This window comes from Pteronotus mesoamericanus, unplaced genomic scaffold (assembly GCF_021234165.1).
Source record: "Pteronotus mesoamericanus isolate MK-2021 breed Mesoamerican mustached bat unplaced genomic scaffold, CSHL_Meso_final contig_163, whole genome shotgun sequence".
NCBI lineage: Eukaryota > Metazoa > Chordata > Mammalia > Chiroptera > Mormoopidae > Pteronotus > Pteronotus mesoamericanus.
The window spans coordinates 6,097,161-6,219,056 of record NW_026555064.1 but is presented as its reverse complement, the minus strand read 5'-3'; the positions used below and the strand labels follow the sequence as shown (position 1 = coordinate 6,219,056).

Sequence of the window (121,896 nt, the reverse complement as noted above, 5' to 3'; positions counted from 1 at the left end):
TTCTTTAAAAGAAACCAAAAATCACAAGTTAACATTCAGGTAAAACGCACTCAATTTTCCAGGTGTTAATTTTTAAATCAAAGAATGGGCTAAATTTGGAACTAAAACGCTAGTTTTTATCTTGTCTATGCAGTAAAAGCATCTCTGCATATCAGTCGATGATCCTCCAGGATAACAAGGTATTCGTTCTTTCCATTTCAGCACTAACACAGTTGATTTGGCTTGTCACATGGCCTCAGACCGAGTGAGTTAATTAGATAGGCAGCCTTCAAAAGAGAGCAGTCCTTGGCATTGGCCCGTATTTACGATTTGAAATGATGATGATATCTCTATGGCTGAGGGAGAAAAAGGATCTTGGCCTAGGCGTGCAAATTCAAAGGGCATAAGTCAACTGTCAATAACACCGACTGAAATGTTGTTAAAGCCTCCACTCTCTGGAGGGGCCTGCCGCTCAGGACCCGTGGCCTCTGCCACGGCGCCTGGGCGGCTCAGGCAGCTGAACCCCCAAGGAGAGCAGACCACGAAGGGCAAGCTGGGGGCTTCGGAAATGGAAGAAATCTGGGAAGCAGAGAAGTCTGGACTCAAAGAATTATTCACTCAGATTCACAGTGTCTTTTCAATAGTGCTCAGCTAAATGTGAGGGAGAAAGCAATCAGATTAAGTCAGTCAATTCTAATGTATGATGTTTGCATTGAAAAATGAATGTTTGCTTACTTAAAGAAACACCCCATTACGGAACCTCAGGCAGATGTGAGATATGTGTATGCAAACAGTTCTGACACGCGAGGAAGGAAGGCGCTCTGGACCAGCAGATCAGTGGCGCAGGCCTGGTGACGGGTTGGTGTCTACCGCAGAACACAGTCCTCCTTTTATTTGTTGCTCTTTTCATAGCTGCTCCTCTTGCTCTACTTCTATGCCAGTAGGCTTTCTCAAATAGGAAGTTTACAATTCTTTTCCACATTCTTAGGGCATTGAAGGTGGATGAGGAGGCCTCACGGTTTGAATGGGATTAGTAGGGCTACCTGTCTGATAAAAACATTAAAACAGAAAACTGAAGGAGTATTTTTAAAGAGTGGGCTTGTAATAAAGCCATTAGTCTCATAATTGCTAAATTCATTGCAGTGATTTTCAAAAGTGGGTTAAATGACATAGTTCAGCATTGGGTTTTATTAGATCTCTGGCGGAGGATGAAATCAAAAGGTTTAATAAATTGTTAAATACCTTTTGCTCGATTTATAACCCAAGTAGGAAATATAGCCTCTGGTTAGGTTAGAAGGGATTGTTAAAAGGATTGTGAGTTGAGAAGAAGCCTTGGTGGGTAAATCAATATTATTAGAACTAGACATTTAGAAGTCCTTCCATTCTTAAGTGAATTGTTTAAAGTTAAAAAGGACCATTGACAAATTCCTGTCAGAATTCCTTTAGGATCATTCACTCAATCTTGCTGTAAACAGAACATTTAGTTCATCATTGCTCTCACAAGTTGGCATTACAGAGCTTCCTTAGGTTTCCTTCATAGCATGCATGTCTTACAGCTTCCGACAGGAGAAAAGAATGTTCTCTTATTCACTTTGTGCAAAAATTTCATTCTCTTTATGATACTGTGAATCACTGCCCCACGTAATCATATCTGGTCTCTGGAATCTAAGAGCCTTGGTTTCGGTTCTAGTTCCACCACCTCCTGGCTGGGTCGCTGAGGTCAAATTACTGAAGTCTCCAAACCTCCCTTTTCTCAATTGTAACAGGAAGCTCGCATCTCCTTCCTTTCCTTTCTGCTATTTTTGGCAACTGCCCTCTTCTGCTGTACTTGCCAAAGCCTTAGGTCTTTCTCCACCTTTCTTCTCCCACAGTGAAAACTTATTGTTTTGTCCCATTGCCTCAGGCCTTGCTAATGTGTTAGCTAACTAATAATTCCCCTCCCAGATAACAAAAAGCCTTCATTTAGTGGAAGCATACATTCCCTCTTAATAATACCTTACATTTGCATAATAATTTATAGTTTACAGGGCTTAATCTGAGTTAATTCACATGGCATCCCCCAAAGTAGGGTATTATGATCTACATTTAGTCGATGAGGAAACTGGCACTACCAAGAGGTCAAGTGATTTTCTCTATGGTGTGTGCATAATTTGGGACTCAAGTTATAGGCCACCTGACCCTAAGTCCATTATTTGTTCCACTTCAGAGCTCTAATTAACTTGGCAATTTCAGACCTGGCGGATGGCTCATATTACAAAAATGACAATGGAGAGGTCCTATCATTCAGAGCGTTGTGGGTTAAAATGATCTATTTCAGCTCTCTGGGCCTCAGTTTCCTCGCCTGTTAAATTCAAGGGTTTAACAAGGTGACCTCGGAGGTCCATTTTAGCTTTTAATATTCCATGATTCTATGAACATATACCTCATAGTTGCAATTTCTATGCAAGTTTTCATTTTCTTTTCAGTTTATGTCAATAGTTTGCACAGGGAATTTAGTTATCAAGTATAACAGTACTTAAAAATGTGCTATCATATATAATATTTTTACGAGAAAAGAATATTAAGTACATAAAATTAGGTATTAAATTTAAAGATTCAAATAGGAGCGAGTAGCTACCAATTTCTCCTGACCAAACAGCAAGTCTTGTGGGGCTGAACTCTGTATCTAAAATTGCTTAGTGTTAGGACGAATGCGTATCCTTAGGAGAGATGTACACAGAGCAGTAGAGAAGGAAAGGGACACCGCTCAGCTGTCCTCTGCAGCCAAATCAACTCCAGCATCTGGAGGGGGACAGATGTGGAAATAAGATCTTCCACATAGTCATGGATTACATTTTAAGAAGTCAAATACAAAAGAGCATTAAACCATGTAGTCAATACGGAGGGTCCCTAAGTTAAATACAGTTCTCTATTTATTATTATAAATAGTCTGAGAAAATCTGGCCCAATTGTATCGGACAGGCTAAAAGCAAAATTAAAGAAAAAGATGACGTTTTGAAGCCCCCCTACCCTGCCCCCATTAACACAACTAAGCTGGCTGAGCTGTGAAACTGTGATGGAAATATTGGAACTGTTGTGCCTGAAAAAAAATGCAGTGATCATTTCATTCTTCCTGTCTTTTAATGCTCCAGGGTTTTGGAGACGAATAGGAGCAATAAGTTCACTTTGCAGAATTAATGCAGTAATTCTTTATCATAAGAGCAGAGCATTACCTCAATCTGATTTTGCTACAAAATGGTTCAAAGTCTATTTTTAATGATGGCCCTAATTTGTTAACACCTTTTAAATTATTAATCCCCTTTATATTCAAGTAGTTATTGCATGTCATAACAATGTATCTATGCAGGGAAATTTAATAGTATTTTCTAGATGTCAAGAAAAGGCTTGTTCTGCAAAATGCTATTAAAACTGATAATGAGCTAAATATTTGCCATAGCAAACACTGAAATTACTATATCAATCAGCATTGGGCTCTCTTATTCAATAAACAGAAATTAACCTATTAACTATGCCCAACTTTCAGCAACAAAACGGTTGCTTTCAAGCATTTCCCCCTTCTTCAAATCTCTGTTTTCTTAAAACTACCTATTGCACTATAATATCAGAGTTTTGAATCAAATCCTTAGTATCAGTATTTATGGTTGAAATTCTAACATAATAAGACATAATATCATGATTGCAAATATTTTTGTCTTTCCTTTTAAATACACATCGACTTACACACAGTAAAAAAATACTGTATCTGATAAAGTCAAATACTCAAGCTTTTAAATTGCATTTGAGAATACTTTCCTGACTTTCAGGATTAAAAAAAGATTTCTCTCTTTATGAATTATGGGGTTCTACTAAGGCATACCTAACAAAAATATAATAGTGAAAGATAGTATAAGGATCTACCATTGGCTGTTTATAGCTTTTATTTATTTATTTTTATTGTTGTTCAATTACAGTTGTCCCCATTTCCCCCCCATTACTCTCTCCTGCCCTATTCCCCCCCCACCTCCCACATTCAATCCTCCCCCCATCCCCTGTTGTCTTTGTCCATGGGTCCTTTATACATGTTCCTTGACTTGACTTCCCCTTATTTATAGCACTTAGATACTAAAATAAGGATAATGGATATATTGACACTCATACCCCAAAGAAAGATGTAGAGCCAAAAGCACATTACATAGTCTTAAAAACAAAAGAAAGTCCCAGTTTCTGCTGGGACTTACCCTGGGCAGACAGTCTGCTTTCTCATTGTGGGTATGCCCTTGGTTCCAATCACCATCTTAGTTACGCTTGGGCTAATACTCAGTATCACACAAAAATAGCCCAGAATTGGCTTTCATCCATGCACTTTTCTGTTAATTCCAATACAGTTTAGGAACTTGTAAATCATCAGTTGCTCTCGTAATTTTAAAATTTCTAAAAAATTGCACTGCTTGCCTATTCTAGCCCATTTAAAATAAGGCTGTTAACATTGAAATGATGAGCACTGAAGGTTACATGCATAAACAACACAAATAATTAGAAATAGATAAAAATAAAAATAACATGTACATTATGCTTTCAACTTTCTCAGAGCTGATTGTGTCTATTTGTTTCAACTCTGCTGAAGTGAGCTATATACATCTTCTTCATTGACTAGCCTGGGGTGTTCAACCTGCGACCCATGGGCCACACGTGGCCCAGGATGGCTATGCATGTGGCCCAACACAAAATCATAATTTTACTTAAAATATTTTTTTTTTGCTCATCAGTTTTCATTAGTGTTTGTGTATTTAATGTGTGGCCCAAGATGACTCTTCTTCCAATGGGCCCCAGAGATGCCAAAAGTTTGGACACCCTTGGAAGGCAGACCGAGAGAAGACGTTGGATGACTGGCATACCTCAGTGCAAGCACTGGGAAAAGAACCTTAACTTTACCCTGTTAAGGCTCACAACTCTCGTGGTTCTGAACCCTAGCTGCTCAGAATTACTGGGGGAGCTTTTCGAAAATGCCATTGTCTGAGTGCTACCCAATTAATGGCCATTTAAATCCAAATCCTTGGGTGTGGGGTGTGAGGTTTCTGCACCGATAATTTTAAATGACAGGGTATTCTAAAGTGCAGCCTAGGTTGGGAACCGTAGGGATCTTGTTAAAATGTTGAACTGGTCCAGAAGATCCTGAGTGGGCAGGAGCTTCAGCACTTCTAAATGACCCCCAGGTGAAACGCACACTGCCCACTGCCGGGGACAGGGCACATTCTGAGGAGCAAGACCACACTTCCTCCTTTATATCACACTACTGTTACCACTTTGATGGGAAAACTTAACACATCTTCGCTTTTGAAAAAAGAGGATCTTTCATATTTAAGAAATTAAAGGCAGATATTTCCTTAAGCAGGTAACTCATTTCTTTGACTTGAATAAATAACAATTTCATGATGGAAATGCACTCAACTGAATTCTGATCTTCAAGGAGTTCAAAATTAAGCATAATCTAATAAGGAATAATATCCTTTAAATTCAGAAAGTCTGGGGCCAGTGACCAAATAGGGCAAAGACAGTGCTTCAAAGCATGGATTTTGAAGTCAAGAGAACCCGGGTTCAGACTCCTGCTCAGTCACTCACTCTTCATCTCCTCCTAAGCCCCAGTTTTCCAAAGTGTGAAATGGTAGCAATAAGAATATTTCTTCATTTGTTCTATAAACATACAGTCAAAGACCACTTGATGTCAGGCACTGATAGTCAGTGGTGAACAGGGCAGCCAAGGCCTACTGCCAAGGACCTTACCTGTACTTAACTTACAGTATCTCTGCAGGAATAAAAAAGATACTGCATGGAAATTGCTTGGCATAGGGCCTAACATGTGAGGGCTCAATAAATGTTAGTCATTATTTTATATGAGTTCTGAAATCTTAGCTGTTTTTATGTGCAATTAGCACATATCGTTTTGATGTGTTGATAGCCCCAATAAGAACAGAGACCATTGATTAAATATACTAATCATAATTTTGGATACAGAATAGAGCTTACAGGCACATTATGTGAATAAGCCCAGGAGCAGAGAGCTAAGCCATCATTATTAAGAAATGAGTGGACTTTAGTTTTTAGTTTTATGGTCAATTTTTAGTGAAAGGCTATGTTACTCAGATGTTTCTAATAATACTGATGAGCATGTCTGTGAAACTAATCAGTAAATTCAAGTGACAGCAATAGTACAAAAATATTTAAAATGTCCTTGAATACAAATTTGCTGAAAGTTTGCATCTCGTTAGCTTAGTATTTTTGGAAATGGCTCATTTAATTATGAAATAGTGTCCATTTCAAGCAGGTTTTCCACTTTTTACATTTTTAAAGAGGTACAGTTTTTAAGAGATATAGTTGAAAACAGGAAATTTCTCTCAACTGCAAAACTTTAAATGTGGTGAGCATAAAAGGAGGTAGTTTTGCTAAAATAACCCCTAAATTTCCACTGGGTATGGGAAGGGCACAGGATTAAAATAAAAACATGTCAATATTCTCCTTTTGTATCAGACTTTAGGCAAGTTGGACCATTTTCATAAGCCAGACTTCACAGAGGTAGAACATAGAAATACCCAATTATAACAAATAAAATGAACAAAATACACCTTCAACCTCAAGTGACCCATTGGATCTGCCTTAGAATAACCATGTGTTGACCTAGCCCTCCTACCTTCTTAGTGTCCTCGACAGTGGTTTTATGCCTTCTCTTTCCTCCTTAAATCTGACCTCTGGGTAAGGATGTTGTTTCTTATTTCACTAAGAAACCTGGAGCAATGAAGAGATACCTTGGATAAACTTCCAACAGATCTACACACTAAGTCATCTTGTATATGCATACCTGTTTCCATGGAGATGTGCCCATGTTGCCATCAAAAGCCAACCCTGCCGTTTGTGTAGTAGAACCCAGTCCCTCTTGCCTAAACAAGAACATCGCTCCAGCAAGTCCCCCTGCTCCTTCACCTCCATTCTTCCCTGTCTATTGGATCATTCCTACCTCACCCAGCCATTCGCTTTGGGACGTTACATCCTATCACTTGCCTTCTTGCTCTCTCCTCTTTAAGCCACAGTGACTTCTTTGCTTTCTTTGAACACAACAAGCACATTATGTTGTACACCCCTGGGTATTTACCTTACTTTTTGCCAGCTTATCCACTCATTTTTAAAGTCGTTAAAAATATGTGCTCCACATTTCAATGGAAATAAAGTTTCATGGATACGGAGCGGTCCATGCTCTTTCCTGCCCTCTGTCCTGGAGCCCAGCTTTTCCTTGTAGTGTAGCCTCGTTCTCAGACCTCGGCCATTTTTCCCTTTTTATGCTCTGTCCAGGTTAGTTCGTGAAGTACCACTGCTACAAATACTGTCCATAAACTATGAGCCTGAAAGTTCGTATCTGCAGCCCAGTCCTCCCCCTGAGCTCCAGGCATACATATCCACAGCCAGCTTGAAATCTGTAGTTGAGGGCCTAATAAACATCTTAAATGTTTAAAACAAAACATCCAAATTAGAATCCTTGATTTTTCCCAAAGTCATCTCTACCCAGTTGCTCAAGCTAAAAATTAAGAAATCATCCTTTATTTCTCTTTGTTAGTTATCCTCAAATGTAATCCATCAACAAGTCTTGGTTCTATACAAAAATATATCTCAAGTCTGTCTGCTTCTCTTATCACTATTTGAGCCAGCCAGATTTCAGAGAGGGATAGAATGTCAGTGTGCAATTTTCCCTTTCTATCTTTTCATTCCATTTTCTTTTGGTGGGAATTAAGTTGGAAAATCCTTTTCCACTTTGCTTTCTGTATTCTGCATGTTTAGGTTCTTGTGGGTTCTCTGTTGTACAGAATCACCTGCACATGTACACACATCAAACAGCAACTTCCACACCCACATTTGGGCACAATCACAACTCATGTCTGTACTTCTGTGAGTACACATTTCTGTATCAGGAAAGAAACAGGTCATATTTTAAGGTAGTTTCTAGAAATTATGAGCAACAAAGAGCAACTTTGTAGAAATAAGTATTGAAATGCTGTTCTAAGGTTTATAGGTTGGGTAGCAATGACTTTGAAAAAAGAGAAGAGGAATTTCAGCCTGGAGTATATTTGAGCTTAAAATCCCTGCAAAGATAATGTGTAAATATAAAAATAAAATAAATGTCTCACTCCAGAATTATTATGTGATGACTTTTGAAAAAGATTTTATAATAAACATTTATTGCTAACCTCAATGGAATATTTTCCAGTTATAATTATAGCATTTAAAAATAATTTCATTTGTTTCAATTTCTAAAATTTCCCAGATAAATTCTAACCATCCCAGTGTTTAGGTATAGCTTGATGCCATAAACAAATAGGACCAATATGCTTTTAAAGGGATTCACTGTGGCTGAGAAAAAGCTTTGAAATAAAATTGTACATTGAATTCGAGCAAAATAGGTGACACATTCTTAAACTAGATTCATTGGTAAGCATTGTCAATATTTGAGATCTATCAGTAATTTAAAATAGAGACTTAATTAAATATTTTAAATAAAAGAAATAGATGGTATGATTCTCTGTTTCATTTTTAACAGAGAGCCATTATAGATTAGAAGTAGATTAGATTTGGCTTTGTCTGGATGAGTCTGGGCATCGCGACGTTTACCCACAGTCATTGGCTCTCAGCGGTTGCTGAAACTGCCAAGGGCTCATTTTACTTCCTTTACATTGGTTCTGAATCTCCTGTTGATGCAAGGCTACCCTGAGAGCTAGTCAAAATAAGATTGAATGTATAGGTTTTCATGTAGAATGGAACCACCTGCTATTTCCACTGCTTTTAGAGCCTCTTATAACGAGATAGCAGAAGGGAGAAAGTGAATCTTAAATTGAACAGTACATTCAAATAATCATTTTTGGCTGATAAGATGTTATATTTCACCCCCATCCCATCTTAGTAATGACATTTACAGCTATTTGGGATTCCAGACATGTAGAGAGTCTCAAAAATTGGATATTTTACTATTTTAAAGTATTATATATATTTTTACTTTTCTTTGATATGTCAAGGAGTGTAAACACAATTCTAACTCAAAATTTTATCTGTACAAGAAAGCAAAGAATGTTTAAATGTGTATCAATTTTCAGTAAAAGAGATAAAAGGAAATAATGTTTAAAACATAAAGTTACCTATTTTCTTCTAAAATACTCGCACTTAAAATAAATGTGACACTATGCTTTGTAGTAGAACTTTTAAAATATTTTAAATAAATTTAAATAGTTGTTCCAGGGCACTTTCAGAGATACAAAATTTTAAGAATATATGCTTCCAGATCTGCTCACATCTACCTGCTTTCTCCAAATTAAACACATTGGAATACTTATTTTTAAATTCCTTTTTGGTTAGCATCTATGGGTAGAGACCACAATGTCCTAGTCACCTCAGTAACACACAGGATTGGACATATTAATGGGTTACGACAAGTAATATTCTAAATTTGGCATATGTGTGCACAGAGGTTATAATGATTGCCCTTGTTTGCACTGTAAATATATGTTCTTATTGTTTAAACTGTTTAATACGTATGAAAATAAAAAGAAGCATGTTCTACTATACAGTTTCTTGAGACCAGCAGTTTCCACGGATCATCTGTCCCATTTGGGTGAATGAGGTAAGACACTGGGGCACATTCACAGAGGAGAATGTCTGTAGGGATTTCTCTCTCTGGGACTAAGTGCTCTTCTGTGGGCTGGTTTCCGCGCCTGCCTCTGAAGCTTCTCAGAGCTCCCTAGGCTTCCCCTTTCCGGAGGCCATCTCTTGAAGTGCTGAGCTAATATTTACTTAATACTTCACACTTAACACTTCATATATTCAATATGTAGGCTGGGACCAAAGTAGGTTTATAGTTGTGAGTAGCAAAACACAGAGTTTATTCTTGTGTTATTATTCATTAATTATTGTATTATTTTCCATGCAAACAACTATAAACCTACTTTTGACCCGCCCTGTATGGATAGCTCACTGTGCCAGGTTTTTTCCACACTCAATTCTTTCAACATTCCAGTAAAGTTTGAATGATCTGCATACATAGCAAATTAGAAAATAATTTGCTGAATTATTTAATGAGATCAGATGGTGAGTGGCTGGACCTGTGTCAGAGTCCGCCTCTTGTATCTCACTACAGATCCCTGCTTCGGTTCTAACCCAGGAGCTTGGAGCTTGCGGGCTTGCACGAGTCTCACTAACACCAAAATCTCCTGACAATCTTGGACTTGAGGATTACAACAGTTAGGTAAACTTTGAGTAATTTACTAGTTAGATGTGCATGTGCAATATAAAGTACACAAGGAGACAATGATTGTTAAAGGAAAAGATGGCAGCAGACATAATTTGTTATAAAAATACATACATCCCCCCCTTTTTGAAATAACAGTGTGTATTTAGAAATACACCTGATAACACAGTGTCTGTAACAAAAAAATGCAATGCAATAAAATATACAGCCATATTTAAGTAGAAAAATTGTTAGATTGATAGCCCAGTGTTAGAGGGCTTCATATCTTTCCCAACCAAAAAATATATATCCAATAAAAAGATACAGATTACATTATATTGAAGTGAGTTAACTTTTCTTCTTAGTTAACATTCATATTAATCTCAGGAAAATGGAATAAAAGAATCAAGGTCGGAGCAGAAGACGCCTTTCTTTTCATACTATCGAAGCTGAGATTTTTGCAAACACAGTGAATATGTGGCCCAGCATCAGTATCTCTAAGCAAATGATGACTGGAAACTTGTATAATTTTATAGTTTATGATTAAAACCTTGAAATGCACATGACAAATAGCTTGACTGTAAAATTTGCTCAGCACTGTGTAAAGTCATTTTCTCTTATTTATTTTACTTTTTTCCCTTCACTTCATAATTAATGCACTTTCAACAATCTATTAATTTTAAATATTATTTTCCATATGAATGGCCAAGACATAATATTTAATATCTATAAAATAATGAACTGAAAAATTTATTTTAAAAGTGTTTGCTTTCTGCACACAGGTGGCAGGGAAGGAACTGTTAGGAGACAAGATAAGGATGCCGTGTAAAAGGAGTGAAGACACATACTACAACATAGGAGAAGTTTCCGTGTCTTCTGAGTGCATCAAATGAGCATGTCAGGATTCAACTTGCTGAAGTAAAAGTAAAGATATAGAATTTGTAACTGACATTTGGACCACAAGATTCACTTATGAATGAGGGTATTACATCTAAAAAGCTGTCATTGTAGATATCATGTGTTGTTTTTTTTTAAATCCTCACCTGAGGGAGGACATATTTATTGATTTTAGAGAGAGGGGGAGGGAAGAAGAGAAACATCGATGTGAGAGAGAAACATTAGTTGGTTGCCTCTTGCACACAACTGACTGGTTTTCTGACATTACTCGGTTGGAGAAACCTATAGAGAAATAAATTTGAAAATACAACATTCAATGCAACAACTAGCTCATTGTTTTTGTTTAGTAAGAAATGATGACTGATGATGAAAACATTTTTCTTAGGTCAATGTCATCTATTCCAGATGCAAAATGCTGTCAATTACAGTGTTTTGTTGTTTCTTAAACTAACCTGTAATTCCTACAGGGAAATGTCCGTGAGAATAGAAAATAACAAATCCAACCAATCTATTCTGTAGTTATTACTTTGTTATGAATGACTATTTAGAATAGAATATAGAAGCCTGAAGGCAAGTAACCTTTTTAAATTTAAATTGACCTAAGATTTAATCACCATAGGTACCCAAGTTAGCATTAGTAATAAAAAGAAAAAAGTTTTGGATTCAAACAGATAGCCTAAAAAGACCTTATATACCCAGAAAACCCTGAGGTTCAGGTTCTGAGTTCTATCCCAGGAGAGGAAACGCAGTCCAACAACAAAGGCAGTTAAAGCATAGTTCAAATTCTTGCATTTTTCAGATATCATCAAAGGGGATCCATTCAGAATCCAACCTCTACCATAATCCTCCATTCCCTTCATTGTACAATTCCTTTACACTCTCCACAGCTCCTCAGAACTTCACATAAATCTTCTCTCCCCTCTGTGGCTCAGCATCTTTGTCTCTGTCCCCATTCACCTTGTTCTACATTCTGTAGTGAATGAAGACTTAGCCTCTCTCTTAGCCAATGAAAATTCTTCTCTTTTGGGCTACTGGAATAGGCAAAGGGAAACATCAGGTATGCGGATGAAGAAAGACTCTAAACACACAGGAACACTTTTTGAGGTACCATAGGAGAATATTTTACTGTAAAATAATTCACTATGCTTTAACATGACCTCATTAACAGTGGCTCTTGACAAAGACAGTCATTTAAAAAGTGCATTAGTAGAAGAATTAATGCTTTCAACTGTTCATGATATTTTTGGCGTTACTCAACTGAGAAAAGAGCTTAATCTCAGATGAAGGTAGTTCCCGGACTGCTTCATTTCTAAAGTGGGAAGAGGCAACCTCTTATTTTTAATAGTATAATAATGTCTCTGATATTTGTCTTCTATATTTGTACTAAGTAATACCATTTCTTTTAGGATATAGCATGACACGTTTAGAAATATCTTAATTATTTCTTCAAGATAAAAAGGGAAAGATGGCATCCATGGATGAATGAAAATTTTAGAGAGCAAGGAACCTAGAGCCCTACTCTCAAATGGCACGTTCATCTAGCAACCTAAGATTCATTTTGTCTCTAAGCTTTCTAAAGACTTGTCAAGTAGTTTGGACAATTAACTCAGCAGCTTGAATTAGTTTTCAAATATAGTTTCCCCTTACTTTTCCAATATGTTTTTCGATGGCAGAGGGTAAACTTTCATAACGTAAATGTACTCCAAAAGTAAAAAAAAAAAAAAATTAAAATAGTAAAATTGTTGTAAGCAGTACTGTGCGAGGGAAAGTGTGTAAGATGTGTTCTCTGAAGGCGGGCACCCTGAGATCCTGTTTGTTCCCAGGTCTTTCCTTCTATTTTGACATAGCAGAGGGAACAATGTTTCTGCCCTGTTACTGACCACTCAGGCAGCTGTGTGTTTGGCCAGCATTGTGACCGATGTCCCAGCACTAGTGTGCAGGGATTGAAAGAATATCAGTTAGAAAATCTGGAGGCTGATATTTAGGTTCAGGAAAAAAAAAAGCTTTATAAAAGTCACAGAACTGAGACAGGAAAAAAAAATAACATTTTAGCTCATTTGTTTTCCTGTAAATATTATTTAAGATATAAACTTTTTCTTAAAGCCACAAAACTCACCTCGGGAGGAAGACTTGTTCAAAACAAAATAAAGGTAATGGCACACAACTATTTTCTTACTGTATTAGGATACAGTTTCAGTAGTTTGAGTTGTTGAGACATATTTCCGTAAGCTTGAATGTGGGACGAATGGAAGAATTCTATTAAAATTATATTCAAACACAATGCAAGATAATTTTATGTACAACTATTCTATTTTCCGTATGTCATCTTACATAATGTGTGTGTGTAGAGGGTCAAAATGGTGGTACTGACAGTGAATTTATTGAGCCAAACATTTGAAGGCTCAATGAGTCTATCATGTTTAGGTTTCCCTTACGTTTTCCCATTTTCGACAGCTGTCAGTTTACGGATATGATTACTTTATCTAAGCATCACAAACCCTGCATTAGTATCTTCAGAAAATACCCCATGAAAGCTGCAGTTTCACCATCCCAAATCAATTACTGCATTCTTAAACTTGAAGTATATTTATTTGTGGGCACGGAGGCAGCTGGTGGGAGGGTATTGATTGGAGTATAATGTCATGTGTAGCAGGAGAGAAAGATGAAAAGTGTTTTCTGTTTAATGGGTTGGTATTAAGTAGGTGGGAATGGCTTCTAATTAGCCAACAATTGCTGTGTTTCCCAGTTTCCCTTCTTTCCCTCCTCCTGCCGGTCACCAGCTGCCAATCTGCCCCCATTTTTTTTTTTTATTTGGAGTTCATTGCTCACTGCAGTGAAAGCCTTTGTTTGAGAACGAGGGCTCCCAGGGTCTCAGCTGCCTGGGTACAGCCTGCTGCCTACGATGAGTAGCAACTGTCAGTTTATTTTATCTCAACCTTTTCATCATGCTGCTGAAACTGATCGACTGAAACCACCTGAGAGACCTGAGGATTCCGAGCCTCCAAGTCATTAGCTAGGACTGCAGTCTCTCACCACATAGCAAGTCAACTGAACACTTCCTGAAATTCCGTCCACTTTAACCCCATGTTTCCCCAGGAACACGGAAGAATTCTGTCCCTTTTTGTTGAAGCCCAGGCGATGGGAGGTGATTCCTTTGACATGCAGACATAGTAAGTCAGGATATTTTGCTTTGGCTACAGGATGAGGAAAATGGGATGAGGCTTCACTACGGTGAAGCCATTGATGTGGGTTATCACAACAAACATGAATGTGAAATTGGAAAAAAAGCATTTTACAGAGTGACTTCATAATATCAAGTCTTAAATCCCATTCTTTACACATATTATTTGTGCCAGATTGAAGACTGATTTTGCATGCATGTGATCAATAACATAGCTTAGGGGGTTCCTGTTCCATTTTAGAACTGAGTACAGAAAATTGCCCCCCCCCCACACACTTTAATGATACTTTGAAAACCTTTTTGTTTTTTAAGAGAGAAACCATCTAACTTGTTGTATCCAGAATGCATCAAAACAGAATTACAAAATGAGAAAATTCTGAGGAAAATCTTTAGTGAAAATCAATGATATGCAAACCTATTGAAAAATAATGCTGTCAAATACCACTTAGAATCATGGAGTTGTGACTAGGTGGTATTTATGGTATTTCAACATGGGAAGTCGGCTTCTCCGGGAAGTGAAATTTTTTAAACATTTAAAGGGAGAAAGGAAAGGTAAAAGAGCAGAGAAAAATATTATTCGTTATTTCTGATAAATGATGTGAAGTCACAAATAAGACCTGGGATTAGGGAGGAAGAGTTCAAGAACTTTCACTTGATTTAAAAATAGATATCTAAAGAAGGTGAAAGAATAGATGTATCGATTTAGAGTGCTTTCCATATTTCAATTGGATCTTATAAAATTATTAAGAAACGTTATCTAAAGATCCACTAAATGGATTTATATACATGAGTGAAATATATATTATATATTGATACATAAATATACATTACATATAGCAAAATGTATAAACACATAATATAAGTAATATACATATATATGATACATGTAATGAAAATGTAACCTTCCATATAACCTAGTGAGCTTGTTAAAAGCAGATTCTCAAGCCCTATTCACTGGAGATTCTGATTCAATAAATCTGCGGTAATGCATTTATAACAACCCCTCTGACCACCACCAATCAGATAATTTTAATGCAGGTGGTCCTTGAGTTGCACCCTTGAGAAACTGTCTAAAGCTTATTCAGAAGTTTAGTTTCCCACAGAGCATCTTAAAATACTTATATCATGATAGAAAATGAAACAGTATATTTTGAGCCACCCATGAACAATTCTAATTTCATTTTTTCCTTGTAAGACTCTTCTACTTATAATTTCTTTAAAATCATTAAAAAATGAAATAGACTAGGCTACAGTGGAAAAATACCATAGTGCTTCACACGTGGTAAGCTTTTGATTCAACTACGTGTTATATGCCACAAGGTGAGATAGATTTCTTATTGCAAGATTTAGTTAAAGAGTCCTCTGCTTTAACTACCTGTTCTTTATCCAGCAGCCAAAGTGATCTTTCTAAAAAGTCAGAGTCCCATACTCAGACCTCAATGATGATTTCCCAACACAGTTGGAATATAATCCAAAGTCATCACTAAGGCCTGAAGGTCCTAGATGAACTGCCTTCTGCTGAAAGCTCATTTCTTCCCTCTCTCCTCACGCAATTTGCTCCCACCCTACTGGTCTTCTTGATACGTGAACAAGTCTAGCTGGATATCTTCTCCCCATTTCAATCAGGTTTCTGTGCAAACCATGCCTCTTTTTTTGTGGCTTCTCTGAACCTTCTGATTAAAAAAGCCCTCCTCAAATGCAATCACTTTCTGTCCTCTTTCCCCTGCTTTTTCTTCACAGTGCTTAGCACCACCTATAGAGGTTGCTTGCTAGCATCTAAACATCCATTTCCATGCTTCAGAAATTGTAATTCATGTAAGGCACTGAAAAGCCACATATTTTCCCAGCATCCCTTCCAGCTGGGCAGAGTCATGTGAGCAGGCTCCACCAACAGCTGCACACACACCAAACTTTTTATCCAGAGCTGGGACTTGTTAGGCAGAGCTGTGTAGAATCCAACCTGGAAGGCATGGCACCAGGCAGGATCCTGTTCTGTGAAGCTTCCTCATAGCTCTCATGACAAGAAATGAACCTGCCAAAAACACTCATATATGTGCCTTCTAATTGTTTTCTTGGACATTTTTTGCTGTTATGTAAACATGGCTTTAGTATCTACAAACCTGAAAGACTTGTCATATACATTTTTATTCATAGACAGAGTAGTTCTATGTATTCTTTTGTATCTCATTAATAGATTTGTATAAATATTTTCATGAATCTAACAACAGTTATTGAAGTACACTTTGTGAATAGAGTCTTGCATTTATAGTTACTTAACATTTACTTTATTTTTAGTATATGGCTTGATATTTTTCTGTTTTACTTCAAAATGATGTGCTTAAAGGAGTCAGGAAGAGATCCTGAAGAAAGAGCAATAGGTTGGTTTTGGTCTACTTATCTCTTACAAATTGTATTTTTCTTGGCATGTACTGAGACAGCTACCCAGTAGCAAGTTGATATTTTTTAAAGGAAAATTCCTATGTTGTAGAAATAGAAAGTGACAGTATTATGCATAATTATCTATGCAATTACACTTGCACATGCTTGAACATTTTTAGCCAGGAATGCTTAATAACATTTGCATGGTTAAATGAGACAGCAGAAACAACTGGAGAGGCCTGGGGGCATGGTCATCTATTTAAGCATCCACTTGGATTTTCAACATAATTAGTCATATAATTGTGTGCCTAAACTTAGTAGATTCATGTAAGTAATGATAAATTATTAAAAAGGTGTGCGTGTATTTGCTTTCTATTTCCTGCCAATCAAGTTACTAAGGAATATACTACATTCATGTCTCATCATATAAATCTTCAGGTAAGATTACAATGTAAAGCCCTGTATGAAGGGGATTGAAGAAGTGAATCCATTCAGATGAGAGAGAGTTAATATAGCTATTTGGATATCCATAGTTTTAGGAAGAATTCCTAAGATAAAATCATAACACCAAGTCTGTTCACCTGTTCCCACTAAGATTTTTATGAAAAATGTTTCATTAGCATATGTTATATTCAATACAATGAGCTTTTGTGTTTATTAATTTTTTTCAATTTTAATTAATACCTAAAGGTTGGACATAATAGCTTCCTCCTGTATAGTTGATTTCCTTCTTTTCATAATTCTATTAGTGGTTGCTGGTAAAAACTTGGACCAAATAAATCTGAACAGCAAATACATTAACCTCAAAATATTAAGATGGTCATTTGGACTCAAAATCTCTCAGTATTTCTCATCAATCCTCTTCTTCACTATTGATTTTGAAGCTTCATTTCATATTTGTCCACTGTTATTTTAATATTGAAGTTAAAAACACATGGAGAATCAAGGAAAACTATGTATCTGTCTTCAGGAGCTTATCTAAATTGCAAAACTAGAAGACCTTTGAAGTGTTGAACTAAAATTCCTTTGACAAGAGTACAAAATACACTTCATTATCTGTATTTTGCAAAATACATTTTATTAGTTGATACAATAAAATGTATAGTCTTAGTTCAGAAAAATCAGACTTATCTCACTAAAGGCTAAAATTAACCAGTTTTTTTTTCTCATTTTGGGTACATGTTAGATGTCAATAAATGCAATCCTTAGCAGCATAGCACTTAAATGAGCTAATTTTTGTTTTTCTTGTTGGTTTGACAAAGTCCAAACAACCTTAAGGGCATGAGGAAAAAACATCTATTTGTTCAGATTCTTTGATTGAAGGTTAGAATGAAATAAAATTTAAAAACAAACAAATGACAAAACCAAACAATCTCTGAGTACATTGGAGTGATAAAGGATTTGGGGTTGATGAATATTGGTCAGTGTTTTTAATAGTCATTTCATTGCAAGAGTAGTTCAGAGGATTCAGAAAGTACATGGGTTCAGGTACATTTGTAGTGTTTCAAGAATTCACTTCAGGAAGGTCAAGACACTGGTCAGGATGGACTGGCATTAAAATTATGAATATTTTAGCATTTCTTATGATGACACTCCTGCTCAATATTTCCCATTCTGAACACACTGTACCAAGCCCCAGGAGGCAGACATCATCCATAAGAGGTGAAATATATATCCAGTGACTGCAGCCAAGTAAGTCATCATAATAAAGCATTATAAATAATTTCTAAAAGGATATTCATCATAAAAAGTATTTATTTTTCTATTAATTGTGCTAAAGAGCCTAGACCATGAAAACATTCACTCTTGTTGGAGCCAAAGACATAGGGAGGACAGAGTAAAAGGATATAAAGGAAAGTGAATTCTGGGACCATGGATATAATTTTTGATTGATGTTGTGGTTAAAAAAGATAAAAATTCATAATGATGAAAATATCAAGTGTGAGGTAATTAGAAAGAAAAATTACCACACAATACCCTGGACCAGGGAAAATTTGGAAAGAATTAGAAGCCAAGAAAATTTGTTTCTTTATGTTCACGTTTTACATACAGTATTAATGCCACTTCTATTGCAGAAGAAGTGATATGAATCAAGAATCACTACAATTGTCTTAATGGAGTCTTATCAAAAAAGGATTAAATACACATAGGAGAGGGTCTTTTTGCTCCCAAACCGGGGGTGGGGGGAAACAAATGGTAGAAAATGTTATAGTTAAATTGGCACAGTATTGAGAATCGTTGACCACGAGTAAAATGACGTAGTCAGAAGCAGTAAAATGACATAAGACCCCTTACTGGGGATGGAAATAACTAGGAACAGATGACGACAGGATTTGTCAGAGCTACAAACTCTGGCCTTCTCCTGGGACAGCTCCGGCCTTTACTCAGGGTGTGCTACGCTAAACCAACCATCAAACTTTCCATGAGCTTTTCCGATGAGCAATTTCAGAGAAAACGGAAATTAAACCAGATTAGCAAAACTCAGCTACATTTTTCATGGAAGTGGTGAGTTCAGTGTACATGGGAAAGTTAAAACTGGTAACACCATCAGCTACCAAGAACTGTGAGCAGAATCTAAAAGAAGTATAGTTTTTGTTTGAGCAATCAAGAATTCTCTTTTATTGAACTAAGGCAGCAGATAGAAAAGGAGGCTCTCAGAGGGGGAAAAAAAGAAAAAGAAGAAGAAAAAAAAAAGATCTTTCAACCCAAGGGATCTAGAGCTACATTATTATTTCTCAATGAAGTGAGCCTTCATTTTCTGAAGAAATACTTGATTCCTAAGAAAGCAAACTTGTCACTTGTGTTGTGGAAAATATACAAAGATGGGTGAACTCTATTTGCATGAGGAAATTTGAAATTCAGGCTCAAATTCTGCTGCCCTTTTTATTTAAAAATTTGGCTGCAATTGACTACTGATTTGTCTTTTTCAGCATGTTTCATCTCTGGAATTATTTTTCATCGGTTGCAGAACACACTGAATTCTCTAAGTTATTTCTTGAAATTTATTAGAAGTCCACTCTGATAACCTATCAATTTAAATTACATCAGCAAAAAAGATGCATATCTTTCTTATGCTGTTTAACAGTAGAGCACATATAAATAATATATTTTAATGTTTCATCTTCAATTTGTCTTATCAAACTTGTTTTTTTTTGGTGCATGTGGCTAAAAAAGGAAGTGAAAAATAAAGGCTCCCTGCCTCTAAGACATGACAGGCAGACTCACAACATGCAAACACACAATTTATAAATTGTCCCACAGAGAAATGCCTGTCCCCGGGCTCCCCCTGGAGCTCCTGCTGCTGCTGCTTTGGGAGCCTTGTGGAGTCCTGATGGAGTCCAGGCAGCCTGAATTAAGCTGTGGTAACACACAACTCCGAGAATCTCAGTGTCCGTCACAATACAGGGTGATTCTGGGTTCACGGAAACCCTGCTGCATATGGGAGTGGCTTTCTAGGACAAGCGTTCTACACGTGCACATTTAGCGAGCGGGCTGCTTCCATCTCGTGGCTCCATAGTTCTTAACGAGGCTCCCTCCACGATTGCTGCATCTGGGCAAGAATCAGCTGCAGGATCTCAGGAGCATTCTCCTTGCACAACCCACAGGGAATCCTGGCTCCTGGGCCAGCACTGGTCACAGGACCCAGCCCGGTTGCCAGGGACTGAGGAGAGCCAGCCTCTGTGTTGCCCAGGAGAGTGAGGAACCAGATACTGTAGGCCCTTGTAAATTCTACCCCCTTTACCAATGGTTACTGAGCTCTCTAAAAATTACATGCAATAATTGCACGATTTTCTGATGAGAGGGGGAGGGTCCTTAGCTGCCATCACTTTTTTTTAATGGGAGAGTGATCTCTCATCTCAAATTTCTAATAAGCTTCCCCTCACCCCCAAAGAAGGCATAGATTTATATTCAAGAAAGGAAAACTTTGACATTTAGGAATAGCTCTGAGAAGTTGAATTTTAGAGTAGATTCTGAGGCTTCACAAAATCCATGTGTTGGCCTCAATATTCATAATTATCTTGCCCCACACTGCCTGAAAGATTTCAATTACACATTATATTAAAACTGTCCTAAGTTTTGGCAACAGGTAATCTTCAAACATTAAAAAAAAAATCCCAAGTTAGGTTAAAGTACTTTTTGTCACTCACAGTACGGTGTGAATCAGTCAGGCTAACTGCTTCCTAACGATGCTCAGAGCTCCAACCCTCTGAGGGGTCGGCGTCCTACATAGGAAAGGAGTTAGGATGGGAGAAGGGGTAAGAAAATTTAGAACAGGAGGCGGCTTTACAATTCAGGGAGAATGTCAAAGTCTGAGATACTGCCTAATGCTTGAAAACAAAATTAATAAAAAATTATTCAACACAAGTGCCCGCAGTTCAAGCGTCCCTTGGGCACTGCTGCATGCCAGGCATGGTGCCAGCTGCCCAGGCTACAGCAACAACGCCGTCATTAGTCAATTGCTAGTTGTTAGCCGTTTGCTAGTCAGTGCTAGGTAATATGCCAGCACCACCTGGCATTTCATTGCTACTGTGTTCTTAGCTGTTAGTGCTTACATCTGGGTTTTACTAAAGAAAAAAACAACAATAAAAAAAACCACCTGCTAAAAGTGACTTAAGAAATCGGAAAATTTATCCCATGTAAAACAATGGCGGTGGCAATTACAGGATTAGTTAATTTAGCATGGAAGTGTATCACTGAGGACCTAGACGCCTACGTGTTCCGCTGCCACCATCATTGTGGTAGCCTAGTGGCAAGGTCGCCATAGCAGCTCTAGATGTCACATATTCATGTGACATTTAAAGTCAGGGAGAAGGGAATCTCCTCACTTTGTGCCCCTTTATGGGCACGAATGAAACCTTCCCAGGAATTCCTCAGAAGATTTTCTTCTCTTGTATCTTTAATTAGAATTGCGTCACATATCCTCCCCGAAGCTGTCACCTGGCAAGTATCCCGAGGCCATTTTACTTCAGCAGGGAGAAGTTTCTTTAACATTTTTTGTATGTGTGCCAGGGATGAAATCTTTCAGCTTTTGTATGCCTGGAAACATCTCTCTTTTACCCATGTTTTTGAAAGACATTTCACTGGGTATAGAGCTCTAAGTTTGATGGTTCTTTTTTTCCCTTTAGTACTTTAAATAGTTGCTTTTTCCCCTTTTGTCTTACACTGTTTACAGTGCTATTTCTGCTCTATCCCTTTGCTCCTCTGTGCACGTTTGCCCTCCTCCACCCCGTGCCCTCCCTAGCTGCTTTAAGCTTGTTTCTCCAGTTTAAAGCCCTGCAATTATAATGTGCCTTGTTTTGATTTTCTTTATGTATCCTTTGCGCGGGGTTTATTGAGCTTCTTGGGTCTGTGGGTTAATAGTTTTTATCAAGCTCAGAAAAACATCAGCCATTCATTGTTTTAAAAAATATTTTTTTCCATTCCCTCCTCTTTTTCTTCCTTAGGGTTTCCAATTGCTCACATATTAGGCTTCTTGAAGTGGATCCACAATTCTCTTTCATTTTTTTCCAGTATGTTTTTCCTCTGTATTTCATTTCAGGAAGTTTCTGTTGCTGTGTCTTCAAGTGCACCACTCTTGTCCTCTGCATTATCTAATCTGCTGCTTATCCCATCCAGGTTATTTTTGATTTTGGATGTTTCATTTCTTACTTCTAGAAATTAAATTTGGATCTTTTTCTTATATCTTCCATGGCTCTACTCTACAAGTCTAATCTTTCCACTACATTCTTCAACACATGGGATATAGTTTTAATAATCTTTTTATGTCCTGGCCTGCTAATTCTATCGTGTGTGTCATTTGTCAGTATTTATTTATTTACTTATTTATTTTCTCCTTATTAAGAGTCTTATCTTCCAGCTTCTTGGCATGTCTATATAATTTTGATTGGATGTCAGACGGTGTGAATTTTACCTTGTTGGCTGCTAGATATTGTTTATCCCTATAAATATTCTTGAGTTTTGTTCTAGGATTCAGTTAAGTTATTTGGAAACAGTTATTATCCTTTCATGGAGACTTATTGAGATATAATTGACAAAATCACAACATATTTAAAGTATGCATAATGGTGATTTGATTTGATACTTGTTCCTAAGCTTTGTTAGGTGGGGCCAAAGAAACTTTTCATTTAGAACAAACTTTTCTTTGTATTGAGACAATGCCCTTATGAATTCCCCACTTGATGTGCTGTTCTGTGAGGTTCATCTATTCTTGCTGGCCGGGGCACGAACTGTCCCCAGCTCTGTTTGAGTGGAGGTGATTTCCTGCCCGATCTGTCTGAGTGGTTCGTTCCCTAGCTTTCAGTGGTTTCTCTACCTGCACAAACTAATCAGTACACAGACGAAGATACTACAGATCTCTGGACAACACCCTCCTCACCCCGCCCTGCTCTGGCTCTTTACTTTTGAGAGTTCTTTGCTGTGAACTCTGGCCTCCCTGAACTCCAAATTCCATTTCCCCTCAACTCAGGGAGTATGTGGGGCACCGCCTCGGTGTGCCTTCCTGTGCAATAGCCTGGCCACTTTTCCCAGCTCTACTCTAGGGGAGTCACACAGTTCAGCCCATTGGTTTCCCTTTTTTCAGTGATCACTGTTCTGTGCCACCTATTGTCCAATTTCTGAAAACATTTGTCTTACATGTTTTATTTGTTTTTTAGTTGTTTAAGACAGTAAGATACATCTTTTCCCTTTCACTCTATTGTGGCCAGAAGTCAAGCCCCTCTTGTTTTTGTTTTTGTTTTTTTCCCTCCACTGTGACTATTTTTATCTAGACTTTACTTTAAAATAAAATCATTTTAAATGTTAGACATGCTTTTACTAACAAGAAATTAATAGATAAGAATGTACAACACATGGAAAGAACCTAGGACTAGAATTCTAGAGAACTAGATGATAGATCCATTTTGTCTGTCAAATGAGTCCATGACTGTCTGTGTGAACCAAATGATTTATTTGGTTCCACACAACTCTATCATGAGAACATTTCAAGAGGATTCTAACTCATTGTCAGAGGACAGAGGCTGTAGGAGTGGTACCAGAGTTAGGAAGGGCAGGGACAGCCACAGACTAAAGTGCATGAAGAAGGAATAATGATGATGAGTAGTGAACAAGGCATGTTCTGGAACTGGAGGCCCCAGAAACAGTGGGGAAAGGAAAGGGTTTGAAGAGCTGCTGAGGGAAATACGACATAGGATTGGTTGAACAGGAGGAGTAATTGAAAATCTGCAGATCAAATAGTTCGTTAGGTTTAGCCACTTCACCAGTGCCAACCAGGGAAAACTAAAATTGCATATGACATCAGATAGCTAAAAACTTCTTTAATACAAACTCTAGCAAGTATTTACACTGGCATTTATATGGCTGTTAAACATAACATAATAGTAATAATAACAACAAATTAACTTCTGTGAAAACCCACAGAAACTGGTGTTTATGGGGGAAAACAACAAATAAATTGCTCATGACTTTTTCTAGGTGGTACTCTAAGGACTACAAAATACCACATTCATTTAGAAGATGCTCTTACTGAGGAATTGTGATTAGTTCCACAGGAATCTTATCAATGAGCTATCTGAAATCTCAGAAAACAGGCTTTACTCTTTATAATCTATAAAGAGACTATAAAGTAAAATCTTTTGCCAAGAGTCACAAAATTAATTAGTGTTCAATATAATATTGAAATCCAAGTGATAGGACACTTAATAGCCTCTCAATTACACCAACCTGTTTTGGTGAGCTTTGATTAAAAACTCACATTTTCCACCAGAATCTTCTTTTTATGTGTCACCTTTTTGAACACATTATTAGATAGTTTTGCTCTGTGATGATGGGATAATACAAAACCTGCTTGCTGACTTTGGACTAATTATATAACTTTCTCCTTGTTCTTAGGGTTATTTAACAAACAGAAGTAGCTGACCAAAGTATAATGGAACAGAAGACTTGCTCTTGAATGTTGCTTTTGCACCTTCCTCAAAAGGACTGAGTTCATGAATGAAAAATACAAGCAAAGAATAGAGTGGGAAGCAAAGCTCGGCATGGCACCAACGGCCCTGACACGAGGCCAACACACACCAAAGACCGAGAGGCAAGTTCCTGATCCTGATCGTTCTCCTCTAAGAATATTCAATGACTCATTAAGATACGGTGATATTTTTGGCACTCAAGGAAACCTTTGCATGACATTTTATAAAAAACTGTAACTATCTTTACTGAGTAGGCAGTATATTTGTCTATTTCTATACTCAGATTTGCATCCTGTCCCATATAATTTATATTTGGCTACAATAAGAATGTGCATTAACACGGTGTCACTGGTGTTATCAGTGAAGTGGTTAACAATCTTGGCATTTAAGGGGCTGTAATTACATTTCTAGGTTAACAGTACTATTTCCTGTCCCAGCTCTGGGCCTCTGATCTCCGTGAGGCAAGGTGAATTAGCTTTTCAGTAAAAAAAAAAAAAAGAAAAAGAAAAACTTCATGATTGTAGAGATACCAGTTCTAGTAAAGGGAATAAACTATATTCTAGAGAAATCAGCAGAAATTCGTAGGCCCTTAAGCCTTCCAGAGCTAACTAAGTTCTGTTGCTTCAGGCTTCAATAATTGTATTAAACTGCAATAGATTTGAATTCCTTCTAAATTCTTAAATTTGGGAGGAGTATCTATTCTTATTTTGCTATTGGGAAGGAAAGGAGAAGTATGAAATCATCCCAGCCATATCTAAGGGTATTAGAACGGTGTGAAGGTTCCTATATTTGCTCTGCTCTCTCCGAAGGGCACAAAGAGGAGAGATGATGGCTGGTGGCTAAATGGCTGCTCCATTTTATCTGGAGACCCGCACGCTCTCACTGCTCTATTCCCTTTGGGGGCCGTGTTCCCCTGCTTGAAAGAATATTGCCTGCTCTGCGAGCTAATGATTTGTTTGGAGGATGTAAGTCTCAGAGGTGAAGATAACTGCATAGCTTTTATGATGTATCTTTCAAATCTTTGATCTGCTTTTTTCTAAATACGGGGGACCCCTTTATAGCAAGATTAAAGATGCCTTTTCTGGCAAGAAAGGCAAAATTTGAAAACCTGAAAGCTGCTCAGACCTCCAAATGATATTTCTGTATTTCTTTATTTTGTCAACATTATACTTGGTGTGGTCCTGCATTCATGTGGTAATTGCATGGTAATCAAAATGCAGTATCAGATCACAGAGTTTTTTTCCCTCATATTTTCCAAGGAGGTGGAGAACTATGAATCTTGTTTTAAGAAGTGGCTAGTACAAACTGGTTTATGTCTAGTGCATATATACTCATTTTGAATTCGGATTTGACAAATATTTACTCGTTAGCAAGTGGGTGTTAGACATTGTGCCTTCTTTTATAAGGAATACCAAGAATCAGAACCTGTTTTCAAGAGACTCACACTCTCCATAGGAAGATAAGGCAATAAAAGAAATGATCATGAGATGATGCAAAATAGGACAAATGAAAGTGTTTGGAGAGAAATGAATGACATTCAATGTGGGACAGAGAGAAGTGATAGCAGCCAAGCGAGAGGGGAATTAGGAAAGAGCTCAGCATTTGGGGACCTTGCAGGATCAGTGAGATCAATGAGTGGTGCTGGAGCCAGAAATAAGATGTGGGGTGAGGAGGTGGGTGGCAGGGAGAGGAGATGGTCAAAAAAGGTTGAGAAGCTTGTACTTAATTTGGTGGCGGTAGGGAGCCAATGAGGGTTTTTAAGCAGAGATAATAGGAGTTGTGGTGTAAGAAATATTTTGGAAACATTTTAGAGTAGACTTTAGTGTATTTTGAGCTAAAAATATGTTTCTGTAAATAAGCAAGTGTGTTTGATAATGTCCTATGGGTTTTATTTCCATATAGAACTACCACTAAAAATGTTAAACATACCAACAGTATGAGAACGTTACATTTGAATCTGAAAGATTATTATTTCTTACTTTTATAATGAGGTAGTTCATCCATGTATAGATTTCTAATCTCAATCAAATGAATGAGCAAAAGGATGTACTTTCATAGTATTCTGGAAAATTCAATCTTCTCTACCATGTGAATAACTGAGTTTTTACTCTCAGAATAGTATTTTGAAATCTATTTTTTGTTCTATTCCTGTCCTTTAGAACACAACACATCCTTACAAAAATATGGAGATAAAATGTAAAAAGAATAGAGAAATAGTTTTATAGAGTAAAGTAAAAAAGATTTTTAAAAACAAGACTGTAGCAAATAGATACATGGCTCTGATCAGAAGCTAGTTTTGTATATTTTTTCATTAATTATCATGTGATGGCTAAAGTTTATCCATGATAAATCTGAAAATATGAGTAACTCAACTTACTCTCTACCAAAACTTTTATCAAAGCAAGTATTCTAATATGGGTCATATCTCCTCTACTTTATCTCCTGGGCAGGAAGAGTGAGAAACTAAAGAAAAGGTAACTCAAAACTACAGAACAAACTCCCAAATATATGACAAGGCAACATTATGAAGCAAGCAAAATATTATCCAAAAATGATTAGTTAATAGTTAACCATAGATATTTTGGGGGCACTTGAGCACATTGAAATTCGATAAGCCATGTGTTTCTAAGGACTTCATCTTGTTTTTCTTATTGTAAATGTGGAATGAGGCCTTTCTTATTTCATAACTAGAGGACAGACGGTGGTAAGTGGCATTCTGCTAATGTAAAGGAATCAGCAAACTTCCTTCATGTTCAATTTACTATTATTTACTATTTACTCTATGGAGGAAATAAATTAAAAAAGAGATTATTGTTTTATCTAAAGCAAAAGAAAGTTTCAATTAGGAGTTGCTTATTCACATTACAAAATTTTGCCTAATGATTCCATTTGAGTTATTCCAAAACATTTTACTTTTAAAAGTTTGATTTGCAAATAATTTTGTAACCCAAGGTCTGTCATAGGCAGTACACTTTAAAAGTAAAAAAAAAAAAAAAATCCTAATCTAAAATTCTTAACAAGTTGAAACACAAAGCTGACCCTCACCTACCTAGTTATTTGTTTTTAATTGAGTATTTTGACTAATTATGAGAAAATGTATATAGGAAAACAGTGGCATTGAATGAAATTACTATCTAAATTAATATTCAAATTGGAATTGAGAAAAAATAGGAAAATTTACTGCCATCAGAAAAGTAAGAGTATAATACCAATTTGTGTCTCTGAACACTCGCTCTTGTCAGTAAGGCACAACACTGAACATTTTTTAAAAACAAAGTTATTTTACATTCCTTACTGCTGATCAGTACTTACTGTTGAATGTTGAAGATAACTGAAATAAAAAAACAGCGTGAGAATGGCAATTTATGAAGTTGAAGGCGTCATTACCACAATTTTATGCTTTCCTTAAAAACTGAAGGTACGATATAGCACAAAAGTACATCCACTCTTCATGTAGCAATGAGTAAATAAAATTAAAATTACCCATACAATTAAAATCACCAATGATTGAATAAACTTTTACAATGAAAAGGACTTGGCCATTAAGAATGATACAAAAACTAAAGTTTTTTTAAAAAAAAAAAAAAACAATTAATGCCTTACCAATAATGGGATCAGGCACGATGCCACTTCTGCTCTCCTTCCATGACAGCAGGTAGTCAAGGCTGGTGAGATCTGCAGATTCTATATAATGGTTCACTGTCAGCATCATCTGATGAGCTTTTGCTATTCCATAGTGCACTTTTGCTTCTTCCAGGAGAGGCATGTTTGTTAGCTCTGCTGTTGTGTCAAAGGCTTGCTGAAAGTATTCCGAAGCTTTACTGTAGTATCCCTACAAATAGAAGAGAAGTGATTTTTTTTTCTCGGTTGGTTTTACCATTCCACCTCTCTTCCCACCTTGGCAAGTACCACATTGTTCTTTCAACAGTTAGAGCAGTTCATCCTCAAGGAGGAAGTGATGGCAAGCAGGGTCTCTGTTAGAATACAGTTCTTTTTATGCGTGTGATGACTAACAGTGCAATTCTTGAAGTTAACTCATTAACAAAGCTGTTTCTTTCAGGTTGAACTGTGTGAAATGTAAGTTTTGGGGAAAAAATGTTCAAATATCAGAATTTTTTCATTTGGTTCAACCAAAAAGAAGTTTGGGAAGCGTGACCAGATTGACACTGATTTGGATGGATTTTCTTACTTGTAGCATTGAATTTACTTAATGAAATATTTTTAACCAGCTTTAATTTTTAATCACAATGAGGTCATTTTCACCCAACCAATTTAATCCAATATAGATGTATATGTCCACCGAATTAGTTGTTAGTCTTGTTTCCCTACACGCACATGCCATTCTTGACTAAGAATGTGGACATAAGATATTTTTTAAAAATATGATCCTGATAGGACCAATGCACCTCAAATGATCATTTAAACTATCTCTTTTCCAAGTTCTTTGCAACATTTTAAGTTATAACTATAAAGATAACTATAAAATCATTCCAATTTGATTCAAACTCTACCTCCTTTAAATAAAGAGGCCAAATAATTCTGAAATCATCAAAATCAATTACATGGCACATAAAAGCCTGCAGCGGTTAAGAGTATGGGTTTGAATACCATGGCTACCTAGAGGCTTGGAGACCTGGGGTAGGGAGGTCACTTAAGCCCCCCGAGCCTCTGGAAAAGGGGAACGGCAGGGTACCGTGGAAGCGTTGAGAGAATAATGACAGCTGCCCCTTACACAGATGGCATTTACTCCACCGCCAGGCCCTATTCTACGTGCTTTATGTATATATTCACTCAATACTCACAAGAACCTTATGAGGTGGGGAAACTGAGGTGCCTAGCAGGTGCTTAACTTGTCCCAGGCCACAGATTTTATAAGCAAAAGAGTTGGGTTTTTAACCAAGCGGTTTGGTCTCAGAGTTGGTACTTTTAATCATTACATAAATATCCTCTAAAACAAGATTAATTAGTATAAACACAATTTGAGAATATAACTACCCTCAAAAAGGATAGATCTTCCTTGTGACCCAAAAAGCAATTTTAACTAGAGAAACAAGCCTCTTTCATACCATTTGTAAGAGAGAATCTCTGTACTAAGACCAAATAAGGAGAAAATAAGTAAAAAATCTGTCATGGCCAATGCATTGAGAGACATTTATTTTAGACGCTTTTCTCTTTCTCGTTTCTTTCACATGACCAGTCTCTTCCTAGAATTACATATTTCCTTCAGAATTGCTTTTGGGACTGTCCTTTCTTCTCCTGATGGACCTAGCAGGGGCTTCACAGCTGGAAACAAGGGTTTGGAGCAAGAGAGATGCATGTGTTGGCAGATACCAGCCAATTGTTATGATGCAGTCCCTTTGAATTTAAATATTTTAACTGCTCTTGAAATAGGAAGTTACTGAGGCCCGGCATTGGCTTTGAAGATGTGAATCAGTGTCAGCAGCTTGTGGTGACTGGGCTCAACATGGCTCTAGGGTCCTGGAAGAAGAGGAAGAAAGAGGTGTGTCTCTTCCCAGCCGACTCCCTGTGCGTCAACTGAGTCCTGCGGTCTGGGGGCCATTCTGCTAACAGATTAGGGGAAAGTGAGGATCAAATGGAAATGGAATTTTAAAGCTACAATTTTTTCCCCATAAGCAAGAAACACGTACACTCACCTTTTCATTGTAGATATCGCCAAGCATTGTACTTGCTTTCACAACATCAAGACTTTGAAAATTGTTTCTTGCAATTTTCACAAATTCTTTCAAGTATTTAATTGCTTCTGTCATATTTCTTTGGCTAGAACAAATAAAATAGGAAGCTATTGGGACATCATTTCACTTAACATCACAATGAAGAAAAGATAGTATGTGTCTTTGCTTTAGAAAGTGCAAAATGGTTATCAGGATAATGAAAGCTGAACAAAATTAAAAATTTAAAGTGAAAATATTAAAAATGAAAATATTAAAACAAATTTAAAAGTAAAAATATTAAAAATTACAAATATATGTGATTTGATTTTGTTAGAGTATATAGTATGTTAAAATTTAAACCTTCAAATCCCCATGATTGCTGGTGGAAATGTAAACTGCAACAGATGTTTTGGAAAACAACTTTCAGTCCTCAGAAGCTTTAACACAGGGGTATCACATGACCCAGCTACTCCACTCCTCCACATGTACCCAAGAGAAATGAAGACATGTCCGCACAAAGACTTGTACATGAATGTTCATAGCAACATTGTTCTTCATAGCCAAGAAGTGGAAATAACCCAAATGTCTGTCATTTGATGAGTGGATAAGCAAAATGTGGTTATGTATATCCATAATATCCATAATATTCCTTTTTAAAAGAAATGAAGTACTGATATACACTGTAATACGGATAAACCTTGAAAACATGCTAAATTAAAGAAGCCACTCACAAATAACCACATATTGTATAATTACATTTACATGAAATGTCCAGAATAGGCAAATCCATAGAGACAGAAAGTAGGTTAGTGCTTACCAGAGGCTGGGGTGAGGCAGGGAAGGGAATGGCTGCTAAAGGGTATGGGGTTTCTTTTCAGGGTGATGAAAATGATCTTAAATTAAATAGTGGTAATAGGTGCACAAATCTGTAGATATACTGAAAACTACTGAACTAAACCTGTAAAAGGGCGAATTATGTGATATATGAATTATATCTTAATAAAGCTGTTACTTTTTAAGTAAAACCTTTTACAAGTTTATGAAAGGTGAATGGTAGTTTGTTTTTGTAAGTGTCCCTCAGCAGTGAAGTCTCAGGCATCACCAAAGTTACCCATACAAGTGTTACACATACTGACAAAATGCTCAGAAAGACATCATTTCCAGCAGACTGCTTGGTATATACTAGGCGTTCATTTATTTTTGAACGAAGAAATGGTAAAAGTTTGGGATGGGAAACACTTATGCAGTACACATACAAGTCAAGCTCCCAGGTAAATCCTGAGAACCTCAGTCATTGGACGTTTGAAGTTCTTGACTGTAACCTCCTGTCTTCTGGATATTTCAGGACATCAAGAAACCTTTCAGAGACTCTCAAATGCCCTAGTACCCTACTTTCTAGGGAATATTGTTCCTGTTCTTAAAAAGTTTCACTGTCAATTTGAAGAGATAAATCTATAAATTCATAATGTGGGATTTACTGTGATGGACATATATAAATAGTATATAGTACTTGGAAACTTAGAGCACATTCCTTCCAATATCCTCCCTGCAAGAACAAGTCTAGAGTTTGTAGCATAAATTTGATCTTAAAAGACAGATTTGTGGATTTGGATTTGGATCCCTAAGGATTTGGAGCTAAATCTAGGGAATGGAATGGTGAACTCAAAGCACCTTTATACATTTGAAAAACTGTAGTATGTATTGCGGGAGACATGTTTGAATTTTGAACTGCATCAAATATTTAGTGTGTTTATATGTTCTTAGGTTCCTTGCTCTAATCTCGCTCGTCTTCTTCCTGTGCCCTGACCCAGGTCTTCAATGCATAGATTGGGAGTCCCTGTTGTGAACCATCCCATATTGCTCCACATGTCTCTCCTTCTCTAGTGCCCAGAACTTTGAGCCGATCTCTGTTTTCTCATTTGTCTTGTATCTTCATCTCCCCAGATATCTCACTGACATTGGAGTCTCTGCCCATCCACAGGTTGGCTCTTTCTAGAGTTCTGTCCAATCTGTCCTCTCCCCTCCACTAAATGCTTACTATGGGCAATTTCATATAGTGCTATGGTGTGCCCTGACTCCTATATGCACATGTATGGCAAATCTATATTTCTAGCCCTGATTTTCCCTCTGTGTTGTACATTCATATTTCCAATTGTTCAGACTTACTAAGCATACAAAAGAAGATAGTTTCCTCCAAGTGATTATCTTCAAAGATGTCACCTAATGATGAAGCTGATGGCATTATGAGGATTCTCTTTCAGAAACATCTTCATAGTGTTGTGTTATTATAAAGCATTCATAAGTAATTTAATAATTTTTGTTCCAAAAATGGGGTTATCCCTAGAGATTGTGTGTGTGTATGCTTTTTTCCCCCCTAAATATGACTCTAAATGCATTGGCTGTTTGCAAAAATCAAACCCACCTCTCAAACAATGATGTTCCTCTTTAGGGATCATTCAAAAGAATATTCCACAAGCTCAGAAAGTGTTTCAAAAGACTGTTAATTTTAAACAGGTGGTGGCAGGATTAGAGGTATCAACTTGCATAACTTCCCAAGATTTGACGATGACAACATTCATTTTCACAGGTAAGCTGTGGTATGTTTGTAAAAATAAGGTACATTGATTTATAGTTATAGTGCATTATGGTGGATATTAGAAAGATCTAGGCTTGAATCTCAGCTTGGCTTTTTAATTGAATAACTTTGAACACATCTTCACTCTTTCTCAGCTTCAGTTTTCTCATTTTAAAAATGGCCACAAAGTGTGAGATGAAAAATTACATATATGCATAGCCTGGCACATAGTAGAGATTCATTAATTGACAGCTAGTGTTATTATTGCTTCTCAGTGAAGTAAAAAGCTATTATGCCCATAGCTCTCTACTTGGTAGAATTTACCACCAGCTGAGAAGAGTCAAATTAGCTAAGCAGTACTTTTTGAAAATCTTTCATTAGGCAATGAATGAAACACCATGATTTGAACGGACACTCTCCAAGACAGAGAGGTAAATGAAATTCTGGTGTCTATTTTCTAGGGGGCAGGGTCAAAGAACTAACACTGTTTGTTTACTTGAGTATCAGGTCCTATCAAATGCATTCTTTTTTTCTTTCTTATTGGTAAAAGAATGGTCTACATATCAGAAATAGAATGAAATTTTACATTCCCAAAGTTAATATTGCTTTTTATGGTTCTATTTGCACTTTTTCATAACAAAATTATGAATAATCCTCTTCCAGTTTTAGGCTTAGCTCAATTCTCCAGAAAAAGATTTTGAATTGTTTGAGGAATACTTCATGGAATAAAATACCATAAGGGCTGCACTTACTACTTGAATTTAAACATTTGCTTTGTGGAATAACTAAAATGGTATTGAGAGCTCAAGAGTATGAAAATAAAAATATTAATAACACTACTTAGAATTTTGAGCAAACTTGTATGTTTCTAGGACTAAAATATTTTATCAAATTGTTGTCAACTCTCCAAGCACTTTCTTGGATTATAATATTCAAGCAAAAAATGATAACATAAGAAAAAAGTAGAGACTTCTTTGCATATCACTTTAAAAACTTAAGAAAAATATTATTTTTATTTAGCTAAAATGGGCTCACTGAAGCTTATTTATGTTCATGTTCCTAAAAGCTGATATATTTTTGATGGAAATACATTTTGGATTAAGTCTGGCCTGCTGAGGATTGTTAAATCACAACATATACAAAAAAGAAACAACCCACTAAACAAAAAAACAAGTTCAGTGAATAAGAAATACAAAATAGTATAAATAAAACTATTGCTGGGTGAGTCGAGTGGTTTTTCTCCCAGAGGAGCAACAGATCTCCAAAACATCTAAAAGTATCTGGAACTTGTTCTAACAAATAATGCTACAGGAAAAGTCTTTCCATTATAAATTATATGCTGCACTCAATGAATGCACAGCTCTATAGCCAGCAAAGCTGTTAACACGGAATCTGAAATATAAACATTATATGTTGCTTTAAGGATTTCTAAATTTAAAATTTATCCATAGATGTAGAAGCTAGCCTTTCTTTAGAAGGTAAAGAACCAAATATTTCTCTCACAGAAAAGCTACAGATTATCTGAATGAGTTAAAGGACAAGGTTAAAATGTTAAACAAATATTAATTCCAGTTTTCTATATGCAGTGCACAGGTGCAACTTGAACAGCATATTATATGGTATAATCATTAAATTCATTCAGCCAGACCTTAGAGAGTTAAAAACATATATTCTGAGGAACAGGACTCCTCGGTCCAAAGAATGAGAATGAAACAGTGCAGAATATTTGTGTATCAAGGTGATTCCAGTTTCCAGCTGGGAACACGGGATGGTTAACACCCACATCCCCTGACAACTGTCCAATTATGTATATCACACTTGGCCTACTGTTTGCAGTAGAAGTAATCAATAAAGGATGTGGTTGAGTGAACATAGATTTTGGTTGAACCAATGCATGAAAACTTAATCATTTACTCAGAGAGAAGAAATCAAATAGAGCAGAGATGAAGCAGCCACTCAGGGGCTTGTTGATTGTGCCACCAAGTTTGTAGGCCACAGATGAAAATAATAAGGCAAATGGAATCAGTGACAGGAGAAAATGTAAAAAGCTATTCTTAATTTCATGAATTAATAGAAATGTTTTGATGTATTTTGGGGGGTCATTTTTTTAGGAGATCTCGCATCAAAGCCTGGATGTTCCACTTTAAAGAATATATGAAAATTACTAGGGCATGTCATTTCTCTCAAGCAAGAAGAAATTAATTTTCAGCTATAACAGAAAGGTAATTTTCACACTTGAAACTTTTTACTGATTGATTTAAAATGTCCACTGTGGAAAGTTTTCTAAGAAAGAACCTGGGTTTACATGAAAATTTATCATTGGTATGGCATAAACCCAAGCTAATTGAGAACAAGATGTCTTGAGCAACTCTCATTTTTGTAATTTAATTTTTTTTCCACTATAAAAGCCATTCTATTTATGTTGGAGAGCTCTGCCATTTTGGTAAATGAATTATTTCAGGACATGAGGCAAAAAAAATGCTGTAAGAAAAATTGAGGTGATTTCCTCCCCACTCTATACTTACTCAAATTATCTGTCTACATATAATAATAATATTTACTTGGTAATTTCTTTCAACTCATTTTCTCTTTGTTTTATGGACTATAGTTCTGTCTTTTGTAGCTGTGTCATGGGCAATAGTTATTATTTTAGAATATTGACCCTTTTTCACTACTATTCCAAGTAGGAAAAAAAGACATTGCAAATGCTTATTTTCTCTTATGCTGCTTAATATTATTCAAACCAATAGCAAAAATAACAAACCCTGTTCACTGCAGAAACCTCCGTCGATAACCCTCAGGCCAGGGAGAGTTCTGGCTTTATCAGATGAGCAACTCTGTACTACTAGGTCCTTCCGTTTTTCAATGGAAGCCACAGTATAAATTCTTATAACCATTTTAGAAGCTTCCAGCCTTAAAGCTTATTCACCTTTCATGCATGTTCAGCTGACGGCCTTAGACACACACTTATCCTAGACGTGGCTGTCCCTTTCATTTCCTTTAAAGAGATAAAATATGTTTATAGAGATAGGGCTTACCATTAGTGAAACGTGTGCCATTGCACAGGCTGAGAAAAAGATTTAGAGGTGATGCTAAGCTTCCCATGCAGCTTGATTTACTTCTCAGCCGACACCACCATAATTTCCTTTATTTTGGTTATGCTCCATTTCTCCTAATCTGAGGACCACTTAGGACTATGAAAGGGATACATATATGTGTCTATGTGTATGGGCATGTGCGCATGGGTCAAAAAAATGCCAAGCCCTCGAAGCAAATTTTTTTAAAATGACCACAAAATTCATATCAAAGCATTCCTAATAAGCAGTGGACTTGATTGAATATGGCTTCTTAGATATCTTAGGTGCTGTTGTCTTCCTGTAAAGGATGTTTTTTTGAAACCTCTGTTCACCTCTTGAGTTATTCTGCTCGAATGGTGAGAGAATATGCCAAGGCGCACACCTGCCGCATATCTGTCCCCCATGCCCAGCAAGGACTGGCAAGCTTCCTGTGGCCTCAGAGCACTTTCCCTGAAGGCCCCAGAAGAAGCAGCTCCTGTGTTCTTGTGCACTGCAGAACACTATAAAATTAAAACCCCACGTCTCCCATGTAAGTCACTGACGGCTTCATTTGCAATTTAGTAGATGAGGATTTTTATAAGTGGAATTCATTTCATTTGGTATAAAAGTGAGATAGGGATAAATCTTCTTGTCTATTTTATGTCAGCCCCAAGGCAGGCTGCTAGACTGAGAATGCTGGGATAGAAGTGTCCCTATGACTACCCAAAACACACCCTACTTCATGATACATCAGAGATAACGGGATCTTTTTCTATACCTGAACCTCGAGTAATACTTAAGCAGCCAAATCAAAACATTAGGTTTTCTCTTGTTGTTATTGCCAATATTTACCAGTAATTGTTCAACTCTCCCTTAACTTTTACTGTATAGACCAAGAATTCAAGTCCTGAAGTGAAGATACTAAAATATTCCAGATGAAACACCAAGTTAAAAGGTGAGAATTATTTTAAGGTAACCACAGATCTCTAGAAGTTTCAAAAATAATTATATTTTTGTAACCAAAGGGGCATTGCAACACTTTTCTGGTCCTACTGCAACATAGTTAAGTTCTCAATATGTTTTATAAGGGAAAATATTTTTCCCTGGAATTTTATCTCTTTAGTTAGGTTGGGACACAATGTCATTTTGTAAAAATTACTTTATGCACACGCTAAGGGATGCATTTATTTAACTGTACAGACTCAGGTCAGGTCTGCTGCTGAAGAGCAAGACAAATAATCCAACCATTTTTTACTGATTCGGGGCAGTGCTAACACTAGAGTCAAGTAATTAAAAAAATCAAAATGAGCTGGGCAAAAGGGCACAAAGTGTGTGTGTTCCAAATAGACAGTAAGTGAAATACAGATTTCTTCTTTGTATTCAAACGTTCGCTTCTTTCCACTTGTTATTTGCAAAGTAAAAGTGTAAGGGAAACCTGGGCTGATCCTCCATGGGTTAGTCACCGACCTTTGTTTGGAGTGACCGCAGCACTCACGCACTCTGCCTCCCTTGAGCAAACATTCATTCTCTCCTTATAAATATGTCCATGTCCCTAACCACTTCTCTAGTGACATCTGCTTTGCATTTTATTTGGTATTTTGTAGGGCATCTTTCATTTCATTGGCACTGGAGTTTAATATGTCATTAATTATTTATTTAATGATTATGACAAAAGGGGGCCCCCAAAATAGAATTATCTTCTGGAGGGTGGGCCCCTTGTAGGACAGGCTTCCTCCGCTAGGTGAGTGTCCTAGGAACCCGTCTATATCAGTGAACCACCTGGCATTGTCGTGAGAGGCTGGGTCTGGCTTCAGCGAATATTTTTTTGGAGACTCTTTCAACATATTTGCCCATTTCATGGTGCGTGATTTCGAGTGCACCTACCCACAGGTTCTCCCCGCATATATTGACAATGGCAACAATGATCTACTTTTACTTCACTAGGCATGTTAATGCTTTAAATGCCTTTCAAATAACAATTTTATCTTTTAAAACCCTGCCCTGTATATATTTACAAGTGAAATAAAAATGGGAAGAAATTAGAACTTGACACAATCTATATCTATTATTATTATTATTATTATTATTTCTACTACCATTACTAAAAAGCTACATACTATATATAAGATAACTCCCAGAAACCAAAGGCCTTAACTTTGAGATCTTTCCTTATTCTTAGACTATCTTGGCTTGAATTATAATGCTAATAATGCTGTAAGACAGTGCAATGATTAATGTAGTATACAACGAAGACAATACAATGAACGAAGGGCCGATCATATATTTTCCACGGAAAAATCTGAATCAGAAATTTTTCCCGTATACTTTTCTTAAATTTTCGGTTTTAAGTGAAATTTTAGAAATAGTGTTTTTGCACCCAATTGTTTCTCCAGCTACGCTTAAAGGAGAGATGTCTTAATGGAAGCAGCATGACTGGAGCATAAATGGAAAGTTCCTTCAAAGACGCGATCTGGAAAGGCTATGCTGAGCCACAGTTACTGAAGCATACTGCCCATTTCTGTGCTCTCTGCTTTTGTAACCTATGAGAGGTGACCTGATTTTTTTCCCCTTTCATTCAAGGTCATCAGTAAACTTACAGAAAATCAAAAACAAAATAATACAAAGGAGCAACAGATAAAGGAGAATTTAGGGGCATATTTAAAAATACCGCATTCATTTAAAATAACTTACGATGAAAGGGTCACTTCAGAAGGGCACTGCTTGAAATTTAAGCAGGCAGTAATGGAAAGCGACAGACCTCAAACAATTTAAGTCTTTCACAGCTGAGTGAATTCACAGTGACAGGAAGACAAGGATGTGCTAACTTACCTCTGCAGGACCTTGGCTATTGCTTCGTAGGCTCTCGCCAGGCTGAGATCATCGTCCAGCTCCGTGGAGACTTTGCTGTAAGCGCCGAGGACCTATCAGGAAGAGAGATACCTATTAAACAGAGAGCTTGGCCAGACTCACTGATGCTGCATTTCATAACAGAAAAGATTAAAATTAATAGTTGCGTTTAATGTCTCCATAAAGTATTTTTTGTTTATTAAAAATTCATGTTGGGTTGGTTTATTTTTATCTATAGTATAACTTGTTTCACAGCAACCTCTTCAAGCCACGACCGTGAGGTCTTACTTTTGTGGAAATAATTCTTTTCCTGCACAATCCAAAAATCTTCCAATTTATATAACTTAGGTGTGAATAAATAATTGAATGGCTTGCAACATTATTTTAAAATATGGGACTATTACCTAGGTAATAGAAAGCAGATTATAATATTCTACTATGGTAGCTTAAATATCACTTTTCTTTCTATAAATAGCTGTTTGAAAAGCATGAATAGAGGTGCCAGGCAATTTCTAAATCTATCATTTTATTAGATGCATATCTCACAGTTTGTACATGTATTCAGTATACACTAAAAATATTTCTTACAAATGTACTTCATTACCAGCAATCTCTTCAATAATCAAAAGATTATGGCTGCCACAGTCAAATGCACGATATTAATTTAATTTAACACTGACATCATCTATGTGATATAATTTTCTGTTTTATTCTTTTTCCTTTTCAATGGCCAGGAGGAAAAATACGTAAAGCAAAATCCCCATTCTTTCTTCTTCCTTTATTGTTACTTGATCCAACCTATTACACACATGAGGACACAGGAAATCTCCAAAGACCTCTATGCAAATCCTTTTTGCACATTTTCTAAGACAGAATTGGTGAACGTCATTTGACAGCGCTGGGAGAGAGTCAGCGTGAGGAAGGGCATAAATATGAGCCGAGGGCCACGTCCTGGCCTCGGCAGCTCAGAGGGTTTGGTATGAGGGGCAGTGTTCACATTCGTTTTTAGTTTCTAAAAGTTAATGCTTGGGAAATAATTTCAATAAGGCCACTGTGACACCTCGTAGATTTTGGGTTTGGTATGGTTACCAAATGAGTGCTCGGCACATACTGATATTAAACTTCCTCACTGACACACACTGACCCAGTGTTTTAACTCCCATGAAAGCTGCCAAGTTCAAATTTTTAATTCTTATTTTTAAGGCTTTTAATAATCCTTCTATAAACCTGAGAATATTCTTCTTACTTGGTCTTGCATAACTGATAACACCTAGATTTAGTCAGATGTCACTTGACATAGACCTTTCTAAGTTAAGGGGCAAAACCCCTGAATTTTGTGAATGTATGAGAGGCTTTACCGAATCCAAATATAAAAGTTTAGGAAGAGCCTTTCTAGTATCTTTTTTGGCTTATCTATTTTATATGACATTCTGGAACTTTAAGATTGGATATTATATTTTTGTGCCCAAAATAGCTTGTTTTCGGCAAATATTGTTACTGTGTGCCAGGTGCTACGTCAGACCCTAGGAAAGCTTCCGTGGAAGAGAAGGCCTGCGGCCCTCAAGGCCTTGCCGCGGTACAGGCCGCCGACGGGCGTCGCTGTGCGAACCAGCGGTGGCCGGAGGCAGGCGTCTGCGCGGCTCCCAGGGTGCTCACCCTGCGCCACTCGCCCGTGGCCCTGGCCGCCACGGGCCCTGGAGAAGTACAGCGACACGCAGGATTTTATCTTAGCGGTGTGACTCCTGCGCCCGAGGATCAGAGGGTAGTAACGGCAAGGCAGGCGTGCCAGAGCCGAGGCTCCTGCGCCACACCGGCGTGCCGAGCGGCCGGGGAGCCCCGGGCCGGGGAGCCCGCCCCTCTGAGGGCTGGCGTGGGCTGCAGACCTGGTTCTACACGAGCTCCCTCGGAGAGCCGGCTGTGGGATGAGCACTAATCTTACAGTGGGAAGACTTGGTTTCCAGGCCCAGTTCTTTCATGCCCTATCCATTCGGGCCAGGAAGGCTCCGTAAATTTAATGTCCTCAGATGTAAAAAAAAAAAAAAGAAAAAGAGAAGCCACTTCTGAGAGGCCACCATAAGACAACACAGAGTGCTCCGCAAGCCGGAGGACAGGGCGTCTCTGGGACTCTGCTCACCAGCCATCACTGAACGGCTGCTGGTGTGCGTTTCCCCCTCAAGATGAAGACACACATTTTATTCGTGGCTTGAGGAAGTTCCTGCATCTCCTTTACCACCAACAGGACCTACACACGCAGTGGGAAGAGTATAGGACAGTCCTGGTCCACCAGGGAAACAGTCAGTGACAGGAAATCCACGTGGAGGGCCCTGGTCAGAGGAGCCCGTCGGAACCAAAGCCCGGGCCCCGTTCCTCGCGGGGTGAGCACTGCCGAGGGGGATCAGCCCAGGCCGGTGAGAGCGTAAGGAGACTTCAGGGCAAACCCGGCAGACGGCCGGCCGAATGATGTAGTTCCGCCGGCGAGGAGTAGAAAGGACATTGTTAAAACAAAAACAAAGAACCCCATACAAGGAAGTGAAAAAATAACGGAAGATTATGAATTCTGTAGGAACAAAAAAGATGTCTTATAGTAATCTTGGAGTAAGCAAACTTAAATGTGTTTTAAAGTTGACAAAGTATAATTTAATGTTTAATAAATATTAATCAATTAGAGCCCTTTGACAAAGACTGGAAACTTTTTTCAAAGAGTACTTCAAGTGAGGAAACGCAGTGTGGAATCTGAGGGACCCAGACCGGACTTGATTGACTATCCTGGTGGCATGCCATGTGCTGGAAACAAGTCCAGCCTCTGGGAGGTTAAAATCTAGCATCACCAACTGAAGAAGAGAGAATAAAGAATCTCAGGAACAAAATATTTTGATAAATTGAAAATGTATTATATATCTTTCAATTTTATGTGTACTGAACCTAATCAACCTTGGTCAAAAGATAGAGGGGAAAAAAACACTGATGAAGCACGCCCCTATGTAAATGTCAATGAATGCCAAACTGTGCATGACAAGGAGGTTACGGAAGCTGGAAAAGTCAGGCACACACCTAATAAAATATGAGAGCTCCAGAGCCACTCAATCCAACTGCTCCCATGATTTCAGGGAATAATGGAGATGAAGGTTTGAAAATGATTTCGCTGGAAGTTTTAAAGGCAACGGACTCTGTCTTCCCACTAGAATAAAACATATTTACTTGGAAAGACATTTTCAAATAAAATCCAAGTTCTTAAAATGAAATAATTTCTATCCATCACCTAAAAAACAAAATTAATGGAATACTTAGCATAAAAATGAGAATGTACAAAAGAATAATGTGGGCAGTATGCTACGCAGTCCTTGAAAAATTCTATGTTGTAAAAATCAGATTTTAAGAATCTTTTATTTCTTTTGTTGCAACAGCTTTCAAGAGAGCATTGGATTTAAGTCAAGATTGTCACCTATCAACAAAGTGAGTGGGACATACACACACACATACACGTACACACATAGACACTGTTTCTGTAGGAAAAGCATCCAATCCACAGAAACTAGCATACAAATAAGTCCTAGCATCTAGCCCATTTAACATGGAAATTTTGTAATTTTACAAAAATTTTAATTATCTCTAATTCTACTCTTACATCATATTTTTGGTATTTTCCCCCTTATATACAGTACATTTCTTTCTCTAGTTACCACCCTCCCCCCGCTCTTAGTTATTTCAATATTTGAAATTAGTTGGGACTTTTACTCTGAGGGCACAGACCAGGCTTTGGAAGGGCCTTATAGGATAATTAATCAAGTCTCCCTCTGGGTGTTCAAATTTTCTTCAGATATCATAGGCTTTCCAGTCAGGCAGGTCTACTACTGAGCTGAATGACACGTGTCAAGTGACTTAATGCCCCTGAGTTTATTTCCTCAGGTATAAAATGGAAATGAATAAAGTCTACCTTGAAGGGACATTATAAAGTTCCAATAAGATGAGGTATTTAAAAGTACTAAGATCCTTCTAAACAGAGTCTCCTGTGATTGTACAGGTCACATGTTCATGAAAGCAGCTCTGATTCAGAGTTATCTGCCAAAACTGCATAAACTAGTTTTTAAAAATCTTTCTAAAAATTGAAAGGTAAACAATAATAAGCCTGAAATTTATATTGTATGTGTGCATCTTTATCTGTCCTTCCTTCCACCATTCCTACAAAAGCTGGAGACACAGCTATATATAGGACACTTTTGTTAACTAAATAAGAGTACAAACAGAAAGCACATATGGTAAAAATAAAAATATTTTTCCTTTCAAAAAATAACAGTACCTACACTAAAAGCTTTGAATGAAGCAACTGCTTGATTTTCCCCTATCAGTTCTCAAATGGGGGCGCTTTTGTTCTCCCGGGATTACCTGGCAAGGATGGGGGAAGTTTTAGGTCATCACCGTTGGGAGAGGTGCTGGTGGCATCTAGTGGGTTAAAAGCCAGGGATGCTGCTCAGTACCTCACAATTCACAGACAGCCCCCACCACAGTGAGTGATCCCGCTGCAGATGTGAGTAGTGCTTTGTTAAGAAATCTTGATCTAGCTTTCACGTGAAAAATGTTCATGATGGGAAACTACCCCCTAGTGAGGGTAGTCACTAAATCATTGGAGAGTTACATAAGAAATCGATTGATTAAGGTGAAGCAAAACCTGTAACTTCCGTTCACTAGCCAAGATTGTGTTTTGTGGCAGAACCCAAATTGGTCCCCCTTCCATGTGACAGTTCTTCCAAAGCTGAACGATGGCCGCTTTCCCTCCTCAAAGCCCACAGGCATATAGAGGCATCCAGGATGCCCTGAAACAGGTGAGAATAAAGCCCCAACTGTTTAGCTGCATCTGAACATTTTATTTCTAGTTTTTCTATAAGTTTAAGAGTTCTAGAAGAGTTTAAATAAACCCACCTGGACATGAGATTTGTCTGTAAATAAAGGTATGAGCCCATTGCTCAGGGTGTATATTCTTTTACCTCTTTCTTTCTTGCTCACCGTAAAAAGACAGCACAACTAACATTTTGTTTGTTATACATCCCCTCCATAAACTCAAAGGTGTGCTACTGCATGACAGAAGCTCGGCACTGGGATCAATACAGTGCATTACTTTGAGGAGGAAAAAAGCAACGATGCTGATTTATTTTTGTGTAATAAGAAGTGTAAAAATAAAAAAAATCAAGTTGCCATCTTGAGCTTGAAATCATTGTCAAGTCTGATAGGAAATACATTTATTTTGATTTCTGGCACTCTAACCCCCTTTAGCCATTTCACAGTTGGTGAGCAGAAAGGATGTTTCTGCCTCATTTACAGTGTCTGAACAGGATTCAGACAATCAACTGCAACATTAGTCAAAGAAATCAATGGCTAATGATTTCTGACAAGCACTGCAGTAACAGGCTGAGGACCAGACTGGGCAGCGACAGCAGTCAGAGCATTTTACTGGAGCCAGTGATGGGCAATGGTGGGGGACGATTAAAACAGGGCAAACAGAACTGGTCCCACGGCACTTAAAGACTCACACACTCTCTGCAAGGGCACAGTATCTGCCATGCAATAAACACATAACCCTTTCCTACAAAGATGTTATGTTGAATGAGCACTAAGGCCCAGCAAGTGTGCATCTCTGTAAACTACAATACACAAAAGTAGTTCAATATTTTGCACGTGCTGAAACTATTCTTATGTTGGTAGTCTAGCTTTACTATTCACATCGATCATTTGGAGTATGACTCTTTCCTCCTGAAATGCAGCGCTCATCACTTGGAGTATCTGTTAGCACATAAAGTGAAGGCCATATGGTCCAGTGCAGAAAGGAGTGTGAAAAGACATGAGTTTTAGTTTTTCTGCCGTGAGCTCAGGGTATGATCTCAGATAGGTCACTTGGTTACCCTGAGCTTCAGATAATGGGGTGGGACCAAATGATCTAGAATTCTCTATTTCAAAAATGTGACTTTGATTTTAGGACTCTATGCTGATATATTTAGTAATTCAAGATGTACCCTAATTGTTTTCAATCATTCATCTTTGGATTTAAAATCCTGATAAATTTACTTTATGTCAAAAAAATAATTTTTTATGATGACTCATTTCATTCACTTGAAATTTTATTTTCACGCTTTCCCTTCATTTGAACAATCTTGTATTATCTTAATGAACTGCTTTAAAAAAAAAAAAATGAAGTCCCTACAGTGGAATGGATGATAGCAAGGGAGAGCTAAATCTACAATGCTTTTGATTCATATTAAGGAACAACTGTTACAAATGCAATGATCAGTGCTCTTCAAAATTAGCAAATTATTCTTGTATAATCCTAAATTATTAAGAATTTGATAAAAAATTAAAGTTATCTTTAAATTTCATAAACTGAATTAGAGTTGCTAGTTAATCGCTAGGTGCTAGGAGTTTACATTGTACTTTCAAAAGCTATTAAGGAGAGCAATATATCTCAAAAACTTTCCAAGAATCTTCTCTCACCTAAAGCACCCTCTCTACATATCCATGTACAGATGATTCTCACACTCCAAAATAAGAAGATAAAATTCTGCTTACAGTTAAAAGTTTCTTAAATAATAAATTGGAATATATTACTTAAAACTGCTATTTCCTAAATTGGTCATTAAAGTTTTGTGCTATGTCAATGAGCGACATATTAATGAACAATTTTTATTCTAATTCTCAATTGTTATTTTCTATACTGTCAATCTGAAAGCATGGGAATATTTGTCCAGTTACAGCCCAATCATAGTGTGAGTTACATTTTATTGCACTCTGAAAACTTCGCTGCCCTTCATCTCTTGCTAGAAAAATCCATTGGATGCTATGTTATACCTATTGCTAGGGGGCCCTGGACTACAGCCAGTCCAGGGATCTGTGAGGTGGCCTCATACAAGACGTTCTGTTCAATGGAAGGTTATGGTGATTATTTAGCCCAGTCGTGGTCTCTTAGGTAATCCAGTGGAGCAGTTAGCGATGATCGAAGTGAGAAGGTGCTCAAAGATAAGTGAACCCAAGACAGTGACCGAGTTACGTCAATAGAGGGAATTAAACCAGCTGCTGCTGCTGCTGCTGAGGGGATAATAAGAAAGCTCAGCCCCTTATTTCCCAGGGGTCCTCCAGCTCCCAAGAATATTTCAGTATGTGAGGCCCAATTGCCTACTGATCCTGGGTGTTCCTGGGGTTGGGTCTCTCCCATCGCCACAGGAATCTTTACAATCAGATCTCTTACTTGACAATCTGAATGAATCTCTTTCTCGTACCCAGAGAATAAAACTGAGAAGTACTTAGAAATAAAAGGGCTCTCTAGAGTCAAAGTGGCAAGTAAATAACTCCAAGCCTTTTCCTCCTCCATGTTTATTGGTGAGAGACAATACAGGTTGGTTCTTTGCACAGCAATAGGCCAGTAGGCACAGCTTGTATAAAATGATTCAAGATTCCATTGCCAGAAAAGATTTTTTGGGGAAAAAAAATTTATGTAGTTTTTTTTTAACTACGAAATTATCGGTCTCCACTTGGCTATGTTTACATGACGATGAAAAGTGTGACAAATAATTCCATTATACCCGTGAGGCCATTACCTGTAATTTCAGTTCTCTGTTATTTATGGAGACCAAAGACAGTGCTGGCAAAGTGAATCAAATGAAGTGCCAGTCAAATCTAATCTGAACAACCCTGTATTGTCACCCCCTTTGCCAGTGCAGAAATGTCAACGTGAATGTCTTGCTGGACTGTGAAGGACTCTGGGAACCTCACTCCAAACCTTCTGCTACAGAACGGAGCTCAGTTCTCTCCTCCTCCACATCCCTCTGCCTGTGTCACTCTTTCTGATTCCACAGCTGACCCTTCCAGCGCTGTACACACATCAGTTTCTTGTGCTATTCAAGTACTTGCCACAGCATTATATGATCTACTTATTAATATTTGTCTCTAATCGGATCATAAATGCCATAAAGACAGGAACCATGTCTGTTTTGCTCTCCATTGTACCCTTTGTTCCTAGTCTTATGTTAATGTTGAATATTGTTGAATAAATATGGTAGAGTCCTTGGAAAGTACCTGCAGAAACATTAATGTGGATAAATGATGTCTTGTGTAATATACTATAGTATACTATACTATGATATGATAATAATTGTATCTAACCAGCTTAAAGAAAAATAAGCTTTTATATAATATTATATAATATTAACTCATTTATATTATATATTGTACCTTATGTATTTATAATATCACATTATATAATGTTTTGCTTTACATCTCACTTGATAAAGAAAGAAAATTTGCGTTACCACTGCGGTAAATGGAAAGTATGTAAACATTTTCAGTTAATAGCCAGTCCTGGAGAGTTCAAGAAAACAAGCCAGATTCCTAAAGGGGGATTTAAATATTTCAAAGTGACATAAGAACACCTATCTAAGTGTGTGCTTGCTTCATCTAGTCACATTTGCAAATAAGTAAGTTTTGCCCATTACGAGTTCCTGTGGTCATTATGCTCAGTGAAGACAGGCAGGTCAGAGGCTGAAAGTTAGGTTAACTAGTCATGGTATCTTGAGGAATAATTCTTCCAGTCTGTGGAGGGAATATAAAATACCCTTTTCTCTTTGTTTAATCTAGAATAATGAAAGACTAATATATTTCCCACTTTCAGAAGTAACACATTAAGACAGAGGAGCAAGCAGGAAAAAGCCACTGGCTCGGGGACTTCACCAAGTTCCTCAGCTTTCCGAAAAGTGGCCACTTACCAATCTTCTCCCATTTGACCTCTATGAACAAAATGGTTTCTGGCACCACAGGGAAAAAAAAATCAAGGAGTGTTTTACATTAGTGAATGACTTTTTAGCTGGCTTTAATACACACCAATACTGTGAGAATTTCTGTGTTTCTTCATGAACCAATTACCACGAGGGGACTTGTCTCTCCTCTGGCAAGAGGACCATCCTCTATTTATAATCCCTTTTGCTAGAGCTCTCCCTCATTTACAGCAGCCTTCAGTAAAATTTCATCTTGTTTCCCCTTCTCCGGAATCCGCGAAAGCCTTGAGAAACATTTGGAGCATATTCTCTCTGCGCAATTTGATATCCTTTCCACCACGAGCCATTATTCTGGTACACTCGGGAAACCCTAATTTAGATCCATGATGTGATGCTTTTGTTTCAGGCTCTGTGAACACGTTTCTTTAAGATAAAACATGGTAGGGAAGTCTTCCCCTGAATGCTTGCACACAGAGAAAGCTTCATCTATTACCCTCTTGCCATGATAAAAGGGACCAGAAAACAATTTATGAGTCATTTCCATTCTGACAGATGAGACAATGAGTGGAAACGCGATGCCTGCCAAGAGCTCTTATCAAGTAGGTTATAACAACTAGTAATAAGTGTAAATAATAAATGGCTGGAATCTTAGGGGAAACGGTGGCAATATGAAACGATTTTTGATACTTCTGATGGGGTTCTGCTGCTCTTGGAATTCCCTGCCTTCCCAGTAGAGTTTTGGCCTGACAATAAACAACAGTTTAGTACTTTATCTAATCCCAGCCAGGAGGTGAGTTCAACAGCAAGCTTTTGCAGATGTTCACATCCAATAATCTATCCATAATTGATGAAACAGCGAGGTCAGATGTAATGGTTGCTACTATTCCAGCAACAAGTAAATGGCTATTGACAACGTGTGCCTGTGTGTCACAGAGCGCTGAGCAGTGACAGGCATGGATTCCTCAGTGAGCCGTGCAGCAGGAGGACCATACTGACACCTAAGCAGGTGGAGGGAGCTTGGGAAGGGAAAGGGAGGTCACTGAAGCACGGAAAAAGACGGAGACACACTGAGGAGGAGAAGCACACGGTGAGCACGCCCTGGGCAAGGCCGGGGACCTGGGTAAGTACAAATGCGTGAGCAGTTCAGTGATGCCTTTGAATATGTGCACTGTGGTCCAGATGTCTGCGTGTGTTCATCACCCGCGTGTCTTCACTCACACAGCTGGCTGTCAAACTGTGCAGCCTGGGTGACGCTAACACCAGAGTGGATGCATGGGATGCTTTGGTGCCCAAACCTTCCCCCTGAGGGACTTTCATTGATATTCCATTTAACACTGCAAATTTCATTTTTTCTCCCATGTATGAAAATCAAAATCTAGGAGATTCATATATGCAATTTTAAGAATACTCCAAGACAAGCCAAAGATGCGAAGTGGTGAAGCTAGAAAATTTCTCAAGACTGGGACTAATCCTGAAATACATGCAGCTTAAAATCAAATTTACTGCAAAGAAATGTGAGTGAAAGGCGAAGTTTTCTTCAATAATAAAAAGCAAACACTGCATTCTATTCACCTCAACCTAGGCAAAGACTATAATAAATGCATTAATCGAGTATACTTTTATTGACTGAATAAAATTCAAGATATTTGAACCTAAATAAACAACTGAAATCTTATACTTTTGTTCCAGGGCTAAAAAATAATGTTTTTCCACAGTTTACTATGTAATATTGTAAAATGAAGAATGGTAGAATGAAATGGTAGTTATTATTGCTATAGGTAGTCATAAAGAGGCCTGGGACAGAGATGTTTTAAATATTAATATTCCTAAAATCACTTAAATCAATTTAACACTCTTTAGTGGTTTATTTAGATGTGTGATTTATTCTCTCCTTTGCAACCAATGCCTTTGATCAGCTATGAAATAACATATGAGCTGAAAATAAAAAGGCAAAACAAATTGCTGTTACCATTCTTATAGTAAGCTTTAGGCTTTATAGCACAAAGTAGAAAATTACCATTATGTTTGGTGGTTTCAAATTACTTATCAATACTTAGAAATGGAGAGTTATCGAGCCCAGAAGGACTGGTGGAGATCATTTCTATCACCTGTGTGTGGTTCTGCTCCTTGAGCTCAGCCATGCTCCCAGCTGGGGTCCTCTCAGGCCCTCTGAGGTTGTCTCATTTAGTGGCCCTGCCCTGCTCCAGTGCCCAGGACCATCTCTGTCCCTGATCTCCCAGGGAAGCAGCTTGGCATCTCATTGGTTTGTGTGCATCACACTCTGATCTCAGCCTCTGTTAAAGTGACTGTGCTCTTGCCATGTCTCTTGAGACCAAGCCCCCACCATGCGTCTTAGCCCTTGGCGCTGAGTCGCAATTTTGCTCTTCTTGATTGAATCCCTGTCTTGGTACCTGGTTGGGTCCCTACTTATTAAAAGTCTGGAGACCTGAGCCCAAGATATGTGGTTGGTGCTTGTCACTTGACAATGGTTGTTACTGCCATTTATTGAGCAAAAACTACATGTGCAAGTATTTTCTATGTATGGTACATTTAATCTTGACAGAGCCCTTTAAAATAAATATTAATATTTCCATTGTGCAAATGAGAAAAGTGAAGTGCAGAGAGGTTGAGTAACTTGCTCTAGAATACACAGTCCTGGAGTTGAAATGGGAGAAAGGGTTTGAACTGGGTTTATTGGATTTTGAATCCTGATTACTTTGTTCTTCGGCACTGTGATATGCCTGGTGCTGGAACACCTTGAGAACGTCTGTGTTGACTGAACCCCTCACTTAACAGTGTGACGCCTGCTTCGCAGCTCCCAGAAGCTTATCTCTGCGCATCTGTAGGAGTAACCCCTGCAGACCAGCATCTGACAGTTTAGATGTGAACTCCATGTTTGCCTGGTCACAGCTTTGCCTATTATCCATTGCTGTTTTTTCGTCACATGGCCAACTGATAATGGTTACTGCTAGTTAATCCTGAGTATTTATTCTGCCATCCTTCTGCCCACAACGACCCCCTTTCCATTCAGGACAAAATGCCTGACTTTATAATGGCCGCCCAGGCCTCCGGGATCCGAGCCCTTATCTCTTTGACTTTGGCTCCTGCCGCTCGGCTCCCCTCTGCTCCTCCTCACTCTCACTCTCAGGGGCAGGGCTGCTCTAGGGCTTTGGCGCTGACCACGACCTCTGCTTGGAACAGGCTTCCCTCAAGCATCCGCATGGCTCACTCTCATTTGCGTTTATTCTTTCCTCAAATGCCAACTTCTCAATCAGGCTTTTCTGATCAGCTGCTTAAAATTCCCCCCAACCCCACCACTCGCTTCGGCACCCCTGAGTCATTTCTCTGTTGCATTTTTTCCTTCTTTTCTAGAGCTCTTATTATTATCTAACATTCTATCTAACTCACTTTTCTATTACATTTAATCTTTATCATTATCTTTCTCCAGTGGGAGATGATACTCTAAATGTCTAGTAACAGGGCTCAGCAATAGGTGCTCTGAAACAATGTGCTGGATAAATAAACCACCAATTATTCTTAAGGCTACACATATTAACTAATTTAGTCTTCCCAACAGCCCATGAGTAGGCATTAATATTTATTCTTCTCTCTCTTTAAAGGTAAGGAAATAGGCGCATAAAGACGAAGCCACTGGGCCGAGGTCATTCAAGTGGTGAGTGACCAAGAAAGGACAGGAGGCCAGGCCCTCCGATTCCAGAGACGGCACGCCTACCTGGCCCTCTCTCTCCTGCCTCAGTGCCAAGATGGTGCTAACAATGCTGCTGTGTGGGCTGGGCTCAAGTCTGGCTCCTTTTGATACCACGTGTCCCATCGTTGACCAATATGACAACAATGGTGTCCTGCATAGTGCTGTTAAGGAAACTGAGCAGAGCTTAATGACTTGTCCAAGACCAAAGAGTTTGGTGACAAAACCAGAAGCAGAACCCAGGATATCTGGCTCCCAATTTGGTGGTCTCTCTGGTCCTTTCAAAACCCATTTTGAAGATCATAGCAACTGGCCTGGGTAGTACTTTTCCACTCCCATATAATCTATTAAAATAAACAATTAAAGAGTAATTTTGGCTTTGCAACCTTGTAACAAATATTAATGTTTATTTCTATAATATTTTAAAAGGAAATGTTTATTTTTGTAATATCTATGATGTTATAAACATATAAAATGAACATAATAAACAGTCACTCTGCTGTAAGCTAATATAAGCTCATAGGGAAAATGAATATGTTTAATTAAATTTAGGAAAAATGTATAGTTAAATCATTTGCAGTACAATATTTAGGACTAATAAACCATTATCTCTTTACTATTTTATTGGAATTTTTATCAGCATGCTATATTAATAAATAGCATCTTCATTTTACAAAGGGGGATGCTAAGAGATTTGTCTATGATCCGGTAAGTCAGTGGTGTAGCAGGAATAGCAGAATCCTTGCACTAACCCAGCAAATCACCCTTTTACTACTCTCTAACCTTCACCGGCATTTATTGTGACAGCACAGGATGTCAGATATAGTTCTAAACACTTTCTTCATATTAACCCACTTAATCCTCAGAACCACCCATGAGTTAGGTTCTGGTGTAATCCTTACACTGTTGATGAGGAAACGGAGGCAGATGCAAGGTTAAGTGACCCATGCGAGGTCACAGGATGAGAAATGGGAGGACCCGAATTTGGAGTCAGGTGAGGTGACTCCCGGGGTATGGCCTCAGCACTGAACCATGATTGTGGTTAAGGTGGTAACAGAGAACACTGTACTCTACAGGAAGGACCTTATCTCCTTTCCTTTATTTCATTTTATCCAAAAGTTATAAACATTCTGCCCTGCCAAATTTTTCAACTGAAAATCTAACAGTACTCCTTATGTTTATTTTTTTTTAAGTAAATTTCCTGGCATTTACTAAGAGTTGCGAGCAGTCAGTAAATTTGCATCGGGAGCAAGAAGAGGCCGAGGACTGTAGGAACGTATCGAACGTACTGATTTTGAAAACGAGAATTCTCTTTACATGTGCATTCACTCTAGAGCTGCACATATTTTACTGTCAGCAAAACATCCAGAAAAAACAAGGCAACTTCGGCTAAACAGTGAAGTTACAGTTAACGAAGAATCCATGGTACCCCATTATCTACTCCAATGGTTGATGGCTGGTAAGAGAGAGGTGGGAGGCAGAAATGAGAAATGAGCAGTGAGAATTCCTGACATTTTTTTCTTTGGAAAAGCTATGAAGCAGTGGGTCATTCCTAACTTGATGCCACGTGCCGCTTCCATTTCCTGCGTCCTCTTGCCCCCTTTCCCAAACTCTGCCTTGACTTTAAGCTGTCCCAGGAGCAAAGAGGTGATCTAAAAAGAGCAGAGAGGTGGGTTCGCCCCTGGTTGAGGCACTTACGGGAGGTAACCCATCAATGTTTCTCTCTTTCTCTCTTCCTATCTCTCTCTCTGAAAGCAATGAAAATACCCTCAGAGGAGGATGAAAAAATTTTACTCATTGTGTCATTTTTATTGGCTGCATTGTATTGCATCCTAGAGTACTCAGCAACGTTTAATCAAATTCCTATTGTACATTTATTTTACTTCTGGATCTTTCACCATTATAAATAGTGCTTATAACAGTGTAGATTCAAGTTACAGCTAACTATATTAATAACTGTGCAAATAATATTATAGCTAATTATATGTATACACTCATAATTATTTCCTTCAGATATACTCCAAAATGAGTAATTCCTAAGTCAAAAAATATGGAAAATTGTGAGTCTTCTTAAAATAGAAAATAGCTACCATTTATTGAATGCTTACTAAGTGCCAGGCACATTACTATTTTACCTCACTTACCCCTCATACCAGCTTGGTCACCCCCATTTTACAGGTATGGAAAAGGAAGCTTACAGAAGTCAGGTGACTTGCACAGGTGCAGTTGAACGTCGGGGCCCCTCCTGGACATGCTGCAGCCAACGGCTGCGGGTGCCAGCCCGTGGAACTACCTGCCCGATGGCTGGGCTCAGGATAAGCTAGAATTGCCAGAGAACTGCCAGAGTGCCGGTGTCCCTGGAAGCAGCCCTCAGCCAATGAGGCATGGGAATTGGTGGACAGATGCTCCAGCTCCCTCGTCCCCTTACTGGGAAAACTGATTGGTTCCTACACTGTTTGTCAGAGTGTTCCAGCAGGACGTGGGTCCGTCTGCCCACAGTGGTAACTCGCTGGTAGAACCTCTCCTCGATTAAGTACTTGAACTCAAAGCCACACCTCGAAGTCTGCTACTGGAGAAACCCAAACCAAGACAACAAGGCTGTTAGTCTAATAGTCCAAAACTTTCCACCTACAATGGCACATGCTTTTATAGAAATTCAAAGAATGTCCCGTAAGCTTTGCAGAAAATACCCGAAAATGTGTTTTTTAGTAAGAACCATAAGACACATTCAGACTGCAATGAAAAGTATTTCAGGATTTAAGTTATTCTGCGTTATTCATTTGTTTTGAAACTCTAATATGTAGAATCGAGTTATTCACACTCTTTCGAGCAAGGTACACTTTCAAGCATTGGTCTTCATAAATTTGCCTCCTTCATCTTCCCGCCTCACTCCTGTTCCCGTTCCGCATAGGCCTCTCTAATGTGTTGCCGAGGAGCCCCTCTGCGGAGCGGGGCTGGCGCACCGTGGGCTAATCACGCCCTGAGTCCCACCCAGCCCTGCACTCTCTCCCGCAGCTCCCCCTCTAACCGTACTTCCTGTTGGCCCATACTATTTGACTTTCTAATTTTCTGCCTCTAAGTCATGCTTTTATGTAAAAGGATCTTAACTTTCTTCCTTGAAATGCTGTCACACACACTTATATAATCAGCCCTTGATTATTCAGGAACTGAGCATCATTTTGTGGATTGTTTGGTTTCTTCACTGCCTTCCTTCTCTTTCTCTATCATTGGCCATCATCATTATCATTTAGGGGGAAAAAGGGTCAAGAGAAGACATTCATGGGAAAAACACAGATTTAATCTTAAACAAGTTCAGTTTATTACTTATTAACTCAATTTTTTATATGCTTGTTAAGGAAGAAAGTTGAATTTACTGGGTGAAAGTGTTTTAAGTATATGATTAAGTATTAGGAGTATAGCATTAAAGTTATTTTTAAAACCTATTACGTGCTATTTTTATTGTGCACTAATTATACTGAATAAGCTCTTAAGCTCTTCATGTCAATATAGCTGCTAATTGAAGATCAAGTAATTGTCTACACTACCAATACACTTGAGAATATTTTGGATACGTTTTAGTATGTTGAATTACATTTTTCTTTCTGAAGTTATCCCTCCTGCATGGTAGAGGAAAATATATAATTTGGCTCAATCTGGAGTGACAGAGTATGATCCACACACTATTGCTGTTTAACATGTCGAGTCCTATAATCATCTCTGGATTTTTGCAGGTGTGATGCCTCTTCTTTTTTTGCAGCCTCTAGATCAACGTGTGCTAACAGCTGTGCCGTTGCCTCTAGGTCTGTCATACAATTAGTCTTCTGATGAACTATGCAGGTTGTTTTATTGCTCCAGAGAACATTTTCATATGCTAGGCCTTGAACTTTAAGGAGTATACATACATTATGTTCCATATGCCACTAATATTCCATAGAGTTGATTAGAGCACTTTATTTTCAGAGTGTCGAAGTCCATCCTCTTTAGGATGAACCAAATAAAAATAACTATCTTTTTCTTTATTTTCCTTGAAAACGAATGTTGAAAATTTTTGCCCTATTTCTTAAAATGTGAACGACTGGAAACAAAAATTTTGGCAGCTTATAAAGAGCTACTCTAGGTGTACATTTTGTAATGAGTAATAATGACAATAATGAAGTTTTGGTTAAAGTGGTGTTCTAGATCTCAAAGATATCAAAACCAGCTTTTACATTTCAAAAAAAAATCAATACATTTTATTACTAGAATATCAGCGTTTATGTTAACTTAGGCCATGGACTTTCTTTCCTGACATAAAACATCTCTTTATTTCCAGGAAAGTCTGTATCTTATAAGTTTTTGCCTCACAGATTAGTATTTTAAAAAGTATAAATATTCTTTTTGAGTTTTTCCTTTTTCTGTAATTTTTGTCATTTAAATGACAAATACTATAATTTATGACAAATACCATTATGAATTCATCATTTAAAAAGAAAAAAGTTATTTTCCTAAGCTGTAATATTGAAAAGAAAGAGCACAATTAGGAAAATGAAATAGAAGAAAAAGGTTTAAAGAGAGCTCCCTGTTAATGAGGAAATTTTTTAAAAATTTTATTTTTTATATTCTAGTCTGCAAACAATCTTTGCTCCACAAATTTTATATGCAGTTATTCCTGAAGGTTGTCTGTTTTAATGTTTTAGAAAGGTCATGACTTTAAAAACAAAGACAATGATAGCAAAATCATTAGTAAAACATTTTACATTTTCATAATCTCCAAATTAATAAAACACATTTTCTATGAACTACTTAAAAAGCTATTTTCCAAGTAAGGCTAACTGTTCAAAAAGGTCTTAAATAATATCAGATATGGAATCCATGCTTACACCATGTCTCAAATGGCTGCTTTATAATTTTGAGTAACATAATTTTACACAGTTTGAAAATAATTCAATTTTTTAGAATTAGAAAATACGACTCTTTTCTTCTTACGTCAGTGTGTTTTCTAATTCTATCACCTTTCTTTTGCTTGTCAGATAACGGCTATTTTGAACATCCCTATGTAGTACATGTGTGGGAGGAAAAGGAAGGAAGCCCCGTCTGTGACTGGCGGGGGCGGGGGGAGTGCGACGCCAAACCGAGGGCGGGCGGCGTGGCAGCCGTGGGGGCCGGGGGTCTGGAGCAGCTGCTCCTTTTAGCCCCTCCAGGAGACTGCCTGAGGTGGGTCACAGGACAAAGGGATGCGACAGATGAAAACTCTGACGGGGAGCAGAAAACGACTGCTGAGACCCCAGAGCTCACACCTGAATCATCTCCAGCGGGTGGGGAGCCCTCTTTGGTGCTTCTGAGGCTGGCGATGAACCAGCCACACGGCCCCGGAGGCAGGCCGGCTGCAAGCAGGACTGTCTCGGTGTTTCATGCAGTGAGGACCCGCGGGCTTCTGGGAGGAGGAGGCCACCATTCCTGGGTGCCAGCCTCTGAGCTCCCCTCAGACGCTGAGACCATTAAACAAGAACAGGAGGGTCAATTTTAGGGAGTCATTTCTCGTTGGCAAGTAAAGGCAACTTCTATTTAATGAGTGGTGAATAGCTCTGATCTTTAAATAAACAAATAAATAACTTAAATTCCTTTTTTTTAAATAAATCTTATATTTTTTACAGAGGAGAAAGTTATTAATAAATTAATAATAAAGTTACCCACAAAATGTTGGTTTATCATATTTTTATCATAAAAATGTGTGCCAATACAAAGATAAATTTAAGCACTGTGTACTTTACATGATAAATTTAGTAAATTACAGTTAAAAACATAAGTATAAAGCAGTCACTTTGAAAAGATACTCAATAAATATTTACTAGAGTATCATTGTTATCATTATTCAGTGCTAATTATATCATAGCCTGTAGTAATGACAGTATCTTACATATGAAAACTGTTTATAGTTTAAAGTGTAAACATGCATTTCTTTTTTCATTTCATTTTCACAAAGTTGCAGGGAAGCTGCCACTGCCATTTTTATTTTACAAACAAATTCGAGACTCCAAGGAGTTAAGTGGCTGGTTGCATAGTGGTTTCGGTGGTAGATGAAAGTCTTCACTTACAAAAGTGACCGAAAGGAAAACTTGCCTTATGAATGTTACCCCGGAGTCTGCCCAGCCCTTGGTATGTCAGCTGGACTCTCGTTTGAATTAGAGTGCACCGCTGGCAAGAATGGAGTGAGTTTTAAGGGAGGAGGTGACATACCAAATAGAGAAAGGAACTAAATGGCCACAACTGCAAGGAACATCTCCCCCCACATTTCCTGTGAGCCAAACATTACAAATCAAATAAATCATTCTTCATTAGAAATGCCCTCATATATGATGGTTTTATCTATGTTAATACCTATCGATTTGAAAGAATAAATAAGATTTAATTACATTTACTCAGTGAGACTCTAAAATTATATCATTTTACAAATATGATCCATATACTTTATGAACAATCCATAACTATTAGAATTAGTGTAACTATTTTTTCTGGTATTTATTATAATTCCTCTAGGGGATGCTGTTGATGAGGCTAGAGATTTAGGGTAACCTTGTATACACGCTAACGCCAATGTCAGAAGCATTCTAAGCTATTGTAAACATGCTGACATGTACACAAATATACAGAGAACTTCTGTTTTGTATACAGAATAATAAAATAATAGTGCCTGTGATGAATCTTGTGCTATAAAAACAAATGACATCAATACGATGAGTTTTTGCTTTCATAATATAATTTTTGGGACGCTATGTTACCGCTAAATAACAAGAAACAAATAATTCACTGAAGGTTCTAAAGCTTGAGCAAAGGTGGCATTCCTAACACTTTTAAGTGGAGTAAGTATTAGAGAGGAAAAAAATTCATGCATAAAAATGAAGTGCTAACGGAGTCCCTTCCTTTTCCTTACAATAAGTTCATGGTTGCAGTAGTCGATTGTGGAAGCTGGCCCAACTTTACACAAGGCCTTAATAAATGTGATTTTTAGTAAGATACAAAGGTGGGCAAAAGTAGATTTACAGTTGTATGTGATACAGAGTTTACTCTTGCATTACTATTTATTAATAATTGTAGTGTTTCTTATTATTGCTATTAACCCACTTTTGCCCACCCCTGTATTTTCCTCTTTGAAACCTTAGGACTTCATAAGATGCATTTACCTTCTAAAATTCAGAATTTATGCTCCCTGGAACATTTACAGGTCTAAATTGATGATGGCCAAAGGGAGTTACTATTTTTCTCAGCCCCTGACATACGCAGGTAACAGTCTCCTCTTTAAATGTCAGGGTCTTTGTGACCCTCCTGCACAGGTTTATTAGAGGAGCTATCACCTATCTTTGCCAAATGCCTTTTCCTCATTTATATAGGTATTTCAGCCCTAAATAAATCTATTATTTGTTTTAGTTTAGCTCTATTCTGTCATTGAGTGGAGAACTTTTTTATCAGCAAGGAATGAATGCCCAAAGTGTTGTCTTCATATTCTTGCCAACATATTCTTCTATTACATGTATTAATAATTTATTGATGAATTAAAGTCTTTAAGATATATTAGAAAAATTTCAAAATCTCTTCTGCTTCAGATCCTCAAAACTTTTAATTAGAAATATTTACTTCTGACAGGTTTCCTTAAGCCAATTTTCTTTGAAAAAATCCTGTAAAAATATTTCAGCGGAGGAACAACATTATTGGAAGAGAGAAATTTTCTGTGAGAGGTAGAGGTTGAATCTAGAAATAAGATACTGAAAATCTGAAAACATTCTAAATTAGAAACTTAAATTACAAGTGAGAAAATAAAAACATCGTATGGAGTTGCTGAACATTAAAGCTAGATGGAATAAAAGGGAAATGCCAAATATAACCAGACGCTGTCTTCCACTGGCTCCAGTGTGACAAGCCTGATTTCTGAGCATCCTTGCCCCTCTTCACAGCCACACTGCGAAGAAACACCATCATCGCTTTCCAACAGGTGGGGACAGTGTTGATAATACTGCACAGGGTGGGAAAGTAGGATTAAAGAGGAGTTCAAAGAATTTTTCCTCTGTTAAATTTTTACTTTGGGATTCACTATCTAATCAATCAAGTAATCAATCCTATTTGTGAATTGATCATGTGATTTCTTTTTTTTTACAACCTATTCACTAAATAAGGAGCACTCTTCCCTGCTGTAGATTTATAAGAGACACCATGTAAACTAGAAGCAACACGGTCAGAAGGAGAGAGACTGCAGATGGAAAGATATACTGTAGTTTGCGGAGATAATCGATCACTTAGGTAACAGGAGCCGCTCACCAGGAAAAGTGAAAGGGAATTCAAATGCAAGTCTGCAGAATGGTCTTTTATCTCTGAAAGAAAGCAGGGAAAAGTGGTGGAAGTAAGATGCTAGAAAGAATGAAACAATATGGCCTTCAACCTGAAGTCAAAGCAAGATGTCAGGTTTTGTGGGAATCGGTTCCAGTCCAACAGCAGAAGCAGGCTGCTCTGGACTGTCAGCCTGAGCGGAAAGACCTCCATGCCCCGAATCAGGTACAGCTGCTGTGTCCATCCTCCATCCCAGCCCCACCCCAGCCCCAACTGCCAGTCCTTGGTGATTTCTTCTGACTTTGCTCTTGGCATCTTGGTGTCCAGACCTGACATCAAAAACTTCTTTGGCCCTGCAGCTCTGCCTCTGGGTCAGATCCAAATCTTACACTTCCTGCAAGTCCTCAGTCAGGATGAGCTGTGTTCCCAGAAGGCAAGAATATTCTGCCACAAGCAAGACCTAGGTTCGGAAGACAGCCCCTGACTCTTCCCAGCTTCAAAGACTGCTCTTGCACAGTGAGAGCGCAGTCAGCCCGAAGCCTGGAGTATGGCCTGCCTGGTTTCCCGAGGCCTCCACCCTGGCTGGGGAATTCAAGAATTAATTAGCTGACTCTAACCCAGGTACTTGCATGGGGGAGGGGGTGAAGTTCCTACTGAAAATACCTGCAGGGAGCTCTCTTATTCCAGCCCAAACCTGGGATAGGAGGCAGGAGGAGCTTTCATATTTTGATCTTTGCCCAGTTTCCCGGGCTTATTATATTCGATTGATCACCTATGCTTGGTTTTCGTCCCACCTCCATAGATACTCCTACTTAATCCCCTTCGTACCTCCTTCACCCAGTTTGGCCCCAGGACTTTTTCATTCAACACTGGCCACTTGCTCCACTCTACAGCTACAGGGTGCTTCACGTTACAAATTTACACATTATAAAACTTATACAGCATCTCAGATCTAGATTTCCTTCTGTGCTACAGACTCACACGTACCTCTGCCTATTTGATCTCTCCTTGGATATCTCAAATCTCCTCAAATTCAACATATTCAACTGAATGCTCTATTCCCACCCCCAACCCCTGCCCCATAGCCTGGTTTCCTTTGGCGACCTCTGCCTCAGCAAATGACGCCAGCATCCATCCAGCTCCACAGCCAGGACCCCAGGGCCCATCTGGACACTCTGTCCCCCTTGCCTCCCTTACTTAGTCTAGTACCACGCCCTTCAGAACTACTGCATCTACTTGGCATCACCTTCACTACTACTACTAACGTCCGGAGACTTAGGTCAGGGTGAAAAATAATAAAAGCTAATAATCACCAAAGGTTTATGACATACCAGGCAGATCCTCTTAAAACTCTATGTAAATTACCTTTTCTAATCACCCTATGTCTTAGTTTCCTAGCCCTGAAGTAACAAATTACATTCATCATCACACTAGCCTACACCACTAGCATTATGCTGCAAAATTACAGAGCAGACCAGCGCGTGGCATGACGCCTGTCGTGCAGGAGGCGCTCAATAAATAGCTGTGAGTGAATTAATGAGATCATGTCAGTAGCCTCATCAAAAGTCATCAAACATTCCACATTGATTAAAAATCACCTTCATGTTCCTCAACAAAGCTTTTAACATCCTCTAGCCCACCTAAGATTAAGAAAGAATCTTAGAATGAGACAACTTTTTGAAGCAGAGAGCCCCAACCTCCAGGCCATGGGCCGGCATTGGTCCAGGCCTGCTCAGAACCGGGCCGCATAGCAGGAGTGAGCTTGAATGTAATGCACTTGAATCATCCCCAAACCATCCCTCCTCCTCCCACCCCTTCCCCCGTCCGTGGAAAAGGTTTCCATGAAACCAGTCCCTGGTGCCAAAAAGGCTGGGGACTGCTGTAAAGAATGTTGAGGAGTCATACAAGAAGAGATTGATAAATTTGGCCACATACACATCTAAAAGTTCAGCATAGAAAAATTTCATAAACAAAGTTAAAAAAAAAAACAACGGCCTGCAAAAACACTCACAATACGTATTACCCATATGCCTAACTTCCTAAAGACACAAATAGCTCCTGAAGAAGCAGGAACCTTCATTTATTGTTTGTAGGAATGTAAACTGGTAAAGTTCCATTGAAGTCAAGTTTATAAGTAAAAATAAAAATTCATCTCCTCTTAGCATTTCTACCTCTAGGAATTTATTCTATAGATCATCTCTCATGTTGGCCCAAAACGGTTCTCTGCTACACCCTTTGCAATAAAAATGTATTGGAAATAACCTAAATGCCCACCAATAGGAAATGGTTACATCCTTGATGGTACAACTGGGACATCATGGGATATCAGGAGGCCCTTTTAAAATGAGGCATGCCTATGTGCATTAGTATGGAAGAGGTTAATTCATTTTGTAAACAACAAAAAGGACCTATATTCTATGTCTACATATGAATATTTTTGGAAGGATAACCCAGAAACTTGTAACTGTATTTGCCTTTGAGAAAACAATTGTGGCACTGATACAGGGGTAGAAGGAAGATTGATCTTTCACTGTGAACTCTTGTGTTGTTTGTATTTATTTTGACAGGAGCTTGCATCGCCCATGTGAGAGAGCGAGCGAGAGAGCCACTTTTCACCTAATTTTCCAACTTGATCTCCTACTGTACTTATCTTTCACCAGACAAGCCACTGCTTCCCAAACACACTGAGTATGTTCAGGCTGACAGTGTCTGAGTGTGTGAGGGACCGATGCTCCATCATCTCGCTGCTCACACTTTCTGCCTGTGGGGATGCGGCTCCTTCGAAACTCCGCTGTGCGACCTTCCTGGCCTTCATTGTTGGGACCAACCGCTCTTACCTCCGTCTGCGCTCAGAGAGCTCCTGGCCCTCGAATTCCAGGTCTGTTTGCAAGTTGCCACCCTCATTCAATTAGCCCTTAATGCGAAGTGCGTACCTTGCTGGCCTCTGCATTCCCCAGAGTCCCTGGGGTTTGGCATTAAGGACGTGTGTCACTAACAGGAAACATTAGGCAGAGGAGCCATTGAGGAAAACTCCTTTTCTATAATGATCCAATTTCAAGGGTGATAGGGAAAAATCTAGGCCAAATAGAGAAATCCTACTTAGCATGAATATCTGAAATAACAAATAAGTGATCCTCAAAGCTGAAAATAAGGCAAATTCTGGATATCAAATAGAATTATTGCAAGAGATGTATGTGAAATGAAATAGGAAGCTATGTTTAAAATATATTAGAGGTTCAGAGAAAAATGAAAGAAAAATAGTTTTATTTATCATACAGAAAAGATAGCTCCTGACATTTTATTTACTTATTTGTTTGTTTATTTATTTATTTTAGCCAGACACACCAGGCTTGGACATGTAACACGCAACACTGAGTCTGGTCGTGGGGCAGGCTGCCTCTCAGGGCCTCCCTCGGCCCTGCGCACGGAAGGTCCATGGCCATCCAATTCGCTCTATTGCTTATGGCCACCACCTTTTCTAAGCAAATTTTCCTAAATCATATATGTTTATAGACTTCTTTTACTACTTATTCTTTGTAGCCCTTTAACCCATTTCCTCTTGTCCTTGGTGATGTGGGAGGCCAGAGGGTCACATAACTCTATAAATTTAACTTTCATATACCCTAAAGTACTCCATGGACACTGACTATGTACTACCTTCTATAAACAAGAAAACCAGTTTTGTGTGCCTCTGGAATATTACTGTTGTGCATCAGGTCCATTTCTGTTGGCCTTATACAATGAAATAAAATACAATGAAATAAAAATTTAAAGTGGCAACAATGAAAAGTTTACTTCAACTTACTGTTAATGCTGTTCCGTACTCTCCAGCAGCCAGGTAGGCTAAGCCCAGATAATAGGAAGCTTCTCCTTCCATCTTTTTGTCATTTCCTAATGTCAAAATGTAGAAAAGTTACTGTGGCTTTAAAGAAATTGATTTACTACAACAAACAGAATATTTGCTTCTTAAGACAGTAGAAAGTTATTATAACAAAGTATACACATTTATCAACAATCCCTGAAATCTAACTATATACTGTTAAAAAAAAAAGTCGGATGTTAACACAATTTACTTGGATCACAGATGTTAAAGGGCATTAGCAATATAATTATGAGGCATCATTCTCTACATACCAAGACCAGTATTATCGATTTGCAATTTATACATAATTTCTATACTGGTCCACCACATAAAGACCTATAGTCATCAGTATAGCTGCTACTACAGACCAAGTAAGTGGTTAAGAGAACCAACATTAAATGGTGCATGGACACACATACACAAAACTGACATTCAGCCGAGCCTCTAACAGGGCAGCTAATTAGCAAATTAAGGAATTATTGTTTAATTAGGTTTAATTTAATAGCTACTGGTTATAACTTAGATGAGAATGACTGAGAGTCTGACTTGTTGGTACACTACAAAACTGCACACATGCTTTGAAATCCAAACACATTTTCCTTTGCTAATGACTGGTAATGCTCTTCATCATCTTTTCACAAGGAATTTCACCTTTCTAATCTCTATGTAATGTGTTTTATCCAGGCATTACCAAATTCTTCTTTCCAAAAGCAGAATGTGAAACATGTAACACGTGGTCCAATAAGACATACATCATACTGTCTCATAAACATACAATTTATTCACATTCACTGTACTAAATATAACATATAAATCTAATATACTTACACAAATCATTAACAATTCTTATACATAAAAAGAATAGTATCTGTTTTCTGCTTTTGGGGTCTTTGGCTTTCAGTGTTACCTAACACCTAGGTAATGCAAATGCTGACAGATGCACCCTCATTTTTGATCTTTAGAAAAAAAGTCTCAGTACATTTCTGAACTCGGCATTCCACCCTTGATGGATTTCAGCCAGAGCCAGCAATTCTCTATGCTGCGTTCACTCTCACCGCTCAGTGAATTACTCCTTGTGAAGCATGGCTCACGAGGAAACGGGGTGGCAAATGCCAGTGACAGCATCCTTTTTTCTTCTCTAGCAATTACACCAATTGCAGAGAATTATACCCTTAAGATTTCACTTGAGCAGAGTTGATAGTACCCGTGATCCAGTCTAGGGAATTTTAACTCTTAAAATTCCTCTGGGCGCTAACTTTTTCTCTGATAAAGGTCGATGAGTGCTGGGGTAGCGGTGAGATTAGGGAAGAGAAAGATGAGGCAAAAGGAAGAGGCTGAGCAGGGAAGTTGCCCTTGAACGATGAAGTCTGTTGTGTATGGTGCCTGCTGTGTTAAACAGCGCCGCTGTGCGAAAGCCCCCACGACGGTGTGCGCTGAGGGGCTGTCGTCGTTTGCATCTAATCCTGTGTAAAGGGTATCCCAGCAAAGAGGAGAAAGAAAATCTACCCTTGCTGACAGGAAGATTCTGAAGCAGCTAATTTAATTAGTTGGATCGCATCAAATATTAGTTTGAAAATAGAATTTAAGCATAAGAATTTTTCCGGCTCACTAGTTGAAACAAAGTTAAGATAACGTGAATGCAATAAAGTAATGGAGAAAAATGTCAGCACTATTAAAGATGAGAGACTCATATGGAATAAAAAGGTAAACTACTATTAATATATTGTGTAGTTTGAGTGGGTTGAGTTAATACTGGCTTTAGTATCTAAATCAACAATTATTTATCTTATAGAAAATACCATGTTTTTATTTTCGAGACTCTAGGAAGCATCCTTTTTTGTGAACTACCTTACAATTTAGCAAATGTGAAGCTAAAGTAAAAATATCTTTTCCTAATTGATACATTACATTGAAACTGCACATAACTTTTCAGGTAACTAATGTCAGCTGCTGAAATTGATCTAAGAGCCAACTATTTATATTAGTGCTTCCTCCTTGGGGAAGGTACTAGGTCACCATTCATTCAAAAGCAGTTCATGCAATGAGATACATCTTTCAATGGGGGTGATTTCCTAAGGGTATTCTAACTAATGTTATTAAAAGGCATAATAGAGAGAATAAGATGTTTACTTTAACGCTTTAATTTTAATTTTAATTTTAAAATTAAAATCAAAATCAGTCTTGCTCACTCTAAGCCATCTGTTAGTCCAATAGAGCAAATATATACATAATTGCAGGCTAAGAGCATAACTTCTATCTTTTTTCCTTCATGAAAAGGCTACTTTAATAATAAAATACCATGTGGTAGTAAAATATCCTTGCATTTCACAAAGTAAAAACTTAATGAGTACAGGCTTTGCTTTTTTTTATATTTTCTGTATATGCAAATGGTATAGAATATCAAGGATCAGCTTTCACAAAAGTGTTTTTTTACTGCTGTAAATGTGCATGCAAACCCCCTGGGGATCTTGCTAACCTGCGATTCAGATGCAGTAGGTTCTGGATGGGGCCTGAGATGCTGCTTTTCTTACAAGCTCCCTGGTGATGCTGATGCTGCCAGTCCACAGGCCACAATTTGGTAGGCAAGAGTCTAAAATATATTAGAGTTCTATTTCCTGTTACCCCTAACTAAATATTTACCATATCTTCCCTATTACCTGACAACAGGGAATTTACAAACGATGAAACGTCTCTCAGATTGTAAGAATAGTAAGACCTTATGCACGTGCGCGCGCACACACACACACACACACACACACACACCCCCACACCCCCCCTCCCTTAACTTTCGCAAATGACCTTACTTTCTCATTATGGGTTCATTGTTTTATAACATCACTCCCAGAAGGTTGTAATTTTGGAGATAAAGCTTTCAAGAAACTAATGGATTTCTTGTTGTCAGCACTGAGGCACCTCTGTTTTACAGTGAAATTTCGAAGTATATTGATGGCATTTGTCTTTGCATTTCGTAGGAAATAATCACCCAAACACTGACGATTTTTATGTCACTCCTGGGAGAAGCAGCGTCTGCCCATTAAAGGAAGCAATGTGAGAGTGTTCTTTTCCACTTACCTTCTTTGGCTATTTCAGAGGCTTTTATTAGAATTCTGATGGCCTGTTTGTAATCTTTATTTTCCAGCATTTTGTCTGAGAGTAATCTGTAAGTCCTCAGGAGACTCTCGCAGGCCAACAAGTTGAGGAGGCAGCCTGTCTCATCCTTCCATACCCGCCCTTGCGTCAATTGATGGAATACTTCATAATGCTCGGCAGCTTCCAGGAGCTGACCTGTAGAATAAAAGCCATTCATAAACATAAACCACAGGCCAGACTATGTTTTCAAAAATTTGGTGTGCATCTTATGTTTCACTATTAAGGGGTGAGGAGGGGACATGAAATAGAGGCAAGGATTTCTAAGGCCGAGGAAGACTGAAGCTGGAAAAGGAGCTATCTCCATTCAGACCTCAGATTTGAGCGTTGATTTTGGATGGACACCTGCTAGAGGGATGTGCTTTGGAGAAACTGACCAGGATTACGGGTGTTGAGAGAGAGTGTGAATGTCCAGCAATAATTATTAATGACAATCATATGAGCTAACATTCAATTAACATTATATATGCAAGGCACTGTTCTTTGTGCTTTATAAGCACTTCTCATTTAACAGTCCCTTGGAATAGATTTATGATTCTGTTTTACTGAGGAGAAAGAGAGGGTAAGAATTTTGCCCAAGGTTGCATGCCCAGCGGGTGAGCCGCCCGGGCAGCCTGTTCCCAGAGCCCACGCTCTCCGCCGCTGTCCTGCAGTGCTGCCCAGGACACAGCATGCTCCATCCTCAAGAAGAATCTGGGCACCTCCAGATGCGTCTGTTGTTACAAGTTCAAATTCAGATATCACGGGTCTTTAAACTACTTCTCAAAGTTTGACTGAACTTTCTAGGCAGGCATTTGTATACTTAATTCTGAATAATTAAAATGTAACTTAACTGCCTTCCTGGGTTATATTTGATAATATAGTCCAAATAGATCTTCTTAAAGCCAAAACTTTAAATTAGCTTTGAGTCATTTCATCCCATGAAATATAAGCAAGCCCATTTCTGGAAGAGTAGTTTGCAGCTCCATGCTGTGGGCTGTACTTTCCTTGTGAATTGCCTTGTGAAGTGCTCACAGTGGCTTGTACTTGGTATTGGAGTTTCCTCACAGGAATCAGCCGCGACAGCACCGGCACTAGGCGCTCGGGCAGCGGTGGCTCGGGTAAGTGCGGGCCCGGGACAGACAGTCAGAGCTCCTGTCTCAGCTTCATTTCTCCTTTTCTGCTGTTTAGCCTCAGGCTAATTACTACCCTCCCTGCGTCCGAGTTGCAGAATTCTTCTGCAAAATGGGATTATGGTGTAACTACTCAAAGTGCTACTATGAGAAATTAATACCTGATGCCAAGGGGTGCTCGACAAACATGGCACCTGTTAATCAGTTGACACAGTGATAACAGTTTAAACAAATCCAGTAGGTCCATTGAAATACAGGCACTAACTTGTTTTTTTTTTAAATAAGTACAACTTACTCTTCCTGCAAAAAATGCAGTTGAGTCCTTATAACAATATTATCAAGATGGATTAAATTAATCATATTTAGGTCATACGAGGCTCCATGTATTTCCTCAAATAGGATTCACCGGGTGTCGTAGGTTGGATATTACAGGATAGTGCAGCCACTGCCCAAACTACTGCATCGAATGTCCCCCTATTGTTGCACTGAATTTGTTATCAACATTACCAATATTAAAGTATTAACGCATGCACACATAAAAAATAGTATTCACACAGAGACACAAAAGAGATGGATAGTGAGCAAATAATCTGTACGAAAATTCAGTTGAACTGTGGCCTGTTGGGGTCCATGCTGTGCCATGCAGAAGGAGGCCATATCAGCAGAGATACATACATGATAGAAGACTACAGAGCCATACACGTGATATTCCATAAGACTATTTCATTACATGGACTGGTGTTTATGATAGGCAAAAATACTGAAAAACATCAGAAAACATTTACAAAACATTATCAGTATTATTTGGGTGATGAATTCTTTTTTCCTGCTTTTAGTTTCTCTCTCTCATCATTGGCATTTTCTAACATTTCTATCACCATCATATGTTCATGTGTAATAAGAAATATACAATAGAAGCTATTTTAAAAATAATGCCAATCCTTTTCCATCCTTGATACAAAAACTCCAGGTTTGAAGTTCGCTGCTCTAATCTATCTTTACATGGAACTGACCATTTTTCTTTACCTCCCATGAAAGCCAGGCACAACTTGTCATCTCGCTCACCAGAAACACCTTTCTCCAAATACCCATGACCCTCATTTTTTAAAAAACTCGAATGAAGCACTGACATATATGTGTGTTATGTTTCCTCTGTTAACTATATTTCTGCCTGTAAAGTATAGCTCTGCATCCCTGAAAAAGATGGATACAGGGGTTCTTTGTTCCTATCCAGCATCCATCTATTCATAAAGTACAGACACCTATTTCTCTTTGGCCATGTGAATAGGAAGGGATGGGTACAGGGAACTGTGAGTAAACCAGATTGTTCCAGAAAGAACTGGGCATGCAAGGAAACTAGGAAGGCCCTAACGACATCAACGGTCACACACACAGTAACCAGGGGAAAAGAAGGTCCAAGGTTGGGTCGTAAAATAGCAGAATCTCTAAGAATTCCAGGAGGCGAGGCAGAGGATGAAGCACGGGATAACCCCACTAATTACAGTGGCGTGTGAATGAGGCATAATGAAGTCAATTAAATATGAGAGTTGACAGTCATGTTCAAGGCTCGATGTACTTGGGAGCCAAAAAGGGAGGTGGGGGAGGCGAGGGGAAGGTAGAAAGTGGGGAAAGGAGAGGTGGAGGAAATGGGGAGAGGGGCAAAGGTAGGGAAGAGTGAAGGAAAGGTGGGGACTGTGTCCTTGTATTCCATATAAGCACACTTCTCTGTGTCACTGGTGCCATTAGGTGTCCTGGACAGGCTGTCCAATCAGGAGTGAAGTAAGGAAGGGACCTCTTACACTGGTATCGGTTGGTTACTATGGAAGTCAGCCTTGGAATGATTGAGAATAGTTGTTTTCAGTTGAGCTGGCTTTTTGCTAGAGCTTTGGGGCTAGTGTGCTTAGCTCTTGATTAATGGCCAAGGTTCTGCTCTCAGAAGAGTCTGCTTAGGTCTCCCACAAGGAAGGACCATGGTCCAAGATGCGTAGGTAAAAGAGAACAGGGAACTATTCTTTCCTGAAGGCCCACTAGGTGCTAGTCAAAAGGGAAGGCTTCTCCACACCCGCCCCCACCCCATACATTCTCTTATTTAACCTTCAAAGAACTGGTGAAGTAAATATTGCTTTTTCACTAAAGAGAAAGCTTTAGGCTCACAAAGGTTAAATGACTCAAATACATAAAAAGTGATGTTTAGGATTTAAACCCAGGATCACGGAAAACACATACAGCTTCTTTCTGCCACATCAAGTACTAGTCAACAAACCAACAGTCAGCAATCTCAGGTAAAGTAAGTTACACTCTCTGGACAGAAATCTCTCAAGTTAAAAGTAACGCTTAAATCACGTGACTGCTAGTCTCTTCCGTTCTGCAATGGGTCGACCCTACTCCATTGATCACGGATAACCTCTGACATACAAGCACAGGTATTAGTCCCTGACGTGCTTCTGATGGGTCTTCTGAAGGAGTCAGACATACGATTGGCCATGTGGCCTGTATGTACACTCCCTGCTTCCCTGAGCCACGCAGTGACACCTGCGGGGCACCTGAAAATCCTCGGATGCCCCAGACTTAGTCCCCTGTGGCCATACCGAGCTAGTCACGGTTTCGCTTCCCCTCCCTTTGTCACTTTGCTGCAGCTGAGATCCCTGGGGATGCTGGTCAGCACCATTTTACACCAAGGTGCCCACACAGAGGAAGTGGAGTTTTCTAGTCCTTCTCAGATGTTGGGATTCATTTCTAAAATCATTTGGAGCAAATAGGTCCATAAATAAGCCAGCAGGGATTTGATCCAAATGGCCATAAGCATACAAACGACTTAACTAAAACTGCTAAAGGCTGGTTAGAATTTGAAAGTACATATTATAAAATAATATAATATTCAATTTAAAATATTAAAATATATGTCTATACTATAAAGGGAGCATAGTAATTTAAATATGCAACTATTTCCCTTTAAGCATGATTAACAGTGATAGGATTTCCATCCAACTTATATTTCCGACTGTGAATAGGGTTTTAAAGATTTCATTACCTTCTGGGCAATGACTCTGATATTGAGACTAGATATTTCTTAAGACATGATACATATTTTTTAAAATTTAAGTTAAATTTAATATACCTGAGAGAAATACCATAAATGGTCATCAATAGAGTGGTTGTTTTGACAAAACTAAATGTAAATATAAATATAGATCATGAACCAGATTTTCAAATTCGTCTCATAGCATCCCTTTATAACTCTTCAAATTGTACATATATAGTCTATCCTTTATCATCAAATAAACTTCTTAAAAAAATTTAATATACTGAAACCAGACCAGATTCCAGATTCTACCATCAATCTCATTGAAGGACAAGTGTCTAAATCATTACCCATTTCTACATTTATCAAATGCAAACATTACTTGCTCTTGGGGAAGAGGTCAGAGAGAAGAATGATTATACCAAGGTATCACAAAAATAAAAGTTAACTGAAATCAGGATAGAAAAAAACAAGCCCTGAGTAATATTAATAGATGTTAAAAGTCTCCTGTGGAGACAGGAGCTCTATCAGGTGCACGAGGAATCATGAGCAAATCTTCATCAGCACCATGAGTAACACGGATCACAAGAATATCGCCATAAGGAATACATGCCAACTATTGCTCATCTAGGTGCCTGGAAAAATACAGAGTCCACTGATATTTCAAGTGATTTGAGGAAGAAAATAGAGCCAAAATGTTTTGTTGGATGGTCTGGAGATGGCCTTCCACCAATACCATCAGTAATCAATTTATCTCAATAACACGAGGTAGCGCATCTTAGGAGACACACCGTGAACAACTGTGTAGAACAAGAGGATCCAGGTATGGAGAGAAGAAACCTCAACCTCGGGGCTGTTTTTTAAAAACAATTACATGATATTTACATGAATAATAAAAAAGTTGACACATAAAGGACGTATATTTTGTTTGTCACATAAAGGAAAGTGCTTTCAAAATAAAACTACTAGAAAGGAGTTTCACTTTACCTAAAGCCCACACAAACGAGGAATCTATCCATTTATTTTTAAAAAACAAATAAAACCCAAGCAATGCTGTAAACTGCAAGACTGCTTTGTAGGATGCTAAGACAAACATTACATAGAGAAAATAAGATTTTATATATTTGGGTATTATCCAAATTGTTGCTTGCCCCTCTTCCCTGCACAACATCTCTGAAAGTTTATAGATATTTGTTGTATCACAGCAGATGTCTAGAACAAATATTAAGCAAAGGAGAATGTATATGATCTCTCCCATTTTAGTTTTTTTTTAAAGTAGGAAGATTGACTAGATATTAACACAAATGGGTTTAAATGTGAAGCTGCCATAAAAGCAGGAACATAAATGTAATTCTCCCAGCCGCTATTTTGATGCACATTTTTGATTCCATGAATATTTTATGAAATGGCCCAAACTAAAGCCATATAACATTCCTGCATTACTGATGCTTGCGCCCGTAAGCTACGAACATTAGAGGCATGATTGAGTGCATTAAAATGAACTCATTCAGCAGTGCATTGATTACTTGAAGGGGGAGGGAAAAGGAAAAAAAAAAAGAAGTTGCTCCACTTAAGAAAACAGCACACAAATCTAAACTTTGCAATATAATAAGGGTGAAAGCAAGATTGAATAAAATAATATTTCATAAATAAAGTGTGACTCTGTCTGGACCTGACATTCATTAGGCAAGATGTTAATTATGTCCAAAGATGGCTCCTGGGTTTTTCTTTTTTTTTGTTCAGGTAATTTAAAATGTCACAATCTCTAAGACGCTCAGACTGGCCTGCTTTAGCTCCATGCATCAGCATTTCTGAAAGTAGCTAATTATTTCCTTTTCTATCAACTTGTACATTTGCCAGTAAAAATAATGCCACAGAAACAACGGCATGAAAATCACTTGACAGGGCCACAAGACCCATTTCGTCAGCAGCACTCGTACAAGTCTTAAGCATATTTAGTTTTAAATTGCGTACATTTGTTGAGGAATTTAGGGAAATATTCCACTTTAGTTTAAAACACCAACCTAAAGGAACAATAAAGCATTATGTATACTGCATTACATTTTAATCTGGAGCTACTGGACATCTTTGGTGGTAAGTTACTGTTCTGCACAATGTAGACATAAAATCTGTTAGAAGCAATATTGAATAGTAGCAGAAAGAGAAAAATGTTATTGCCCTATTGTAAAAACAAAAGACACTGCTTTCCATTTCAGTTTAACTGCACGAACATTTTATATTATGTTTAGGTTTTTCCATTCGATTGTGATAATTACAACAGCACTGTACATGCAGAAATGGTGAAGGGTCTGTCACACCTCCCAGTGGAAACTATCACTTTCAAGGGTTTCTCTCTCGTCAGAAGAGATTTGTTCTCTATTATGACCTGCTGCACACCATTGCAAAATGGAACACTGGAAAACAAAGATTTTGTTCTGTAACTCAATAGCATCCCTAATAAACCAGGAAGAAAATGTGCCCATAACTTTTGTAGCTACTTTGGGATACTTAGAAGAAATTTCAGATGCTATTTAGAAAATGAAATTCTTTCTTTAGCATTTTGAGCAAAGCCTTCAGATGGACATTGTAGGAATGCTACCACACCCCTGTTAAAGAGTGTGGGTCACTAAACCAGACAACGAAAAGGATCCCGGGAAGACGGGCATGGGAGAAACTCACCAAGGGCTCTCTTACTGATGTTAGCAATGCTAGTAAGTTGATTTTTAAAATACAGATTTGCAGACTGGTGGAGGGTTGAAGGACTGGGTGAAAGAGGTGAAAGGATTAAGAAGTACAAATTGGTGATTATAAAAAAAAAAGTCACAGGGATGTAAAGTATCTACAGCATAGAGAATATAGCCAATGATATTGCAGTAACTATGTATGGTGCCGGGTGGGTACTGGAAATGTGGAGGGGAACGCTTTGTAAAGTATATGATTGTCTGATCACTATGCTGTATAGCTGAAACCAATACGAAAATAAATAAAATCCAGAAGACTTGCTTGGATCCCTACAATATTCTGTAGGAATTATTGTTTTTGTTTGTGATTTTAAACAGCTGGATTGTGGTCAGCAATGGAAACCTTGTCTGATCTATGTCCTAATAAACCTTAGACAGATGGTTTCTATCCAAGTTTTGTAATCATTTAAGAATTAAGCATTAAATAGCTTTGCTCTTAAATGTTCATAATTGGAAGTATTGAGATTATTCAATTTTTAAAAACGTGAAACATTTGTGTAATGTATAAATAGGAAATTAACACTAACCGTTATAAACCTTGCAGAGTCCATAGAGCTCACTATTATCCTCAAATAGTACATTGTTTTACTTTACTGGTTTCTGCCTCATCTTAAAATACTACGTTAAAGGTGTTGACAAGCATAAAAAAGACTGAGAGGAAATAAAGTCAATACTGGCATTAAATCAGCTAATGAATTATATTGCTCTGGACTTAATCAATAATGTAATTCTTACTTGAATTACATATTGCTCATGATTTTAAATAAACTACTTACTGATTATGTGTATATGTTTATATGAGCAAAGAGAAAGGTATGGAAGCATATATACCAAAGCATGAATTTTGATTAACTCACAGAAATTGGAGGTGAGTGAGGAAAGTGTTAACTTTTCTCCTATACATGGTGGTTTTGATTGAAATAAGCACATGCTGCTTTGGATATTACAAAAAAACTAACAAAACGACAATAATCTGTTAAGGTGCGTGTGGAGGGAGAAAAATAATGTTAGTTGAGCACTTACAATGTACCAAGCACAACAGTAACTGCTACATCCGCTTGTCAGTATCTACGTTTTGGAGATGAGGAAACCAAGCCCTCGGGTTTCTCCTGCCTAAAATAATGTACTAAGCAGGTGGCACTGCTGATGTCCAAAGACCATGGGGCTTCACTTCCTGAAGGTGACCCTTTTGTAGAAACTGTGTTCAATGTTTGACTTAAAGGCAGAGACGACAGTTTGAACCTCAGCAACATGATATAACTGGACCATTCGCCGCCTTCTTGAAGGGCTCTGAATGAGGATAACGACGCCAGCTCCGGGGTGCGGCTGCGAGGCGCATCAGGTCCAGCGCGCGGGCGCCGCGCGGGGTCCGTGTCTGCACAGTCAGTAACTTTGCATGCCATGCCATCTATGGTTCGTCCAGGGCTGCCCCTGGGAGCAAATCTGGATGGGCCTGTTATCACGGAATGCCTTAACACCGAATGACATGGGACATCGTATGACGTGGGACACCGTCCCTTATCCAACCTAAGAGCCATCTGAGGCACTAGTTGGAAACAGCACGCTTCACCCAGCTTCCATCCAGCACCCCTCTCCCTGCTGGTCGTGGCGCCTCTGAGGACACTCACTGCGGCGGGGCGCCTTCTCGGAGCGTCAGGGGAAGCCCTGCGCCCGGAGCGGCTCATTCAGTGCGTCGGGCGGCGGGCTCCAGGCCGCTCTTCCAGGTCCCCGCGAAGCTTTGAAAAGGAGGAACCTGCTGCAGAGCCGGCACCTCGGAAGGAGGCTTCCTCTCCGCAACGCTCGTTTAGCGGTAAATAATTAAAACACCCCGAAAAAGACAGGTAAAATACAAGCAGCTCTGTCAGTAACACAGACATGAAAGAGAAAGGGAAGAAAATGAATTTTTAAAAAAAAAAAGGCAATGAAATAATTCATTGGAGCTCTAATAAAGTTTCATTTGCAGTCTTGTTTAAAGATATATCAGACTTTAGGGATGTAACCTAATTACATCTTTATTCTAAGTTTCATTCAAAGATCTTGGACTTTGATTCTTTAACACAGATCAAACATGGAATAATTTTCTTGTGGCTATCAATACTTTAGAAGGATCTCTTGATTAAATATTATGAAGGTCTTATGAACAAGTACATACAGTAGATGGAGAATAAGCTGACATGCCCTGAAAAGTGACAATTTATATAGAAAAGGCAATGCTAATTAACTTAATTTATTAAAAAAAAACTTTTAAATATTAAATTCACTTTTATTCCAATGTAAAATGATCTGTTTCTAATTCTCATCTAACCATACGTACCTTAGCAAATGGGGAAATGTATACTAGCGGCCTCTATACTGTGTTACCTCCATGGGTCTCGTTTTCTTACAGAACCATCCTTTCTATGTGCAGTCTGGATAGGCTAAAATGGTAGTAAAGATTAATTCAATGTGGTAGGGGGTGCGGGGGGGTGGTTCATGGCTCTAGTACCCACTGATGGAAAGAAATTCTCTGAACCCTACGTGGGAACCTTGGTGGGGGAGCTGGGCAGGTAGCAGGGCCTGGGAAAGGACAAGGAAGGAAAACGGTTGGACAAGCTGGCAAATGACAGAGGACATAAAGGAGACACAATTTTTTAATTTATAATTTTTCCAGGATTAGTTTCATTTCAGAGCCTTTTTCATGATAATTTTAATAAAGATAAGTAAACCCAGAAGGTCCACTTTGTTGAGGTCTCTGCTGAGCAAACCTTTGCGTAGGGAGGTAGTGAAAAGAACACCGAACCTAATATCTAAAGACACAGGGCCCAGTTTCGGCACTGACATGCTCTAGCTGTCTTTTAACCTCTCAGAATCTTACTTTCTGCAAATCTGAAATGGGGAATAAAATCACCTACGTCATGCATGAGAAAAGGCACTTCATATATTACATAATACACCTATGTGTGACTGCCATCATGCACATCGCAGATACATCCGATTTGTTTTAAGTCCATCTAAACAGTACTGTTAAATCAGTTTGAAGCACCATGCAGCACTGAGATACTTTGTGTGTATTTGTACTGAGCATGACACTGGGAGGGAAGAGTGAGCCGACAAGGAAATGGAGCTCCGGATCGGGTCTCACGCCTGCTACTAAGAAACTATGTGGGCTCTGACCAGTGCGGCTCAGTTGGTTGGGCATCGTCCTGCAAAAGCAAAAGGTCACTGGTTCAATTCCCAGTCAGGACAGATGCCTAGGTTGCAGGTTCAGTCCCCAGTTGGGTGCCTACGAGAGGCTACCGATTGATGTGTCTCTCCCTCTCTTTCTCCCCTCTTCCTCTCTCTCTAAAATAGAAAATAAATAAAAGAAACCATGTGGCATGGCAAAGTGTCTAATCACTCTGTTTCAGCTTTCTCATCTAGTAAATTAGGATCTGAACTAAGTGACTTCTAACATCTAATAATGGCTCTAAAATTATTCATCTGAAAGAGTTGAACAATATCAGTTCCCAACCCAGTTTTAAACAACTGAGTACTATTTCACAATTTACTAAATCCACATCTACCAGTTATTCCACAGAAAGGAGTTTTTCCTGATCTTTAGTGCCACCCTTATAGCATCTCTTCTTGAACATCAGCTTTTGGGAATTATGAAAACTTGTGAAAAATCTATTCTTCATTCAAGCTCCTACCCCTTTAAAGTGTATGCAGGAGCCCAGCACCGAAGTAGAACGACAGGGACAAGCAGAAACAGCCTTAGAGCTCTTGGAACGGAGAGAATATGTACCTACTGCACACACACAAGTGATCTTAGCACTAGGAAAGGCAACAGGGAAGTTATTGACAGAGCAAGGCCCGTCCTCTCCATAGATCCTTCATGTGCTGAATGAAAAGATAGGAAAATCTTCAATAAAAGTAGAGCACGTGGTTTTGCTTTTTAATAAAACACACACACACAAGCCAAAGAAGACTAATTGTAAAAGAAGTTTTCCTAAATTGCCTTGTGGTACCTTTGCTCCCTCTATGTAGACCTACAGGGAGTGCACAGAGGCATGGATTGCGGAGCAGCAGGTCAGAGGACTGAGGTGGAATGTCGGAGCTCAAAGGAGGCGCGGGGAGATGAAGGGAGACGCCGAGGGGGAGAAGAGCTGCAGCCCCCGCCGGAGGAGGTGAGCAGGCTCCCGAGCGGGACCTCCTTACTCCTGCTGCTGGCCCCCCGAGGACTTTCTCTAGTCTTAACTGGGGACTCATTGCCACCACCACGTGTCGACCTGATAGGTTAAGTGACAGGCACACCCTGGGAGGGAGAAAACGTGAAAACAGAGAGCAGCACTGACATAGGCCTGCAAGCTGTACATGCCAAGCGGAACTCCAGGCATTTCACTTACACATTTAATCATCAAAATAATTCCTTAAACAGCTAGAACTGATTTTTCTTTAAATAATGAAGAGTGGTACAAAGAGGTTAATTTGGGGCTCCATCTCTGCTTTTTTAAGATGACACTTTCCTCTCTCTAATAAGTGAAAAAGATGACAGATTTTTTAAAGACAGATATTCCAAAAGTCATCGAAGCAGCCGTGGAAATCAGAGCTGGAGGTGAACCAAGAGCCCAGAGTGCATGCTCGCCCTCCCATACTTCAGAACCAAGGAAAGCAAGCTCCACAACCACAACAGACTGGCCCAGGTTCACACGGTTGACTAGCAAATGCACTGTCAAGAGAATCGCAGTTTGTTGCCCGATCCCCTAGTTTTTCCGCTGCTAGACTTCATCTGTAGCCTGATGCTCCAATGACATGGTAAGTGTCTAAGCCAAGAGAGTCATTCAGCGTCTACCAGCTCTCACTAACTTAATCCCTCTGTCTGAATTTGCAGGTTTCCAGGGTATATCTTTACTTAAAGCTTTTGTCCCATATATATAAAATACTCCTGTACACTTGGGTTTCCTTTGCCTAACTGAAAACCAATTAGCAATTCACATTTCCCCCTCCTTTTCTACTTCATTAATCATGGGATTCAACCTGTAATCGTTCTTGAATCGTCACTATGATTCCTTACCAACTGTTAAAACCTTCTCTCCTTTTCTACACTTTTGAATTCAATGGATTTTTAAAAATCAGCTAGTTTTTTCCCCAATTAAAAAACAGCACACGCGCATGGTAACCAGTTCTAGCAGAGTGAACGCGCACGTGTTGCCAACTGCGCCTCCCTTCAGTCACCTCAGCAACGCGCGTCTCCAGGGCCGCCTCAGTTGGGATGAGATGGGGTGTATCCGACGGGCTTTAAATCCTCTCAACAGCGCTTACATCTCTATTAATTTTTAATAAAATGAAAGAGAAAATAAAACACCACACTAAAAACTGATATATCCTTTGCATTTCTTTTAGTTATTAAGGCTGTTTTTCTAATAAACCGGCAAACATTATTCCATGACAAATAAGAAATTACCATGAAATTTCTATTAATTTTGATGTGGCATCTTTGATAATATTAAAGTCTTTGATGGTATTATTTTATTTTAACCTTTTTTTTTTTTGAGAGTTGAATATCACGGTGATAAACGTCATTTAAAATGTCAAAGAATAAAAATATTCACCAAATGAAGTCATGTTTATAATGGAATAGAGAAAAAGGTATAAAGCCAAAACTCTAGGAAAAGATTGTTTATATGAGATATTGAGAGTTTTTAAGAATCTCCTTATATTATTTTAGGTAGTATACAGTTGATCACCACCTTACCACAAATGTTTATCTGTCAGACTATGAAATGAAGGAATGTTATATTCTTCACACATGAAGTCATATCACTCTACTATTATTATATTTCCCTTTTGCCCCCTGAAATACTATCTTTTTTTTTTTTAAGTTAAGGAAGATTATTGACACCATATTGAATGTAGTGCTAGTTTCCCGGGACTGCTATTACAAAGTACCACAAACTGGGTGGCTTAAACAGCAGAATTTATTCTCTTTCCGTTCTAGGCTGGAAATCTGAAATCAAGAGGTCAGCTGGGTTGGTTTCTTCTAAGGGCTGTGGGGGAGAATCTGTCCAGGGCCTCCCTCCTGGTTTTTGGTAGCCTCAGGCTTGCAGATGATGTTCTCCCTACACCTTCACTTCATTTTCCCTCTGCACGTACCTGCCTCTCTGACTAGGTCCCCCCTTTTCTATGAGGACTCCAGCCATATTGCATTAGGGCTCACCCTAATGACTGCATCTTACCTTGATCATCTACAAAAGACCCTGTTTCAATAAGGTGATTTTACAGGTATCGGAGATTAAGAATTCAATGTCTATTTGGGGCCCACAGCTCAACCCTTAACAAATATGATAGGAAATTCTCTCTGATATGAGTAAACATAAAGTGCCAGCAATGTATACAACAGCTGTCCCAATGTGGTTACTAAGAACTGTCAGTACCAACCTGGAGAAGCAAAGTAAAACAGACAAGAGTCTGTGGGCTGGCTGGAAAAGTCTTCTTCCACCAAGCAAAGAGGTAACTAGAATCAGAGACATGGTTACAGTGAGGTGCATGTGCGAGTTCAAGAGCATGGCAAGTCTAAGGTCAAGGCAGAGGGGACAGGGCAGAAGGATCAGGCTATGTGTGAGGACAGTCCTAAGAGGCTACACTGTAGGAGACCTTCACTTGAAAAAATAACTTTGCCTCCAACCAGCCTAATGCCCAGATGGCTGAACCTGAAAAATGCCCTCCCCCTCACACATGGGGAGGGCTGGGGCTCAGAGAAGCTGACTCAGTCACTGAGGAAGCTGTTACGAGATGAATGCTTTGTTTTCCTTGCATTTCCTACCCACTTTGATTAGAAGCAATCTATTTAGTCCTGGTCTTTAAAGGCAAGCTGAGTGGATGGTCTGTCCTTGGCTCTATTCACTGGCCATGTAGAGCTGGTAGAATCCCTTGCTTCTTCCCAGAGTTGGGGAACAGTTATAGGCACAGCACCTCACTCAATTGCAGTGTCCAGCAGGACCTCTTCCAAACTGAGATTTGATCCTCTCTTACTTTAACTCATTGGTTCTCTTCTACTTTGATCCATTCCTGAAAACATCTAGCTTTTGGGGAGTAGAGCTTCCTTTCAAGTTTAGAGCCTTGTTTGTGGTCCTAGCTTTGTCCTAGCTCTTAAAGGACAGGACTCATGTATCCATCATCTCTTTATGTTAACAGGCTTCTTCATGCAGAGTTTAAAGCCTTAATAAGAGGTAAGGGTTAACTCGTCCAGCACTGATCCCATGTAGGCTGGTTTTCTAGAAAATAAGATGGGCTCTGAGAAGGTTCCAAGGAAACGAGTTAGGCTCAGTGCTTGTGAGGAAATCGGTCCTGACCTGTTGCAAGCCTTAGCACCGAGTCCCACTCTTCTGACACAGAAGAGGCTGGTGCTCCCCAAACTCTATATGCCGGTGTGACAAATCTTGCTCTTTGTATGCTACATCCATAGCTGCAACCACAGACAGAGACTGCCGCCCCCACGCCTCTCCCTCTGCTGATGGTGCCCGGGACGGGCTGTGCGACCTCAAAGCATGAATGCTGAGCTGCCAGGGCATGGCTGGCGTCAAGGCTCTGCCGCACCCTCGCCTGTTCCGCCTGGCCCCCCACCACACCAGGAGCCGGGTGACTCTTCCTGCAGCATCCAGCATCCAGGGAAATTGCAGCAGGAGACCAACACACCTGCCACCACTCCTATCTCTGGAAGGTCTCTCAAAGCAGTGCCTCCCCCGCAGGCCTGCTGTGAGTGCTGCTGACCAATTACCTTGTTAGCGTGGCAGCTGTCCCAGCAAACTGGGTGTCCACCCAGGCCCACACCGTGGCCTTCTGGAAGCAAGCCAGGGGACCGGAGACAGATTAATGACTGACACTGGAGCGGGAAGAGTCTGCTGGTGGTGCTGCAGTCAGCCTTCAGGATGGCCAGTTAGTGACTGAGAATCACTCAGATGTGTCTTCACAACACTACCCTGCTACTGGTGCCCTCTGGGCCCTGGCAAACCACACTGAGATACACTATCTAGAATCGTCCAGGTCAATGGTAATTCGAAGACCTGAACTGAGCAAGCTAACCAGGACAACTCTGCCTTTCTTCAGTCATCGGGAGAACTCGGAACCAATGCTGTAGATCCTGGTGAGCATTTAATCAGTTGCTGCGCGAAAGCCACAGAAACTGGCTCTCTGAACTGATTGGTGCGCACTTCCTAAGCTGTTCCCACAATGGTCTTCCCCTGCCTGTCTGTGGCGGCCATGGTCAGCACCCCGGGGCCGTCACACAGCATCTATTTCTAATCATCCTCCTGGTCTCGCACAGGCAAGTCTAGACTCGAAGCTCATATGGGTCGAAATAGAACAGGTTGCTACCAGAGCGAAAGAGAACACTTAGAAGCCACCCACTGGAAGTGGAGGAGGAGTGACAGGACAAAAAGCAGACAGAAATTAAGGGTCAGCTTGTCCACGACTGAGGCCCCTCCAGGCTAGCCTCCCAGAAAAGAGACGGGCTTTCTGCAAGGCTCCATGGAAACCAGCTGGTCCTTAGCACTAAGTCCACTGAGTTGATCAAAGCAAGGTTTGGAGCCAGATTCTAAATCATTGGAAGGGGAAGAAGGAAAAGTTCAGATATTTGCACAACTATAAATGCTGATGAGGTCAACACTGCACTAGCTTGCAGGCCTCAATAAAGCTGCAAAGGTTTGGACCCCAGGCCCTTGATGACACAGCAGGGAAAGGGTGGGTGCTACACCCACCACCAATGCTAACCTGGCAGGGAAGGACTGAAGTTAAGGTTCTGCCACACTTCACGTTCTTATTGCCATGGCCCCAGGTCACGCCAGGGGAAGAGCCAGTGCTTTCCTAATCATAACTTTTAAAAAGCCCTCTCCGTCCCAGGGTCTGACATCTGGCCCTGTTAGATCTCTGAATGGGGTCTATAGCTCCTATAGATCCAGTGTCCGAGAGCTTTCTCCAATAACCATTTGTCCTGTTTGCATGATACAATCCTTACAAATAGGTCACAACTGTGACTGAAGATACAGCCACTGATTTGCTACAAGTGTTTACCAGTCCATCACTACACCAAGTCTGTCACCAGGCTATCGTCAACACATTTGGCCTGATGAAGGAGATGCCAGCCCTTGAGCCAGTGGCCACCAGGCCATAGTGTAGAGGAGACCCCATCTTTAACAGAAGCGGGGAGTAGAACCTGTCTGCTCTTCTTGACTCTGGCCGGGGGGCTCGGAGTGAGGCTCTGGTCACATATGTGCCTGTGGGCTGCACGTTGGCCCTGACTGCACTCAGGTGCCCGGTCCCCGTGAGTGTGGCTTCTGCTCAAGTTCATTTGCTCTGTACTGCCCTGAGGGAGCTGGAGCCATGCCCTGGCCTACAGCCTGCTCGGTTGGGCCTGACAACCTGCCTTTGCCATCTGCCGGCTGGTATCCTGCTTTAACCTGAATGGGCACCCCTGGAATCAGGATGCTGCCACCTGCCCCTGAGCACAGCTGCCACCTAGCTGTTGCTGTGGGGTCTCCATTAGCTTGTCTAGACCAATCTGATCAGATGTGCGGAAGCCACGGCGCCGTCACCTCAGGGGGACTCCCACGGCCAGGTGAGTCCCCAGTCCACTCTAGCCACTTATTCTTGACAGTCCCAGCTTACCGTCCTCATGGAAATGCTACCCCAGATTATAAAAGCTACACAGATAAGATTCACCATTGCTGGGTACATCAAACACTCAAAAGCGGTCTCCAGAATTTTCACCAAACCAAACCAGTCACTTTATCCATCAGGCAATAAAAGCATGGTTCTCAGCACCTCTGAACTGATTAAGGCCATAGAAAAGAACTTCAGATCTGACAAACAGTAGTTGCAAAACAAAACAACACAGACTAACTGAAAAATGATTTCATAGTTAAAACATTCCACTTACTATGGAATAAGGGGGCATTTTAGTGTGCAATAGGGGGGCATCTCAATGTGAACAAGCTAAGGAGCTGCTCCACAGCAGCCCCGCCCTGACCACATTCCCCAAACTCATCCTCACTCCCAGCCACTAAAATGCTGTGGGCAGCGTGGTGCCATGGTTGTCAGTCATAAAATTAGCAGGCACTCCAATATTTTTTGAATGAGTATATGGATGGATAAATGAATGTGTGAAGCAATGAATAAATACTCCAATAGAAATACAGTGAGAAATTTTTTAAAAATCAGAACAAAAAATCAGGAGTTATTGTTTAATAAATGTTGACTTTCAATTTTGCAAGATGAAAAACTTCTGTAGACCAGTGGTACAGCAGGGTGAATATACTCCACACCACTAAACTGTGCAGTTAGAAAGAGTGAAGATGGAAAAATGTATTGTATACCTTTTTTTACCACAGTAGAAGAAATTTAAGAAATCAAACCAAATATTAAAAATGAGAAATAAAACTTTTAGAAGCATTTAGAAGATACTTATTGACAGGTCTCTGCATCTCACTGGGACCACAATTTCCAATTTTCCTCAGTGTAGCCCTGACTTCTTCAGCCCTTATTTTCTGCTATTATTTCTTATGTCTTTTGTGACTTCTTTTTTGGGACCCGTAATTGACAGTTTGATTATATATGATTTGTTATCGTAAGAAAGAATTGGATGCCTTAAATTATAAAAAGGAAACAAAAACAATTTTTATTTTATTCAGTTGGGGGTTTCCTATAGCAGAGAGCAAAAAGCACTGAGTTATATTTCAGTATATGATTTTCAGGGATTTTAATAACTGGCTCATCATTAAAGTAAAGCAATTCTTTGTTTGCCTAGAGCAGTGGCTACTAGTACAGGCTCTGAAGCTAGTTGACTAGTTAATACCAGCTCCACCAATAACCAGTTTAACCTCTTTGTGTGTCAGTTTCCACACTCTCAAAATGAAGATCCCTTTTAAAAGCTTAAAAAAGTATTTACCTCTCCTGTGAAATGGGACTAGTAATTTTTAAAAGCTTAAGCAAGAATTTTACTTTATTTAAGTAAGGAACTTACTCCATTTTTACAAATGTAAAAACAAAACTCTACTTTTAACAATAGGCTAAAAGTTAAAAAAAAAACTTCTCAAATTAGCAGGCACTCCTTATATTACTTACAGTAAGTAATATCTCCTTAGTGCGTAATTTTATAATCATCTACGATCCCCACATATAAAAATAACCACTGTTAACATGGTGTGTGGTACAAATCAAATATAATTATATCTTATACTGCATTTGTGTCTTATTTTTCTACTTAATATATCATGGACATTTTCTCAAATCAGTATGTCTTTGGAGTTTCCTATCAATTTAGAATAAAATCCAAAGTCCTCACCTTGTCCTAAAAGTGCCAACGTGATCCTGAGTCGCCTGCCCTAACCTCAGCTCCTCTCTTTCCACTTCCCGCCTGACCCTCTGGGCTCCAGACACCGGCCTTCTTGCTCAGCACGCACTTGCTTCAGGGCCTTTGCACTTACAATGTCCTCCCGGTAGGACCTTTTCTTCCAGACTTTCACAAGGCTCACTCCTGCTCTTCATTCCTGTCTCCCCTTCTAACAGGTGAACACCCTGTAGAAAGTAGCAGCCCCGTCCCTCTCTTTGCCCTGTTTTATTTTTCACCATAATATACTTACCACTCCCTAATATATTATTAGTGGTCAAGGCCAGTTTTTCCCAGTAGAGTGTGAGTGCCGTGAGGGCAAGGATTTGTCTGCCTTGTTTACTTATCCCCTGGCACTAGGTGCTAAACCAATACTTGTTGAATGGACAAATGAATGATTTTTGCTCTAATTTGTAATTCCATGACTGCACAGAATTCTGACACAAAGATGTTGTTCACTATATTTAACGAATACACTATCTTGAGATATAAACAATACTGCAATGGACAGGCTTAAATGCATTCTCTTAAATACTTTTCGACATTTCCTTCGGGGCTAAGTTAGTGCGGCAGCTTCCTAACCAGCCCCCTTCCTCTGTTTCCTCCTCCCACAGGCTGCGCCCCAGCCGGACGAGCACTGTGCGGCCCTCCTTTCCCTCCCCGGAGTGTGTGTAAGCTTGAGCCAAAACTCTGCAGGCTGGCATGTCACCACTTTGCTTTTGGGCTCTTGGGCCCCATTGCTGCCCAGGAATGTGTTTTCCACTTGAGACAGTTTGCTCCTCCTATCAGTTCCTCTAATCCTTTAGTTTACACCGTTCCCTCTTACAGAATAGACTCCTGTGTCTTTACCTTCCTAAATGATACCTACCTTCCGGTCCCCGACGCGTCCCCACTGATTCCATCACTCCTCCTCCTTCCTTGAATCTAATCTGTACGGGCGCTCACTTCTCTGCACTTTTTGAACTTTTCTGCTTCCTGCATCCATCCCTAGAGATGACCCCAGCCATCTGCCATGTTCTAGCACCTGCTATAAGCTACAGTGTGCAATTTCCTGATGCACAAAACCCTCTTCTTCCCCTTTCTCAAAGTCCTACATAGTCCTAGCCACAAAACACTAAGAAGTTTCTAATTTAATTGTTTTGGCAAAGTCAAAACTTTTGTGGAAATTGAGATAACTTTTTGAAGAAAGAATAGGATCATTCGTGATAAAATATTGTATTTTTGTCTTCACATATATATTCTACCCGCTATCCTTACTTAAATAATTTTCATTCTTAAATTTCTCCATGCCGACCTAAAGCCACCATACAAAATATGCTTCTGATTATTTTTTGGTAGTGTTGTTTTCGACTTCGGCTTGCCTTAAGATAACATTATTAGCTATTAAGTTATTTTTAGAGGAACATTTCCTTCAGAAAGTATTATACAGTCACAATGGGGTGGTATGAGTTATACAGAATTGTTTTGGTCTTTATATAGGGGACATGGGCACTCAGGAAGTCACACAGCGCTCCTTTTTCCCCCTGTTTTCATGCATGAGAAATCAAGTTAAAATGAACACAGAGGGCTCTAAGGAAGGCAGACAGTTCAGACGGTGCGGCGTGTGTGTGAAGGCAGAGCACTGGAGGGCGCTGGGCTGGGGCTGCCCCTCTGCGCTGCCGCAGGAGCGGACGCCAGGCTGGGCGCTGGGCAGGGGTGGGACTCTGCAACGCTGAAGGTGAGCCCGGAAGCCACACCCCTTTGCTCTTTAATTCCAGTGACTTATAATTTAATACTAAAGCTTTTTTCTCAACTCCCACGTGCTTTCTTCTTGCCCGGACTCTGACCTTTCAAGGAACGCGAGGCAGCCGGGCAAACGGCCACTCACCGTCTTCCTCGAACAGGAGTCCCATGTGCCCGTACGCCTCGGCTTCTTTCTTCCCGCCGTCGATTTTGATCAGTTGAGCAATCTGAAAACATCGTTCGTAGAAGTGGTTCCTAACCCACTTGTCTTCAGGATTATTGAAGTAACAGGCCAGAGCATACAAGTTATTATAGACATCTTCAAAGTATCCTTCAAAGAGAGAAAAACATAATACACTTAGAAGTTAGAAAATTGGAATTAGAAAAATGTCTCATGGCACAGCCCTTCAAATGGCAAACCAATATACTGACATTTATTTTCTATTTGTCCTTAAAACATGATTAACTATTTTAAAAATCGAAATGCAAAAATTAACGTATATTAACTATTAAAATAGTTATATTCATTAAACAATGTACCCATGAGAAAAACAACAAAAAAATCTTTCCAAAAAAAGATTTTTGAATCTAACATTAGGACATGTTAGAAAGACATACTCTTTGGTTGAAGCTCTAGCCTTTATATAAGACAAAAGACAACAATATCTACCAGCAATGTACTCAGTGCTTTAGAAAGAAATGAGTATCTGGTTATTAACAAATATCAAAACATTAAAAACTATTTAGAGATTCCAGAAGAAGCAATGTTTCTTAAGTGTGGCAAAACAGGTGATGCAAAGAAAGAGAGAGATAGAATATGAAAATAGCAAGGTTTTGCACGCAGAAGAAAAACAGCCATGAGACTCCTTGTATCATGAGATACAAGGTAATGAGGCATGCCTATAAGCTCCATACACTTCCTAGCAATGCTTCTAGCCATACAAGTTACTGGCAATGCTGAGGAGTGAATTTCTATGCGTTTGTTTTCTCTGAGTACCTTTTCCTGCTGCAAATGCATTAATACTAGTCATCCCTCTCACTCAGACAGTTACTAGTTTATTAGTTGTTCGTGTATTAAAGCTCCCCTTTCCCCTGAAGTAGCATCTGACCTATTTGTACTAAAAAAGTGTATTAATGCATTGTGATTCAGTCTTATGAATCCTGCTGCCATCAATCATAAACTTGAACAAAAACATCATGTTAATAAATTGTGTCTCAGTCCTGTAAACTCCATTCTGTTGGTGAATGGGAACAAATTCATAATCCTTATGTCTTTCTGCATTTGTGCTGGAAGCACAGTTGTGAATATGTGGTAGCCTCTGGATTACCTTTCCAAGGATTTTTTCATAAGTCATTATTATTCACTGATATGTTCCTGAAAGGATTACAATTATGAAAAATATTTATGCATTGCTCACTACCATTCCTGTAAGAGTAAAATTGAAACTCTTAGAAAAATTGAAACTAGGCTGACTACAACAAAGGGTAACTTTGAAAAACTGTGCGTAAGTCACTCCAACGTTTCAAGAGAAATTTCTAAAGCCTGTGTCATTCTTTTTCATATATGGCTTCCTAATTCCACAGGAAATTAAGATTTAAAGTGAAACAAAAAAAAACTTCTCCCCGTCACTCTATTTTTGAAGGAGCTGGGAACTCTGGAGCATCATTTTGCAACAGCCCAGGTGAAACGCAGAGAACAACCTAAGTTATTTACTTAAAAAAACAAATACTCTCATCTCAGAACTGACTTTTCCTGTGCTTTTCCTTCCATTCTGAATCTTCGACTTAATGCCAATAGAGCACTCAAGTCTGCAATGTAATATTTTATGTTCTTTGTCACATTTAGTGTCAGGAAATTATTTTTTAAGGGCTGTAAATAGAATACTTCATATCTGTCATTTTAAAAAGTTATATAAAGAGCTTTTAAAAATATATGCAATGCTGAAATAATTTTTTTCAGTAATTAAATCTTAATAGAAAAACATTTAAATGAAGTTTTGTTTTTTTCATTTATGATGAAAAACATCATAAATGAAGTTTTGTTTTTTTCTTTAGAATGAGTTATATGAGCTATCAAGACTGCATATGTAAAGATTGGTTGTCAGCTAAGCTATTTTTCTATGAAAAAATGGAGGTTTTTCAGAGTACTAAGTATAAAGGAATATATTCAAGTTTTTAATCTTTGTGCAATCCAAATGTATGACCCATACTTTTCCATTATAAGCAGACTCTAATCCCTCCTTGAGTTTTGAGCAGGTATGTTTATAAGATAAAAATCAAGTTCAGTGTTGGTTTATTATTTAGGTCAGTATTTATGATGCTACCTAAAAAGGAGACTCCATGATAAAAATAAATTAGGATAATGCTCTTGTTAATTTCCCTCTCTTAGTGAACCACGATAAATATCGGCATGTTAAAGGCTCCGATAAGTCCTACAATAAAACAACCTGCTTAACGTTAGTGTTAATCCACATAGTGCTTCTCAAACTTATTTCATCAGACAATTATTTTTTGTTTTGCTTTACTGAAACCTATAAACATCCTGGGGATGATGCTTCCATAGACTACATCTTGAGTATCTTAAGTAAATGTTACCAGACAAAATAATTGCTGCTTAACCCTTGACAATAATTTAAAGTCAAGTGCAAATAATGTTTGAAGTATCTATCGATTCAGTTGCCATTACCATTGTTGTCATCTCCTCTCTAGCCCCATGGGGCACAAGGCCCTAATCATAACGTCACAGATGGTACAGAGATTATTTACAACAATGGGTCATATAAGAAATATTACCAGGGACAAAGAAACACTTAACAAATGGAAAATAATCCAAAAAGCAATGGCTGACTGACTTTAAACACTTCTTAGCTATAAAACAGAACATGATGCTTTGTAAAATAATTTAAGTAAGTCTAGGTTCTTGCTCTGTAGGTCTCACGAGACAGAACTGACCCGAGACGACTCTCGTTAGTGCCACAGCTTTGACGAAACGAACTTTACAGTGACTCTAGAGTGATGGTCTTTCCAATGAGAAGGAATGAGAATGCTCAGCGACGCGCTCCTTCAGGATGACTGTCTCAGGCCCCACAGCCACATGGGATGGAGTATTGAGATACTTTAACAGATTTCTATATATTGGAAAAAGTGTGTGTGTGTGCGTGCGCATGTGCACGTGCGTGTTTTAAGATTTAGGAGTCATACACATTAATAAGAGTGAATGTACCCCTGCCCATTTCCTGGTACAGTCTTAACTCCAGTAACAATTTTCTCCCAACAAAGGTCATGTGTTACATGTGTAAAAAGTAAAAATTAAAAGAAAACATACAAATGTTTATATATCCTTCAACTGAAATATTTCCAATAATATTTATTTTAATACTTTTACTAGTTTGAACAAGCAAAAGCCACTGCATTTTGAAAAAGATAACTCTACAGAAGAGTGATTTTGAGCAAAAGGTAATTTTGTTCCATTTAACAAGTGCAAACTTGGTTACCATGAATATATAATAAAACCACTCGGTAAAGAAAATATTTTCATAACTTATACCACATGTATAAGACATTCAGTATTATAAAATTTGGACTCTGTTCATTTTTGAAATTGGGGAAACATTTTTATATGTATTGTTACTTTAACAGAAGTATAAATTAAAATTATTTGTACATTAAAATAGACTATTTAGCATTTTAGTTTCTTTATAATTACAAAATGCTTTATAATAAGTTTCTCATATTTATGACACTTTACAAAGTGATCCATTTGGCTATGATTATTCTACTCAAATGAAAGCCTCTCTTTAAAGCAGTTAGTGAATATGATGCATCAACTGACCACTGAAAACTGAAAAAATGACCACTGGGTGGGCAAATTTTATCTTGATCAAGTCTATTTTCAGTGTAAGTATCACTTCAGAATTTGGGACTGATATTAGTATACAGGTTTTTTACAACAGCATTTTTATTTACAACAGTTAATTTCTTGAGAAATTATTTGTAAATCACCTTTTAAAATTTACCAAAGTGCTCTATTTTTAAAGTCAATCCTACGATTAAATGCTTTTCATAATACAAATAATCATCTCCTATCTACACACACACCTACACACACACACACCCTGTTCGCTTATGGTGGTGATGGCAGGGTTTTTGTGTATCTCATATTTCTCAGTCAGGTCATATTGACTGTACTACAGAGGCTGAAAGACTTCTGCTACCCATCAATTTTCCCCATCGGAGCGTTAAGTAACAAAAAGTTGCCTAATAAGTCCTTGTAGAAAGGCCTGAAATGAAATACAGACACTGTTATGCTGAGGTCTGAGCTTCTCCTTCTGAACCCTATAATCTTTTCACACTAAAAGTTGGAAAGAATAATTTTATGTCAAATTCTAGGACTTCCTGTCTTTGCTTTTATAAGATGACTAATTTCTAATATGTAACTAAAATACGTATGGCAACAATATTGGTACTATAATAGAGAATAAAATATTTTCTTCAATACTAGTGACTTTAAGGAAAAATATTAGGATTAAAAAGAGGAATTTGTTAGAAATGATGTGATGGACTACCTGAAATTAACAATTTTATTCATAATTGTGAATTGTATCTTTTCATGTTTTATTTACTAATAAAAATTCTCATTGATATCTGTAGGACTTATTGGTGAGACCTTCAAGCTCTATTATATAAATACTAGAAAATCAGTGTAATCTTCAAATTGTAGTGCTCTTTGAATGTTTCTCCTTGGGGAAAGTCAATATTCAGACCATAATATAAAGAAAAACATTGGAAAGATTTATAATTAACGATTCAGAAGATTGCGACACATTGGAAAGTTATGGAGATGTTGTGGTGTGCTAGTCCTTCTTCCCCCTGCTTCAGAATGAACCCCCCAGGGCGCCCCTGTGTCTGGCGCAGCCCAGTGACTCAGCATCCCTGTCATTCCTTCCCTGAGGATGCTCAGTTGACTAGGTTGAGCTGTGCTAAGTTGTCTTAACGTGTAAATTCACCCATGAAACAATGGGGAATCTTCCCGCCACTTGCCTTTGCGCTCCGCCACCTCGGCCCTGGTCAGGTAGTGGTAGAAGTGGTCCAGCTTGTCGGGCTGCTCCTCCAGGGGCCTCTGTGACCAGAGGAGGGACCTGGCCCTGGCCGCCTCCCTGAGGGAGTCCCACTTCTCCATCAGAGCGAAGAGCTGGGTGAAGGACTCGTGGTAGCCGTCTCGTAGCATGTCCACGCACACGTTCTTCTTGTACGAGTTCTGGTAACTGGCAATAGAGTCAGAACACTCCAGGCGTTATTTTAGTGCTTGAAATCTGTGCAGTGTTTTTCATCCTATAATAAGTAAAGGTTGAATCGTGCTGCCTTTTTTTTCCCCCAGTGAAAGCACTGAAAACTATCTTTGCCTCAAACACTTACACTTGAACAACTTCAGTTTAATGAAGGATGCCGGGAGCTAATACAGTAGTTTTAATGAAACTGTGTTATAAATATATCAGTTCTAGAGCTGAGCTCCCCTTGATAAGGACAAACAAGCTAGCTGACTGATGTCTTAGTCTGTTTGAGTGGCTGTAACAAAATACTACCGAGTAGCTTATTTACAAAAGAAATCGACTGCTCATACTTTTGGAGACTAGAAGTTCAAGATGAAGGCATCAGTGTGGTCACCTTCTGATGTGGCCCTCTTCTTGGTTCCCCACCGGCGCCCTGGAGCTCTTGAGTCTGCAAAGTGGGAGAGGCTAGGGACCTCTCTGGAGCCTCTTGTACAAGGTACTAATCCCATTCGTGAGGACTCCACTCAGAGCCTAAGTGCCTCCCAAAGGCTCCGCTTACTAACACTTTCAGGGGTTAGGATTTTAACATAAGAATTTGGGGGGACAAAAAATTCAGGCCATAGCAATTGACAATATCCAAAAATTTCTTGATATATTTGTTAGGCTGTCACCAAAACAAAACCAACATAAGCCAAGCAAAAATTAAACATGTCACTTAATAGCAAAGCAATGCACTCTATAGTAAGTGATTTCACTGTATGTTATGGAGGTGCATTCATTCACTCATTCATTCATTCATACAGAATATGTTTACTGAAATTTATTACTAAATAGAATTTTAAATTATTTTAAGTTAGGATTACATTAATGATTTATTAGGTTAATATGTCACTACAGACTTAATAATAAATCATATACAAGAAGACAAGTTGACAAATGAATATTCAATTTATTTATTCAAACAATGGCTAGTGAGTTTCATTCTCAGTGCCAGGCACTGTTCTAGGCCAATAGGTTCGATGTTCTGGAGTAAGTTTTTATTCTCAGGAGAGAATACAACCAACAAATATGTTAAAAAAATCATAAATAATTTCAGATGATGAAAATTGCCATACAGGAAATAGGGTTATGGAATAACAACTGTGTGTGTTGTGGGTATTATTTCACTAAACAGGAAATTAAAGGTCAAATGATATAGCTTTACATTAATTATTTTACATTCTTTTTCAAAATAGGAGATAATTAAATGTTTAGAACAACTGGCTTGATTTGATACTACTTGCCATAAAAACTCCCGTGTGCAGTGGAACCAGCCTAGAATTAGTTAAAACACCGAAGAGCTGAACCAGAACACCCAGTTCTACAAGATCTCCCTGGACCTCATTTCTTCTCATCTGTGAAATGTGTATATTAGTGTATGCCCTGCCTACATCGCAGGATTCTTCTAAGAACAAATGAAGTTACATCTCTGAAAATGATCTGAAATGTCAAGCCCTCCTCTACTGGTTCTCAACCCCCAGCCATGCCACAGCATCACCCAGAGTTTAAAAAACAAATAAAAAAACAATGCTCAGGACCCATCTGCAGAGAGTTCCTTACTCAGCGGATCAGCTTAGCTGTACAACAAAGCACATAAAAAGTGGTGAAGAGGAGGGTGGCAAAAGAGGACAGTTTTCGAAAAGGCAGGACCCAGATCATGATGAGACCCCAGCGTCAGGGTAAGAAGTCTGGGCTCCAGGCTGGGAGCGAGGGAGCCATTGAGGAGACTGAGTCAGGCACATGACTCGAGGAGGCTGCATTGGAGAAAACTCTGGGAGGACTGTTCCAGATGGACTGCAGCCCTCCCCCATCTGGCAGCCGAGGCAGGGCCCCTACTGCTAGAGAACTGGTCCACAGAGGAAATAAGGAAACCAAATTCCTAGGCCAAAAGCCCAAAAAGCCACCATCTTGTATGAAACAAACAAAATATTTGAAATGGGGAAGAGAGAAGAAATAACCTATTTTAGCTTCTGCCCTCTGGTCGAGATAGAAAGGAGAGGATGGAGAAGCAGCAACGAGATGCTGTGAAGGGCCGCGTCCTCCCTCTCCCCGCCTCCCACAATGTCAGTGGCCACAGGAAGGGGAGGTGTTGCTGAAAGGCTGTGTACAGCCGGCCGCCACGGCAGGCAGAGGGAGGACACGGCTGTAACGCGGCGAATAGGCAGCACTGAGGTGCTACCGAAGGAGTCCGGCTAGCGTATTTCCAGAGCAGACAGAAAGGGAGGGATCGAGTGCATCAGAGATGGGCCAGGAAAGCACTCAGCGACAAGTAAAGTTTGCCTCGCATTGCTTTTGAAACTATTGGTTTTTATTTCTCACAGCACAAGATGCCTAAAGGTAGGCAGCTACTGGCCTTGGTTCAAGGCTCCTGCCTCTGGGGTTCTTTTTAAACTTTCCCTCATCCTTGTCCCCTGCTGGTCACTGGAGAACTATTCCAGCTCCAAATGATCATTTCCTCCTTCAAGGCGGGAGAAAAGGAGCACCAGCTGTGTCTTTCCCAATTATGGGAAAAGCATTTCTGCAACTACTAATGGATGTCCGCTTTGGTTTCACCAGCCAGAACTGTCACGCGGCCACCCTTGCTGCAAGGAGACCAGGAAAACAAATATCCTGCCCGTTCTAGGGCACGTCACTGCCTTGAACAAAACTGGAATTGTGTTAGCCAAGAAGAAAGGAGACATGGACACGGACAGGCAGATGCAGTGCCTGTCACAAGGTCCCCAGTCAAGGTGTGAAAGTCAATGCTGACAAACCCTCCACTCTCAGGGGCGCCAGGTAAAACTGGGCAGGCTGCCCAGTTACATGTGAACGTCACACAGCGGAACTGAAGGAAAGTAAGGGGACAAACAGAAGTGGGTGGGCTCAACTCATAGTTAGGAGATAAAAATATTGATCACTTGGTGAATGAGTGACTGTTGGGGGCGTTAGGAAGGATGACAACCGGGTTTTTGGACGGACTGTTAATTTGCTCAAGATGAACTGTTTTAGGGAAAGATAAATGAATTTGTGTTCAGATAACCTTGACTTTGAGCAGACTAAATGGACATCCAAGTGGTACCCCCCCGAAGACAGCTTTGGGGAGGCAGAGGAGGTCTGAGGAAACAAGGGGCTGGAAACCCAACTTTGCTTCAAGCAAACACTGACACTTCTGTCTGTGTGTGCCTCGGCTGCCTGGCATGTTTTCCTGTGAGTGAAGAGAGCATTCTGGAGCAAAAGCAAAGAATACTGCAAATTAATTAATTAATTAATTGACTATTAGAATATTGATTTTAAAAAATACAAATAAACACTAAACAGGAGGCCATCTCAGTTCTAATCACAGCTGGGACAGAAAGGCAGAAATCTGCTCTCTGAGCCTTGTTTCCCCACCCTTGGGGTAGGGGGCGGGGGCTGCGCTGGTTGGACGTGGTCCGCCCAGCACTTTTGGAAAAGACTTGTCCCTCATTGCGTGTCCTCTAGGTTGGACTTGATGTCAAAGATTTTCTAGCCAAGGGGTGGGTCAGTGACCAAAACTAAGCCACTGGCTTTTCTCCCAAGATTTTGAAGCCTGAGGCAAGAAACACAGAAGTGTCAGAGGTGCTGGCTCTCAAGCAGCCTGGCAGCAACGCCCTGAGAGGAGTCTCAAGGAGACCTTGCTGCCCAGACCCAGTCCAACGTCCCATGTCCCCATGGCTTGTCCTTTTCTTCTGAACCAGTTCTCCCCTAAATGCAGCTAGTTACCTAATGCACGTCCAATAAAATCATTCCCACTTTAGTCGGAGTCAGCGCTTGCTGTTTCTGACCAAAGAACAAGAAACTGACCCAGGTAGGACTGGGCTAAAGTGGTTTCCAAGACATCGTTTAGCCTCAAAACATCCACAGGATATAACTAATAGCAACGTTTAAAATTTAAAGCACATTTTAAAACACACCATTCCTTAAAGAAAAGATTTCTAATATTAATAGAATTGTATTTTAAAATGCATTATGTTACTAGGCTGATATCTCTATTTTATACACACACAAATGTGTCATTGTTTAAGCCTCATTACTAATATTCGAGAGCAAGAAAGTATTATAGTCATTTGCTAAAGAGTTTCCTATTTAGACCTTTATAGTTAATGCAAATAATTCCTTTTAATTGCAATGATTTTCATTTATTACAACAAACTGGGTATCTGAAAATAAAAATATGTTAATTTCCACCATTACATTTGGATTTCTCAGGTTTTATATTTCATAACAGAGAACCATAGCCAAAAGTTCACTCACTTTATAAAAAAGAGATTCTTTAAAATACAAATAGAAATATAAACGAATGCAAATTCACTATTGTATTTATTTCATTTGGACACAAAGTGATTAGTCTCTGGTTTCATCTACATATTAAAAGAAATATTACTCTAAATTAAAATATATTCTTTCTAAATGTGAGGAGAAGAAAAAGTTCCTTGACCTGAAGTCAGTACACGGGGTGAAAATGAGAATCTGGAAAAATTTATGGAGAGATTTGATAATGTGGAATTCGAGAAGAGTTGTCCTGACAGAAAACATGCCAGTCATAGAAGCAGAAGTTGTGACACTCATGGATGTGCCGGTCGCCTGTAAACCTACATCCCAAGGAAGCGCTGAGCCGCTGTGCGGGTACCTGAGGCTGCCCTGGGCTGACAGGTGCAGCCGGAGAGGAGGGGCTTAAGAGTAGGATTAGGCAGCCACGCATTTCCTATGGATTCTATTACTATTCAAAGGCATTATTCAATAGAGAGAATATGTTTAAGTATTCTGAATTTACATCAAAATTTCCCTGAAAAAGAAAACAACAAACTAAGATAAAATAGATGTGTGGAATGACAGAAAGTAAAACTGAACAATTTGACACAACTCCAGAGCATCTGGGTGTGTAGAGCTGCTGAAAAACATGAACTTTCTGTTAAAACAGCCGCAGAAACATTATATTATACACAAATTCTGCCTTAAACCTTTTTGAATAGCTACCATTTACAGAGCACCTACAATGTGTCAGATGCTGTGTAGACATCATTTCTAACTCACAAAATAACTCTACAAAGTATTGCTTCTATTTTTACAGGTTAAAAAAACAAAAACAAAAACCCTGTCTTCAGTGAAGCTGTGACGTGCCCAAAGCCATGCAAGCTAATAAGTGGTAGAGGTGGAATTGGCACCCAGGTTTCTCAGACTGGAAATTCTGAATTTTTCCAGCTTACCACATTGCCTCCTATTATGTCAAATGTTGTTGATATTTCTCCTCTGTCTCTACACAACATCTGTTTATCTGCATTGGTCGTTTAGGAATCTGACATAAGTGGACATTAGAAAGTACCTCCAGTTAGAAAGCTGTTGTGTTGGTCCCTGCTGGGTTGGGGAAAATGATAGGTGTCATTCCATGACTCTCCCAGAGAATCCCCTTCCCTGAGCCGAGGGCACAGACCACTGACAGCATCCTTTCAAAGCCAATTAAAGAGATGTAATTCCCACTCAAGTGTGTACGAGGGGGGCCCCCCAAAACAGAATTTATTTCTAAACTATTGTGTATTTATTCTTCCATATTTAAACTTCAGTCACCTTCAAAGGACTCTCCATGGTTGCAATACGCCTATCCAAATGTTTTCCCACTGCTCAAAAGTTTTTGAACTCATCAATTTTGATGCTTTTTAGTGCTTCTGCCATTTTTTTTCGTTTGTTTGTTTCACCTCTTCAACATTGGCAAAACATTTCCATTTGAGGATTTTTTTCATCTGAGGAAACAAAAAAAATAATCACCTGGGGGAGAAATCAAGTAAATATGGGGGTAGGGCACAGGGGTCATACTGGTTTTTTGGTCAAAAACTATTGAACACTCAGTAAAGTGTAGGCAGGTGCGCTGGTAAACCACCTATCATGAAGTGAGCGAACGCATTAAATGAGTCTTCAAAAAAAATTCACTGAAGCAAAAGGCAGCCTCTCACAACACCACCAGCTGGTACACTGATACAGATGGGTTTCTAGAACATTCATCTAGCAGAGGAAGCCTGTACTACAAGGGGCCCACCCTCCAGAAGATAATTTGGATTTTTCAGGGGATCTGAGACAAACACAAAAGGATGAAAAGCACTTCTACAAATATAAAAAACATGAATAAATGGAATAAATAGATATGACAACTTAATCCCTCTGCACTTAAAGGTATTTATATTTGCTATTAGTTAACCTTTCAAATCAAAATGCATTATCAACTATTCTATCCAGTTAATATATTTAACATACTTTTATAGCACAAACTGAAATACTATATAAAGGTGAAGCTTTATGTTCAGTAAAATATTTCAAAAGCAATTCAATTAAAAAAACCATACTTTAGAAAAGATCATAAAATCTTTATTTAATCTGACAAAGATAAACTCAAAAGCTATGTAATATCTAATCAAAAGTCAGGATAATACTTTTATTCCATTAAATTAATATTTATAAGTCACTAGTGGGTTATCTTTGTGTCAGTTATAACAGTCTTACATTCATATCGTAGGGATAAATGTTATTGGAATCACCTACGGGATAATTACATTGACTCTTAAATTAATACTTAAATAGCTCCAGTTAATATAATTTCCATGGAATAAAGTAAGTCACTATTCTAGTCCATACTTTTCAGTGTAAGTAGATGTTATGTATAATTAGAATGGAGAAAAATATCTATTTTTTTCACATACACACACACTGATAAAAATCATGTAAGTTATTTGAGTATGTTTTATATATTTTTTTTTGTGAAAAGGACAGTTTTTCACCAAAAAGCTAAAGCAAAGATACAGCATTTCTGAGCATTTAGAGAGATGTTAGAAAGAAAAAAATAGTGATGTTTGAAATGACTTTACTTGAAAAGAATATAGAATGCATTTATAATGAAAACTGAAAGCATTTTTCTTAATTTTACACATTAAGGCTTTTTACAATGAATAGTAAGTGTTGAATGACACTGATTAAGAACTACACTACCAACAGTCATACATATTTTTGTGTAATAACCATCGTAGAGTTAAGCTTTTTAGGATCTTTAATTTATTTTCCATGTACATGCTTCAGAATATAGCAAGAAAAAAAAGTTTTAACATACACAAGTCTCTTTTCAAATTGAAAGGCTTTCCAATGAGTTGACTGGTCTCTGGGGGCATCTACTGGAAATTTAGCAAACTGCAGTTACATCATGTAAATTTGATAACTTTCATTATCTATCTTAATACAGATATTATTTTAATTGATATGCAAATAAGGTGACACTCAAAGAAGATAAATGTAAAGTTATGCATGGTATTCTATCTCATCCATCTGGTAACAGCAAAACATGTAGCTGTCTATGAGATCAGTTAACAAATACTCAACTCTTAAAAATGTAAATAGGGCAGATGGCATATCACAGGTGAACAGTTTTGAAACCATTCAATTCTCGTGTTTGGATAACTTAGAAATATATTTTAGAGATGAACATTCACATATTAATGGGGCTTTTTATTAATCTAAATTAAATGTATATAAAAAACACTTTTAATTTATTATGGTATCTCCCAAATTCATTTTGCATTTTACTATCTGCACAAGTCATAAATAAACTGATAATCACTGCTAATATTCTATATGATTTAATTTAACTATTTAGAGGTTTATACCTCAAAAAGTGGAATTTGTTACACTTGAAACTAAAGAATCTATCCTTTATTATAATTAGCCATTACAATTAGAATGTCATTAAAATGAACATTGTTATTAATTTCTCCTAAACATTTTAGTAGAACACCCTTAAAGAAAAGTGAATATATAATGAACATATCAATGTAGTTTATGCATAGTTTTAACATATATTTTTATAAACAAAATAAACTCTTGTAATAATATTACTGGAGTTATGATTAATCATGTAATAGGAGTTTTAACATCACAGTCATTATAACAATCTTGATTTTCTTTGTGTAATTTTAATTATATTTTCTTTAAGAGAAAATGTTAAAAAATAATTTTAAAGGTATATTAATAGTGCTATACTTATATTGTACCATAATATACTTCATATATTACTATAATTTCATCTGAAAACCTCCTAATAAAGATTGAAATATATAACATTACAGCTTCATTCCAAAAATATCCTACTAATGCATGTATTAGTTTATACTGCTTCTGAAAATTTTATTAGAATCACTATCCAAATAAAAGGTAAACTGAAGACACTAATCAACTTAAAAATATCAACAAATCAGAACAAAAATATTAATACAGCAGGATTTTTATTTCAGTTTAGATTTATTTTATATAGTTGCATTTATTTGATAACTTTAAAATAAATGAATAAAATCCACTCTCAAGAGGTTCTGGAATAAAATGTTTTGAGATTTTTCTAAACCATTAGAAATTTTCTGATTTGAATCTTTAGAGGAAATTGTTACATATACAAATTTTCTTGGAAAATACAAATTTTCATCTATTGATAATCAAAGTTAGAAGGTATTGTCAGACTTTCAACATTTTAAAGTACAAATGATAATTTTAAAATGCTATTAATCCAACTCAACCCTAAATTCCTTATTTAAAAAATCTTATAATAATAATAACTAAGAAAATTTGCCCCATAGTATTTTGTAAATGGGACTGTAACTAATATAATTCTTTTAACAAAATATAAAATGTTAAAAAAAATTGATCAGCAAAGATTTCTCCCAAGAGTACAATAAGAATACAGTTCAACATAGGTGATTTTACTTTAGAATACATGGAATATTCATGTAGAATGGAACAAAGATTATTTCTCTTATTCAATTATATTAAACTGATATTTAGCAAAAATGTAGTAACTTTTTGTGAGACCAAGAAACATTAATTAAGCAAATAGAATTTTTGCTGGTGATTGTAACCTGCTATCTTGGAAAGCTGTGGTTATTGAATAGACAGACCACAATCCTTACAATTGCTTTCAGTAACTTTCTTAACATAAAGGCATTTTTTTAAAGGTATATACCCTGTTAAAAACTCAAGTGATTCCCATTCAATCAAATATTTGAAGTGCAGAGACTGTAATCAATCAGAAATGAATAAATTATTCATTAATCAATATAAAATATTACCAAAATATTTACCCACATAGCCGTTGCACAGATTTATTTACTGAAATATTTTCTTTACTAAAAACATCTCAAATTTAACCACATTTTAAAAAGCTTTTCTTTAGAAGTTTAGTGAAGAAGCACTGGAAGAATGCTCCTTATGAAGCTAATTACACATAAAATCTTTATAAATAGTCATTACTTGCAAACTCTCCAGAGGAATTAAAAGTTTTTTTGTTACAAAAGATGTTTTAAGGTAAAGATTATATATGGAAAGGTATGAAATGAATGCTATTGTTTAAAAAGAATTTTTGGTCAAAGTATTTTCAAGCCAGAAGTATCACATTTGAGTCCAAACACGTTTTGCTAAATGAGGCAATTATATTAATTCTTGGCGTGGTTTTTTTCAATTTACACTATAACTTTGCAGTGTAGGAAAACATAATTATATAACCAATTTATATTGGTTATATTGTTTCTTAACCAATTAAATATGAGCTGAAAAATAAAGCTTTAAAATGACCTTAGTTTTTGGATTGTGTTATAATTATTTTTAAAAATCTGAATAAGTAACAATCCAGCTGCATTCCTCATCTTAATATAATGAGAATAATCATAAGAAAGAAGAGGAGAAAAACAAAAAATAAGCTTTATACTACATGACTACAAACACGTGTGAACATGATCATGCTAGCTCCTCACCTCCATATTTTTGCCTAAATTAGTATTTATAATTTTTAATTAACATAAAACTGCACATAAAATGTTACTCTGTTTTTACAATGTAATTCTATCATTATTCTACAAAATTTTTGAAATTTATTTTAGGACAGTTTGCCTCAAAAAATATCATTTATTTTTTTCCTGTCAGTTCTTCATCTCTACATCTTTATAAATAAAAGAACTATTAATTTTCCATATAAATTGAGTGAATCATCAAATTTTTAACAAAAAATGTAAGGCTGGAGAATATAAACACAAAACTTAGTAAAAACAACAAGTTGCATTAAAAAGAAAACTTCAGCTTATTGTGCTCTTTTTTTTTCCTAAAGTGTGTCATACGTTTTATCTTTGCAAGAGTTTGACAAGTTTTGCAAGTAAAATTCTGTTTCCTCGACACTTGCTAATAGTCATGAGAATCTGTAGTTTGCACCTTCCTATTAAAAATGTATTGTATTTTTTGAAATTATTCACCCCGCCTTTTATCCAGACCATGTCTTTGAACGGAGGAAGTAGATAATAAATGGAATAATTCATGACTTCCCATTAAATATGAAACTTTCTTTTGCAGAGTTTAGAAAATGAAGTTCTACATAATGTACAAAAGTTGATTAGAACTTTTTTTAACCTTTTCAAGAAAAACCTTTCGCATTAAACAATTGCATGAAGAGTTTTCTTTGAAAAAAGTAAACCGATCAATTCTTCACACCTATGCCTTTAGCACATACATTCTAAGGTTGCTCCTTCCAAACAAATTTCCTTTTAACACTTAAGTAGTTATTCAAATAGTGGCAGAAAAATAGTGTACATGGGGCTAAAACATGACAAGCATTAAGAAAAATAAAACTGGTTTAAATTACAAAGGGAAAAATCATGTAAATTAAAAATGAAAACAAAATAATGTATTATTCATGCTCATTTCAGCAATGTACTGGACGATAGTGTAAAGGGTAAATAACAAACCCTGCAGTTCCATTTCTCTTATTAGAACATTTCCCCTAGTGTGGTAATCACATTCTGTCATGAGAAAACTATATATACCTTTATAAACTTCACAAACTATCCATTGGTACTCTGTTAACTATACTCTTTCGCGTTTTTCGGATAAAATAAAATAAAAACTAAAATCATTTTAGGCTCGTTCCAGCTCTATCATTTTATATTTCTTGGATGAGAGCCCTGTAGTAAATTCAGCTGGAGAGACATGTCAGGTTCTAACTATTTTAAGGCAGCAGGTGACCTCATTTTGCGGGCTTTTAAGTTTCTGTTGTGGAACAGTTCATCTTCTCACTCAACACATTTTAATTTTCCCCATGTCAAAAACACATTAAGAATACATTTTCTCCTTTCAAACTTAATGTGTAAAAGATAACTACTGTATTGTAAGCTCTGTGAAGAAACCTTTCATACTGTGTGCTCTTCAATCAACGTTACAAAGGAGGTATGTATTCTGTACATATGAAAAGTGAGGCAGGGTTTCTCACCGGCTATATGTACATCAAGATCAAACTCCCAGAACATATACTTCCTTTTACATTGAGTAAGAACTAAATTAATAAACACAAAAAATAAATCAATCATTCTGATGCTTTGGTTAGACAGTATTTGTATACAAATATCTGGTTTCCTGAATGTTGTAATAATTCTATTGCAGCTATCTAAAATATTTAGAAAATGTATACTTGTAACTAAGATATAGCAAATCAGATATGTGCATCAATAAGAATACTGTAAGGGCTAAAAGAAGTATTTGTGAAAAGATAATATAAAAAGCCTTGATTCAAACAGGAAACAGCAAAAATTAGATATATGTAAGGATTATAACTTCCTTGAGACAGAGAACACGTCATGTGTTTCTTTTGTTTTCATATAATAGTACAACAGAAAGAAATATTGCATAACATGATTAATATAAAGCAAAACAGAATTTATAAAAAATTGAAGGGGCATACAAATATCAGTGATTCATAAAGAGATTAATTTTATGAGAATTATAGCAGTTAAGAAAAAATACACCTAATAACATAGTCTCAAGATCTAGAAAAACTTCAGAATAAGGAAAAATTTATTCTAAAGCTTTATTCCCCCAGAAGATTACAAATAAAGTACAGAGAGTGCACGTAGTATACTTTTTGGTGTTCAGAAAAACACATTTGTGTACTACTTTGGTATAACATACACATTATATACTATTTTTGTTTACATAAGATTGAGCCTTCTTGAAGCAGAGGTTTTCCTAATTTGCTTTCTTTTTTTATTTTTTATTTAGTTTTATTTACTTATTACTCTTTAAGATTTTTTGCAACACTGTGCATGAGAGAGATTATCCTATGACTCCCCTTTACATAACAGCTTTTTCTGGTGCTGGTAGCAGGGCAATTCCGGCCTTGGAGAATGAGCACAGAAGTGTGTCCTCCTTTTCTGTTTTCTTAGAGAGTATGAATCAAATTGGCATTATTTCTTCCTTACATGTTGGGTAGAATTCACCAGGGAAGCCATATAGGGCTGGAATTTTCTTTGTGTGAAGTTTTTAAAACTACTAATTCAATGTTTTTAATGGATGTAAACCTACTGTTTTTTCTATTTCTACTTAAGTGAATTTGGCAGTGTCTTTCAAGAAATTTAGCCATTCCATATAAGTTATTTATCAACATAATTATATTTGTATAATCTATACTGCTGTGTCTTCTCATTTCTGAAGTTGGAATATTGTGCCTTCTCTCTTTTTCTTTTGATCAGTCTGACTCAACATTGATATTCCTTGAGAACCAGTTTTTAGATTCACTGATTTCTCTGTTTTTCTGTTTTCTGCTCTCACTTCATTATTCCCTTTTCTCTGCTAACTTTCAGTTTAAATTGTCTTCATTTTTCTAGTTTTTAAAAATGAAAGCTTAGGGCACTAACTTTAGACATTTCTATTTTTTTAATTTAAGCATTTTAACACTATAAACTTCCCTTTAGCACTACTTAGCCACATGCCACAAATTTTGATATGCCATGTTTTCTCTTTCATTCAGTTCAAAATATTTTCTAATTTGCCTTGTGATTTTTTTCTTTGACCTATGGTTTATTTAGAAGTATATTATCTACTTTCCAAATTTGTGGGAGTTTTTCAGAGATCTTTTTGCTATTATTTCTAATTTAATTCCATTGTTATAAGAGAAACTAATTTGTAGGATTTAAGTCCTTTTATGTATATTGAAATTTGTTTTATGGTTCAGAATATAATTTCATTTGATAAATATGCCACATGCACTTGAAAATAAAGTGCGTTCTGATGTTGTGGAGTGTTGGCAAAGTATTCTATAAATGTCAATTATTTAAGTTGATCAATGGTATTGTTCAAGTCTTCAATATTCTAACTGATTGTTTATTAATTATTGAGAGAGCAGCATTATAACCTCCAATTCTAATTGTGGACTTGTCTGTTTCTCCTTTTCTTTCTATCAGTTTTTGTTTTATATATTTTGAAGTTCTGCCATTAGGAATGCAAACATTTAGGATTATGTCTTTTTGATGAACCAACTCTGTTTATCATTATAAAATGTTGCTTTTTAAGCCTGGTAATATCCCAACTGCTTTCTGAAAATGTATATCTGAAAATCTTGAAATCTCTCCTTTTTCCTCTCTTCTTTCTCATTATGCTAAGACTTTCCTATCTTGCCCTGACCAGTAAGGCTCAGTTGGCTGGGGGTTGTTTTGCAAAGCAAATGATTCCCAGCTGATTCCCGGGCAGGGCACACGCCTGTGTTGAGGGCCAGGTCCCCAGTTGGGAGCATGCAAGAAGCAATGGATACATTTTTCTCTCACACGTTGATGTTTCTCTCCTTCTTTTTCTCCCTCCTTTCCTCTCTCTCTAAAAATAAATAAAATCTTTTTTAAAAAAGAAAAAGACTTTACTATCTTCTGTCTTTCTATGTAGTCATTTCAAAAATAGGAAGGAAATATGCTTAGTCATCCATTTGATCTTGATCTTAAAGTGGAAAAAAAAAATCTAAACTAAACTTTTACGACAACGCCCTTGTTCAGTAACATATTTCTTTAGCATCTCTGGTTGTAGGATAGGAGATTGTTCCAGACAAGCTTAAAGGGATTTTATGGTAGTCTGAACTAAGATTATAGAATGACTGGGTCCTAATGAGGTGAACTCAGAGGGAGGTTCTAGGTCCCCCATAGTGAGGGGAATTCAGGAAGAGACTGGAAATCTGATTTCTAATGTATGTCTGATCCATTGTCTGTCTAGCTTATTCATTCCTTCCTCTCTATGAACCATTTTTCCTATTTCTTCTTTTTATATTTTATAATGTAAAATAATTAATAAAATAAAATTATACTTTATAGTTATATTTATAATGTTATATTTATAACATTAGACTGCTCTGGTCAAATTACTTAACCTCTCTATACTTTGTCTCGTATACTTGGGTATATGAGTAACCCAATACAAGGTGAAGAGTAACATCACCTCTTCAAAGGATTATCGTAAGGATCACTTCAAACAGACCAGCTGCCAGCCAAGATGGAGGCATAGGTAAACACAGCTCACTTCTTTGCACTACTGCAGCAAAAATTACAACTAGACTACAAAACAAATATCACCCAGAATCATCAGAAAATCAAGCTGCATGGAAGTCCGACAACTAAGGAATTAAAGAAGTCTCACTCATCCAGATGGGCAGGAGGGGCAGAGATGCATGGAGAAGCACGGAGACCTGGAGACGCAGAATGGGCGGCCCACACCCACGTGCGGTGGATAAAAATTGGGAGGGATACCTCGGGAGTGAGGGATCCCAACCCTACACCAGACCACCCAGCCCAGGGTTCCACTGCCCCAAAGGTAAGCCCCGCTAACTTCTGTCTGTAAATACCGGTGGGGATGGGGCGGCGAAGGAAACTGGGATTCTCAGGAGTCTCCTCCTAAAGGGCCCACAATGGACTTAGCACTTACACAGACTCACTCCTTCTGGTCTCTAGCACTGGGGCAGCAGCAGGAAGCGCACCAGTGGTATATGGGGTGAAACTGAAACGTCTGGCATTAGGGCGAGTGCTGGGGGACAGCTTTTTCCCAGACAAAACTCCAGAGGCCAGGCAGCGGCACTGTCCCCTTCCTGAGCCCTCGCCCACGCAGAGCCACAGAGTGGTAACACCATACTGGAGACTCCATCAATCTGGTTCACATGGGTTGCTCCACCCTGGTGATTACCTAAGGCTCTGCCCCATCCAATGTGCTTTTCTACATTAGGCCACGCTACCAAGACAGGGAGCCAAAGCAGCTGTACCTAATACATAGAAACAAACACAGGGAGGCTGCCAAAATGAGGAGACAAAGAAATATGGCCAAATGAAAAAACAAAACAAAACAATAGACCAAGACTCCAAAAAAAAGAACTGAAATGGAGATAAGCTATCTATCAGATGTGGAGCTTAAAACACTGGCTATTAGGACGCTCAAGGAACTCATTGGGTAGTTCTACAGCATATAAATGGCCCAGGAAGAAATGAAGATTACACTAAGTGAAGCAGAGGAAAATTTATAGGGAACCAATAATGGAGTGGATAAAGTTGAGAATTAAATCAATGATTTGGAACATAAGGAAGTAATAAACATTCAATCAGAGCAGCAAGAAGAAAAAAGATTCCAAAGAAAACAAGGGTAGGCTAAGGAGCCTCTGGAACATCTTCAAACGTACCAGCATCCAAATCATAGGGTGAAAAAATAATGAAAGAAAACTTCCCTAATTTGTTGAAGGAAATAGGCATGCAAGTCCAGGGAGCACAGAGTCTCAAACAAGATAGACACACAGAGGACCACACCAAGACACATCATAATTAAAATGCCAAAGATTAAAAATAAAGAGAGAATCTTACAAGCAAGCAGCAAGAGAAAAGCAGATAATTACCTACAAAGCAGTTCCCATAAGACTGCCAGCGCACTTCTCAAAAGAAATTTTGCAGGCAAGAAGGGACTGGCAAGAAGCATTCAAATTGAGGGAAAGCAAGGACCTACAACCAAGACTACTTTATACAGCAAAGCTCTCATTTAGAATTGAAGGGCAGATAAAGTGCTTCCCAGACAAGGTAAAGCTGAAGGAGTCCATCATCACCAAGCCATCATTATGAGAAATGTTAAAGGAACTTATTTAAGAAACAGAAGAAGATCAAAACTATGAACACTAAAATGGCAATACATTCACAATTGAATCTAAAAAACAAATTAAGCAAACAAGCAGAACAGAAACAGGATCATAGACATGGAGATCATTTGGAGGGTAATCAGCTGGGAGGGAGAAGGATGAGATTGGGGGAGAAGGTGCAGGGATTAAGAAATACGAGTCGGTAGTACAGAATAGACAGCGGGGATGTTCAGAACAGTATAGGAAATGGAGAAGCCAAAGAACTTATATGCACGACCCACGGACATGAACTAAGGCGGGAATTGCTGGAGGGCAGGTGGGTACCTGGTGGCAGAGGGCAAGGGGCGGGGGATATTGGGACAACTGTAATAGCATAATCAATAAAATATATAAAAAATAAACCACAATGAGAGATCACCTTACAAAAAACAAAAACAAAAAACAGACCAGCTCACAATATTTATATGATATATCTTAGCTGCTACTATCTTGCCTGAAATGAAACCTAGTTAGGTTTATGACAAGTTAAATATCAATATCCATTTTATTGTTTATTAGGTATGCAAAATTATATTATGTTGCTCCATTTTTCTTATATAATGTCATGCACTATCTTTCTTTTGGAATTTATTATCAGCAAAAAGCTTGTTTCTCTTGAAGAACTGATACGTTTTCTTCCATCAGGTAATAAGAAATGCATAGCCCACTACATCTCCCTTTGTGTCCAGTCTGCCCGGAAGTTCCGAGTGAAACTTAACATTTCCTTGGGGGAACTATAGTTACTCTAAGTGGGAAACAGATGTACATACTTCTTTATTTCCCTTTCATTTTCTATTTATAATCAGACAGGTGTGTAATATAAAACGCTCACTTTAAGTTTCTTCAATCCTTGCTGGGAAGAAAGTAAGCAGGCAATAAATTGTTATTTTTATGTAATTCAGAAGCATCTTATAGGAGAAGGAACACAATTCCCACCTGAACAGGACCCTAAGTCTGGAGCAGAGCCCCTTACTCGGTGGTAATTCCCAATAAAAACGGCATTCACACTGCAATTCAGTACATGTACATAGATATTTCACATATGTATATATGAAACAGAAGTTCAAAACTACTACTCAACATGTTCCCATCTCTTTATAAATACTAACTCAGTTACTCCTCATAGCTATTAATGAGCCAGACCCTATTATTATTATCCCTCTTTTTCTTCAGATGAGGAAAGTGAGACAGAGAAAGTGTAAGAAACTTGGCCAAAATCAACCAATGCTGGTAAGTGTAAAGCTGGAGTCCAGGGAGACCGGCTTAGAACACACGCTCTATTCCATTACATCTGGCAGCCTCCCAGTATTTAGCCTTACCCTGTGTAAAGCACTCTTTTCTGTTCTATTTTACTGTCCTCTTTTTCATTTTTTAAAGTGCTGGTCATGATCTCCAAACAGATGGGTCATAACCACTACCCACTAATGGGTCACATTCTATAGTTTGTTAAACATTAATCAAGAAGGGAAAAAACCACACAAATATGATTGTCAGGGGCTATTAAGAGAGTTCGAGCGGGAGCTCTGAACTCTACCGTGTGGGCAAAGATGAATCCAAGGAGGCCTTACAGAGCAAAAGGCAGGCTGAGGCTGGAAGATTAAAGTTTAGCAAGTACACAGGAGTGGGGGAAGGAGAAGGGCGTTTCAGACAGGGCACACGTACAGGCTATGAAGGGATAAATGGTCACCACTCAGCGATCTCCTCCACACCTGTGAGCTAAGTGTGAGCACTAAAGATGCACATGTGAGCAAAGCATCCGTGATTCCAGCCCTCTTGCAGTTTATAGTCTAGTTGAGGACACAAAGTAGCAATGACAATGCAATGCTGTAAGTGCCACAATGGAGGCATTCAGGGTATTGGATAAAACCTACAGGTATCATGCTAACGAGGTTACCTAATATAGTCAAACCATTTAAGAATGAGTAAGAGTTAGTCATAAAATGGTAAGGGGAAAAAGTATTCTATGCCAAGAGAATGGCAATTCACTAAAGCTGGGAGATACGAGAGAACGCTGTTTAATGAAGACCTGAGTACCTTCAGTGACAGAATAGTATAATGGTTAAAGAACAGGCTCTAGAACCAGACTGCCTAGGTTCACATTCCTGGTCTTCTATTTATCAGATGTGTGACTTAGTATATCTCTGTGCTTCCATCTCCTTAGCTCTGCATGAAATTAATGAAGACCGTTCTACATTTAAATGAATTAATGCATATAAGGCACTTAGTTTAGAGCAGTACCTGAAACAAAGTAAGTGCTCAGCAAGTATTAGTCATTATTATTTTGGCAAAGAATAAATTTCAAAGTAGGAATGGAAGAGGTTACATAGGTTGGGGTATAGTTGGCCTTAGTTAAAAAATATTGATTGAGTGCCTAGTATGTCCTGGATGCTGTTACAGGTACTGGAGACTCAGCCACAGTGAATGAGACATTCCCTGGTTGCTCAGGTTGGGGCAGAAGGAGCCATCTTTTCCCCTGCTTGTATTCTGAATAAACGTCTTCACCTCACTACCTATATTTTGAGTGCCTGGATTGTGCAAACACAGGCGTCAAAACTGCTTATAACAAGTATACCTGTAGCATGTAAAAGTACTTTTGGAAAACAATTTTGAAACAAATTCAAGATAAAAACCTAAGACTGGCAAAAGGCTAATTTACTTTGAGTAAGTGTAATGCAATTCAAAATGAGGCAGGAGAGAAAGGTTTTAGAAGATATAAAAATAAATGGTTCTTTGTTTCTTTACAACCCCAAGTCTTCGAAAATGGTAACTGACAATTGTACCTGCCACTGCACTGACAAAGTGACACTCAGTGAACATCAACTAATGATGTTAAAAGATCTTCTGAAAAAAGCACACAATTTTGAGACGCACACACTTTTGAGGTAAATCTATTCTTCCACATAACAGAACTTGATATCTGAAGCAGAAAATAATATTGAGCAGATTAGCATTCCCTGTCCCTTGATGATTTTGTTTATTTGTATCCTAATATACATAGCTAGAGCTGTAAAAACTGCCCCCCAGAAATTTTTATTTGAATCTATAAATGACACTTTTATTACTTAGCTACTCAAAGCAATTATGATATGGTAATAAGGGATACTTTAGGTCCTTTAAAAAAGCAATAATGCGTTCTGATAATATGGAATTTTTAAAAAGTACAGAAATACAACATGAACTTCTATAGTTAAAAATCAGTTAAATACTATTACTGAACTTACTTGAAGACTTATCTAAGAAAGTCAAATTATCAGTGTCAAATATACGTACAATATGTTTGAAAAAAATGTACCTATTAGGCACAGCAATAGCCTGATTACCTAAAAAGTAATAAAGCCTACTGAAATCTCTCCTGTAAATGTGGATGATAAAAAAAACCCAGAAGCCCTTTGTCTTTTAAGTATTTTACCCATTCGGAAGTAAAGTGTACCCCCATCAACTGGATTCAGACATTCCAGGAACAACTACATTAGTTTGTCCTGCTCAGTTACTCGTTTACATATTATAATCCTACTTGGATATATAAAACACTTTTGAGGAGCTAAAATTCCTTGATGCAACAGGCAAACCAGCTACATGCAATGCTGAACTAAAAATGTTACAGCCAAAGAATATTCATAGCAGGATACCTGTTTCATGGTGTCGTTAGTCTTACATGTATTCTCTCACTCATTCATTAATTCAAAATCTAATTCCCGAGCTCCCACTGCATGCCAGGCCCTGCTGAGGCCTGGGGGGGTCCCTTGGAACACACATAGACCCACTCCTGATCCCGTGGAGGGTCCACTCTGCACGGGATGAGGCAGTTGACATGTAAACGCCCAACACAAGATGGAAACCAGGTGATATCAGAAATAGACCCAGGTCATTTGATTGGGAGAAAGTCGGGGACAGGCTGGCAACACGCAGAGAGGAGAGCGGGAGATTCGCTCAGAGAGGCAAGTGAGCGAGCGGAGTCCCAGCCCTGCACCGCCTTCGGCCACTGTAAAGAGTTCAGAGTTTATCTTAGGAACAATGGGAAGCCCAGGGAGGGTTTTAAACAGAGGAGTGTGGTGATCTAATTTTTTCTAAAGATCACCCTTGAGGTTGAATTTTAGCAATTCAAGTGGATATGAGAAGAGCAATTAGGAGACTATTTTAGTGATTTTGGCAAGAGATGGGGGTGGATATGCAATGGAGAGAAGAAGATTAACATGGATATATTCTGGAGTCACATCTGAGAGAGACAAAAGGATGCATTAGATGGGGGCGGGGGAGTAGGAGCAAGGAGATGCTCAAGGCGGTCGTGATGCCGTTTACTGGATGGGGAAAGACTGGGAGAAATATTCAGTGGAAACTGAGGAGCCGTGGGAGTAAAGCAAGAGTCCAGGCTGGGGCCACATTAACCGTGAAATGTGTATTAAAAATCCAAGGAAATATGTCAAGGAGGCAATTGGACATAACAATGTGGAGCTCCTTAGTGAGGTCAGGGCTGGATTTACAAATTTGATAGTCGCCAGGTTATTGCTAATAACTCAAACTGTAAGACTGGACCCGGCTGGAGAGTGTAACTGGGGTGGAGGCCTGAAGGCCCAGCCCTGCCTAGGACACCCCACCACTGAGAATGTGAACAAAGGAAGCCAGCGAGCAGAGGAGGCTGAGGCTTCACAGTCAAAGAGCTTGGAGGAAAAGCATAGGATACAGCATCCTGGAAACCACAACTACAGGCCCTTCAAAGAGAGAGTACTCAACTCCTTCGAATGCCGTGAACACGTCCAGCCAAGATGAAGACAGAAACGACCATCAGATGTGGTAACAAAGGACGACACTGGTCACCCTAAACAAAGATTTTAGTGAGTTTGGGGGTTGGAAATTTATTAGGAGTCAATTAAGGCAAGAACAGGATGTGAAAATACTGAGATATTGCTTCTGGCTGTTGTGAAGGGTAGGAAAAAATGGGGTAGAATCTAGAGAGAAATAAGAAGCCAAGGGAAATATCAGAGTAGATATAAATGTTAATGAAATTGATCCAATGAAAAAGGAAAAATTGATGATGTAGGGAGAAAAAAAAAGTTCTGGTACAGAAGAAAGTTTTAGAATAAGTAAGAGGGATGGTTTCCAGGGCACAAGTAGAGGCACCCTCCCTGGACAAGAGCAGGACCCCTCCCCTCACTGCAGGAGGAGGAAAGCCGCAGAGTGTGTTCACATGTAAGTCGGCTGGCGCTTCCTGAAGTAGACGTGTGGTTACTTTGGGACTAGACCAAGAGCACAAACATACTATACACTATCAAAGTATACATCAATTGTACAGAGTGATATTATAATACCTATTACCATCTTAGAGAAGATTGAGGCAGTGTGGAGAGGGATTGAGGGTGTATCTTAGATACTGCTTTTGCCCAATTGAAAATTTGATTCATCCATTTCTTCACCTTACATCCCTGTACAGTGCAGATCTGTTACATACCATTTCAATCATTTTATAATGATCAGACAGGGGCCAAACTCAGTCAGTCTTCCCTGCTAAGTTCCATTCTACCACCTTAGTCTTCTCTGATTCCCTAGTACAATCAACACTCATTCATTCTGTGTTTGTTTCCTGCTTGTAGATCTTGTTGTCTCAAATAGAGACAAGGATGGGGCCAAGTATTTTACAATGAAATATCATCGTCTCTCCCACTGTGAAAAACTTAATATTAGCTACAGAGTTGGCTCTTAAATGTTTGCTGACCGATTTATGTTTTCAGAGTTGAATGGCTTACAAAAGTTTTATGCAGCAATTCTTTGGCTAACAGAATATGCAGTATTCCTCATGGCACCTGCTGGTTATTGCTGGTAGACACTGAAATCATTCACCAGTTTTCTTCCTTACAGTATTATTCAATGAGTTTGTCTGGGGTACAGTCTCGATGTATATCAATCAAAAGCATACTATTGAGCTAAATACAAGCTATCTTCCGGCTAAGGATTACATCCACTTTCTTAGGGAAAAAGCTTTGGTCTAAAAAAAAGTATTCAAGTGCAAGAAACTCTAAGGAGAATGCAATATTAAGGACTGAGGAGTACCCAGTGCTACTTGTTTTCTGCAGCATAATATGAATTTGAAATCAATTTGGTAATCTCCTTAGTGAAAAAATATTATTAAGAGACCACTTATCAGTATAGCCTATTATGCACTGTCCTGGATCAAAATTTTCTTCAGAACAGACTGAAAGCTTAGCAGATTTTAAGTATATGGATTTCCATATTAGTAAATTATGTGAAGAATAAGTTTAATTCCAAATTTAAGTCCTAATTTCTTAAGCCAGTTACAGCTACTTGGATGTTATTAATTAGATGTTATTATATGTATATAATATAGATGTTATTATATTTAAATCAAAATGCAACTATCACTCATATGTATTTTTCTTTTAAGAAGTAATTGTATCATCAGACAATACTGACTTTAATTTTATCTAACAGGTCACCATGGAAAGTTAACAAATTAACAATCAGAAAAGCATTTAACCAAAGGCCTCATGCACTACACATGGCAGTCAGTACAGCTCCAAGGAAGACAATGATTACAGTTACTGTACAATTTTTTCACTCTATAAAGTATTTACTGACAGAATGTACTATTCAATTTTTCTGTGTCATATGTAAATTGACAAAATATCTAATGACATATAGCAAGAGACTTAGAGTTTTAAACTATATGCAGACCTATACCAAAAATATCATTAGTGATCATTTTTCATTGGGATCCCATAGTACTAGATATACTAATCTTTTAAAAGCATTTTTCATAAAATAGTTTAATTGAATCATTTAATGAATTCATAAGATGCACGTGCATTTTTAAAATTTTAATTTTTCAATGTTTACATCTAATGATCTCATATCAGAGTCACCAAGTCTATAGGTAAGAAACATAAACCCTTTTAGCTATTATTCTAAGTTTATATTTATTTCTCACTAACCTACATGGATTTTTATACTGTTTTTACTCACACCCTACATTAGGTTCTAACGAGTGGTAAAATGGCAAAGTTTACATTGCTGATTTAATAAATAAATCCAGACAATTTAGAATTATTTTAAAATTAAGCAATAACCTATGATGCATTAATTCTTTTTGTGAGTTATTGGTGGGGTGGGGTGGAGATACATTAGTAAGGGATTACTTTTTTTTAATCATCAGGAAAAAAAGATATGACTCTTTCTCTTAAAGCTTTTTCCTCCCACATGGAGGCAACACACCTTAAAATGGAGGTTAATAAGCAATTAATGGCACAGACTTAACTAAAATATTGCAAATGTGATAGTATAATATCTTGGTAAATATGAGAATTCTGAGAGCCATAAAATTAAAGACTTTGATATGTGTAAGATGAATAGACATGACTTATCACTATTTAATATGAGCGTTAATTTTTAAATGCCATGTTCCAATGAAACGGTATACTGCACAGGAAAATTGAAATTTCAATAAAGAATCAAGACAAAAGAAACAAACTTTATATTAAAGTACCTTTAAGAGGTTATACTTACGCGGCAACCTCCTCTTTTGACAGTCCTTTGAAGTTCACCTCCAGGTAATGATCTATGTCTTCTTTTTCTTTGATCAGTTGAGACCTAAATGGAATGGAAAGCAATCATAAAGCACTGCCTTATCAAGCAGAAAAGCTACCAAACGTCGAATGCCACCAGGAAAACAGAAGCGTTCAGGCACAACACCATATACACGCTAAACGTGCTACAGTAGTTGTTAGAGTTAGGTTATTGAATGATGATTCCTAACTTTTAATTTTCTTAAATGAAAAAAGAGAAGAATATTAAACCCAGTATGTAAACAAATAAAACACTAAATGCATTAAAATCATCTGCATTTTTAAATAAATGCATTTTTTCCCTCCAAGCTTATAAGATCTTCCATTTTACTCATGGTGTTTCCTAGTATAACATTCCAGGTTACAGAAGTCATATTCTGTTTGGCACAGAATCTTGAACTAAGAATACCTAGTAGATACAAATGCGTAAAATTTATTTGATCCAAACATTAATAAATTTGCTCTATAATGCTGTTTGAGTGTTTTTTTATCATACATGAAACTCAAATTATTATTAAAAGTTCCAAGTGCAAAGTGATTTTAAGAAAAATATATTTACTGAGAAATATATTACATGTGTAGTGTGTTTATTCTCTATACACCCTTGTACCATTAAAAATAAACATATTAATATCTTATGACTATGGGAGAATAGAACTGAACAAATATCTATTTTTATTCAGAAGTAATGGAGAGTGCTGATACAAAACTTTGCCTTCAGTGACTATGATAGAAATGTTTTTATTCAATACTAATAAAAGAAAAACTTTTCTTTAAAACGGAGTTTACATCTTATTTTAGAGATGTGGGATTGGCTGTGTTTTCACTCATGTTGAAAAGAAAATATAGCCTCAATAATTAAGAAAGATAGGAAAAATAATCTTTTTCAGACTTTGTTAATATTTCACATTTTCAAAAATACAATATATATGTGGATATATATACACATACACACACACACACACACATGTATTTCAGTAATTTCAGTTAGGCCTTAATAAAAAAATATATATCCTGGAACCATGCATCTACTGAAAACTTTATTTTTTACATTTTTTGAAAATGAAAATTTGATATGCTATTATTTAAAAAATCTTTTATGTAGTCTAGCTAAATGTATTTATTGATATTTAGTTCAGGGGTTTTGGTCTTTCCCAGAAATACTAAAAACAAGGTATAATTTTTTTTTCAGAACAAAGTAGCCTCATAATTTTTGATTATCATGCCTGGCAGGAAATGAAAAGGTATGTATATAAAGAAAATAATCAAACTAAGATATGTAAATTATTTATATTTACAAACAATATGTGTATTACTAAACAATACAATTATAAATCCAATTACTGAGTAATGCAATCTTAGTTAACATTCATAATTATAACAAAATACATTGAGTTCTCTGTCCTGCAATTTCTCAACTACACCTCCAGGGGCACTGCAGTCCGTCATGGGGAGATGTGATTGGAGGGTTCAGTTGCTGGCCCCAGGATCGCTTCAGGAGCAGATGGCGCCTGCCAATCAACCCTGGTAATGAGACTAGGTCCTCCTTCCTCCAAAATGAAAATAGGCTCTCAGGACCTTGTGGATTAGAAGCCATACACTGTTAATTCTGAAAACTTCTGCTTTCTGTTCTCCACACACATTTAAAAAAAAAAAAAAGTTTATCTCCAAAGCTTTATAGGAAGGAACCACAACATAATTGGAATAAAAAAATAAAATGATCAAATGAGCACTAGCTGGCTAAATAAATACATTATTATTTAAATGAAGTTCATCGATCCTTTTGAAACCACCAATTTGAATATTCTGAATATAACAATATACTTTTGTCATTAAACAATTTGCTTTTTGAGAGGTGCTATTGAGAGTTCTTACTGTAAGACATTTACTCTGTAGGAAAAGAAATGAAAACCAGGGGTCACGTACCTTGGAATTGTGCTGGGGGAGCATGGCAGCTTCTGTCTGGCTAACGATGTAAGCTTTGGGCGTGTGGTGGGCAGGTGGGGCAGAGTAGTCATGTCGTACTACAAAAAGAGAGAGGGAGGGAGGGAGGGAGGGAGGGAGGGAGGAAGGAAGGAAGGAAGGAAAGTGGTATTTTAAAGATAAATATTTCAAAGAATATTTTAAGACATTGTTAGATCCACAGTCTGTCATCTGAGCTGAGAGTACCTCTCTGTGTAGAGCTATAGCTCTGTTATTCAGGAATGATACTCGGTGAGTGAATTCTACAGGTTGCTTCTCTCATTATTTTCTTCCAGTAGCTGCCTTTTGGCCAATTTATTACTTGTCTGCCTCTCTACTATGAAGGAGAAAATCTGATAAATGAGTTGAAAATTTAGTCAATCACGAGTGTTGGTATGAGTTTTTTGTTAAGAGACATGATTGCAATTAAAAAGTAAAGATTTTTAGGACAGCTACGGATTTCAAATGTTCTTGCTTTGCTTTCCAGTTATAATCAATAATTGAACATTGCTCATATTTTGCTATTTTCTAAAAATCTTTATTCTTCACAAATAAAGGCTTTCCCTTAGAAGTGACAGATGCCAAGAATAATTCTCAACAAGGAGACAACTGCCATGAGAGAGACACAGCTACGGCAATGTAACAAATCCCTTTGAAACAGTAGTTTTAAAAACATTAATTAAAACGACAATCATTGTATTATCTTTCACACTTTTTGTGGCTCAGGAATTAGGATAGGGCACAAAGGATTGGCTTTACTCCACAATGGCGAGGGTCTCTGCTAGAAAGACTCAGAAGGCTGGGAGGTAACTCAATGAAGGAGAGCAGGAATCATCTCTAAGTGTCTTCACTCATGTATCTGATAGTTGATGCTATTATTAGCTGGGACCTAAACTGGGGCTCTCTGCTAGAATACACACATGTGGCCTCCCCATATGGCTTGAGCTTCCTCACAACATGGCAGCCCCAGACTTCTGGCTTGGCAGCTTAGGGCTGCAAAGGCAAGTATCCCAAAGAAAAGCCAGGTGGAAGTTGTATCCCCTTTTAGGGCCTGGCTTTGAAAGTCACAGATCATCACTTCTGCTATAATAATAGGTCTGTCCAGATTCAAAGTGAGTGAACATAGACCCATCTATTGATGAGAGGGCATCAAAGTCACATTGAAGGGAAGAATGAAAGATGGGAGATATTGTTGGTGCTACCTTTGGGAAATGCAACGTGTCACAGTGGAGACGATAGAGAGCAATAATAAAGGTGGGTCTATAAAATCAAGTTATCTAAACCTTACTCTGAAGAGGAAAAAGTGTGGAAATAATGTTAGTTGACACAGAATGGAAAAATTGTCACGTTGCAAGGACTTTCAGGTGCAAAACAACCCACACTTCTGTTAACGAGAGAGGCATCCAAAAGACCAGAGCCTCTTGAATCCACCAGCAATATGACCATCCATTTTGACCTCTACCCTTAGCCCTACCAAGCAGCAGGAAGGCTTGCTTTTCTGTTTTAAATTACTTACCTCCCGCATTTACTAGCTGTGTGACCTAGGGTAATTCACTGTCAATCTGGTCCTTTACTATATTTAATAGATTAAGCAACGAGTTGGTGCCAGATACTGTTTTAGTTGCTGAAAACAGCAGTGAACAAAGACAAAGATCTCTGACCTCAAGAATTTATATTACAGGAAACAAACCAAAATATGTATAAGATTTATAGCAAAAAATAAAAGGATTAGACAGTATCCAAATGCTCACCAGTAGCAAAGAGATATAAATAAGAGCATAAGGAGATAAAGTCCAAAACACTAGGAGAAGTTTTGTGTTTTAATGGAATAGGATCTTGAAAGTTACTGTAAAAACTGTGACTTCCACTTCAACTGAGGGAAGAATGCACTGGAGGGTTTTGGGCAGGGGAGCCCTACTTTGCTTACCAAGGGCATTGTGTGTGTTGGCAGTGGGGGGTGGGGGGAGTGATAGCTGCATAATTATCCTTTAAAATGAGAAAACAGGACTTGTAAGTTCTCCAAATACTAGGGGGCCAAAGCTACTTAGAAACCGTGGAACCAGGCCCCAGAATCTCTGATTCAGCCTGTGTGTCCCATCAAAATGTATATTGGCCCTCCCTCCCCAAGCTGGGCTACCAGTCTGTGACATAAAGTTTATCCTTTTTGATGTTTACTTGAGTTTGATTATTTTAGCCAGGAAATACAAACATCTAATGAAATCCAATGCAGATGTTATCCAGGGAGAGGCATGTCTTCTTTGTCACACAGATCAACTGTGATTTTTTGCCCCTCAACACTTGAGTCATTGTTTCCTACCATTAAATTCCCAGCTGCCAGTTTCTTCATTTTGCTCTCCTCTGATGTGAGAGCATTAGCAGCAGGAGCACCTTTACTCTTAAATTTAGTTTAATGTGAGTATCGCAAGCCCTGCTGGCAAGCCTCAAGGCACAGACGCTGAATGGGGGGTGATCAGAGCTGAACGATAAAGTGGAAAAAAGTTATTAACTGCAGATTAGGAAAAATGTCCCTCAAGCAATCTATGTTGGAAAGTTTAAGGTCAGAGTTAGAGTGGAAGTTACGCAGGCTCTCTAAACCCCGCTTCCTACCTTGCCTATGCCTGCTGAAAAAGGAGATTCTGTTTTTCAAAATGCATGGCCTCATAAGGGTATTTTGTTTTCCACCGCAGATAATGTGTGTACTGAAATTTTCCACAGTTAATATTTGAAATGCATCAAATATTTAAAGGGATTCTGTAACAAATTATTTTCTCATCTAAGTAACCACTATCTCTTTTATAAGTTCAGTAATTTATGCTGAATTAGAAAGTAGTTGTATTCTAGTATATAGAAGCAAGCAAAGGGAAAATAAGTGAGAAAAAAAATGCAAGTATGGTTTGGGGCCTGTTATTTCAGGGTTAAATTATACCTGCAGAGGTGCTCTTAGTTAAAATGAGCTGAATCATTTTCCTGGTGTAGGCCAGCGCTCCCAGGTCCTGGGTGATCTCTAACCAGGAGGAACGGGATTAACTGAGGCCTGAAGCGGAAATGGAACACGTCCTTAACAGTGGCACTTCATCAAGGTTCTCCTGGCTCAAGACCACAGAGGGAATAACGCAAGATGGGACCAACAGCAGGGAGGGCAATGGTTCAGATTCAGCCGAGTCAGGGAGAAGGAGAATGACAGGAATTTCTCTGGCTGGTGCCAAAAACCGAGCTTAGCCCCAGGAGCTGAGGGTGAAGATAGGGACCCAGAGGCAGCTCCCCCAGTGCCAGCAAGTAGGCGGTGCTGCATGTGGCTCCACAGGGGATGAGACAAAGATCAAAAGGCTGCCTGAAGCCATTCCCCTGTTGGTATTCAGAAGAGATTTGGTGGATTCTTTGATCTGCTGGTTGGCTCTCGTATGGGTTGTATTTAGTCTCTAAATTTGGCCCCCACATAGAAAGACAAATGAGAATGGAGAAACACAGGATGAAAGGTTTAAGAGTGCTGGGTCAGGCTGAACGTGTCCCACGGTGTGAGTTTACATCTCTGGCCCCCAAGTAAAATTCTTCAAAGCGTAACCCTCTTGCCCACTGTCCCAGGAGATACCCTCGTCAGGAAACACAAAGGAAGGGGAGGCCTAGCACTGTGCACACAAGAGTCTACTGGGGAGGGACTATGTCTGAGGCTGGCCACTGTCTCAGGATTCAGTCACTACGCACTAAGAGCTGAGAAGTGAAAAATAAAGCCAATAAGCTAATTTATTATTTATCATCAAGAGAATTCAAAATAAATATGATTTTACTATCAACAAAATCATTTATAATTAGAACTTTTCATTATCACCACAAGCTCTCTTACTATGAAAGTTTAGAGAAAACTACAGAAGTAGAAATAATTATGCTCCTGAAAAGATTTTAAAAATTCACATAAAGCAATTTAAAGAGTCACCAGATGTTTATTCTTTGTATCAAAATTTTTGGACACTCCTCGCACTCCATGGTAGGTAATTAGATAAGTTGTTAAACAAAATAAATAGATCTCCTGCCAAATGATATTTATTGATGGTTAAATCAAGACATAAATCAGAAAAACTGTTTGAAGACAGGCCATGATTCACTTGACTTACATTTAGAGATTACTGCTGAAGGTCTTTCCAAGCTTACAGACTTCAGCCTGAAAATCAGGAAGTAATTATAGCAAAGGAGAGGAGAAAAAAAAAAAAGTTAAAAATTAGTTAATAGAATAACTTCTCTCCCTAACCCATACCATGGAATAAAAGTTATTCATGTAACAAATACCAAATACCTACTATGTGTTTAGAGGAACTTAAAAAGAAAGTATAGACACTATGGGAGAAATTAATTGCTAATTTAACGAAACTCCACTACACCTGAAATATGTATATGTGTGGATATACAGGACGAGGCAAAAGTAGGTTTACAGTTGTTCATATGGAAAATAATATAATAGCAAATAATACAAAAATAAACTCTGCCTTTCGCATACTCACAACTGTAACGCACAACTGTAACTCAAACTGAAACTTACTTTTTCTCCACCCTGTATTCCAACACAAATGTGACATTAGGAATAACAATTCGATCTCGTAAATTTATGAG

At 38.3% G+C, this 121,896-nt stretch overlaps 1 protein-coding gene across 1 annotated transcript; it reads right to left on the bottom strand.

Annotated features, from left to right (window-relative positions):
* Positions 1 to 387: 387 nt before the first annotated feature.
* On the bottom strand, positions 388 to 117,350 carry TTC29 (tetratricopeptide repeat domain 29). The gene is made up of 10 exons (XM_054595697.1): positions 117,259 to 117,350; positions 115,274 to 115,357; positions 91,529 to 91,752; positions 86,634 to 86,819; positions 66,476 to 66,688; positions 63,347 to 63,432; positions 38,767 to 38,858; positions 30,289 to 30,412; positions 28,238 to 28,466; positions 388 to 539 (listed from the first exon to the last, which is right to left on the bottom strand). The coding sequence occupies exons 1-10, from the start codon at positions 117,348 to 117,350 to the stop codon at positions 388 to 390; spliced, it is 1,482 nt and encodes a 493-aa protein (XP_054451672.1).
* Positions 117,351 to 121,896: the final 4,546 nt, after the last annotated feature.

Bases quoted from the DNA above. Each gene is read 5' to 3' on its own strand.
- TTC29 (XM_054595697.1), bottom strand. From the start codon at position 117,350: ATGACTACTCTGCCCCACCTGCCCACCACACGCCCAAAGCTTACATCG. The intron at 66,689-86,633 runs GTGAGTGGCCGT...TTTATTCTACAG, and splicing joins ACTCCTGTTCGAGGAAGACG to GTCAGCTCCTGGAAGCTGCC. The intron at 63,433-66,475 runs GTAAGTGGAAAA...TTTTGACATTAG, and splicing joins CTCTGAAATAGCCAAAGAAG to GAAATGACAAAAAGATGGAA.